General features: G+C 46.8%; 2 protein-coding genes across 2 annotated transcripts; one reads left to right on the forward strand and one right to left on the reverse strand.

The window, feature by feature from the left end:
- The first annotated feature begins 1648 nt into the window (after positions 1-1648).
- Positions 1649-40468, forward strand: LOC133345593 (cone cGMP-specific 3',5'-cyclic phosphodiesterase subunit alpha'-like). The gene is made up of 22 exons (XM_061556501.1): positions 1649-3307; positions 7675-7827; positions 10227-10316; positions 10919-11059; positions 12642-12716; positions 12890-12954; positions 14412-14478; positions 15723-15770; positions 17592-17741; positions 18794-18937; positions 19482-19547; positions 21644-21790; positions 22898-23005; positions 23632-23741; positions 25636-25723; positions 26310-26410; positions 27897-28004; positions 28907-28970; positions 31353-31427; positions 33440-33523; positions 34957-35107; positions 37052-40468. Exons 1-22 carry the CDS (start codon positions 2840-2842, stop codon positions 37114-37116), a joined length of 2568 nt encoding a protein of 855 aa, XP_061412485.1. The 5' UTR covers positions 1649-2839; the 3' UTR covers positions 37117-40468.
- Positions 40469-40800: 332 nt separating this feature from the next.
- On the reverse strand, positions 40801-68170 carry LGI1 (leucine rich glioma inactivated 1). The gene is made up of 10 exons (XM_061556503.1): positions 67503-68170; positions 66144-66215; positions 63176-63244; positions 62451-62522; positions 61262-61333; positions 59775-59944; positions 53749-53913; positions 51934-52177; positions 49458-49731; positions 40801-48402 (listed from the first exon to the last, which is right to left on the reverse strand). Exons 1-10 carry the CDS (start codon positions 67667-67669, stop codon positions 48097-48099), a joined length of 1611 nt encoding a protein of 536 aa, XP_061412487.1. The 5' UTR covers positions 67670-68170; the 3' UTR covers positions 40801-48096.
- Between the last annotated feature and the right edge of the window lie 66122 nt (positions 68171-134292).

Consider the following 134292-nt stretch of genomic DNA (forward strand, 5'->3'; position numbering starts at 1 on the left):
AGTCACTCCTGCGCATGCAACTTCCTACACCCCTGTCCAAACATTAAACGAATTTAGTTTCCACCCAATCCACGAAAGTAATGTGCTGAATCAACTGTCCTACCTCAAAGGGTCCTCATCTACCGGAGCAGATAGTATTCCCGTCTTTGCTCTGCTAACTGTTGGTCACCTAATATACAAACTATAGCCCATATTTTTAACCTGTCCATCAAAGAAGCATCAATACCTCTAGAAAGGAAACATTCGTATGTTCGTCTACTTTACAAAGGGGGCCCTAAAGATGATCCAAATAACTACCGACCAATCTCAATTTTCTCCCCGTTGATGAAAATTTTGGAAAAATTAATGAACTACCAAATTAGCAGTTTCCTGTCCGACAACAATCTATTACATCGAAAACAATCCGGGTTCCGAAAAAAATACAGCACCACATCTGCTGCATTAGACTCTCTGAATCACATTTACAGTAGCCTTGATAATAAGCAGTATTGCGCCTGTCTTTTTCTTGACTTGTCCAAAGCCTTTGATACAGTCCACCACAACACCCTGCTTAGTGAACTAAGTTACCTCCGCTTCTCCAAACACGCAGTAGAATGGTTAAAAAATTACCTCTCTTTTCGCACCCAAATTGTACTCACAGATGGTTGGAGGTCAAACAGTGTTAAGATAACAAAAGGGGTTCCACAGGGTTCTATCCTCTGCCCCCTCTTGTTCTCTCTTTATGTCAATAAATTGAGCACTGACCTGGATCATTCCAGGGTAAATCTTTTTGCAGATGACACGATACTGATTACCGCTGGCCGCTCTCCGGATGACGTGATTGCTAAGCTCCAGGTTGATTTCAACAAACTACAACATCAGCTAGTTGCTCTTAAACTAGTCCTGAATACCTCCAAAATCAAGGTGATATGCTTCTCACCAGGACTAAAGCAGGAAGTTATTTTTCCCCAATTATATTCCTTAAATAATTATCCAATAGAGCAAGTCAAGATCTATAAGTATCTTGGGGTCATCCTTGATTCTAAACTGAAATTTGAAGATCACATTGATTATATTGGTAAAAAGACAAAAATAAAAATTGGTTTTCTGCATCGACACAAACATTGCTTCCCCCCTATGTTCCGTTTGGAATTGATAAAAGCTACCATACTGCCTCGATTTGATTACTGTGACATCGTGTATAAATCAGCCCCAAGTACTGTACTGAAGAAGCTTGACTCAATTTATCACTCGGCCTTAAGATTTGCGTTGAACTGCCCATATAGGACTCACCACTGTGATCTCTACATTGGGTCAAACTTAACATCTCTGAATGTTCGACGGCTTGTGCACCAGATCTTATTTATTCATGATGTACTTACAAAAAAATCCGCAGATTACCTGCTGGATCTCCTCTCTGTTTCAAAGAACAAATTTGACCTAAGGTCTTCGCTCATTTACCAGCTTCACATTCCCTATTGCCGTACAAATACTGGAGGAAGGGCCTTTGCTATTGATGCCCCCAGGGTCGGGAATGCAATTGCCAATAAACTGCAACTTGAATCACTACCTATGAGATCTTTACTCAAAACTGCTCTAGAGGAGTTGTACACCCCGAGCTGCCACTGCAATTTAGTGGCTCAAAATACAATATTTCGCTCTGGATGATCGCTGCAAAGTATGACCTGTGTTTTGATTTAGTGTGCTGATCTTAAAGGTGCATTGAAAAGTTATAATACTCCGATTGATGCTCCTGCTGTTGTGGAGTGACTCATGCAGCCAGCTATGGCTGCAGGGTTTTGGTAGTACATGTTGTTTATGCAATTTATTGTGAAAATTCCGTCACAGTTCCCATGATCACTGCTTCATTGCTTTCATGGCTTTATTTTGGTGATTTCGAAAAGTGTATTGGTTTAGCCATGTTTGTTTGTTGTAGTACAGAGTTAGACTGATGGCCTTAATCTAAGTTGTCTTGTGGTTGTTGTTGGTTGTTTGACTTGCATCCCACTGGGATTTTTGCACACAGCGTTGACGTACGGTGTTTTTTCTGCAATATTTTGCTGTCTTTTCTTGGATTTTCTGTTTGCACTCAGTCACATATTCACTTTAAGATGTTTTTTGTTCATGTTTTTTTTTGTTTGTTGCGGTTGCACCCTATTCAAGAGCCGAATGGCTCACAGGGCTATACCTAATAAATGAACTTGAAACTTGAACTTGAAACTTGCCGCTTGCTGCCAGCTCTATTCCTGTAGTTTTTTTTGGGTGCTTGATGGTTTCGCATAAAACCGGTGGCAGCCTCGGACAAATCATCCGCTACCTCAAGGCAAATTAAGAATCCCAACAACAACACACACACAAAAGCGATGCTGTGGGCGTCATCATGGCGAATCGCATTGACGGGGCTTAAGCAAGCGCAATAGGCTTACTTATTTAATGAAGTCCCTTGCGAGCCGTCCGCCCGCCCGCCCGCACGCCCCAAAACCAGTCCCCGGCGACACCGAAGCGAGTCATCGACGTGATGGGAAGTCTACCGGAGCCTACCTAACAAACCAAAGGCACCGCCAACATTGGGCGCTGCTGCCGCTGCTGCTGTGCAGGTGCCCCACGGACGGCGTAGAGACCCCCACGGATGGTGTAGAGATCTTCACGGACGCGTAGAGACCCCCACGGACGGTATAGAGACCCCCACGGATGGTGTAGAGACCCCCACGGACGGTGTAGAAACCCCCACGGACGGTGTAGAGACCCCCACGGATGGTGTAGAGATCCTCACAGACGCGCTGCTGCATATTGACCCGTAGCAATACGCACGTATATATACATTTTAAATTGTTGTTCCGAATCGGAAAAGCGATCAAAGATGGGCAGCCAGAACCAGGACAGCGTCGAGCAATTTTTGGACTCCAACCCGAACTTCGCGCAGGAATACTTCAACAGGAAGCTGCGCCCGGGGTTGATTTCGGCCATGTGGGACGAGCGGATGGGTGGCGCAGCACCCTCCTACGTGGACATCTCCAAGGTGCAGGAGAGCGAGATCCTCTTCGACCTGGTGTGCAACATGTCCGAGAGCATCAACATGGAGAAGTGCATGCACAAGTGCTTGCGCCACCTGGCTGGTCTCATCGACGCCGACCGCTGCAGCCTCTTCATGTACCGGCAGCGCAACGGCACGCCCGAGTTGGCCACCCGGCTGTTCGATGTCACCAGGACCTCGTCGCTCGAGGAGTGCCTGGTCCAGCCCGAGGCCGAGATCGTGTTCCCGCTCGACTTGGGAGTGGTGGGACACGTGGCTCAGTTCAAGAAGACGGTGAACCACGACGTCAGCGAGGTGAGTGGTGCGCCCGCCGAACGGGCAGAGGGAGGCGGTGGCGATGCAGAGCGGCCACGCGGTCAGGGTGGCTGTCCTGGGCCACGAGAGCGACGTTGCTCACGAGACGTCGCGTAGCTCTGACAGGCGCAGATAACGAATTGCGAAAAAAAATTTAGAATGGCAGAGATTGTAAAAGGTACAAAAATAATAATAATATCAGTCAATAATACTGGCATCAAACATAACGTTAGAAGTATTTCCAGTTGATGGCCGTAAAATTAACTATACATAGGTTTTTTCGGTAAAGTCATGTAGGTAAAAAAATTAAATTAATAAAAGTAAAATACAAAATAAAATGAAAATCACGACGTTTCGGAGGCAACACAATTTTTTTACCTACGTCACTTTACCGAAAAAACCTAAGAATATGAATCCTTGCAGTCACGAAATCTTCAAATCTAGAACGTAAAATTACCTATTCAAGAAATTGCATCAAATAATCAATCCAATGCACGAGCCATAATCGACCTTATATTGAACATGATTAGAAAATGATATTTTGATAACATGTATGTGCCTGAATCAATACTGGTGAGCTGCAAGACGTTAATTTATTCAAGCAAGCCTGCCTCTGCTGATGAGACGCTGTCCTGTAAAAACCGGTTCCAAATTTTGCTTGCACTGAATTAATGCTGCTAAATGTAACCCTCAGAAGGCCGTGGGATTGTGCAAAGGGTACTTCTTCATTTTTACGGAGAGACAGATGATCTAGGCGACGTGTTGTCTGCTTATCATTTTTTTTTATAAAGTTGCTAATGCAATAGAATGAATGCACTCTATTGCAATTGCAAGTACTGCAGTGTAGTGTTTACAGTGCTGTACCAACCTTCTCGGTGTGCTTATTATCAACGTGCTCGTGCTCATTCAATTGCTAAACTTTTTTTTTACGGAGTTAACGAGAGTGGCATGCAATTATAGAGCAATGCTGATCACGGCTCCATTGTTTGAACGTAAAACACACATCTTCATTGGCGACTCTCGGATCAGTTTTACTAAGTTTTTAAGGAAAGACCACAACAGTAATGCCCCTTAGGCTTTTTCGGTAAAGTCACGTAGGTAAAAAATAAAAACAATAGTAGTAATAATATAAATAAAATAATAAATCACGACGTTTCGGAGGCAACACAAGTCTCCGTCATCAGGTGGGACCGTCACAGCTAAGATTACTGCATCAAGTGATGCTGCACTTGATGCAGTTAAAATTACTGCATCAAGTGATTCTGCACTTGATGCAGTTAAAATTACTGCATCAAGTGATGCTGCATCAAGTGATGCAGTAATTTTAGCTGTGACGGTCCCACCTGATGACGGAGACTTGTGTTGCCTCCGAAACGTCGTGATTTATTATTTTATTTCTCTCATTACTTCTATTGTTTTTATTTTTTACCTACGTTACTTTACCGAAAAAGCCTAAGAGTAGTAATGCCCCTTTATTATTTCCCAAGGAAGGCCTCAATGAATCGGAAGTAGATGTTTCAGAAGAGTCCTGCATTGCGATATTTGGTCAATTCCATTGATGAGCGTTTGGCTTTCATGCGGGAAGTAAATCGATTCACTTCGAGAAAACCCACCACGGGCATACAAACGGATGCCATTCAACGTTCTGCACAGATCGATTTAAGAATTCCTGTACTGCCATCTCCCGGCCACGTCGCCACTCTGGGCCTACAACGTTTTGAATTGCCAGGCAGTGTCCCATCCGAAGACTAAACGACTCTCAGCTCTGCTAGGCTTCTGAAGGAATGACAAGATCGTGTGCCTCAAGGGTGATGTGGTCATCAGCGAAATGCCGGTAGGCTTCTTCACCGTGTGTTCGGTGAAAATAAATATATTTAAAGTTCGGCTATGTGCTTGGTTTGTAATTCTGGGTGTGAACGACTCGGGAAGCCCTCGTATCCGCGGTGATGTGGGGAAACAAACAGGACCCTGCGGGGTGGGCTGGTAGGAACGAATAACCAAAGAATATAAACATGATGTATTATTACACTTGTTTAGCCAGGAAAGCCCCCCTGAGTCTAAATGTTTTTGTAGAGTCCTGCCAAGTGTTTGCAGTAGGGGGCGATGTTGCTACACCTAATCAGACGATACGAAGGGAGACTTTGAGGCCTAGTTCTAGGCTTTAGGCCTAGCTGTAGGCTTTTAGGACGTTGTGAGTTAATTTTTTATTTAAATGTTTTAATTATAATGTAAAAGCTTGAAATTAAAATGTTTCTATTTAAAAAAATCAGGGAATGTAACATTGTGAAACATTAACTCCATTTCACACACGCGGGGGTACGATACGAAGGGAGAGTTTGTGGCCTAGTTCTAGGCTTTAGGCCTAGCTGTAGGCTTTAGGTCGCTGTGAGTTATTTTGTATTTAACTGTTTTAATTATTAATGTATAATTTAAATGTTTTAATTATTAATGTAAAAGCTTTAAATGTAAATGTTTCTATTTTAAAACATCAGGGAATGTAACATTGTTAAACATTAACTCCCTTTCACACATGCGGGGGTACGATACGAAGGGAGACTGTGAGGCCTAGTTCTAGGCTTTAGGCCTAGCTGTAGGCTTTAGGGCTGTGAGTTTTTTTATTTAATTTCAAAGTTTTAATTAAAAGCTAACTCAGGGAATTATAAGGGAATGTTACACGTGTTTAGCCAGGAAAACCTCATTAATTAAAATGTTTTAATTAAAAGCTATCTGAGGGAATCATAAGGGAATGTTACACTTGTTTAGCCAGGAAAGCATCACTGAGTCTAAAGGTTTTTCTAGGGTCATGCCAAGTGTTTGCAGTAGGGGGCGATGTTGCTACACGGTCGGACGGACGGACGAAATAATCTATTGTAGGCTGGTCCACTTCGTTCCTACCAGTATAACTCGGATCCTACCCCCCCCCCCTTATCCGTGCGGTAAAAACTCGCGGATAATGGGGTGAATATGCCGCGCAAATCCTCTTACCTACGACAAAAATCACGCGCAATGGGCATTTTCGCCGACCCTGCAGCTGCCGTGGGCAATATGAGCTGCGGGTAATAGGGCCGTGTATGAGAGGAGTTTTGCTGTCGTCACGTTTTAAAATTATACAAGTTGTATTTAAGGGACACGTATGGCAGGCAGCTTTAGGACCCAACTTTACGGCAAAAAAAACCTTTTCTTAGATGGCGTGTCTTTCAACTGCCGAATTCCATCACGATCACGATGCAGTTGGCAGTCTTCTTCTACAGCTTCTTTCGCTACGGCTGCTGGTAGCTGCAAGAGCAACAGCGAAACAATGTCGCATTCAGGCGGCCAAGCCAAGGCAACCGCATCAGGAGCAGCGGAGTAGCCGCGTGTCGCTGCGATGTCTCCTTTCGTAGCCACCGCATTGCTCCGTCGCAATTTGCCTTTGCAAGCGCGCGACCTTGAAGCAGCCTCGGCGATTAGAACCCATCGTAATCAGATCACCAAAAATAGAGGCAGATAAGCGTGGGTGGTTGAGCGTTACACAAGCCGTGCGCCCGTGTCATTTGGGAACTCTTTCTCGCGAAAAGCCACTGCCGTCGTCATAAATTGCCGTTTTATTCGGACGCTTCCTTGCTATTCGCCGTTGGCAGCGCTGTTTGCACAATAAATGTCGTGTTCTACGTGCAAAAGGATGAATGTACCTACCCCTCTCCCCCCCGAAAGTGATTCAAAGTCGCACTTGACAATCAGCAAAGTCGAATCCGATGTCACACGACGACGTAGCATGACGCCATGCACAGCGATAGTGCAATGCGGACGGTGGCTTAAATGTCATCAGGCTGGGGTCTGTTCCAGCTGACGATGTCCACGCCCGGCACACCGCAGCACCTCCAGGATACCTCTCGCCGTGGCTCTGGCTACTGCTGTGGCTTCTAGCCACCTCCGGGAAGCCACGAGCCGGAAAAAAAAACACATTCGGCGTAGAAATAAACCCCTGCGTTTACGCACATTAAAAATGCAAAACAGATTCACGCCTTTATAACTGTTGCGGGATGTTGTCATCGTACAGCCAAAAGCTGTGTGTGGTGTGGGGTGCGGTAGTGTGGCAGTTAGCCAACACCAGTGACGATTATCTGAACCGGCCCTGGGCCTGCCCTAGGTCGGCTCAGCCTCAAATGAGTACCTGGCGCGCCATGTAAAAGCATCGCCACTGGGTAGACAAAGTCGGCCGTGCGTGGTGTTGGCCACCCACCCCCGTGTCCCGTGCCACGGCCTTCGCAGGTGCTGCTGCTGCTGGCTAAACAGCACTTGCCCCAACAGTCTGTGAAGGTACTACACTGGCAGGGGAAGGGTGAGATATTTGTCGTCGGTGTTGTGTGTGTGTGTGTCCGTTCAAGGGCAAGCTGTTCAGCAACTTTGTGGACAAGCTGACGGGCTACACCACCAAGAACATCCTGGGGACCCCGATCATGAACGGCAACGAAGTGGTCGCCGTCATAATGGCCGTCAACAAAGTGAACGGGGCGGCGTTCACAGCGCTGGACACGGAGGTGAGAGGTCACCGTTGTCAAGTTTCAAGTTCATTTATTAGGTATAGCCCTGTGAGCCATTCAGCTCTTGAATCGGGTGCAACCGTAACAAACAAAAAACAAAAGCATGAACAAAAAACATATTAAAGTGAATATGTGACTAAGTGCAAACAGAAAATTCAAGAAAAGACAGCAAAAATATTGCAGAAAAAACACCGTACACCAACGCTGTGTGCAAAAATCTCAGTGGGATGCAAGTCAAACAACAACAACAACAACCACAAGACAGCGTTGTCACCGTTGTTGTCTGCACCTCATCAAACACCCCCCCCCCCCACAATCTTCCAACCCCCATCTGCAATGACCCGACCTATAAAGGTCGATGCGACGAAAACGTAGGCAGGAAGACGTCTTGACAATTCTGGCAAATCGCCCCGGTGAATCTGGTCGCTGTCATCACCAGCGAAACGTCTCGGTACTCGCAATTGTCAATTCTGTGGCGTTTACCCTCCACGCACACAACCGGTGTGCTGAAGTAGCCACTAATTTGCTCGTTGTGTTTACGTGACAAACCTTACTAATTGGCAGTGTCGGGTGGTGGTGGGTTAACGACATATTCATATTGACGCGATCTCACCCATGACATCTCCGTCACGTCACTGTCCCACCACGTTAAACAATTAACGTCTCTGTTTTTAAACACTTCCTGTCAACCGCTAAACGGGCCTTCTGGGAGTACATTGGCTCAATATAAGCGAACGATGAAAAGGTGGCAACATGCAGTGTCTTATCACAGTGCCGGATTAAACTAGTGCGTTATATAGGGGCCCTAGATATAAAAAAAAACATATTAAAACATACATTTTTAACTTGCATAGTAAAGTAATTGTATTTTTTTTATTTGCTATACAGACAGATAATACGACTAAATCGCTAATCTTAAACACCCAGTTGTTAATAAAAGTTGAAGGCAGTATAGTATTATAGTAATAGAGCAAGTGTAGAATCACTGAATCGGAATTTAAAGCATTTAGTGCGGGGCCCTTGAAAGTGTGGGACCCGTAGCATATGCTACTTTTGCTACTAGGATAATCCGGCACTGTCCTGTCGGCAATAAGATTTGCTTGAACCGATGCTGGTGAGCTGCCAGATGTTATAGTCAAGGATGCCTCTCCGTTATATATGAAGTTGTATATATATAAAGCAATAGGAATACATTACTTCCATGCTTGATTATCTTACAATTTGAACGTTATATAATAACAATAATGCCAAGCCACTGCTGCACGAAGCCCTCCCCGCACTATTTCAGTCATGGGGGTTGTTTGACCAATACCTTCACCACAGTGATCAATCCAAAATGGTGAAGGGGGAGAGACAGAGGCCCAGGCAAAAGTGAGCCGAACGGAGTAGCAGCGTCTGTTTTCATAGGGGGCGGGGAGAGGGGAGGGACTCAGAGTGGGGGGGGGGGGGGCACACAGAAGTCACGTGATTCACGGGATACTTGGGCTGATTTAGAGACAGTTTTCTAGATGTTGGTACAATAACTTTTGGACCACCTATATTGGGATTAACTCAAAATTTCACCACCCATGCCTGCCATGGTGCTGCTACCAATGTGTATCCAACTCGTGTTGTGTATCTCGATTAATATTATGTCAACATGTTGGCATATTTATCTTTGCCTACATCACCTAAGATATCACTCGCCAATTATGCTAGCCATCACCAGAAATCAAACTCAGGTGGCTGGATTCATAGATAGCGCAGTGCCTTTACCAACCTGCACTGACCAGGGGTGTCGCAGTGGCGAGATGCTAACTACCTTGCCTGGAATTCAGGAGATTGTGGGTTTGATCCTCACCATGAAGCCTGCATTTTGGAGTTTGCATGTTCTCCCCGTGATCACGTAGATTTTTATCCCGGGTCCTCAAGTTTTTCTCTCTACATTTAGAAACATGCATTTATAGTATTTGGCTGCTATAAATTTCTACGTGATAAGCCACTTCGTTGAGCTATCACTTGCGGCGAGGTCACTTCTGAAAAAGAGCTGTATAGCTCAGTGGGTCTTACCTGGCAAAATAACAATATTGAGTTTTTATATTCTTGGTTCTTTCGGTAAAGTCACGTAGAAGGGAAATAATAAAATAATAAAAAATATTAAACAATAAAAAGTCTCACCAGGGGTTGTTTGTCCGTACTTTTTTTTGTTTAGTTTAAAAGTACGGACAAACAACCCCTGGAGAGACTTTAATTCAGCAGTGGATTGACATTAAAGCTGACATTTTACATTTACGATCGCGCTCTGGAATAGGAAAGAATGGCAGCAGAGATGGCAGCTGATGTACTCTTGAGCGGAATCCATTTTCTTGTAAACACAATCGGAATCACGACACTTTCTTCGCGTTTTTATTCCGCAGGTGTTCCTGAAATACCTCATCTTTGCCTCGGTCTGTTTGAAGACGTACTACCTCTCATACATGCACGCGTGCGAGACACGGAGGGGCCAGGTAAGCAACGACACTTCGCCACCGCACGCTTGAGCCAATCACAAACTCTCACCATTGACTTGTTAAGTGTTCCATTTTTGTATATATATAAACAAAACTATCCAGCACAACTGAAAAAAATGTATGCAGGTTGGAATCCAATACGAATTACAATGCACACCATAGCATCGGTCGGCTCCCCCATCATACCATGCATGTCACGTGATGTCATCATCCTGCGTGTATGTCATGCACAAAAAAGTCACGCCAGAAAAATATCATGGGAACTCTCATTTGCAAGTGACCTGCGTATGAGCCATATCTATACCTCTGTTTTACAGAGCTTAAGGAGTTGACATTTCCTCTCTCTTCAATTCAATTAAATGTTTATTTGTTACACAGAAAGTCCCCTGCAGTCAGTTGAGTCCATCCCCCTGCTACCACTCGAGAAAACGCGGCTTTCATATCACACGGGATGGCTGTTGTGGATTTGAACCCACGATCTCAGCGGCACGCCGGCTCAGGGCTCCGAGGTGGTCGCTATTAGCTCGCCGAGCCACGTCGTCTTGCTCGTGAACTCCGTGCAGGCCGCGTGGCTGCATTCCGACTCTGCTCTGTTGCAGGTCTTGCTGTGGGCGGCCAGCAAGGTGTTCGAGGAACTCACGGACATCGAGCGACAGTTCCACAAGGCCATGTACACCGTCCGCGGCTACCTCAACTGCGAGCGTTACTCCGTCGGTCTCCTGGACATGACCAAGCAGAAGGTTTGTTGAGGAAGCGAAACATTCCACATCAGCGATAGGAGTGTAATGGTGTAAATTATGCAGGAGACGAGTTGACGGAGGCAACACGTATTTATTTATAACACTTTACAGTAACAGTCAGCTATACAGCCTAGGAACACAGCCTACGGCTACACGTGCCTGACACCGGCTACACTCTCAGGTCCTCCGGCTATGTACTTCCTAGAGGAGGCTGTCTGACCCGACCTAGCCAGGGTACAGGTCCCAACCACTGGCCCATCGGACCCGGCCCTGATGAGGATGTCGGGAACCGGGGGTTCCCAGGGTCTCACCACTGAGCCACACAGAGTCCCGGCCCTGATAAGGGCAGCGGGGCTAGGGGTCCCAGGGTCCTATCTGGCTTGCTCCGTCTTCCTTCTTCATTGGCTCCAACAACTCCCCGAGCTCTCTCGCGCACCGCCCTATATACCCCCCTGCCCCCGAGGGGCGGGGCTATATACGGACGTCGAAATAGCCACCCCATGCACGGACCGTGATGTAGACACTGGATACATAATGGCTCGCTACATCCCGGTACGTACCACCTCTACAGGAGGGAAGCTAAGGCATACAAGCCCAGGTATGGCCCGTGATTGAATTTGATAAGGCTCACCACAGCCACATGAGGCCTGTCATTTAGATAAGGCCTGCAAACTGTACTAAGCCATCACCACAATCTTCTTAACCCCTCTAATCAGGTATTAGAGAGGGGGGATATTTGAAATTTGGAAACGGTGTTTTCATGATTGTCTTGCGCTCAGTCACAAGTTATTTTTTTCAATATTGGACACGAGCCCATCTCATTGGCTCCATCTCCGCGGTGATCCTCTCGGCCGTATTCCCTCCTGGATGCCCTTCGGCGAGCAGTATCAGTCGAATTCATGAGCCGCGATGCCTTCGAGCGTTGTATCCTACCCAAGCCCACTCATCAATACATGCTCATTTTCAAATAACAATGCACATATTAAGCGTTTCCTTTATCCAGAAAAGTCCCACTGAATCCCAACACCAGGGCTCAGCAACCAAAACAACAAAGAAGAAGCATTTTTTTCCCGAATTCGGTAAACAACTCAATATTTCTCGAGCCGCAATGCGCGTGCATACCAGACGGTGGCCCTTAATAAATAAACCTCACGAAGAAGTCCTTAAAGAGCTGCAGGTTAATAATTTTATAATAATTTTGATTTATAAAGCACCCTTAAACAGTCGTTCTCAGGGTGCTAGATTGCCGGACCGCTGCCCTAGACTCTGATTGGTCCACACCAGAGACTGCTTTCTTTAGAGCCTCGTATTAAACAGTGTTCGATCAGAGGACGACTTTTCAAAGACAATGCATATACTACCAGAGCATGTGTTTTTAATTGCATGTTCGCCACAAGTACATGTGGTTAATGCAGACATGATTCCTTGCAACAGGTTTCTGTTTGGTGTTTTAACATCTTAATGTTCCCAGAAAGGGTAAAACCTGTTCCTTCATTTTGATATTGGCAAGGGAGGTCCCGTGATGGTCTGTAATTGCGTTCGTGATGTTCTGACCACCGCTTATGTGGCCCTTGCCCTGCAGGAATTTTTTGACGAGTGGGCCATTCAAATGGGCGAGGTGGCACCTTACAAAGGCCCCAAAACTCCGGACGGAAGGGTGAGTTTTGTCTGCCGGAAAACGAAGTCTCGCATTTTTTTATTTTTAAACGACAACGCTCGCACGCGCCCCTTGACGAACCGTCGTCCATGTATGTATGTATGTGCGTTTGCACGTTGGACTTCTTTCGCATGTACGGACAATTCAGCCGCCGCTTGTTTTTTTATCTTCAGGAAATTCACTTCTACAAGATCATTGACTACATCCTCATTGGCAAGGAAGAAATCAAAGTCATCCCGTGAGTTACTCGGACAGACCCTGGCATGTTAACGTTTTGCACTCCAGTTATACCACTGCCTCCATTTCTCATAACGTGAAATTCCACTTGTCATCGATCGAATAGTACTGTATTTTAATGGAAGCCCTAATTTGTTATGCCAGATCCCAAAATCAAGGACATTTATTTTGGAGGCGTAATTCTTCACATATAAATGGAATATCACATGTTCTCTAAATACATATATAAATACTCAAGACCATTACAGCAGATGCTGCCATTTGTATTTGTCTTGAACATTTGCTGATACGATATTTTATCTGTACACAGGTTTCCCCTGAGGCTCTTACGCTGCCTTAAGTGCATTGAATTGAAATAAGAGAATACACTTTTAAATACCTTACAGCGTGCCACTTTGTAAAGAGGTCGGAGAGAGATTTCCTGTCAAAAAGCTGATTAACGCCTCGCTTTTGAGCTCTTTCAAATGCCAGATGTCGTATAACTTTGAGATATTCCAAATGCCACCAGACGTCACGTCGCTTCGAGATCTTCCAGTGACCTCAAAATGATTTATTGTCACAATCACATTTCCACTTGGGAAGGTCCTCACCATTATTGTTCAACGGCATTTGCATCTCCGACTGAAATGCAAAAAGAAGTGAGTAGCGCCACCGTCTATAAAGGATCAGTGGCGTAGATGTCGAGTGTGCAGGCGGTGCAACTGCACTGGGGCCCACGTGTCAGGGTGGGGGGGGGGCCCAGGTGCCAGGCTATGAAGACAGGTGGGGGGATTGGACTGGGCAGTGGGTGGGTGGGAAAAGATAATTTAATTCCTAATCATAATATTTATTGATACTGGAGAAATCCGATGAGGTGCAAAACTCTTTTTCACAGATGTCCATTAGGCGCCGATAACAACTTTACATCTTCTTGGTTCTTTCGGTAAAGTCACGTAGAAGGGAAATAATAAAATAATAAAAAGAAAACATAATAAAATACAAGTTTTTATTTATTTATTTTATTATTTCCCTTCTACGTGACTTTACCGAAAGAACCAAGAAGATGAATCCCTGCAGTCACGAAAGCTTTAAATCGAAACAACTTTACCATAACAATACAAAACACACAATAGTAGTGCAATGTACAGGAAAGGCAAACATCACCCGTAAACATACAAAACGAAACAATGTTTTATCCCACCTGTCGAAGCCCACTGAGATATCAACTTATTTTTCAGGAGCAACCTGACCATAAATGATAGCTCAACAAAGTGGCTTGTCATGTGGAAATTTACAGCAGCAAAACCATCAAAATAATCTGCACCATGGGCCCGTGCCAACCATGCTACGCCACCGGGAAGGGATCGTGTTGCTTTAGATACTTTTCATTCTGCCCCACGCGATATATGAGGTCAGGATTAAGGCCAAACGCAGAGTCATAAAAAATATCTGTAACGAATGCCTCTTTCCTTTTCACAGAACTCCACCAGATGACCACTGGGCCTTAGTCAGCGGCCTTCCAGTCTACGTGGCAGAGTCCGGTTTTGTAAGTTACCTATTGTTCTACAGAGGGTGGGGGGCATACGATAATTCAAACGCAGGGCATGCATCAGAGGTCGCAATCGGGTACCCGATTACCGTACCCTACCCGATACCCGGCTACCCTGGTGCGGCCGGGTAACGGGTACGGGTAGGCCGTGAGTCACTGGTGAGTAGCCGTTTGTCACTCATTTCGGGTAGGGTATGGGTACGGAACGGGTACCCGTACCCGGCTGGGTACAGGTCGCCGTTTGCGACCCTGGCACGGCCGGGTACGAGTAAGGAATCAAAACCCGTTTGCGACCTCTGGCATGCATTTCCCTCGTAAAGTTTCTTGAATTGCTCTCCAGTCGGATCGATGGCCTCGTAGATTTCAGGCTCCGGGTGTAACTTCTCATGAGATCTTTCCCCAACCTCTCCCGTGCCCCTCAGCAGCAGTGGGGAATGAATCAGAATCAGAAAGGGGCAGTGGGGGTGGAGAAAATGTTTTCTTGAGCACAGTCCCAGACAGCTCCAGCTTAACTTAGGGCCTGACTTATAGGGGATGCTGCGATTTGACGATACTAAGATCTATCGTACGATAGAAGATCCAGGATAATTGTATCGTCCGTTTTGCTAAATATTGTCCGATTGTGCCGCTCGTCGCTCATTTTAACTTTAAAATGTAAACTTTTTTTTATATTCTTAGTTTTTTTTCGGTAAAGTCACGTAGGTAAAACATCAAAATTAATAAAAAAATAAAATAAAGATCTTTATTTTATTTGATTTTGAATCCTTGCAGTCACGAAAGCTTCAAATCTAGAATAAACTTTTTTTTATAAACAATTATTTAGGAATTAACAAATAAGAGAAGTAACAGTTGTAAATATATTGACATTAACAATTATATTTGTGCATTACAAATCGTTTTCTGGAGTAACAGAAGGAATCATGGTTATTTCACATCGCTTTCATAAGTCATGTTATTATTTAATAGGTTTACTATAACTGACATCATGCACATTATATGTGTTACATTTATAAATGTTCATTACATTGCACGTAATGTCTAACATCACTCGGGGTGCTTTCATTCTTTGTAATATAAAAATAAATGTATTTATTGAATGAAATCACAACCGTGAATCTTGCCAAGTCGTAAATGTTCCTGGGAGGGCGAATCATTCCGCCCCTGGTACGTAATTCAGTTGTCGTTGTTGTTACCGTATTGATCAGGTTAATAATTAACCGTTTGTCCACTCTGTGATGCAGATCTGCAACATTATGAACGCTCCTGCCGATGAAATGTTCAAGTTTTCTGTGAGTAAACCAGATGCCATACCACTCGAATTACTGATAACCCCACGTGTACAAAACAACTGGCCAATTTTTTACGTACTTTTTTAGTGATGCTGTATTGGCAGTGGTGCCTAAGTACATTTAGCAACTAAACTAATTCGTGAATAACAATGCCTTAGAAGACAAAATATATACACAATGTACAACATGGCAATGGCTCTTCTTCATTAATAGAGAGGACAGAGAGATGGGGTTAATAAAGGATTGTAGATTGCAATTAACACCATGCGGCCTGATTAGAATTTTAAAAAATTATGTTCTCTGATGACCAGTTTTTAAATAGACATATGAACAATCACCTACTAGTTTGCTATTCAGTACCAGACAAACCCTTCGATAATCAAGAGTATTACGGAATAAACTCATTTTATTTTTAAAGTAAAATGATAAAAATATTGCCGGCACAGTGCATTGTGGGACGGTTTGTTCTTGTGGCAGTGCATTCCTTATAAATAGATAAACGTTCAATTTCTCCATTTTAAATAATACCTTTTCATTCTTCAGCCTATGGGCCTTCCAGAACAATATTTTAAAGGAGAATTTAAGTTGGAAAACTCTGGATTAGTCTCAACTCTCTTTCTCAGTTAAAACAGGTCTGCTTATGAATATATGGCTTCACAACTTTGTTCTCGAAGGTCTATATTGGCAAAAGACTAAAACAAATATTTTACATAGAAGAATAAACCCAAAAAAACATTATTATTATTATTTTACACATGTTCCTCCCAGCATCCAAAGTAGCCGTTGGCAACCTGCGGCCCGTGGAGCCCCTCGTGGTGTCCTGGTCTCAGTGTGTTACGGTGATGCGTGCGGTCACGATTAGTGCACAAGCACGATTTCAAACTTGCGGCCCAGTTCAAGTTCATGTATTAGGTATAGCCCTGTGAGCCATTCGGCTCTTGAATCGGGTGCAACTGCAACAAACAAAAACATGAACAAAAAACATCTCAAAGTGAATATGTGACTGAGTGCAAACAGAAAATCCAAGAAAAGACAGCAAAATATTGCAGAAAAAAAGGCAAAGTAAGGCCCCTCATGCGGCCCGCTAACAAGTCGAGGTTGCCCATCGCTGATCTCAATGATGTTCAGATCTGATGAGCGATAAAGCTCGTTATCACAGATGTGCAGGTCGGAGCAGGTCAGACCGTTACAACAACAAACAATACAAAAACACGATAGGGGTGCAAACTATAGGCAAGGTAAACACATCGCTGAGAAATATTACACGAATACAACTAAACCATTTTTAGCTTACCAGGTGAAGCCCACCGAGCTATTAGCTTCTTTTTTAGAAGCAACCTGACCAGGAATGATATATTCCTGGTTCTTTCTTTTGGTAAAGTCATGTAACTAGAAAATAAAAATAAATACAATAAAATTCGAATTAAAAATTAAACTAAATTTAAAATAATAAAGCAAAAAACCCACGACGTTTCTATCGCAACAGAAGCGGTCTTCATCAGACTGAAAGAACCAAGAATATGAATTCCTGCAGTCACGAAAGTTTTAAGTGACGAATGATAGTTCAACGAAGTGGCTTATCACGTGAACATTTGGAGCAGCAAAATAATCTAAATAATTAAAATGATGATGTCAGCAGCACAGCTCGGGTTCTGCAGTGGAAAAACAACCCGGAGGCTCTTGAGCCAAGCCGGGCTGGTTCGGCATGACCCCGAACGCGGCTAATTTGTGCAGTGTGATGAAAGGAATCCTTATCTACGGGCCACCTCCTGGGCTTTTTTTTCGAAGCAGTCGTCGCTCCGTTGTCGATTTGTTCCGCAGCTCAACCCCGTGGACGAAACGGGCTTCGTGATGCGAAACGTCCTCTCGCTGCCCATCGTCAACAAGAAGGAGGAGATCGTGGGCGTCGCCACCTTCTTCAACCGCAAGGACGGCAAGCCCTTTGATGAGTTTGACGAGATGATCATGGAGGTGAGCGTTTCATCAACCGCGGTGGCTGCGCGCGTGGCTGCCTGTAATGCGGCATCGAGGTTGGTGGATCGCCGCGCAGAAGTTGTTTAGCTCCCTCCGTGCGAGCGTTCGAGGATGGTGCCGTACCCTGGCTTGCCAGGAGAAGGCGGTGCAGCAAAAATGTGGACCCCACGTTTTTCCAAGTGGGATAGAGCGTTGCCCCCTTGCACACGTGGGGTTTTATCCGGGTGCTCCGGTTTCCTCCCACGTTTAAATACCCACGGCGCAGCGGTGGCGAGATGTTATCTTCCTCGCCTGCTATGCAGGAGATCGTGGGTTCGATCCCGACCCTGACGCCTGTATATTTGGAGTTTGCATGTTCTTCTCGTGGTCGCGTGGATTTTTCTCCGGGTTCTCTGGAGGAGGTAGCACTCAGTAATCTGCACAAATAGGTACACGAACCCACTGCCCAGCTGCAAATTTGGCCACCTTGCAGCTCAATCCTATAGCACCTGGTATTATCAGGCAGTCAACTATCCAGGTATTAACCAGGCTCAACTTTTCGCTAATTTTCCGAGATCTGATGAGATTGGGCACATTCAGGATGATCTGGTCGGAGGCATACTCGTTTTAAATTTGGGTGCCAAATACTGAGAATGGTACGCTTGTTTTTTCGTATCAAACATCCACACGACTCAATCTGACACGGAGAGTGTGAAAGTCGAAAACGTTTCTCAATTCAAGTCGAGCGAAGAGCTTTGACGTCACAGCTATTAAATACTCTTACGCAGGACTTCATGTCTCGATTCATATTTTCCGGGTCACAGGTAGACTGCAGTAGATGACACAGAGATAGCGAAAGGTATACTGTATGTGGTGTGTCGGGTAAATAAATATTTCCCGGATCGCTGCCCCGCAGAGGCCCGGTTAAAATCTCGCCCTGATCGTCTAACCACGTACAGTAGCGTTTTCAAGGAGATCCCTAATGTTTACGAATCACGTGTTTAAGCCACAAATCTTACCATCACTGTGATGAGCAGTAATCCTTTTCTGTTGTCCGTCGTTCGTTTCAGGCCCTGACGCAGTTCCTGGGGTGGTCCGTGCTGAACACGGACACGTATGACAAGATGAACAAGATTGAGTTCAGGAAGGACATTGCCTTGGAGATGCTGTTTTACCACAACAAGTGCACTAACAGCGAGCTTCAAACCGTCATAGTACGTGTTTGATGGTCTCGTGGGGAACTTCTGGGGAGGCCTTCATCCCACAGTGAATTGATAATGACTGCCTTGTTACAGCTGTATACATGTGTTACACATTAGGCCCAATCTGCGAGGAACATGTGTAAAATAATAATAATAATGTTTTATGTTTATTCTTCTATGTAAAATATTTGTCTTAGTCTTTTGCCAATTTAGACCTTCGAGAACAAAGTTGTGAAGCCATATATTCATAAGCAGACCTGTTTTAACTGAGAAAGAGAGTTGAGACTAATCCAGAGTTTTCCAACTTAAATTCTCCTTCAAAATATTGTTCTGGAAGGCCCATAGGCTAAAGAACGAAAAGGTATTATTTAAAATGGATAAATTGAATGTTTGTCTATTTATAATTATTTTGCATGGCTTCTCGGTAGGACCCGTTCAGGGTCAATATTCAGGCTCAAATCTGATATTCATTTTGTGCGGTTACATTTGTTGAGTCAATTTCGAAGCGCTTTTAGCATCTTTCTTCAACAACTGGGGAAAAAAATGTTTCTTTCAGAAAAACAAAGAGATCCTGGACAAGGATATTGAAAACTGCTCAGAAGCTGAACTCAAAAAGTTGGTCGTAAGTATCGAAGAGCGAGTGAACGCATCTCCAGCAGGGTTCACGTTTGGTCTTTAAAAGGCCTCACCTCATTGTTTGAGGCCCCACCTCTTTCTTAAAGGTCCCACCTCCTCCTTAAAGGCCCCGCCTGTTCTTGCTCAGCTTTCTAGCAACACTGAACGCGGCTCCGCGAGTCACGGTTATTTATGTCCGTGAAAAATTGCTCGTGTTAGGCATTGCATTATCATTGTTGTTGGTGTAGACCAATCAGTTTCAAAGACAATGCATATATTACTAGAGCATGTGTTTTTGTTTGCATGTTCACGACAAGTATGTGCGGTTAAGGCAGACATGATTCCTTACAAAAGCTTTCTATTTGGTTTTATTGCCAGAAAGGGTAAAACTATTATTATATTTTCATATCATTATTGTTATTCTTGGGTCTTTTAGTAAAGTCACGTAGGTTCAAAGAAAATAACAAAAAATAACAAAACCTATCTACGTGACTTTACCGAAAGACCCAGGAATATGAATTCATGCAGTACCGAAAGCTTTAAGTCAAGATCATTATTATATTCTTAGGTTTTTTTCGGTAAAGTCACGTAGGTAAAAACATTAAAAAGTAAAATAAAATAAAAAAATAAAAATCACGACGTTTCGGAGGCAACACAAGCTTCCGTCTTCAGGTGGTACCATCACAGCCACGACAGCTGTATCAAGTAAATGAGAGATTTCAGGAGTTACCACTGCGTTTATATAATGGTTGGAGAAGGTGGTGGGGCAAGGGCCGCATACTTATTATTAATATGGTAAGGTGAGGCTTGAGACTAAGAATAGACTGCATAACAAAGGCTGAGCCTTTGTTATGGAGAGGTGCGGTTTGTGACTCAACCTGTAACAAGAAGACCACCACTAAACATGGTAACACAGTAATGGTTGTCTGTCAAATAAGATTGGCAAATAAGTGTAGTTAAATCTTTTTTGCATGGTTAATCACATCTTTCCAATGATTACTCAGTTTGTAACCGTCATCACGGTTGAAATTATGTCTGTGTTTGTATATTTTTTTTTATTTTACTTTTTAATGTTTTTACCTACGTGACTTTACCGAAAAAAACTAAGAATATGAATCATTGCAGTCACGAAAGCTTCAAATCTAGAAAAGATCATTATTGTTGTCATGACGAGCTCTTTTGACTCACTGCTGATACACTTTGACAGGAGGTTGAATTTCGCAATCAAGTTAACTTTACATTTGGTTGACATTCAAGTAGCTGAATAAACTGTCATCTTATCTACATGGTCCGATTCAGATGTGGACATTGTATCTGTTAATGCTAAGTGTGATTGTAAGAGAGTCTTGTCCAAATGATCAGGTTCAAATCGGAGAAATCTTATTCTGAGATTAGAGCTAGGCTGGCCCTAAACAAGATCCGTTTAGAGTTAGGAGAAGTGACAGCAGCAGATGAGAGTGTAAAGGCGATCGGCATTACCTTGTGTGGCCAGAGCCACGCATTAAAAAGTTAGATGTTAACAAGATTGCCATCAATCATAGTAACAGCGCAATTTCCGACAGCCTAAAATCGGTACTAGCTAAAGGGTTGAATTTCGCAGCCGCCCCTAAACACACCGTTAGTGGATGATTGTTGTGTTTGATTCACACCTGATGACGGTTGCTTGTGTTGCGATCGAAACGTCGTGATCTATTCATTTTTCTACCTACGTGACTTTACCGAAAGAACCAAAGAGTTTGGATTCCTGCAGTCACGAAAGCTTCAAATCAACTTGTGGAGGTTCTTGAGCCTCAATATTTTCTGGGCAACTTTCCATCGAGAGCGCCGGGGAATTGCAAAGCGCTACGTTTGAGGTCACTGAAGTGGAAAAGACGAAATGTGCAGTGGACACCTACGGGCTATCTGCCCATTGATCTTGATGATGATGGTGGTGTTCGATTCACGGAGAGACTTAAGAATTCAAGTCCCTCCGCGATTACCATCACATCTCTCTCTCTCGCCACGACGCAAGCGAGAAGAAGAGTCTGGCGGGGAGGCATCACTCTCGCCAAGGGGTCATTCACAGTGGTGGCCGTAACGCGACCTTTGTTTCGGGCCGTGCAGAAGCAGGAGCTGCCCGACCCCAAGGAGATGGAACTTTACGAGTTCCACTTCAGCGACCTCGAGGAGACCGAGTTCAACCTGGTGAAGGGAGGCATGAGGATTTTCTTCGAGCTGGGCGTCGTCGACAAATTCAAGGTCCCGCCGGAGGTACACTTATCGGGCGTGTTTCTGTTTCGCAATGAGTAGCATTGGAAATGATAAATCCGCGAATGAACGAATCGTAAACAGTCAGTGGTGTCTATTCATTCATTGTACTGAATTACAGCAATAGGCATTGCACAGGGCACCAGCAGTTGAAGCAATACGCCGACAAACTTGACGATAACCCGAGTTCGATTCGCAGCCGTGGTTAACGCCACTTGGCGAGTGATGCTTCAAATCGGTCGGTCCAGTGCGTGCCACCTTCACCAACGCACTTGAAGTGGGAAGAAACCAGAGTAGCCGACGAAATCCCACCACACATATGAAGGGGGTTGACCCTCAGTACTGCCATCTCCTGGCCGGCCATCTCGCAGCCCCACGCCTACAACACCTGGCAAGTTGTGGTGGTCGCCTATCTAACTCATGACTAGGATCAATTGGCTTCTAAGATCCAAAGAGATTGGGTGTGTTTAGGGTTAGTTGAGCGTACATTTTTGTTTCTAATTGCGTGTGAAGTTTTATGCAGCTTAAGTGCAGTAGAGCGAACAATATGTTTCACCACGAGGACTTACAAGCCCTGAGGTGTGGAATTGATGTTTTAAAACAACATTTGTGAGTCCGTTCAAGCAATAGCTTCTTCTACTTGTGTTATAATAGTCATTGCAGTAACGCAACAGCGAATCACAATGGTCACGTACAACCTAAGAAGAGCGGCACAAGCCCTGTATCTAGGCCGAGTGGCCTAGACACGCATTATCCACAGCGGTGTAGCTATTGAGTGTGCAGGCAGTGCAACTGCACCGTGGCGCATGGGCTGGAGGGGGCCCAGCCTCCTGGCTACCAAAATGGAAGGAGAATGAAGAATGAGGCCCCATTTAATTCCCGTTCACCAGGGGGGCCATTGGCAACCAGTCAATGCCACTGCCAATCGCACATTAAACATAGTCACCGAGATGAATATACACCTACGTTAAAAATGTCATTGTCCAGGGTCACACAATGCTCCAATTCATAGCCATCATCACCCACGATGTATCCGCTGGTGTGTGAACGCCTCCCCCCCCCCCAGCATTCTCGAGTTAATATACTTTAATTTGTTTTCTTTTTTTCCAGACACTGGTGCGTTGGATGATTACCGTCAGCAAGGGCTACCGCACTATAACTTACCACAACTGGCGCCATGGCTTCAACGTGGGCCAGACGATGTTTTCGCTGCTGATGGTGAGGACCTCCGTCCTTTTGCCGGAAGACGGCTCTACATTGCCATTGCTTGGACTCTTAACAGCGACAAAAATGCATAATTTACACCCTCGTGTTGTGCTTAAAACAGATATTGTTCTATTTAAAGCTTTCGTGACTGCAGGGATTCATCTTCTTGGTTCTTTCGGTAAAGTCACGTAGAAGGGAAGTAATAAAAAAATTAAAATAAAACATAATAAAATAATTCTCACGACGTTTCGGCCACAACGCAAGTAGCCGTCCTCAGGTGAAACCAGGTCTGTCGAGGCGTCGCCTCGACAGACCTGGTTTTATTTTTATTATTTTATTACTTCCCTTCTACGTGACTTTACCGAAAGAACCAAGAAGATGAAGATATTGTTCTGCTTTGCTTGCAAGAGTACATCACGAGATGCTTGAGACAACAATGAATTGACTTGTAAAAGTCTTTCCACATACGCATTCAATCATGTATACTCATTAGCAATGTAACATTAGCGTGAAGGCTAGCCAGCATTGAAGACACTCTTCTGAAAGGCGGCATTTATTTGCGCGGCGCTCCGCTTGGCCACCTCTGTTCATGAATCGCCGGCGGCTAAACGTCGCGGCGGCTCTTCTTGCCCACGCAGACGGGGAAGCTGAAGAAGTACTTCACGGACCTGGACGCATTCGCCATGGTGGCGGCGGCGTTCTGCCACGACATCGACCACAGGGGAACCAACAACCTCTACCAATTGAAGTAAGGCTGCTGTGGTCCCCGTCTAGCACACGCCCGTGAACCGCGGGGGAAATGGAGACGATAAAAATTAACCCGTAAAAACAAAGTTTTTCACTATAAATCCTTTATATGCGTGGCGGCTAGAGTCCTCTCGTCCTCTGGCTTGAGATGGCTGCCACCTATGGGTCAGATGATTGTCTGCCAGCATTAAGCAATTGGTAATTAAATATTATTATTTTTTTCCCTAAACAGTGTAAAATTTTGGAAAGTTTTTTTCACGAAAATGAATTGTCACGCACAACGAGTCTGTGTGGAAAATGTCAGCTCGATTGGATCACGGGAAGTGGGTTAAAAAACGACCGAAAGATTTGCAGGGTCGTAAGCAAGCAAGCATGCAAGCACGCAAGCACGCAAGCAAGCAAGCGAACTTAATATAAAGGATTTAAAAAGGTGGCAGCGTGCTGGAAAGAAACGAGGAGTAAGAATCGCACACGAGTCGACGATTGCTGCGGAGAGCGAAAACGAGTTGATATTGTGACCATAACTAAAACGATTTTTTATTTTACTCGGTAAGGCCCACTGAGCTATTTAGCTGTTTTCTATTAAGCGACCTGGCCACAAATGATAGCTCAACGAAGCGGCTTATCGCGTGGACATTTATAGCAGCCAAATACTCTGAACGCTTGTCTCTCTAAATGTGGAGGGAAAAACCGGAGGACCCGGAGAAAAATCCACGCAACCACGGGGAGAGAGAGACGCAAACTCCAAATATACAGGCACAGCTCGGTACTCCCAGCATTACTTGCATGTCACGTGACTTTTACGCGCTGCATGTGTGTTTTATACAGCCTATGATAAGACATCTGTGTACCAGTTTTGTTTTCCTTGTTAGATATCACCAGTACGGTATTGCCATCACTGTCTACCGCTGCTACCCTGTGTCTCAAGGGCTTCGTGTAGACAATCAACCAATTCCAACACTTCCTGATACTCACGAGAAATTCGTTAGACAAAGTCTATGTAGGCTGTTAACAATTACAATAACAATTACAGAGTAATACAGTCCTGATTGAGGCCATGGCAAAAAAAACACTGTTTTGTGTCAGCGTCACAATTTTTTTTATTCTTATTTGCAAAAATGTCGTGTTTTATGTGTGTAGTCCGAAACAGAAAACGGTTTAAATGGTAAATATTTACATTCTGTGGAAATTATCTTTAAAACTTGCACTGCACCATTGAGTCACATTTATTATCCATCTGTAAGCAACGTCTGTTAAAGTGCGTGTGCAAGAATCGGTGTGTTTTGATGCGTATGTGTGTTGCACGAAATGGATTTGATTGAAGAGTCAATTATGTTTGCTACCATTCACTGCAATGTGAAAAATATAAAACAAGTTAGGAATGGAATTGAGACTGGATTGTGGCAGTTCATGAAATCGCCAGGGATGAATCGCTCCTGACTGAAGAGTGTTGTTGTTTCTGTTTCCTCTCATACCATTAGCTGCCTCGATATTCATACATTTTTATAATTATTATAATGATGATGATCATTAACGAATTGTATTGATGTACGCTCAACAGAAATAATCTATATAATAATACGCTGCGTATCTTGTCCAAGTCAGATTTCCATGTTGGCCAGCACACTCATATTATGGATTGGTAGACACAGAAGGACAGGCCTTGGTAGCTTACAACATTGTATTCCAAGACATTGGCATAGCTACCGAGTGTGCAGGCGGTGCAACTGCACCGGGGTTCACCAAGAGCCAGCAGAGCTGCAAAATGTAACAGGAGGTCCCCACCCCTGCCAATTCATTTGTTTCACAAGGACCCACGCCAACCAGACCGCGGACACGAAGTTGTTAAAACCCCGTGTTCATACGCCGCCGCTGCGTGCTGTGCCCGTTCGTAGGTCTGCAGCTCCGCTCGCAAGGCTCCACGGGACGTCCATCATGGAGAGACATCACCTGGACTACGCCAAAACCCTGCTCAACGACGAGGTTACTCACGAGCGCGTCGAGCTCGGTTTTTGTTTGTTTGTTTGTGCTTGAGCACCGCTGCCAAATGACACAGCAGCGGCATCACCGCCGCTAATGTGCGCAGACCGGTTAGCGACGAGGGCCAGGCACTGTTCCCACGTTTAACCGCCACCAAAAAAAGAAAGGCGCTGGAACAGGACACAATGCATCCACGACAGAATGAATGCTAAATTATGTCAACGCTCAGGATAGCTAATGGTCTCGTGTTCGAGCTCTGGTCGAGCATCGAGCAGTGATTGAGCAGTGATCGAGCTTAGGATCGTTTTGACGCTGGAAAAAGTCGGTATCATTTATGACGATTCCAATTCCACTGTTCCTTATTTTAGCAAGAAGAACATACCCCACCCCCGCCCCCAAAAAAATCGTATACGGGCAAATCCACGCTCAATTACTCCACATATGGGCCTGAAACTGTAACATAATTTATCATGAATTCTGTCGCGGATTCATTACGTCCCCTTGCAGTGCCACTGAATTAGCAATCGCGCTCCATTGAGTTTGGCAGCGGCACTGACGACCGGCGCATTCGCGTCGTCCTCTTTTGCAGACTCTGAACATCTTCCAGAACCTGAACCGTCGGCAGTATGATACTGTCCTCCACCTGATGGAAGTCGCCATCATTGCCACCGACTTGGCTCTTTATTTCAAGTAAGGGATCGGTCTGCGTGCACACACCAACTCGTCACGCACTGCCGTGGAGGATTATAGGAAATTAGCCCTTTTGCCCGTCCTAGGACGACGGAAGCTGTAATGTTTACGAAAAAAATGAGCAGAGTATAATTGTATCTTGTGTAAATTGAATGGCAGTAGATATTGCACGAAAGTGTGTCATCAAACACTTCACTGCATTTCACTGTAGCACTGTATTGATGGCAGTGAATCTGGCACAAAACGAAGTCATCAAACACCTCACTTCATGTCACTGTAGCACTGTATATAACTGACCTTAAATTTGTTCAAATTCACTGCTTTGGTCGCGAAAGCCTACGTGTTAAACATACTTTATTCTCTTCTGCTTTCGGTCGCTCGGGTTGAAATTAAACTTGCACTGCACCATCACCGAGATATGTCTATTTTACCATAATGTAGAAGCATAAATTAGACTTACCTTTTGTCTCAAGTGCTGAAGAAATAAATAAAGACACCAAATCCACTTTGTTGCTGCGTATAATTATTTATTAGATTCACTTTCAATAAAGAAACGTGAAACTTAAAGCGAATTTGCGAAAAAAAATATTATTTCCACTCGACTTTCTTCTGGGTGAGTGTAAAAATCCACCCGCTCATGAATATTAATGACGAGGGGGGGAGGGGTGCGGCATGTGGAGTGACGTCACGCGCGTTACACACATACAGACATTCTTGGCTCATTATAGTAGTAATTAAATAATAGTCAAGGCGGACGAACGTCCGTCTTTCTGCATAAAATTAAATAGGTTTTTCATCCCGTAAGCCTATGAGTCTTTTTTTTTAAACCGATGCTTACAATGTGTGGCACATTAGGAATGGATCACTCTTTTAATTATATCCTTGTGCAGCAAGGGAGTAAAGTGTGGTTCTGTGAAAGTCCTGATGTGCTGTGCAGTGCATCAATGCATGTGTGTACAGCAGCATGTGATGACTGAGTTGGGCCTGTAGGTGGCTGGCAGGGTTAATGAGTAACCGCACGTGTAAACCAGCCACATGGTTAATGGCGACTCGGAAGAAATGCTGTTCGTGACACGTGCTGTTGCATTTTACATAGTGACGGTGCTTTTCTTCACAAGATTGCTATTAACCACAATAAATGTGCTTGCCCTCGATTTGGAGCACCTGCCCACGTCCTTCATTTCGAGTGTGCAACAAATGCCATTTGTTTAAGCAGATAAACTCTGGGTAGGCTTTGACTTTCACAATCAGCCTGTTGAACCAATGCCCCTGGGTTGTCTGACGTTATAGGCAAGAGCACTCCACGAACACGGTCGGGCCCATTTGTCAACAATCATTATGCGCCGTCTTGGAGGGCTACCTCCGATGTTTTTTTTCACCTGCCGTTGGACCACAGGTCCGGGAACCATTGCACTCACGCTATACTCTTCACTACAAGGCGCGTGTACAACGTGCGTGTTTTATTTCTCTGGCTTTTAACCCGCAGGAAGCGAGCGATGTTTGTGAAGATAGTGGACCACTGCGAGACACTGGGGAACGAGGCTGAAGCCATCAAGTACATCACCTGCGACCCCACCAAGAAGGAGATCATCATGTAAAGCGACAGATGTGGCCTGCGACGCAGCAACTTACGGGAAACGAAATTCGTGCCACCGTCCCAGTCACGCAGATCTCGGTGGGACTCGGACAGAGTCAATTCAGCCCCTTTCCGCTAAGTATTATAATTTTTCATTCCTGCCAGTCTGATGGAGGAAAAACATTTTTAGCAGTTGCCCACCAGGTAGCCCTGGCGACGAAGAGGGTTCTTTTAGCGACGGCAATTTTCTGTTGTCAAATTATCACGACACGTCGAGTCATAATACAAGGGGTTTAAGGTATTAAGTTAAAACGAGATCTTTCAAGCTCAAGACGTCATCATAGTCGAAGCCGCTGATGCCATCACCACCACTGCCACTGGCACGTTAGGGGCCATCCAATTAGTGCGTACGCATGGAGGGGGGAGGGGGGGTTAATGTGTAGCTTGCGTATGGGGGGTCTACTGACAATGTATGTAGGGGAGGGGGGGAAGCCTCGATAATAATTTGTCTACATTGGCCTTCAGATGAGTTAGATAGTCCGGGCGGTGGACTATCTGTTTGCTTAAACACATTAATATTATTAATCCTTGATCGTTTGTGCGTGGATTAAATATCGGCCGTTCTATAGGATTCGGGTTTGGGGGGTGCGTCAGGCGTACGTACGCAGGTGGTGGGGGGGGGTATAAAAAGTACGCGTGCGTACAGGGAGGGGTCAAGTTTTGATAGATTTTTGCGTACAGTACACGTGGCACACACACAACGTCCCACGTCCGACCGTATAGCCGCTTGTGAGTGAATGCAAACCACGTAGCACTGTGCATTTTGCGTAGAAATCGGTTAGCGGCGTATGCAGCGCGAAATCGAACAAACCGTACCGGTTTAGCGCGAGGTAACCCCGTCCGCTAAATGCCATTCGCAGGGCGATGATGATGACCGCCTGCGACCTGTCAGCCATCACCAAGCCTTGGGAAGTGCAGAGCAAGGTAAGACAAGATTGTAGATGTCGTGGCTTGGCTCTCCAACACACAACCGGCGTGCTGTGCTAGCGACGAATTGGCCACGTTCTGTTTACGTGACAACCCTTGCCCGTTGGCTGTGGCGGGTGGTGGCGGGTTTTAACGACACATTTATATATTTACGCAATCTAACCCAAAAAAACCTCTTATGGATGACATGAGATGTTAGTATTCCCAGTTTTCTGTTTGTTACAAGCGTCTTGTCAAACTAGCTCAGGGCTTGGCGACCTTCATCTCCGGAGCCGCACGCGGTTGCTCTTTGAGGGGCTGGCTTCGTGACGGCCATTTATTGAGGAGCACCGTTCCCGTATTCACGTGCATTGCGGCTCCTAAAATATAGTTTTTTTAATACAGAATTCGAAAAAAATGTCTCTTCTTGTTATTTTGGCTGCTGACTCCATAAACGAGCTCCGACGTTCTAGATCCATCCTCCATGTCGGTCTGCTTTTAAATCTGCCCTCAAAACGTGGCTCTTTCACAATAAATTTTCATAATGAGCATGGGTCATGAGAAGCGGATGCGTAGGACATTTTTGAATGCGGCACGATTAATATTTTGAGTGTTGCACGACGCATGATGGGCTTATTGCAAGGCTTATACAAAGGGGATATATGGTAAATGGCCGCATGCTGTATCATTGCTACATCAGTGGGATGTGATGTCTAATGTGTGTTTATTGTAAGGCTTATGAAGAGAGGATGTGTGGAAATTGGTTGAATGACGTGTGAATGATATGCGAGTGTGATGACGCAATACGTTTGGGCTTATTGTACGGCTTATGAAGAGAGATGTTTATTGACTGGTTTAATGCTCTGTCCTTTATCGAGTGCAGTGTCATGGTGTTTGTGTATAGGGTTCATGAAAAAATAAGCATAGCCTTTAACATTTATAGCAATAAAATAGGTGTTAAAAATGTTCAAACACCAAATATGTATCTATTGCAGGGCATCAAGTCTGCATTAACGACACACACTTGTGGCAAAATATGCAAACAAAACATGCTCTGAAAATTATTAAAAATATATGCGTTGAACATCTTAACAGCTGTTTTATTATTCATATTCTTTGGGTCTTTCGGTAAAGCCACGTAGATAGAACAAATAATAAAAAATAATAACAATATCACGACGTTTCGATCGCAACACAAGCAATCGTCATCAGGTGAAAAATATAGCGGGAGAGCTGCTGACAATATATCGCGGGAGCGCTGCTAAGGCAGGGAGTTATAAGGGTTTGAGATGGGTGTAGCCCAAGGGTCAGTGCAGAGCCGGCCCAGCCACTAAGCGACCCTTGCAATTGCAAAGGGCCCCGTGGCCAGCAGAGGGCCCCCTAGAGTCACTGCTAGCTAGTGGGTGAAAAAAATCATACATCAAAGGGGCCTCCAACCAAATTTTGCTTAGGGCCCCCAAAGGTCTAGGGCCGGTTCTGGGTCAGTGGGTGGGGTAAAGCCTATTCTCGTTTTCCGTTATCTTGATACTGGCAAAAAGGTCCCATAGATGTGTATCGGGTTATTGTAAGGCGCCTTGGAGTGCCGCTTCAATGAAAGGTGCAAAATAAGTTTGACTTCCGATTATTGTTGTACAAACACATTAACTTCCTCATATTATACGGAATACATTCAAGTTCAGGCTGCTATCTAATGGTGAGATTAATTCCACAAGTTCAGAAACGTTTGGGTACATTCACAGTTACTTTGAACAACAACAAAATACGAGAAAATAACCGAAAACAAGGCTTTTTACAGTTATACTTGTGGAAATAACATGAGGCCACGAAAATGAGAATTTAAATAGCATGCATACTCCATGATGCAGGTTTTATTGGGTTAGATCGCGTAAATACATAAATGTGTCATTAAACCCGCCACCACTCAACACAGCCAATTAGTAAGGTTTGTAACGTGGTACAGCACCCGGTGTGTTGGAGAGCAAAGCCATAACATTTACAATCTGAGTACGACGTTTCGCCAGTAATTACAACTAGCTTCATCAGGCGACAGCCAGATTTGTGGAGTAATCCTCCCGTTTAGTTCCTTAAATAGATGGCAGGATGTGATGGCATCCTGAGCGAAGTGGGGGGGGAGAGATTAATGAATGCATATAAATGACGATCATCTATCCGTTGTCTTAACCACATTACTAGACATTTATTTTGACTGGATTCTAAAAAGCCCCATTCAGTTGAGTATAAAGTTTACGTAACGTCTCCTTCGTAATGGGCTGGTGACGAAGTCTAATTTCCTCCCGAAATAAACAGACATGCGTGCAACCACGTGGCCATGGCGGAGGGGCGGCCCTTATCTACCAGTGGATGTAACAATGTGTGCGTCTCGCCGTCCCCATGCCCCAGGTAGCACTGCTGGTCGCCGCCGAGTTCTGGGAGCAGGGAGACCTGGAGCGCACGGTCCTGCAGCAGAACCCCATCGTAAGCACCCGCAGTGGCTACACGGGCGGGGAGATGCGAGGTGGCGAGAGGGGCGTGGAAGTGGCTAAAGGCTCTTGGAGCTGTGAGATGACTCGAGGGCCGTGGAGTTGCAAGATGCCATTTTTAAGTGAACATTTGCGGGGGGGTGAGGTGTTATCATGCTGTAGGTGTGTGTGTGTGATCAGATTTGTTAATTTCCTGCACACCGGGCACTGGTTTTGGGTGTGCCTCAGTTTTCAAAGAGTCTTCTGGAAATTCCTGCATTGCGATGCATGAGTTTTTGGATTCACGTGGGATGAAAGCAGAGTGTGGAAAAACCCCAACCCAATTGAGTGGATATCACTGAAAGCTCCACACAGATACAAATCAAATCGACAGACTCGAGCTAGTGAGTGAACTAAATATATCTGTGGACCAAACCCATTGCTGCACAGCCATCTCACAGCCCTCACAAACAAAGGTGACAGATCATTAGTTGACATATCCTTGTCTGTATAGATATTGGTGCTCTAGTCACTCTATATCTGTTAATGTTTCTGTAACTTAATTTTGTAATTGTACCGTGATCAGTTTTTGTACGAGCCGATTTGCGTTGAAGGGAATGTAATATGTAACTTTTATTTAACATTGATTCATGTTTGTGCAATATTTTCGATGTATCGTCTGGTAGCTGTTGTTTGGTCTTTGTGTCGATTTCTATTTGCCTCATCGTTGTTCTTTATTTGTTTTGTTTTTGTCAATTTGGTGACCCAGGTCACTCTTGCACACGAGACTATATATCTTGGCCTCTCGAGTTCTCACCTGGTTGAACAAATTCAACGGATCTGAAGTATCGATTTAATTGGGAATGCCGTAAACGACCCTTTGCACTGCAGAACAAAACACCGCGCCATTGCTCTTTCGTGTGTAGTACACACGTGCCCTCACACGTGCCCCCAAACGTGCCCACACACGTGCCCTCACACGTGCCCAAACATGTGCCATGGACACGTGCCCTCACACGTGCCCACACACGTGCTTCCAAACGTGTCCTCATACACGTGCCGTGGACACTTGCCCCCACGTGCCGCTCATGTCATTTAGACATTACGACTCAAAACACGTTGAGCCATGTTCTTTGCAGCACACAGGAAGAGAGAGAGACCACTCTGCGGTTTTGAAGGCCACGGCGTTTGTGTTGTTATTGACGACCGCGCCGAGCGTTGTTGTGATGCGTGCTTGTGCACCACTTCCACGGAGGCTTCACCAGATAATCAAAGTGAAACACGGAGGCTTTCGATACCAATATTATGCATAATAAGGTGCGTTTTGTTGGAGTTGGGTTTACGAAACGTTTACATTTACGCGTTCTAACCAAAAAAAGTTGTCATCACCAAATAACTTGTTTAATTTAGATGCTGGCAGTCGAATAAGAAACACTTCCCTGCAGCGTGAAGTGATTTCTGAGTTGTAAATTGTTCAGCTAAACAGTGGTGTAAAATTGTCTCTTCATGCCATATTTTACGAATTAGACGTTAACGTTTCAATTGCAAACAATTAACAGTTCGGGTGTGCTCATGTGATTCACGATTGTTATTCTTAGGTTTTTTCGGTAAAGTCAGGTAGGTAAAAAATTAAAATTAATAAAAGTAAAATAAAAATAAAATATAAAACCACGACGTTTCGGAGGCAACACAAGCTTCCGTCTTCGGGTGGAACCGTCACAGCAATTGTGCTGTGATTTAACTTTTATTAATTTAAATTTTTTACCTACGTGACTTTACCGAAAAAACCTAAGAATATTAATCTTTGCAGTCACGAAAGCTTCAAATCTAGAATTCACGATTGTGTTTATACCACCCCAGTTTTCCACATTACCCCCTCCATTTGACACATGCTTCCAGAAACAACAGCCGCAGAGGAGGAAAAGGGGCTCGATGGTTATTGTTGGCAATGCAGGCTGGACATTCTTAGAAGTGCTATTTATATGAACATTTTTCCCCCTCTTTGCGTTATTTTTTTGTATTCATCAGCCCATGATGGACAGAAACAAGGCAGTTGAACTTCCCAAGCTGCAGTGCGGTTTCATCGATTTCGTCTGCACCTTTGTGTACAAGGCAAGAGATCGCTTTATAATGATTTCCGGCTTTGCCTGGAATCATTTATGGTTTAGCTTCGCCTGTCTGTCGTAATTCCCATTCCTCTGTCGATCTCGGTCCTCATGCCCGTTCGTCTGTCCATCCGTTCGTCCGTCATCATTTTGTCGTCATTTCGCGCTTGCAGAAGTCATGACATTGGCCCGAGTGGCAGTGTTGTGAGCATGTGGCGGCTCTCGATCAGCAGGATGCGAGTTCACGTCACGTTAGTGGGGCTCGACTCAACCCTTTATTGCCAAAATTGAGTACACATTCTTAATTATGGAGCTTTCGTGACTGCAGGAATTATTCTTTGGTTCTTTCGGTTAAGTCACGTCTAAAAAAAAAAAACAACAACAAAACTCAACGTCCTCTTCAATAACATTGTGGCTTCAAGAGAAAATATATATAATAGGTGATATTTCTTGAAATGGCCCTTATTCAAAGAACATTAAGACGGGCTATTGGTTGAAACGTTACCTATTATATATTGTTTCCTGTTATCGACAGATATGTTGAGTTTGTGTTTTGATTAACTACAAGCTTTACTACCCGGCTTGGATTCTTGTCTTGGATTAATGCACGGCCTACGCGAAGGGTGGGGGGGGGGGATGCGTGACGTCAGCAGGCACACTGCGTGACGCTTCCGCATGCGGGTGACATCACAGATGTGACGTCACCGCTCACTTGCCGTGCAAAATATATCCATTATTGCCCCCCCCCCCCCCCCCCCCCCAAATACAAAAGTCTATTTTTATACGTTTTGCATTGTGTACAGTCTGGAAACTACCCACATGCCAAATTTCAAGTTTGTTGCATGTTGGGAAATATGCTAAACATTTCGAACAGACACACATATTCACAAATTTCCCTTTTTTAAATCTTTTATATTAAGTTCACTTGCTTGCTTGCTTGCGTGCTTACGACCGTGCAAATCTTTCGGTCGTATTTTAACCCACTTCCCGTGATCCAATCGAGCTGACATTTTGTACACAGACTCGTTGTGCGTGACAATTTATTTTCGTGAAATTTTTTTTCCATAACTTTACACTTTTTAGGAAGTTTTTTTAAATATTTAATTACCAATTGCTTAATGGTGGCAGGCAATCATCTGACCCATAGGTGGCAGCCATCTCAAGCCAGAGGACGAGAGGACTCTAGCCGCCACGCATATAAAGGATTTATAGTGAAAAACTTTGTTTTTACGGGTTAATTTTTATATATATAGATGCTTGTGCACTGCTGCAGCAGGAGGAGCAGCCAAAGCAACATCACCAAATAATGTGTTCAGCGTCGGAATAATGACATGTTCACGGCGGTTCTATGTTGCATTGTAGACGTCCTCGCGAACAAAGTTCTCTCCGCGGTCCACCCCCCCTCCCCTTCCACCGCCCTCCGATTTTTGCACGCCGCAGGAATTCTCGAGGTTCCACCCGGAGATAACGCCCATGTACGCCGGGCTGCAGAACAACCGCGTGCACTGGAAAGCGCTCGCGGACGAGTACGACGCCAAGTGCAAGCTGCTGGAGGAGGCGAAGCAGAAACAGACGGAGGCCGCCGTGCAAGGTGATGAAGCCGCCCCCCCCACCGCCTCCCCACCGCCCCCCCTTTCCCCCCCGCTCCCCCGCCCCCCACTCCCCAACCCTTGTTGCTATTGCTGGAAGGGGCGGTCGAGATAGGGCAGCGGTCTTCACTCATTTTCAGCGGCAGGTGGGGGTGGGTGCAGGCGCTTTTGCCGGTAAGACATCAGCGTGAGGGCTGCCAAACATTTGAAACAATTGGGTTTGAAAGCAGCACGATGATGTGGTGTTTTTCACGTTTGTGTATTTAATTATCGGGGGGGGGGCGCAGGAAGACCACCAGGGGTCACCAGGGGTCACCAGTGGGCCTTGCAATGAAGAACACTGGAATAGGGGATTCATTCCTGTCAGGTCCTATCACGCTCAACGACCACATGGGTTGGACTAGATGACGCCAAAAGAGACTAGGCTCTAAGGAAAGCTGTCTCGGGTGTGGACCAATCAACTTCAAGGACAGTGCACATTATCAGAGTTATGGTTTTGTTTGCATTATGACTGCAGGTATTGTGGTCTATGTAAACATGACTCCTTGTAAAAAAAGGTGTCAGTTTTGTTGCCAGATAGAAGGGTAAAAAACCAATTATCATATTTTTTACTGGCAAATGAGGTTCCAATCAGGGTTGCGATTTCCGCATGGAAAATGCGGAAGGAGGGTTCAAATTTTCCCGCATTTTTGCTAAAGTCAACCGCAAACGGTGGAAAGACTACTCCTATGACCGCGCGCTTTTAACAACACGTTAATGCGTTCTATTGGAAAGGATACATGCAAGGCCCAGCATCACGTAGGGCTTTGAGTTACTGATTTGAATGAATATATGATTTCCGCATTTCCGCACAAGAACCACATACTTTATTCAAATGCGGAGCCGTGATTACGAGCACATGTACTTTCACTTCTTCGCATTCTTCCAGCGCTTCATGTCGTCTTCGGCGTGAAAGATGCTGAGTTTTGGCTTGTCGCAGGCGCAAACTATAAGCGCGTTCAACTGCTTGCACGAGAGGAGCAACCACTCCTCAGGCATGATGTTGTTTTGCAGAGAGAAAGCCCTCTCACAGCCGACCGACCTGTGCGCCAAAGTTTTAATCGTTAGCAGTAAAGTGTATATATTCGCAGGAGGTATAAAGTAGCTACGACAGAGGCAAATGAGCGTACGCTGGACGAGGATATTACCTGAGCGGAAACGCGTGTGTATCTGAGCGTATCGAAAACAGCGTGGGTATCTGAGCGCTTGGCCAAAATTACCAGTGGATTTCCCAACGCGCTGCAATCTGAGCGACGATGAATAGTTTTGCATATCGACAGAATATGAATAAAGAAAATGCTACAGTTTTTTGTTTTTCCTTTGTCGCTACGAGTACTGCGAGGGCTCCGAATGGCAGACGCTAGGAGACATCATGGGGCTGGGCAAAAGGGCCTGAGCACAGCGCCGGGGGTTGCGTCGATCCGGAAAGATGCAACCGTAGGGATTCCTATCGGCGACAAACATGTCAACGGTGGCGTCGTGTACTTGTGGCAAGTGTGCTTCATCGACGGCATCGACAAGTACTTCGACGCACAAGAGCTCGCGGCTCTCATTGATTTTTTCACAGTTCGTGCGCACCAACAACGCTGTCTGAATGCAGGAATCCATAGTTCATATATACATATCGTTTTTTCCAGAAGTCAGCAGAGCCAAATGGGCATACGCAAGATATGTGCGCCAACCGCGCGAGTACGGCACCGAGAAAGGCGGGAATCGAAGTCACGATTTGCGGAAGTCTTCACAGGAATCACCGCAAATTGCGGAAATTTGTGCGGAAGAGGGTCACAGAAACTACCGCAAAATGCGGTCGAAAACAGCATGTTTGCGGAAATTGGTGCGGAAATCGCAACCCTGGTTCCAATGGTTATTTTCTTACGAACCGTTGTTCCGCACTTTTGTTTTATCAGGCAAAGCGGTGACCAACGGCGGCTGCGAAGAACCCCCCAAGTCGAAGAGTTGCGTGATCGTGTGAAACCGCCGGGGCGTCTCGCCGCCAACCTGCAACGAACTGAATCCCCTAAACCTGCAGCAGTGTGTGTGTGTGTGTGCTTCACACTCTGCGGCTGCAGAAACAACCTCCCGTAAACCTTTGCTGCTTCAGGGGTGGGGAAACTACAGCCCAATAGACCAACTACGACCCATGACTTCACGTCATACTGCCCGCGGCCACATGAAGCCTACCGCTTCAAAACGGCCCGCAAACAAATATTCGTTCGCGTCAATGAGGGCATCTTAGCAGCACTAAAATCGCGGACCAGAGGGGAACACCTTCAACCCGGCAACAACAACTGTGTTCCTAAGTTTCACGCGCGTAGGTCACCCATAGTCTTGAACGAATAAATTATAAGGTCGCACTACTTACACACATTAGTGCTTGCCACAAATGAGCCACGAAACCTTGCCGATCTCGTCAGCGAACATAAACCGTCACGCAAACTTCCGGTCATCCTCGCAGCGGCTGTTGGCTCGTCAAACAAAGACGGTCACAGCACCGCACGCTTTCAGATGCGCTTCTGCGGAGCGTCTGGAACGTTCTTCCTTCCGTTATTAGGAAGCCGCTGGAACCATGGTCTATTAAATCTAGATTGAAATCTCATTTCTTTAAAACTCCTTTTCATGTTCAGTTTGTTGTCCTTCCCCCGCACCACCGATTAGCACGCACCGTGAAAAAAGTTTAATGCACATACTTCATAGGTATAGGTAGCTCTGGGCACAGGTAATGCGTTCATTCCGAGCCTGATCTGTGGCACGCCGAAGGTGATTTGAAAAGACCTTGTTCCGCCGTCGGTAAGGAAAGGATGTCTTACCGCTGCCTGACTTAATACACATCAGCAATGAAGTAACAGCAGCTGCGGAGGCACATATGTACGTTATCATCCGCTCTCCGATAAATCAAGTCAATCTTGTTTAACGGGTCACAAATTGAAGTTTGAAATACTAAAATAAAATGCGATTCTAAGCTTGCGGCAATGGTGGCCACCCACAGATGCTCAATGAATAAAAAAAACAGAAGCATAGAAAGTGCACATTCACCGACAGCAGGACATTTATGGGAGTGCTTTTATAGGGATAAAGCATGTATTAGGGTCTTCCTCCGTTTGATGTCGGTTGTCCGATGTTATCTTTAGTTAATTCAGGAAGAATGCGGTCTGCGCCATTTAGTTCCAGAGGAAGCTCCCTGCACGTGGAGTAAAAAGTCAGAAATTGTGCGGAACGACGCGCGGTACGACCGTCAAACGCATCGAAGACAGCCGTGCTAAAAAAAACCCTAGTCATGTCTCATGGCGTCGATGAGTACGGTTGGCTACGTACTGTGCAAAAGAAGTTCATCATACGTTGTTGGAGAAAACTTCTTCCAGAATATCCCATGACCAGCGGTGAGGCAAACCTCCGAAGGCGATGCATCTCAGGCATTTCTCCACCGAGTGAGAAGTGAACCATCGACACTCACCGCCTTTAGGAACAACACTTTTGAGATAAAGTTGAAAAAAATACTTTTGGTCACAGACACTCCAGTTCCCCGGAGAATAGAGCAATCCTCCATGCGTCCCGGACTAAACAAAACCAAACTGATTTGGCGTAAACACAGTCTTGCGCGAACCCTGCAAAGTGTGCTGTCTTAATTGCCTGTTCTAGTCAGTGATGGATCCAGGGGTTGGGGTGGCAGCGGGGAGGGTGGGGACGAGAGTGCACCCCCCCCCCCTTCGCCACCCCCTTGAGACCCCAATATTTTTTAATTCTACCGATATTCGCTAGAGAATACAATACATTATTAGCATTATTAATGTAGGGCCCTATTCAAAGAGCGAGAAACGTTGGGGCTGCCCCCATGGGGAGATTCTCGGGTCGGCCTCTGGTTCTGGTTCCACGATCCCTGCTGACCGAGATCTGAAAACCACTGCGATGAAATCTCACGTAAAAAGAGTTACGCTTCCCAAATGTATGTACCAGGTAACAATCCCGAACACCCACCACACCCCTTATAAAGCCACGTGGATTTTGTATTCCCTTTGTTTATTGCGTGAGGCACAGGTTTCGGTTTACTTGCAACTGCATCTAAAAATCGGCTGGGTTTTTGTATTGTTGTTTTGATTAGGTGTGTGCGTGTGTTAGAATCGACTACAAGTTTGCTGCTTCTGGGGGTGCTGATTCAGGACTACACGTCTGAACGATTGAAATGCGGCAGTTGGAACTTTAGGGGAAACAAAATAGCCAAAGGTTGCTTTTTTTTTAGGATGCTATAATTCCCGCAGCAGCGCTTTGGGCATGTCGAGAGACACGGGCTCACGCGAGCAGAGCAGGGGATGCACTTTTCGAAATCGGCCTGTCACTTCCATCGCAATTCATCGCATGTCACATGCGATAAACGTGTACGCGTTATGTAAAGGGTTTCAAGAGGCTGTGTTCGGTTGAGGTTCACATCGTTGGAAATGAAAACGCAAATCAGTTTACGCTCGAATACTCTGTGGGTGCCATGCGATACGGAACACTTTGTGACGGCTGTAACAAGAGCTGCATTTCACATCGAGAGCCTGTTTGAAAGGCTGGAATTAAATGCCACATTTGTAATGTGCAACGATTATTATACCATGCTTACAACTGGGTGTTGGGGTTAGTGTCATGTGTTACATTGGTTCGACAAGGCTAGGACCAAACAGATGGCATGAGAAAGTAAAACCATACTGAAAGAAAACCGAGTGACTTTCACGCATTGGGAAAGTGGTCTTAAAACGAAGGTTTTAGTCCAAAAAATTATTCATGTTACGTGCACAGAAAGATTATTTTGTAACAAAACATAAGGGGGGGGGGGCTACACACACTTGGAAGGGCAACCTATATTCCTGAATATTGTCTGCCTAAGGGAAATGGATATTCTTTCCCAGAAGGAGAACATAGGATAGACATACCTCCTCTGATACCGGCGTGGATCGGATTGGCCCAAACTCTGCTGCACACCGACGATTGCGCTGGCTCCGACCCGAGCCACTGGGACGCAAAGCTGCACCGACACCGTTGACGTGGCTGCAAGTCGCCATCATCGCCGCCGTATCGTGCGCACTGCTTAGTTCACTATTGTGAAAAAAAATATGAATAGGTTTTACCCTTACTGGTAATACAACAGGTGTTAAGGTGTTCAAACAACAAAGAGATACCTTTCGCAAGGAATCAAGTCGAGCATCAACCACACGTATTTGCGGTGAACATACAAACAAACATGCTTTGATAATACAGGGTTTTTAAAAGGAGGGACCCGATTTGAAATCGCTATATCTCTGCAACCACGAACCGCCCATGAATGAAACTCTTACCACTTTAAAGGGCGGGGCATAGAGAGGGCGGGGCATAGAGAGGGCGGGGCATAGCGAGGGCGGGGCATAGAGAGGGCGGGACAAATTCCAAGAGATCCGACCTTGTATATATACTGGTTGAGGAGGGAGGAGCCAATTGGCCTCCGTAACCTCCACAGTTTGCGTCCACTCGGTGACGAACACAGCTCTTAAAACGGGCACTTGGCTAAATGGTGGCCCAATGAACGAATGTGAGAAGCAGAGTTGAGCCTGTGGAGGGCAGGTGCTTGCATCACACCACATTCGGCAGTGGGAGGTGGGGGGGAGGCCCACAGTGTTATTGGCGAACAGACTTGGATATACGGTGCAGCACAGTGCATCTCTACCTCGCAATTCACTCCGCCATAGGCAAGACGAAGTGCTGGCTTGGGTGGGTTAACGCCACCAACGTTTCAGCGGCAGGGCTTCGTGTTGGCGATAGAGTGCAGTGCAGCAAAGCCCAATATTTATCCCGCAGTGCACGGACTTCCCTACTCCCAGATCTGACCAGAGTTGGAAGCCAGACGCTTTCATTAATTGAACCTAAATCATTGTTGGGCCTGGACTGCCATCATCATCATCAGCGACCACGAACGCGTCCAAAGAATTATATAATAAGCAAGTGCATTTATTGTTAATCCAGTGCGATACAATCGTGATACAAGCTTTGACCGTTAATAAATAATAATATTACTTTCATTGTGGCGCTTCTCCGCTTAAACACAGGACATTGGTGAATGTTTTTATTTCTTCTGTAATTTAAACGTGTATAACATCGAGCATTCACACGTCTGCTTACCGTAGGTTGTTCCGAGTTCATATGACCGCGAGTCGAACGATACGAGACACACCTTGGAGCACACATCCCGTTCATGACATTTGTCAAACTCATTGCCATTCAGCGGCATCGCCACGGCGTGCAACTTCATTTACCAGCAGATATTCTTTTGTTCACATCTCGTGACTTTCGGCTCAGACATTCAGCTCAAGTAAATGCCCTTCATTCGATTCTCTCTTTTTGCAACAAACGATTTCACCGGGCCGAGTGCAAACGAAGCTTCCTACGAACGCTGTGGATTGTGGTGGTTCAAGTCGTACCGGGGAAAGCTCTGCTCAACTGTAAATCGTTTGCTGACCGTGGCAGTGATAAAGGTCGAGTGAGGAGTGGTTCCAAAACACCACGATCTTTTTTCTTCTTGGTTCTTTCGGTAAAGTCACGTAGAAGGGAAATAATAAAATAATAAAAATAAAACATAATAAAATAATTTTCACGACGTTTCGGCCACAACGCAAGCAGCCGTCCTCAGGTGAAGAACATGTCTGTCGGGAAGACAGCGTCTGAATGAAACACCCCAGGCTTGGAGCGCATATTTAAGCTGGGTTGGAGGGGGAAGAGCGCCTTGACAAAATAATTTGCATATCAAGAGGAATTTACCATATTTATGGAAAATGCAGATATGGGATTAGTACTACTTGTGAAATGTGTAGGAGGTGGGCGGCGATCTTTGTCAAACAAAGAAACGTGGAGATACGACTGCGTGCAAGTACACCGCGGGACGGAGCGAGGAACACTTGGATGAGAGAATTTACGCAGGCCGAAGACGTCATTCAAACTTGTAAAAAAAGAAAAGCAAGTGGGCTTGGGGCAGGGACGCGTCACGCCTGAAAGGGACGATGATGACCGACGGTCAAGAATGGTGCCGCAGTGGCAGGGCCAAAGGGATGCAACGGGGTTCCGAGAGAGAACGCCCGGAGGCGAGATGGAGCGTCGAAATCAGCTCCGTTGCAGGTGCGCTGCGGTTTGTTACGTCGCAAATACCGTGAGAGACGGTACGAGCTTGTGGAGGCCTTCATCTAGCGGTGGATAGATCATGGCCGGTGACCAATACGATGAGGCCGGATGCACTGGAGCGCCGATCGTAACATGCCGATGTGGACACGTGCGGATTTTGCAGTTTTCCAGACCGCATTTGGCCCCCCACACACAACAAGGATAACAAACGACAAATCACAATCGATCTTGCGCCTGCCGTCAAAAGAACCACTCCAAGGCACCTTACAATAATCCGCGTGAGCGTGCATCATCGTCCCCCGCACTCAAATCTTCACCGTGCTTTAATCAAACATGCACCACACTTCCTCTTCTCATAGACGTAACGGTGATCCTCGTGCACCATCGCAACGAAAATATTAATCATGCAACATGTAACCAGGCGTTCTTGCACCACACGCTCTTTCCCATAAGCTGCACAAGTATGCCTATCCATCATACGCCGTCACATACCGCACGCGACTATTACTCATGCAGCAAATCAACCGTCTATTACACATTCTCTCTTTTTGGGAAGCCGTGCTTATTTGCACTCTCGTATTCCTTGAGAAAAGCTCGTGTTGGGAAGGCTGCCCTTTGTAGAAATATGCATCTTCCAGCACACATGTCAGACAACACCCGCATCCATCACAGCTCACACATTTGCAACCGTCGCTGGTCATGGTGAAATAAAAACACGCGGCATGACAAAAAAAACTACATTTTGTACTGTAGTGGGGAATTATGGCTCGTTGGTGGAATTAACAATTAAATATATTTTTTGGGGGGTAAATTATTAATTCAGCCACATGTCTAGGGTACACCCAGTGGATTCAATCATTGCGATACACCACCACGGTTCTGGGCACCCCACGCGGTGTTGGTGTTGGCAACATGGAGAAACTACTGGGATCGTTGAATTGTTGCTGAAATGTCTCCACATCCCCCTATAATTGGGATAATTGCAATACTATACTAGTACTCGTATTACAGCGTCGTACTGAATTGCAATACAGTACTGTACTAATACAAGTGTTGTTCGTAGGAGAACAATATGTACACTAATGTTGGGTCATTATATAATTACAAGCCATGTACCATAGACCTGGGGCAGGATAAATCATAGGATTCAACTTTCGGGAGGGCGCAAAGTCAATTTAAAAATATTACGACATTTTGATCACAACACCGCGTGTGTTCGCAACACCGCTTGTGTTGCGATCGAAACGTCGCGATATTTTTTTCACTTTATTTTGATTATTTTCTTGTTATTTTTTCTATCTTACGTGACTTTACCGAAAGAACCATGGGAATATAACTGTCAACTCGTAACGCACCGCCGCGCAGAATTCGCTCGCTCACAGAAGACGACGACGACTAAGACTCGAGGAGAGACGCGAGCGAGCGGGGAAGGCAAGCGGTGGGGCGGCGTCAACTTCTCTTCCCCCCACCCCCAACCCAAACAAAGCTCTGCGGTCCTCTATCATATGAAGGTGTTGCCGGCTGATTGGCGAGCGAGTGTTTCATTACGTGGCCGAGGAAACCGGAGCACGTGGAGCAAACTGACGCGTGCGAGAAAGGAGTGGGGAGGGGGTCAAAACATCCTCTCGTGAGCAGAGGGGGAGGGAGGGGGGGAGGGATTTCTACATTTGCTCTACCGCCGTCTCCTGGCGAGCCAGGGTACGGGCACCGTAGCGCCGCCCAACTGGGAAGGGAGCCTCACAGCCCATCCGTGCGGTGCTGCGCCAACCCTTGCTGCTGCCTCCACAGTGCTGGATATTAGCGCCAGCCACTTGGAGCACCGCTGAGGTCACAGACTCCGCCATCTCACGATCCTATATGGGCCCGCCTCGACAACACGTTCATTAACTTTTTATATTATTTTATTATTTTCCATTTATTTTTGTGTTTTCTATCTACGTGACTTTACCGAAAGAACCGAGAATATGTTCATTCACGTTTCACGGGACTGTGTTTAGTGGTAGTGTTTACCGGTGAACATCTGCGGTTCTACTTCATAGCTCATCGGATTTCTCCAGTATGAATAAATATTCCGATTCTGGTTCGTACCTAGGCGTTCAGAAGGTAACAAATTCCACCTCGGGGTTTCCAGCCTCAGATGATGCAGCTCGCAGCCGGATTTTAGTTGAGAAACCGGACCAGCAGCGAATTCACCATCAGCACTCGCCGCCCCTTAGGTTCGTATCGAGGCCCACGGACTCACGTGGAGACCCAATAAAATAAAAATCTGGAGCGCACTCGCTTTATCACTGGCGCTGTCTCCACCAATTCATGGGCTCCGTCAAGAACAGGAGAACTGACTTGGTGAGCGTTGTCATTATCACGACCACACGGAGCCTTTGTGTTCAAATGATCAATTCGTTATCCCATCATGCACGTGTTGTCACCCGAGACTGGAAACCCCGAGACGGACGATGGAAGCCTCCTCACCCTGGAGCCACCACCAGCCGCCACTGGAAGTGAATTGTCCAGGGCGGCCGTGTCGCTGTCAAGAACAATCATCGACAAAGCAATCAGTCGAGACATTCAACGATTGGCACATCTTCAACGTCGACGAATGGTCACAACATCAGGGGTCACATTTCGACTCCAGGATTGAACCCTTGGCTTGTATCTCCGTGGCGAATATCGGAAACACCCCACTCGTGGCTGCGATCGTTCACATGAACTCGATTACATGCAACGTATTCGAATAAAAAAAATAATCGATCACCCACACGATGCTCTACGTGTATCGTGAGCAATATAATCCAGTTGAATCCAGTTGAATCGCCGGATCAATGCAGCGTTACACTCGGACTGCGGGGTATGTTACCTACACTCGAGTGAGAGAGTGAAAAGAGTGAGGCACGCGCCTCCAGCGTTCATCCTGCTCCCGTGTTTAGCACGCAGAAGGCTTTTGCGACAAATATCATCCATAATAGAGTTTTTTTGGGTTAGATGGCATATATATATAAATGTGCCTTTAAACCCGCCTCCATCCGACACAGCCAATTAGTAAGGTTTTTCACGTAAACAGAACGTGCAAATTCGTTACTAGTACAGCACACCGGTGTGTTGGAGAGCAAACACACAACATTTCTAATCTGAGTACGACGTTTCGCCAGTAATTACAACCGGCATCATCAGGCGGCAGCCAGGCACGTTCTGTTTATGTGACAAACCTTACTAATTGGCGTGTTTAACAACACATTTACGCGATCTAACCCAAAACAAACCTATATTATGCCCCTGTGTTCTCTGCCGACAGAGTGTGACACTGCCAAACTTGCTATGTCGCCATGCCTTTGCTACCAGGACATCCTAGACGTTTCAAGGAATCTTGCATCCACAGCATCTCAACCACCGGATTCAAGTGGAGACACCTCTGAACGCCCAGATGAGATGCATTATTAGCACACACGCCCCTGTATATTGAGAGAGAAAGAGCGTAACAGTAAATCCGCGATAACTACAACTGATTATGCATTATGTCAAATGTCGGCTGAGCGTCATCCGTCCGGCCGCATGCACACAACAATGGGAATGTCACCAATTACACTGGTCAACACACTTTTTCTGGCATCAGGTATTCCAACGGTTTTAATGTAATTTTGGGGTGCTGATTCCAAATCTGGCATCAGTTTTTTCTATCACATCAGGTTTTTGAGATATCAAATATTTCATTTTCAATAAAAACTGCGGAAGAAAAATATTAAATTACTGTGGATATCTACATAAAATGATATTATAAACACACTATCCTAAAAATACAGCACCATATTTTAACACTAAAGCAGTCACTGACTCGCAATAACTTGCAATCATAAGTGACAGAGTTAATTTCGGGTAAAATCAATGAAAATGGGGTATGCCGATAACATAAAATGAGATGTGATAGAGCAAATCTGGGATCAGATTTGGAATCAGCACCCTGAAATGAGTCTAAAACAGCTGCAAAAGTCCAGGCCAGAAAAAAATGTTTTTTTTTGTTGACCAGTGTTATCAACAGAAGGCCTGAGCGTGCATTCTTACTTTACAATATCCCAAATCCCGACCGTTATCTTTCACTGTTATTAATTAGCGAACAATCATTGTGTACAGTACATGTTATATATTGTGGTGCTGCCGTTACAATTTTTCTTAAAGGCGATAAGTAGATTTTGCTTAGAGTAGATTAGGCGATTATAGTATTATACACAAGCCACTATTAGCCTGTTGTAATGCCGGTATAAAATAATGTATTTCTTATGAAACATGCTACGTGATTTTTTTTTTAGTAAAATGGCATAATTGGCATGCAGACTTTATACCCACAAATCAATTTGTATCAACGCAATATCCCTATCAAACCCGCAACTGATTTAATGAGGCATGAATATTCATAGGCCCACATTTAACAATAACGACCGCAGAGAAGACTCCAATTAATTACGACATTTTTATATCAGTCCACTGATGGATGAAGGCCTCCCCACACACACAATGTATTGGTCATTGGGGCTGTTTGACCATGCTTCACCATGCTGCTCAAAGCAGGTCGGTGGTCAAGTGGAGGGAAGAGGGGGGGTGGGGTTAGGTGGCAGGGGGGGGTCAGAGGTCATCCAGGACTCGCCACTGATGTCAGCCGTGGCCGGGAATCGAACTCGGGTTCCCGTGACTTGTTATGCAATGTGCTAACCAGGGCACCGCCGCTCCTCCCCAACGATGACACGGGTGCCATGTGAATTACTCGCTCGGGCCTTTTCATCGCGAGGTCGTTTCACAGTTTTCGCTCGTGACGCGTAAACATCGGGGTGTCAGTCGAGGGGTAGAACCAACAGCGCTGACTCCCGTAGCGCCTAAAGTGTACAGCCACCCGGCCTGGAGGGAGGGAGCGGTGTTATTCCTACGGCGCTCAGAGACTGACGGTCGCTCGTAAAAAAACGCTAGAAAAAAATCACGCTTACGTGTGGATTCCCTAACGCTTTCCAACTGACGCACGTATTCGGACGCAGTTTATCACAAGCCGCGTGGAAGCTGACGGTGGCCGTCAGGGCAAAGATTTGTTTACATATTTTGCAAATGGTCCTGTTTGCTCTGGTTTGTGTCCACAAATTTTGTGCAACCCAGTTATTAACTGTTGGCCGGTTTGCCATGGCAACACAGCGTTAAACTGCAGGTCGGTTCAAATTGGACACGAGCGTCACCGTGTCTCCCCGTTACGGACAAAACAGATGGACGAAGCTAATGCATGAACACTGTCAACCTGAGCTGGAGAGCGTTGTTAATACATACAACTGCAAAACGCCTCAATCCGACATCCGCAATCACCCTGCTGCGACGTCGCAGAGCCAGGGAGGGACGCAGCCACACGTTGGGAATTGGGGGTCTACGACTCGCATGAGTGTGTGTGCTGACCGAGTGTGTGTGCTTGCTGACTGTGTGTGTGTGTGCGTGCTGACTGCGTGTGTGTGTATGCGTGCTGTGTGTGTGCTGACCGAGTGTGTGCTGACTGTGTGTGTGCTGACCGAGTGTGCTGACTGTGTGTGTGTGCGCGTTGCCTTCGACACTTCACGTGGCCTCGGGGTGCACCTGGCCGAGCACAAGCGCCGTGGTAACGTCACCGCCACTTAGTTTTACGAATGGCGGCTGTTACTGTTGTGTTGACCGTATGTGTGAAATATCGCGTGGGTTTCTCGCTTGGCCATGACCACAAACCCCCTAACTACACATTTCTGGAGGGGTCCCTAAACCCACGACAGCCACAGCGTCTGCGCCCATTCATGCCACCGCCATCGACTCGCCCACCAGCCCGCCCGCGCGCGCGCCCCTACTACAGGCTGAGGTCGATGACGCGATGCTGGAAGATCTTGGTGCTGTCCGTGAAGCTCGAGGCGAAGAGGAAGACGCCCTTGTCCATGGAGACGATGGTGAAGGCTCGCGGCGCCTGCACGTTGAGCGGCTGCAGCTTGGCGAAGGCGCCCGCCTCGGCGTCCCACAGGTAGACCTGCGAGAAGGCGAAGTCGCTGCCCAGCACCGCGTACTGCCGCGGGCCCACGCTCAGCGGCTGCAGCACCATCGAGCCGCGCGACGGCAACGCCTGCACCTCCGTGAAGCGGAGGCCGTCCCACTTCATCACCTGGGGGGAAAGGGGGGGCAGCCACGTCACGTGATGATTTTTCAAGATACGCCGGTTGTCGCGAGAGTGGTTTACCACGAGCGGAAGCTCCCCCCTTCCCCCCCCCCAACACAATTCAGCACCTTGGAACAGGGTCATCGTGATATTAATTTTTCACGATATACCGATTGTCGCGATCGCAGCTTGCCACGAGCGGAAGCCCTCCACCAAAGCAGGGTCACCGTGATATTTATTTTCACGACATGACATTGATTTTTTCAAGATATGCCGATTGTCGCGATAGTGGTTTCCCACAAGCAAAAGCCCTCCCATCGTCGTGACCTTGCAGTAGGTTTGACGCGATTTTTCACAAAAGGTGATGATACGACGCGATACGTTCAATTTCGCGACGTGACGACGCGCTCTCCGGCAGCGTTCGCCGGGGCGACCGAACCGCGCGGTTTGGCACGACGTCTGACGTTTCGCTCTCCACCCCCCCGCCCCTATCTCTGGGAGCCGCCTCACCAGTAAAAAAAAAAATTCCCTATTCCAGAAATATTTCACCCAGGGAAATATAAAAAAGTTATTAAACCAGCAACGATGACCACGACGTGACAGGTTTTATTTTTGCCACCCGGTTCACGCGATCACGGTCGGGGGGCCTCACGCGGCGCCCCACGTTATGAGGTCACACTCGTTACATACACAACGCTCACGACAAACGAGCCACAACACATCGCTGATCTCGTCAAGGAGCACAAACCACCATTGCGCAAACTCCGTTCATCCTCACAGCAGCGGCTTTTGGCCAGCCGTCGAACAAAAACGGTCACCGCACTGCCGCGCGCTCAGGTGTGCTTCTGAGGCCGTCCGGAATGCTCCTCCTACTGATATCAGGAAGCCACTGGAGATGTGCCCTTTTAAATCTCGATTGAAAACTCATTTCTTTAGAAACGCTTCTTGTTGCATTGAGTTCGTTGTCCTTTCCCGCCACCTCCGATGAGCCCGGCTGACTACGTACGGTGCGAAAGAAGCTCAGACGTACAGACACGAGTAACCGTTAACGTTTCCGCTACCTTGGAGTCACCGATGAAGCGCGTCAGGCAGACGTAGAGATCGTCGCCCATGTTGAAGCTCTTCACGCCGATCACGTCCTCCGTCTCGGGGATGTCGGAGCGCGGGTTCTGGAGGAACTGCTTGGCCGCAAAGTCCCACTGGTAGATGACGGGCACCTGGGAGCTGCTGGCCAAGATGAGCATCGGCTTGCCGGCGATCTCCACAAACTCGGCGTCCGTGTCCCGGTACCAGTGGTGCAAGGACTGCAGCGAGTAGAATCCGTTGCCGTTCCACCTGCGGGGAGAGTGGGGGGGGGGGGCATTGTGGGCAACGCCGTGAGAATATTCTTATTTCTAGATTTGAAGCTTTCGTGACTGCAAGGATTCATATTCTTGGGTTTTTTCGGTAAAGTCACGTAGGTAAAAAATTTTAATTAATAAAAGTAAAATAAATATAAAATAAAAAATCACAACGTTTCGGAGGCAACACAAGCTTCCGGCTTGTGTTGCCTCCGAAACGTCGTGATTTTTTATTTTATTTTTATTTAACTTTTATTAATTAAAATGTTTTACCTACGTGACTTTACCGAAAAAACCTAAGAATAATATTCTTATTGGTTGGCCAGGGGCATCGCGGGACGGCGAGATGTTAACTACCTCGACTGGTATACAGGAGGTCGTGGCTTCGATCCCGACCCTGATATCGGTATATTTGGAGTTTGCGTGTTCTCTCTCTCCCCGTGTTCACGTTAATTTTTGTCGGGGTTCTCCGGTTTTTTTCTCCACATTTAGAATCAACGTCACGCGTTTAGAGTATTTGGCTGCTGCTATAAATTTCCACGTGATAAGCCACTTTGTTGAGCTATTATTTGTAGCCAGGTCAGTGGGCCTTACATGGTAAAATAAAAAAAATTCAGTGTAGGAAAATTCTACTCAGACGAGACTTCACCGTACACGCCCCCTTCAAAGCATCGTGAAAACACAGCACGGAGATTACCTGTACGGGGATCGTGTGGGTGTTGGATTGACCTTGATTTCGGGAACAAAAATGAATGACGGGAGCGATGACGGTAGTCTACGCTCGTTCGCGCTCTTTACACGCACGCGCTCTTTACACACACGCGCCGGTTTCTATTTCCAGCCTCTCCTCCCTCGTGGCTCAGCGACCGATGGCGTAAATAAATAAATAATAAACCGCTGAACGCGACACATTCTACGTATTCCCCCTGCCAACCCGTTATTCGACGCGCGTTATTAGGAAGCCACTGGAGCTATAGACTTTAAATCTCAATTGAAAACTAATTTCTTTAGAGCTGCTTTTTTGCGTTCAGTTCGTTGTCCTTCCCCCCGCACCTCCGATTAGAACGGTTGGCTACGTACGGCGCAAAATAAGTTCTACATATGTACACACATGCAAGCGAAAAATACGTCTCATAGCCTATTTTAGACATGACTTGCATCATCCACGCATCCACGTTTCCTTATAATCCGGGTCACCCATTACTGCCTGCCCCCCCCCCCGCCTTGCTCCCATCACCCTGGACCATCGACAGCTGACTGTATAAGTGTTTGGAGGTGGAACCGTCAAAGCACGCTTGCTGTATCAAGTAAATGAGAGATTCCAAGAGATACTACCCCGTATATATATACTGGTTGAGGGGGGGGGGGGGGTGAGCCAGGACAGGCCCCCTTTTTATTATTATGGTGATGTTGGTGCGGCTTGAGACTACGGCTAGTCTACATAACAAAGGACTGAGCCTTTGTTATGTAGACTGGCTGTAGACTAGCCGTAGTCTCAAGCCGCACAAACCTTACCATAATAATAAAAAAATTAACCCGTAAAAACAAAGTTTTTCACTATAAATCCTTTATATGCATGGTGGCTAGAGTCATCTCGTCCTCTGGCTTGAGATGGCTGCCACCTATGGGTCAAATGATTGCCTGCCACCATTAAGCAATTGGTAATTAAATATAAAAAAAAATCCTAAAAAGTGTAAAGTTATGGAACAAAAAAAATTTCACGAAAATAAATTGTCACGCACGAGTCTGTGTGCAAAATGTCAGCTCGATTGGATCACGGGAAGTGGGTTAAAAACGACCGAAAGATTTGCACGGTCATAAGCAAGCAAGCAAGCAAGCGCGCAAGCACGCAAGCAAGCAAGCGAACTTAATATAAAGGATTTAAAAAGGGGGCCTGTCCTGGCCCATCCCCCCCCTCAACCAGTATATATACGGGGTAGTATCTCTTGGAATCTCTCATTTACTTGATACAGCAAGCGTGCTGTGACGGTTCCACCTGAAGGCGGAAGCTTGTGTTGCCTCCGAAACGTCCTGATTTTAATTAAATTTTTATTTTATTTTACTTTTATTAATTATTTTTTTTTACCGACGTGACTTTACCGAAAAAACCTAAAAATATGAATCCTTGCAGTCACGAAAGCTTCAAATCTAGAAGTGTTAGGAGTTCGGGAAACGTAGGCACGGCGATGCGCGGCACCTGTACAGCGTGGTCACTCCCGCTTTGGAGCTCTCCGCGATGACGGCGAAATGCTCCCCCTTGATGTCGAACGTCTCGACGTCGTTGGGCTTGCGGATCTTGTTGGTGTCGATGTCCTGGATCTTGAGGAACTGGTGGGAGTGCTCGTCCCGCTTGTAGATGTGCGAGCCTCCGAACAGCTGTGCCACGATCACGAAGATCTGCCCCTCGATCACGATCGGTTTGCAGCTGATGATCGACTGTCCTGCAGAGGGGGGAGAGAAATGATGGCGCCCGCGTTCGGTGAAAGATTCACGTTGGACCACATCGTCGTCGTTATTAACATCGTCGTCGTTATTAATATCGTCAGGCCGGCTCAAGCCGTCCCCATCTCGTGCTAATCCTGCGAGCAGCGTAACGATCCACCCAGCACGTGCACCGATTTCACCGCTCCATCTCCGCAGTCGACGTCCTCCAGGATGCGTTCGCTTCCTTGGCTGCCACGCCGTCATGAGTGATAAATTTCGAATCACTATTATTGCACTTTAAATATGATAGGTAGTTGATTAAATATGCAATTTGTATTCATAGCTGTAAAAAGTTGCATATCTGATCCTCGGTCAGGAACGTGTCCCCCTATTGCATCATCGTTTCTCTGGGAGAATCGGTCTCGACTTACGTCGTTTCGACTTACGTCACCTTTTCTAGGAGCGTAACCGGACGTAGGTCCGAGGACCGCCTGCGCTGTCCCTATCAATGTCTCTGCTCCCCACCCTCACCAACGCGCACTGACCAGCGTGCTGAAGTATGCTGAAACAATACCCTTATTACCGACACAGCAGTGGATTAACACATGCATGACGGTTTTGAATTCCTGAACGCGTGCCATGTGGTCGTGGCTCTGCACGCGGCCTGTAATCTAGCACGGTGGAGTCACAGAGGGTTGGTCAATGACACAAATGTGGTTGTGCAGCTCCCTTCCCGTGGGAGTCAAGGAGGTGCCATACCCTGGCTCGCCAGGAGGAGGCAGTGCACCTGTTCGCTCTTGTAGACGCAGCAGCGGTCCACAACCTTTTTGGCACCAGGAACCGGTTTCGTGCAAGACAATTTTTTCACGGACCGGGGTGGGGTGGTTAATCATTGGGTCTTTCCCCCTTTTCAAAGAAGCTCTCCAGCGACGTTTGTTTTTTACTCATTGTGGCTACTAGGGGTTAGCAGCTTGTGGGCTTACCAACACTGTGACTGAGACGAGTGCGCAGTGCGGGAAAGAGGTCCGGGGGGAAGTGGTGAATAATAAAATAATGGGGGCGGGCCACGCGCGGACTCACCGCTCTCACCTCCCGCTGCTGTGCGGCCCGGTTCCTAACAGGCCACGGACCGGTACCGGTCTGCGGCCCGGGGGTTGGGGACCCCTGCTGTAGAGGATAGAGCGGTGTTCTTCATTGCAAGGCCCGCGGGGCCACTGGCGGCCCCTGGTGGCCTTGAGTGCGGCCCCTGACGTGCTGTCCCCAACAATACACGAATGTGAAAGTGGCCCCCCTCTCTGAAAATTAGTGAAGCACACTGGGATAGAGTGTTGTCCCCTCTCGCACTCGTGGGTTTTCTCTGGGTACTTTGGTTTCCTCCCACATGTAAGCACTCATTAATTGGCCGATAACATCTTAATATATAGAGGTCCGCAGAGCTTGGGCAATTGTTGGTGCCGGTTCATCACCGCCTCTGAGTCTTTCTGTTCCTACGAGAGTGAGTGACTATCGTGCAGCGGCGTGTTACAAGTCAAGTATCATCATCATCATAATTAAAGTGACGGGCACCAAGTGAGCAAAGCCGTAGTACCGGTGATGTTATCAAAGACTCGGAACACCCTCTCAACGTGGTCCCACTCCAGCACGGTGCAGTTCCCCACCAGGGGCTGAGCCACGACCACGTTCACCTCGCCCTTGTACGGGAACGTCTCCACAGACATGGACTGCATGGGCAAGGTCTGCCACAGCACGAACTCTGCACGCACAAAACGCACAAACGGCACGGACCCCCCCACCAACCCCCCCGTGTAGCCTCAGCAGGGGCAAGTGATGTCAGCGAGCAGCTATAAACGAACAGCCATCGAACAAAGACGGTTACCGCATCGCGCGCTTTCAGATGCACTTCTGCGGCCGTCTGGAACGCTCTTCCTTCCGATCTTAGGAAGACACTGGAGCTGTGCACTTTTAAATCTAGATAGAAAACTAATTTCTTTAGAACTGCTTTTTGTGTTTAGTTTGTTGTCCTATTCCCGCATCTGCGATGAGCACGGTTGGCTACGTACGGTGCGAAAGAAGTTCAACGTGCATACATTAAGGCCGGCATCGGCCACGAGGGGTAAGGTATGGACAAAACCCCGCACACAATATCACACAACAACGACAAATATCCCCTGTACAGCCTACAAAGGCCATTGGGGAAAGTGCTGTTGGCGAGCACCTATTGAGACCGGCATGGCACACGAGTGGGTGAGTGTGGCCATCACCACGCCCGGCCGACTTTGTCTCCTCAGTGGTGATGTTTACACACCAGGTACTCATTTAAGCCCGAGTTAACCTGTTGCATCGAGCAGTATGTCACAATGTTTAGGAAAAAGTCCCAGCAAATAACACCACTCGAGGTCACTTTAAAACGTCCTCTATGTCCATACGAGGAGCACAACTAATACAGGATTTGCCCCCCTGCAAAGCGTGTTCAGTGCATATCAATCAAACTGATTTAAGGGACTCGCTGTCCCACCCACATTGCATATTATGAGAGTAATGTTCGTCGCATGACAGTCAAAGCGATAATTCTTCGAGCTGGGTGAAGGCAAGCTCAGTGAAAAAAAAAAAAACTTTAATATTTAATTTTTTTTGTTCTGTGCAGGCATTCGATGACCCGGTACAGACAATCCGGCTCGTGCCGCACTCATCCCGGTTTAATCGCGGGCCGTTTGAAAACCCCGATTTTGTATCTGGCTGAGTGCCTTGACCTGCGGACGCTGCCCCGCGCCACCTCGAGGCTTGGCCACGCGAGACGGCGCCAGGCCCTCGTCACGTACCAGCGAGTGCGTAAAACAGAACGGCGTTGCTCCGACATGGTTGGTATCACTCGGGGCGGCGGGCACCACCGGAGGGCCTTACGTGGAGAGGCGGGCGCGCGATGGCAAATTCACCAACGCGCGAGGAGGAGGAGGAGGCGCGTTTTGGTTAAGTCTGTGCCGCAGTGCGCAACACGCCGTGCCGTGGATTTACGTCGAGAGATCCGTGCCGCGTACTTTTTTATACATTTTTATTGGGTTTTTTTTCCGCCCAATTGGATTTTTACTGCTGGGCTGTACTACAGGCACCCAGAGCAGGCTGAGCGGGGTTAATCATCGACGATTCCCTCCACGTACACAAGAGACGACTTTCACATGACAGGGAACAGCTCTGGAATTAAATACCATAATGCATGCTCTTATAATAAACCGTAGAGAAAGCCTGTTTTTTTTTCATCTGAGGTGATATGGGGGTTGCTAGTTTACGGACACTATTCCTGTGTTAATCCAAGCAAATCGCTCCTTTTAATCCGGGCCGTAAAGCATGGATGAATGTGGATTGTAGGGACAATTTACTGCCTCTTTCAGTAACTGGTCTCATCCATGTTTTTTCTTAAGGTGGATAATGCGATGAAATGGATGTCTGCGGTGACCACTTAATCAAGCTGCAGCCACGACAGCAGCATTGAGATGGGCATCACCATCGTCATCAGCAACAGCAGCAGTCGCGACAAGATGATCATCACCATCATCATGATTGGTCATCAACAGTCACAGCAAAAGCAATATAACAAGAGGTTCTCCTCTTATCTTATCTACATTTATATAGCACATTAATCCAAGGTACTTCACGGCAATTGTGAAAATGATTAATGTGGTGAGACAGAGAGTGGGGTCATTATTACAAGTGGTAGTGTCACGGTTGAGAGAGCAGGGGGTAGAGGTGATGTAGAGGGGTAGATCTGGTCGTAGCTGGGGGCTGCGGCAGGGAGCAGGAGTAGTAGTAGGGGTAGTGATAGAGGTTGTGGTCGTGGTAGGGGTTGGGTAGTGATGGGGGTTGGGGTAGTGATAGGGGTTGGGGTAGTGATAGGGGTTGGGGTAGTGATAGGGGTTGGGTAGTGATGGGGGTTGGGGTCGTGGTAGTGATAGGGGTAGTGATAGGGGTTGGGGTAGTGATAGGGCTTGGGGTAGTGATAGGGGTAGTGATAGGGGTAGTGATAGGGGTAGTGATAGGGGTAGTGATAGGGGTTGGGTCGTGATAGGGGTTGGGGTCGTGGTAGGGGTTGGGGTAGTGATAGGGGTAGTGATAGGGGTTGGGGTAGTGATAGGGGTAGTGATAGGGGTTGGGGAAGTGATAGGGGTTGGGGTAGTGACAGGGGTTGGGGTAGTGATAGGGGTAGTGATAGGGGTAGTGATAGGGGTTGGGGTAGTGATAGGGGTAGTGATAGGGGTTAGGGTAGTGATAGGGGTTGGGGTAGTGATAGGGGTTGGGGTAGTGATAGGGGTTGGGGTAGTGATAGGGGTAGTGATAGGGGTTGGGGTAGTGATAGGGGTAGTGATAGGGATAGTGATAGGGGTAGTGATAGGGATAGTGATAGGGGCAGTGATAGGGATAGTGACAGGGGTAGTGATAGGAGTAGTGATAGGGGTAGTGATAGGGGTTGGGGTAGTGACAGGGGTAGTGACAGGGGTAGTGACAGGGGTAGTGACAGGAGTAGTGATAAGGGTTGCGGTAGGCCTATTCGTAGCTGGGGGGCAGGAGCATGGAGGAGCAGTAGCAGGATTGGCCAGGGAGTAGAGATGGGGTGATTGTTTTAAGGGGGCAACGGAAGCAGGTCAGTGAAGACGATTGCTCGACGTGCAGTGGGAGTTTATTGCAAGTGAAGGGGACGCGAGAAGGGAAATGGAACGACAGCGCGACTGGGCGCAGGCCGAGGGAGGCACAGATCGAGAGAGACTGTGAGCGTAGAGGACGAGATGGGACAGAGTAGTCAGAGATGAGAGAAGCACGATAGGGTGAGGCAAGACCATGGAGGGATTTAAATAGTTAAAGAGTCGCGTGAGAAATGTTAAACAGACGGCAATGGTAGATCTTGTTCGCTCTTAAACCGCCAGGTGGATAACTGTAGTTCATGTGGGTTGACTCGGGTGGGGGGAGGGTAATAGGGACACAGTTAAGAGGGTTTTCATTGCATTCAATCAGCCTCTGGCATGGCCGCAAGTAAATGCTGGAATGGGTATGGAAGATCGCGATTTCAAACCTCACCTCGGGGCCACCCCTCCGAATGTTGCCTCTAAGGCCGACAAAATTAACAAAACTTTGTTGAATTTCGATTTAAAGCTTTCGTGACTGCAGGGATTCATCTTCTTGTTTCTTTCGGTAAAGTCACGTAGAAGGGAAGTAATAAAATAATAAAAATAAAACATAATAAAACAATTCTCACGACGTTTCGGCTACAACGCAAGCAGCCGTCTTCAGGTGAAGAATGAGACACTACCAAACTAGGAGCTTATATATAAGCTGCATTGGGGGTTGAAGAGCGCCTTAACAAAAAGAATGTGCATGTGAAGAGGGATTTAGCATATTCATGGAAAATGCGTAGGCGTTGGGCGGGGGGGTGTCAAAGTCATATTATGCCCATGCATTATGCAGGATCAGCAGCAACCAAGGGGGGGTGCAGGGATTAGCAGTAACAAAGGAAAGGAATGTTAATGATATGTAGCTGCAGTTACTCAACAACCACGTAGAAAACTAAAGTATAAACTACATAAAAAACTAAAGTGTAAACTGCATCGCACCATCAGTATACTTACTATACTCTATAATAAGCTGAGTTACTAACAGCAAGTAATACATTACAATTTTACCTCGTAAAAATTCTATAATATGCTTCCATCTAAACCTTATTCTCTTACATCACACGAGCATATACCGTACTATATACTGCCATAGATAAACCCAACATTAAATTATATACTGTATTGCTGTAAACCAACCTATATCTTATACATTTAATATCACACTATGTATTATTCTACACACCCTAATGTGTATCGAAATGGTTTATTACGTCCTTCCAATGATTGCTGAGCCAGAATCCATCTTCTCGGTTAAAATTGTCTCTGTGTTTGTATATGTGGATCGCCTCATGAACGAATCTCTCATGATAGCCAGATGGCTTGCAGAGAACCTCTGTCTTGGAGAAGTCAATATCATGTGAGCCCACTGAGTTGTAACAGTGATCTGCCACGGCTGAGGTGTTAGTCCTACCGTGTTTCAGGTCAGCTTTATGTTCACGGATGCGGTCCGAGACATGTCGTTTGGTTTCACCAATGTAACTGCTACCACAGAGGAAACTTAGTTTGTAGACGCCAGGGTACTGTATGTCTGGAACCACATCTTTTACAGACGGTACCAGATCACGGATTTTATGTACTGTGTTGAATCGGACCTGGATCTTGTGTTTAATCAGGATTTTGGAGATCTTTTTTGTGACCCCAGCAATGTAGGGTAAGGTGATGGTCTTGAAAGGCTCCTCAACAGGGTCCTTCTTGATGGTTGGAGTGATGGCTTTGCGGATTGTATAGTCGGAGTAACCATTTGCCTTAAGAGCTTGGCGTACGTGTTTGAGTTCACTGGAAATGTGTTCATGGTCGGAGATGCATTGGGCTCTATGATATAGAGTCTTGATGAGGGAATTCTTCTGGGATGGATGGTGGTGAGTAACTGCAGCTACATATCATTAACATTCCTTTCCTTTGTTACTGCTAATCCCTGCACCCCCCCTTGGTTGCTGCTGATCCTGCATAATGCATGGGCATAATATGACTTTGACACCCCCCCGCCCAACGCCTACGCATTTTTCCATGAATATGCTAAATCCCTCTTCACATGCACATTCTTTTTGTTAAGGCGCTCTTCAACCCCCAATGCAGCTTATATATAAGCTCCTAGTTTGGTAGTGTCTCATTCTTCACCTGAAGACGGCTGCTTGCGTTGTAGCCGAAACGTCGTGAGAATTGTTTTATTATGTTTTATTTTTATTATTTTATTACTTCCCTTCTACGTGACTTTACCGAAAGAAACAAGAAGAAAAAAAACTTTGTTGGTAGAATAAAATAAAACAAAAAATAACCAGCCAGCAGTTCTACTGCTGGATTCTTTTTTCCGCCTGAGGACGACCGCTTGTGTTGCGATCGAAACGTCGTGAAATATTGTTTTTTGTTTCATTTTATTTTTCTACCTACGTGACTTTACCGAAAGAACCAAAAAGTATGGATTCCTGCAGTCACGAAAGCTTCAAATCAAGATTTGTTGGAAGAATTGCCAGTGGTTGTCCGATGGATAAACTGGCTCCTGCCATATAAATGTGGACTTTCCTCCGCTGACTAATGACAGCCCTACAATTAATGCTTATTTCAGTAGTTGAGCGAGTGGGAATGTATGTATGCATGTTGAACTTCCTTCGTACCGTACGTAGTCAACCGTGCTAATCGGAATTATACTGCCCTCTGCTGCGGGGACCAGATGTCAATTGAAGCGATCTCAGGGGTAGATCTGATATATCCGTTTCCGTGGCCCATTCAACTTAACATCGAAGGCTGGCACTGCTCTCTGATTTGCACGGTTGGCTGCATATGCTGTGAAAGAAGTTCAACATAGACACATACATAGCGCCCTGCAGGGAGAGATGCTAATAAACAGCTACAAAGCGGAATAACATTGGGAAAAATTCCCCGGCCCAAAAAAAAAAACACGAAATTCCATTTTAGCCCAAGAGTTCGCGCGGCGAGATGCCCCCGGGATCGCCGGTACCCGTGGTGATGCAGGAGAAGTCGCTGGCGCTGAGGCTGCGCGTGCTGCGCCCCGCGAACTCGGGCGGCGAGGCGCAGGCGATGTCGTGCACCGACGCGTTGGTGGAATGCAGCCACGACACGAGCCACTTCATCTTGCAGTCGCAGTGCAGCGCGTTTCCCCGCAGGTCGCTGCAAAGACCGCGGCCCACTGCGCGCGTCCATCAGGGGTTCTCAGAAGGTAGGCAAGGAGGTGGGGGGGGGGGGGGGGTTCCCGGCCTGCTAAGGCTTACGCTGCCAGAGGTGGCTCGCGAAACCTGCCCTCTTTGCCTGATCTCTCGTCGTCGTCATCGCCGGCTTGCATGCGGGTGTCGCGTGTACGTCACCGTGATGGTAACGCACGAACGCTGCGAGCAAGCCACCCGGGATGCGCCAATCTCGTCAGATCTCCGAAGCTAAGCAGGTTAGAGCCTGGATAGCGCTGGGATGGGTGAGCCACCGTGTACACAAACAGGTGTTGTAGCCTGCTGAAAGTCGGCAGTGACGGCAGTGCGGCAATATCCATGTTGTTGCACTGCACTCTGCGCCAGCGTGTACGCGCTCCCTGACCTCACTGAGCCACACCGTGACCAGCGATCCAAAAACATCCCTGGCCAACGCGACTGTGGGGAGGAGGCCGTCGTTTAGCGGTGGGGCTTTTGTCATCAACAGGCGTGGACATGGGGGGGGGGGGGGGGGGGTCATGCTTGGGGTCATTGTCCAGTCGCTTACTTGAATGTCGCGCGTGTGGCAGGACACTGGAGCGACCGGCGAACACCCGGCACATCACGTTACGTCGATGGAGATACTATGTTTTACGCTCACTGATTTTTTTCTTGCCAAATATGCGCTGATGGTATGCCAATGCCGCAGGCAGGTTAACGGAACGGGCAGAACTGTGCCGATTTAGACGGAATAAGTGAGAAACAATACAAACGAGATAGGGAGGGGGTGGTAAATGAGAAGAAAAAAAATAACTCGTTATCGAATCTCAAAGCTGCAAGGTCACCGTCGCTGGTACCGCTGTGAGGGTGAGTTACTACCTGCCGAGTGAAAGCCCACGGTTAGGGAATAATGCTCCAAAGACCGTACGTTTCGATCAACAGCATACTTGCTCTTAGTTCTTTCGGTAAAGTCAGGTAGGTAAAAAATGAAATTAAAATTAATACAAAATAAAATAATAACTTATTATTTTATTATAATAATATTATAGTATAAAAGAAATAAAACATGTATTATTTTATTTTTGATAAATTCTTATTAATTTTAATTTCATTTTTTATCTACGTGACTTTACCGAAAGAATTAAGAGTATGAATCTGTGCAGTCACGAAAGCTTCGAATCTAGAATTAAAGCATACTTGCTGTACTGCCACCTACTAAGCCCCGCAAGGTTGGCACAAGGTAACGCCGCGTGCCACCGCCAAGGTAACGTGCGTTTGCGGTGCTTGAAGATGCAAATGTACTTACACGTCCGTCATGGCATCCAACCCTTTGAACACATCGCGTGGAAGCGATCTCAGCTTGTTGTTTGCCAGAGACCTGCGCGGACATCACACGCCAGCGACGGGGACTCGTGTGGGTCGCGTGAACGCAGCGTGCTCGGCTGTGCGTTATAAAACAGCGACAATAACAGAAACGGAGAGAATGTCCCAGGCCCCGAGAGTGTCATTAGTTTTTAACAAGGGCACCCCGCCCCATGCCATGCGTTTATGGGACCACTTTATGTCGGCAGTTAAAAAAAAAGAGAGTAAACAGCCATCACAGCACATTGTGCAATAATATTGTGCGTGCCTGCGGCTGTGCGGTGCAAATGAAACACAGAGAGGGCAAAACGCAATTTTATAGAAATTGCCCGCGCCGATCATCACCAGGCAACATTTTATGCCCCGTACTCAAGTGTCATTAACAATTAAAATAAATTAACAACTTACATAATATTAGGCGAACGCAAATTGTCTCTGGCAAGCTTCGAAAAAAAATCCATTTGCGTAAGTTGACAAAAACCAGAAGCTAAAGGCTTCCAGGAAGAGATGTATGGACGTTCACTCTCCATAGGAACTGCGGTCAGGCATACGCGGTGGGGAATCTCTGTCAAAACGCGTAGCAGGCGCGACGGAATCAATCGGCGTCTTTATCTCTCGACCAGTGAGATCCCGGTGAGCATTTTCCGATTTTCTTAGCAAGCATTGATTGGGAAAATCAGAAAGCGGTGTTGAAACAGTGCCCAAGCTGGACACAGCACCGGCCTTGCCTCTGCTTAATGCCACAACCGTTCTCACGTTTGGGCTTAATTTCAAAGTGTGTGAAAATGGCAAATGCACCCATGGAGGCCAGGGCCACTAGGAAGCCCACATCGTTGATCGCTTCAGATCAACCAACATGCACAGCTCTTTAAAGCAAGTCCCCCCCCCCCCCACCTCTTGTGTTCATTATACGAATGGCCAGCCCTGTGAAATTGCAGCGATACGCTCTATGATTAAGGGAGCGTACGACCTGTATCGTCGGGCGCTCTAAGTTTCTTGTTGGAACTGTCCCGTGCGTCGGAAACCGTGGATATGAAGCGAATTAAAATATCGCGAATAATCAACAAAATAAAACGAGCAAATAATTTAATAAATGTCCTGCGCGCGAACTAGAGTACGGTGGGTTCGCTCACAGGTGGGTGAGCGTCTTCAATCCGCGAAACGCGTTCCTGGAAATCTCGTCGATGATGTTGTTCTCTATGAAGCTGAAAAGTGGAGAAACAGACAGTCGACAGGATACAACCACCCGAGATGCACAGCGTGCGATGAACTTCTTTTGCACCATACGCTGCTAATCGGAGGTGCGGGATCCAGGTAGCCGATTGTGATCGAAGCACGTGAATGCAAGTGCGGTGATTCGATGGTTTCGGTGCTCACTATCTGCTGTGTATGATGTATGGTTCAGAATCCGTGGTAAATTTATGTAAAAAATGGCAGGGGAAAACTGACCACCTTGCAAAGAGGCATGCGGAGATGCATGTTCATAATCACACTTAGGCACCGAAAGAGGACAACGTGAATTAATAGCGAACATACCCAGGCTAATGCCATCGTTAGAACTGGTGAGAAAAGCGAGTAGGCCTGTGCAGGACACGTGACCAGAAGGGATGATAACCAACGGTCAAGAGTAATGATGGAGTGGCAGCCACGGAATGGAATAGGTCTCAGAGGCTGTCTAACAAAGAGATGGAGCAACGAAATCAGCTCGTGTGCAGGCGGCATGTGGACTGCTATATTGCGGGACCGTGAGAGGTGGCGGCGGCTTGCGAGGGCCTTCATCCAGCAGTGGATTGACCACGGCCGGTGATGAAGATGGCAACGAGGCGCTTGCGGGATTCATACGTGCGCACATACTCACAGGTAGTGAAGTTTGATGAGGCCCTTGAATGCGTCGTCTCTTATGGAAAAGCTTGACGATCCCAGAAGGCTGCAAACGCCACGTGGCACACGTCATCGCACGTCATTTTAAAAAAATTAACCCGTAAAAACAAAGTTTTTCACTCTAAATCCTTTATATGCGTGGCGGCTAGAGTCCTCTCGTCATCTGGCTTGAGATGGCTGCCACCTATGGGTCAGATGATTGTCTGCCAGCATTAAGCAATTGGTAATTAAATATTTTTAAAAAATTCCCTAAACAGTGTAAAATTTAGCAATTTTTTTTCTCACGAAAATGAATTGTCACGCACAACGAGTCTGTGTGGAAAATGTCAGCTCGATTGGATCACGGGAAGTGGGTTAAAAAACGACCGAAAGATTTGCACGGTCGTAAGCAAGCATGCACGCAAGCAAGCGAACTTAATATAAAGGATTTTAAAAAAAGGCCACACCGATGCCCTGCACTCCAATTGCCGACGTGTCGATCACTGGCGTCGTTGGCTCGGTGCAATCCCCCAGAGCAGAGCAGTAAAATTACTCTGGCGTTACCATTAACTCGAGACTCGTTCCGAAAAAATATCGATTGCTGGTGGAGTGCAGCTACGTACACAGAGTTATTAGTGTGTCTCTGTGTAATGAAATGCTTGCTGTAACAATTACATTTGACCGGAGGACCCAGGAAGATACAAATAAAAAAAAGTATATTGTTGAAAATTAAGTCCATAAATGCCAAACTCCACCAATGTAAGATGACTGTCGTAAAAATACCGATTATTCAGGCATTAGATAAAACAACCCGGTTAAATCTTAATGCAGCGTTGGATGTAGTTGGCGTGTAGCCAGCCAGTAACCAATGGTTGCAGTCCCTTTGTCACCTTTATAATGCCAAGTGGTGTGGCGAAAAGTACTCCCTTCTGCGACAAAGTGGACCCTGGCTATAATACGTCGTGACATCCAGAAGAGTAGGCAATTGTGCACTGGTTTAGACACCTCCCAGTTTATCCAACTCGTACTCACCAGCGCGGTGAATTTGTGGTATGTACTGAAGGTGGGGAGCAGTGGTGCAGTGGATAGAGCACTGCATTATGAACCTCGTGACTCAGCTTTGATTCCCGGCCACGGCTAATATGAATAGCGAGTGATATCTGAACCGGTCCTGGTTGCCTGCCCACCCACCTACCCACCTTAATCAAACCTCACTGACGAGTGTGGTGAAGTATGGTCAAACGACCCTCATGACTGCCACGGCAAGGGAGACCTTCATTCAGCAGCTGTAAAATATTTTTGACTATTATATCAAATCAGATATTTAAAAAATAAATGTTCGTCCCTTTCTTCTTTCCAGAACTGGATTGGCATTTTACGTTATTAGGTTATTTAGATTGTTTAGCTGCAATAAATGTCCACACGATAAGCCACTTGGTTCAGCTATCATTAGTGGCCGGGTCGCTTCTGCAAAAGAGCTGTGTATCTCAGTGGGCCTTTACTGGTAAAATCTTAAATACTTTAGTTTACACCTTTTGGCGTCATCTGGTCCAACCCATGTGAGACTAGGCTCTAAGGAAAGCTGTCTCGGGTGTGGACCAATCAACTTCAAGGACAGTGCACATTATCAGAGTTGTGTTTTTTGTTTGCATTATGACTGCAGGTATTGTGGTCTATGTAAGCATGACTCCTTGTAAAAAAGGTGTCAGTTTTGTTGCCAGATAGAAGGGTAAAAAAACCAATTATCATACTTTAGTTTAGTTTACATGCAGAGGAATACAGTGGAGTTGTTTGAGTGAGAGGTTCCAATGCGGCTAAAAACTGTAACGTATTTAGAATGTTCCTCCTACGTGTTGTCTGGTTGTTCCACGACCTGTGATCGAGCACTGCGGAGGCAGCGAGGGTTGGTGGATCAGACACGTGTTCTTGGTTCTTTCGGTAAAGTCACGTAGAAGGGAAATAATAAAATAATAAAAATAAACATAATAAAATAATTCTCACGACGTTTCGGCCACAACGCAAGCAGCCGTCCTCTGGTGAAGAACAGGTCTGTCGGAAAGACAGCGTCTGAATGAACCTGTTCTTCACCTGAGGATGGCTGCTTGCGTTGTGGCCGAAACGTCGTGAGAATTATTTTATTATATTTTATTTGTATTATTTTATTATTTCCCTTCTACGTGACTTTACCGAAAGAACCAAGAAGATGAATCCCTGCAGTCACGAAAGCTTTAAATCGAAATTTAGATCGGACACGTGTTGAGAAACTCCCTTCTCGTTGGCGCTGGGGGTGCCCGTACCCCGGCTCGCCAGGAGGACGCAGTCGAGTCAAGTGTGGACTGATGCCGCCCGTCCCTTCTGCCCAGGATAGAGCGTTGGCCGCTCGCACACGTGGATTTTCTCCGCATTTAATTGGTTGAAAAAACATCGTAATACATACAGGACTGCAGAGCTCAGGACAAATTGTTGGTGCCAGCTCACCGGCTGGCTGCCTTCCAGCTTTGTCTGCGGCTCCTCAGCGATTTTGAGATGCAATTTGCATGAACCACGCTATATAAAGCGACATATTATTATGATTATTATATTACTGCGTGCTGTTCGGCATGATGTCTGACGTTTTGCTCCACGTCCTGGGAGCTTCTTCAGGAACGGAAAGCTCCCGGCATGCGGAGCGAAACGTCGGACATCAAGCAAAAGGGCACGTGATACATCCCAGAAGTGCATCGGAGAGCTCTGAAGCGCAACCGCAAAAACCAACGCAGTCATAACTTAAATTTCAAGATATATAGTTAAATATATATTATTATAAGCCTTGCAATTCTCCTGCCATCTTTGAAAATTCTTACAAATTGATTATTTGAGCCTTGCACTCGACCTGCATATAGATCAATATACATAAATAAAACATAAACAGTTCTGAGAGACGGAGCTCTTTGAAACTCTGCACCGTACATCTTGGTATAACTCACAGAACGTGAAGGGTTGGCAAGTGAGAAAATGTCCCGTTGGCAATCTGACTGAAGTCGGCATCGTCAAAGGTTCTGAGAGAAAAGAGGAGGAGAAAAAAAAACACGGGCAAATGTACGAATGATTGAACATTTTTTTGGCCGCAATGTAAAATTCAATATTGTAAACGCTTGAACGTGCAATCCTGGGGTAAATTCCCTTGGCAAAGCAAAAGACAGAATTTTTAATTAACTCGGATGATTTAGGGATATATATGGATTTTAAATACGTGGGTTGTTTGAAAAATATTAAAATGGGCTGTGTTTTCAAAAGAGCTTGATCATTTAAAAAATGAGTTGAGTTCAACCCCCCCCCCCCCCCCCACCACAATCATTGCAGGGTTTTACGTACACAAATATCCCATTGTAAGTCTCGTTAAATGGGTTCAGTGTTGCATACAACCAAAATGAATGTTACATTCAGTTAAGCAGTGAATAATTTCGGAAAACGTTGCAGCCATCTGTGCTGTTGACTTCCTGCCCTGTTTAGGTCCGCCTACACGGCTGGCTGTCTCATCTCAATAAAACAAAATACTCCCACTGTTGCTAGACGGCATCTCGAGATGGTATTTGGACGCGACATCATTCCAAATTGCACGCATCACCGTGTAAAACGCACTTGTAAATAGTTTTTAAAATGATTTCATGGAGCATGATGCGGCCATCAGTGGCCTGGTAAAATATGCAATGCAGTGTTAGTTGTTCAACAACCCATGACATTAATCAGCAGCGCGTAATAACATTCGCCGAAATCCCTTTCATTCATCACGGATGGCACTTTTCCCTGAGACGGTGCCAATTACCGAACAATGCGACGTTACGCAAATGCACACCCACTGAAATCAGACGTTGTGGCTCGTAGCCTCGCATCGCCAAAGAGCCGCTCGCACGTCTCTGCGTGCGTTCCCATGGCGACTTTAACTCGCGGGATAAAGCGCGCCCGCTACTAAATATAGACCACGAAAAAAGGCGAGGATGACACCGCAATTCAACGTGCACGTAATACCGATTCCAACAATTTTTTGCACCGCGCAAAAAAAAAAATTCAAAGCCTCCCAGATAAAATTCGCCGCGTGCGTTCTGCGTCTTTCAAACACGCCCGCGTCGAACGGTCGCAGCACGGCCCACGCCAAAAATAACCGCACTCTTGTCAGGTCCCCCGAAAAACATCTCAACACACGCGACGGTATGAGTGTGTGTGTGTGCACAGCTGGCCGATGCGGTGCGTGCAGTGCGGTGCGTGCAGTGCATGCGGTGCGGCGTGCTGCGCGCGCCCGAGACACTGCGGCGCTGGGATGCGGGGACCGGCCAGCTCGTACGTACAACGAGGTGGCATCGAGCGGGAGGTTGCGGGGCACGACGGCCGACTTGCAGATGACGGTGCCTTTCCCGCAGGAGCACTTGGGCCAGCATTTTCCAGGCGTCCTTTTCGTCGCGCACGACACAGCCAGGAGCAGCAGGAGCGCCGCGACGAGCAGAGGCCGCTGCATCCTCCCTTCCTGCGGCGGCGGTGGCAGCAGCAGCCTTCACCGCAGCGAGCTCGCACCTCTGAATCGATCACCGGGGGCTCCTTAATTAAGCGCCAGGGTTGCGACGATTCCACCTGATTGGTCTTAACGGGGAGAGCGTGCGGCGATTGCCTCCAGAGACATATGCACGGCGGCGCTCTGATGTCAGACGCGACGGCCGCAGATCGGAAATGCTTCTCTATCGCCTTTCCTTTCCCACGTCTCTCCTGCGCGCTCGCTCGCTCGCTCGCCCCTGCCGCTCGCTCTCCGTCGCACGCACTCTCTCCCTCTCTCTCTCTCACACGCACACAAACCCTGCACTATAATTATATCCCTTGCTATGCCCTCACAAACTGTGTTCTCGCTGTATGCCTGGCTCGATCAATGTTTCCTTTCTTTATTTGGTCTCTGCTCGTCTCCATCTGATTATTGGTCAGCCTGGCTTTTGATCTGTTCATCTCCCTCCCCTTTCTCTCCACCTCTCTCAATTCCCCCCCCCCACTCTCTCTCTCTCCTTCATATCATGAATAATTCATGCACATCTTGAGTCTGGCTTTCAACCAATAGCCAATTCCCACATTAGGAATTCTCCAAACATGAGTAAGATCAATTCGCATACATGGAACTGCTCATTTAAAGCGATTGTACATTGCCAAACGTTTTTTTTTTAATTCAGTACATATTTAAGATAACGTATATTGTTTCACGAAACATATATCCTTGACATGACTGGGCGTAGGCATTCCTTAACCTATTGATATTCCACAGCTCCAGAACATTGTCCCGTAATCCTGTGATGGCTTCGAGTGGGGCTTAATTGTCCCTCTGCGCAGCTACCGGCAAATGCGCTCACGCTTAATGTCCGTGCTAATTAGAGCGCCGTCCCTCGCAGGCGAAGGAGACGCCGCCACGCGTTGGAGCGCGCACGGCGATGGAGTCTGCGGAAGCCACCCGCTTCCCCGTGACCGATGAATAATGCAGGGGGCGAGATCGGTGGCATTTTCAGAAGAGAAGGCCTTCAAGAGAGATGCCTGGCGTGAAGCGAGTAGATCAACCGCTCTCGTTAAAGGTCATTCAGTAGCCCCCCCCCCCCGCCGCCCACTAGCACAGGTCAAGCGGTCCCGGGGATATATTTCTTTCTCTCTCTCTTTCTCTCAGCCAATAGGCAGTGCATCACCGGCGGCTAAGACCGCGATGCCCAACGCATGAGGCCATTGAAGACGGCTCTGGCTACGGGGCCGCTTCCTGGATGGAGAATCTCGTCAAAGGTTTGGCATGGAAGGCCACGTTAACGTTGAGCAGCCCAGCGTGCCTATGTCGTTGCCAATAAATGGTTTGCAACCATGATAAGCCATCCATTAGGTTACCCGCTGGGATATCAGTCCATTAACTTTAATCAGAGCCAGATGCAAGCCCATCAAGTCTCTTCTCCCGAGGAAAAAAACTGGAACAAACTGCAATTGTAGCGTTACGCCGATCACTTCGTTGCAAAAAAGCAATACAAACTTGAACGGAAACGATCCTGTAAATGTGTACACAATATATTTAAATATAGCGGCGGATGATGAAAGTTTGAGGAACACCCAGAAGAACGTGAGCTTTCCGTGGATAAGGACGCACGTGCACACATTACAAATCGACGCAATGGCTGTGAAGGCGAGCTGTCTGCATCACTGCCCACGGAGCCATGCGGAGAGTTGGAACAAAACAATCCAGCTACTTAGAAGTCGCGTGCGCTTCTGCGGCCGTCTGGAATGCTCTTCCTTCCGACATTAGGAAGCCACTGGAGAGATGCACTTTTAAATCTAGATTGAAAACGAATTTCTTTAGAACTGCTTTTGTGTATAGTGTATTGTCCTTCCTCCGCACCTCCGATAAGCACGGTTGGCTACGTACGGTGCGAAAAAAGTTCAACGTGGATTTTCCGACGAGGGACATCAGAGCGCGCTGATTGAACGCTGTCGTAATTGAGCGCCTTTCAAAGCCGAACGCTTTTCGGTGGAAGAGGCTTCCGCTGGAAAACGCCAAGCGGGCAATTTAGTCGGAGAGGTGTGTGCGCGATGTTCCCGCCGCGCGAGAGAGCACTCCGCCGGGGTAAGGAGCTCAAGGCCACGATGCCACGCTCAAAGCTTAGCGCGTCCCCCGGGCCGATCCACCGCTAGAGCTTTACTCCGCTTACGCTCTCTCACTCTCTCTCTCTGTGCTCTGCGGTTGAAACCCTACCGCCGACATCACTGGACATCGGTGGGTCCTCGGAAGGACACTTCTGCAGAGATGTTTTTTTTTGTTCTCATATATATATAATATTGAAAATCGCTGGATCTGTTCGAGACTGCATAGTGGCCGTTAATATCGTCATGCGAAGGTGCAGCAGTGCAGCTGCTTGCTCACGCTTCCGTGGTCGGAAAGGCATCCACTGCTAGAGGGAGCTCTAGACAAGTCCCCTCTTGAAGGTATTTGGCCTACTCCTCCACGCTGGTCAGACGTCTCGGAAGTCGTTGGAAGCGTCCGCATTCTGCACCAATGTACGCGACCTGCCGATCTACAAACTGTGACGGCATTTGGTTTACACGGCTAGATGAGCAGAGATTGGGGTAGGGGATTGCGGGGGAGGGATAAAGAAACTTGTACCGTTGTTTAAACTGCCGCGCAGGGAGATCAGATCAGCACGGTTGGCTACGTACGGTGAGAAAGAAGCTCAACACACACATGCATACGCACAGATCGGCGAGTGCAGTGTGCTAACTACGACTCCACTGCCCAACAAATGCCGGTGACTTTGGCGACATAATGCGTGCAAATGCAGTCCCAACAGCTGTGAGCACATCAATAAATTTAATAATCCTGCTAAGCCCCTCGTAAATAATTTTATTTCCATGTAAAAAAACACTTCATCAGCAAATATTCCTATTTACGGCCCGTGTACCGTCCACCTAGCACTGAATGTTTCATAAACGACGTAATTCGCCTCGCCGTCGAAACTCGCATTATTTTAATTGCTACGGTGTTCACGTTCGAGCATCGTTACACAAACACGTGCAGCGTAGCGGGAGTGGCGGTGGGTTCGCGATATCGCACGTCTCGCGTGTAGGCGGCTCGCAATCGTGAGAGTTGAGAGTTGCGTGTTGGATGAAACGAGTAACCACTTCGCGGGGAAGTCAACAGTGCTTGATTTATGGATCGACTCGCCCCCGCCGTGGGAACGCGGAATTTCCGCAAACAGCCTCAGGGTTGTAAACGTGAAATAAGCACCAATGCCTCAATGTTCATTCGAGTGGGGAAATGGCTTTACGACCCGTTTGACATTTAGACAGGGGTCACGACCTTTGTCTCCACAAGCACAGACACTGGCCACGCCGCACCGTGCGTTCACAACTCATTTCGGCCTGAGTTGACCTACACGAACCCCTAAATACGTGTGCCATTCCTCTCACTCCCCACGTCTTGCCCGCTAACGTTTACACAGCCCAGCAAGCTTGAGCATCTGTCGTAAATAAATTGGCAAAATGTGGAAAACAAATTTTTAAAGCTGCTGCGGTTTTTCAGCATGAATATTTTTTTTATTCGCAATTCACCCCAAACAATGCTGAACCCTTACTCGTCGGCGGCCCCATACGATGCACGCAGCATGAGCAGCAGCATCGAGGCCAGAGGTCGCAAACGGGTTTTGATTCCTTACCCGTACCCGGCCGCACCAGGATCGCAAACGGGTACCCATACCCGGCCGGACCCGTACCCTACCCGTACCCGGCCGGGTACGGGTAGGGTACGGGTATCGGGTACCTGATTGCGACCTCTGGGATGAAGCCATGTTGCAGGCGCGGGTGGGTTGATTCTAGTAACTTGAAGTGTGAGAAGTGTGAGAAGAGACAATACGTTGGGAAATGAGTGACAAACAGTTACTCACCAGTGACTCACGGTCTACCCGTACCCGTACCCGGCCGCACCAGAGTCGCAAACGGGTACCCGTACCCGGCCGGGTACGAGTAGCCAGGTATCGGGTAGGGTACGGGTATCGGGTACCCGGTTGCGACCTCTGATCGAGGCTGGGCACGTGAGCATCGCGCACGGAGCAGTGGGGTGGAGTGGTGAGCAGTGGAGGGCGGTGCGTCTATTGACATTTGTTGTCATGTACCGATATGCTCCCCTGTCCGTGCTCTCTCATAGGGCTCAACGATTTGGGGGAAATATCTCATCGCGATTTTTCTGGCAGATATTTGCGATTGAGATTTGATTTGCGATGAATGTTTTTTAAAGTTAAGCTTCAGTTGAATAGTCACTGTGTAATAGATTTAAAACATGTGATGGAGCATTACCACATGATACCATCAACATATGAACTGCTCTATATATTCTGATGCAAGGATGAGAACTTAAAATATATTGATTGCTTCCAACACGTATTTATTAAAATTTTCAATTGAAATAGAACAATCAAACATAGAAACATTGTTAAGTTAAATAGATAAAGTTATAATAATAAATAATAAAACAATCCCAATAATAAAGTAATAAGACTTTCCAAATCGCAAAAAGGGCAGCCTTTGCCATTTGATAATCGAATTGTTTCAAATTGCGATTTCGATTTGAAATCGATTAATCGTTCAGCCCTACTCCCTAACCCTTTCCGCACCCGCGCTGAGCAGCGTGGTAAAGTACGGGCAAATAACCTCCATGTCCCGCTCCGGTGTCGGGTGGGGGGTGGAGTGTCCTCATCCAGCAGTGGAGAGATAATCGTTCATAATCAACGTTTTTGGGTTTAGATCGCGTTATTTATAAATGTGTCGTAACCCTCCACCACCCGACACGGCCAATCAGTAAAAAAGTGTCACGTTGATAAAAGACAAATAGTTCACTGCTTTAGCCCACCGGTGTGTTGAAGCGTGAAACCACAACATTTACAATTTTCATCGGACGAATTGCCCGATGATGCTGGATGCAATTACCAGCGAAACGTCGTGCTACTCAAAAATTGTAAATGTTGTGGTTTCACGCTTCAACACACCGGTGGGCTAAAGCAGTGAACTATTTGTCTTTTATCAACGTGACACTTTTTTACTGATTGGCCGTGTCGGGTGGTGGAGGGTTACGACACATTTATAAATAACGCGATCTAAACCCAAAAACGTTGATTATGAATAATATTGGTCGCGAAAGCCTACGTGTTAGAGAGACAATCGGGTTGGACATGCACATGTCCACGCTTCATTAACCAGGACTGGCTGACAGGAGAGTAAAACCAGAAAATATTAGCATCCCTTCAGGACATGGAGTCTCATCGTCGTTATGATAATTCTAGCCTATAGCCCGTCCAAGTATTGCAGTAAATCTGAAACTTGCAAGCGGAAAGCGGACCGCGACGTGATATTTATTGCATTAATGCGTGTGCGATTTGTAAGGGCGCGGTGACACAGACCTATTGCATTTTAAGGTTATATAATCCCTTGTTCATCATGACGTCCTTTTTACTTTGATGTCTCAACAGCGTTACGGAGATCGCGTGATGACGTGAGGGTTCTGCCTTTGTAGTGAGGGTTATAAATTGACGCCGAGATGACGTCACCCGTTCATGATTATTAATGACGGAGGGTGGTCCGTGTGGAAGGCCCCACCTGCTCATGATTATTAATGAGGGGGGCTGGTCGACGTGGAGTGACGTCACGCGCGTTACACACAGACATTATTGGCTCATTATAGTAGTAATAATTACATCTTATTGTGCCATCGGTGTCACGTCACGGATTTTTGCACACAGCGTTGGTGTACGGTGTTTTTTCTGCAATATTTTGCTGTCTTTTCTTGGATTTTCTGTTTGCACATAGTCACTTTAAGATGTTTTTTGTTCATGTTTTTGTTTTTTGTTTGTTGCGGTTGCACCCGATTCAAGAGCCGAATGGCTCACAGGGCTATACCTAATAAATGAACTTGAACTTGAACAGAGTCAAGAGAAAGTCAACGCGTCTTCACGATCGATATTGATCGCCGAGCAGCCCTGAAGAAGTGGTCGCGATTCCACATTGCCACCATCCAAGCTCCATAGCATGAGCACGAGCAGCGAGGGGCCACACAAACTCACTGCACACAAACAAAGACAAAGATCCTCCGTATAGCCTCAAGAGACTTTTGAGGCAAGTGCTGTTCGCGAGCACCTATGAAGGCCGGCACGACACACGAGGAGGTGGGTGGCCAGCACCACAACGGGCCGCCTTTGTCTCCCCAACGGCGATGCCTTTACACATCACTCCAGGTACTCATTTGAGGCTGAGTCTACCTAGGAGATGCCCAGGACCGGTTCAGATAACCGTCACTGGCGTTGGCCGCGAGGGGGATTGGAACCCAAGTCGCCGGGTTTGTAGCGAAGGGCGCTAACCGCTACACTACCGCTCCCCTTCAGCGTACAAAGACAAAGATCCCCCATATAGCCTTAACAGACTGTAGGGGCAAGTGCTGTTAGCGAGCACCTTCAGGGTACAGACACACACACACAGACACAACAACCGCCGTTCGCGGCGACGTCACCTCGGCGCTTGTGCCAGGCTAGGTGCACTTTAAGGCCACGTTAAACACACGCACGGCGTGAGCGAGCCGTAGCAGGGCTGCACCTTTACCTCTTACACAGAACGCAGACCACCACCACCTCCCACGCCACCACGACAAACACTTTAAGGGCAGCCACTGCCCATCTATTTCGGCAGCGTTTCGTGACGACAACTGGGGGGGGGGGGGGGTGGGGAGAGTGTTGGAAGCGTCGCGCGCACGGAATTCGAGCGGCAGGTCGGATGGCCCATTCGGGACGGGACGCGGTGGGGGGGGCAAGATCTACGCACGCGTCAGCGGACGCTACGGCACCACCACCACCAGCACCACCTCCAACATCCCACCGTGAATTATCGCTCGCGTCAACGGCACTCTACGAGCGGCAAAGTGACCATGGATCTGCGCGCCGTTAAAAAAATGGGGGGGGGGGGGGAGAGTTCCGTTGTAAGAAGGACGGACGAGACGGCTGGATGCGGGCCCGCAAAAAATTTCCGCAGGTAAAATGTCACAATCGCCTTGTTGTCGCGGTCACTTTCGGGGCCAGCGTGTAGCCTCCGCTCGATCGCAAAGCGTCGTGCGCGCTTTGCTCTGACGCTCTCTCGCGAGTTGTCGCGACAACAATGAGCACGGATGAGATTGTTTTTTTGAACGTCAATTTTTTATTTTGTAAATTCTCCCCCAGTTTTACCCCGCACCTACCGGTGCCCCGCGTCATCACGAGATGACGGAGCCATTCCAGTCTCTCGTCTTGTTGGTGAACGGCCCCGGGTGGAGAGGTGGCACTCGCACGCTGAACCCGGCCACCTCAGTTCGAGTCCAGACCACGGCTAACATCGCTATGTACAGTATTTGAACCACTTCTGGGCTGACCGCCCTGGCCATCGTGGAGAAGTATGGTCAAATAGATCCCCATGACCTTCATCCAGCCGTGAATTGGCAAAAGGTTGTACCACTGCACTGCATGTGAACCCACGCATAATCTAAAAAAAACATGCAGTGTTGGGTAGCTTTGGTTGCTGGCACATTACGATGAAAATTAGGTGGCAAAGGGCACATACCTGGGTGTCTCCTCTCTAACCTATGCCCCCTAACACAAGCCAAGGGGTAAAGCTTCAGACCCAAGTATACTGGATGTGGTGTGCCGAGTATGGAATTATTTTGTGTTGCCGATTTGGACGGATCCGGCCCAGAGTACTTTCTCCAGTTTGGCAAGACAAAAAACTCCACCTTGGGTTTTCCATTATAAATTGTCAAATGTACGTGACAATCGTTAAAAAAAACCAACTTACAGCCCTTTAACAATCCACTGCTGGGTGAGGGCCTCCCCACAACACATCTAACCACGCTAGTCAGTGTGGGTTGATGAAGGGTGGACCCAGGACCAGTTCAGACATCATCGAACATTGATGTTCGCCATGGCCAGAAATTGATCTCAGGTCACCGGGCTCACAACGCAGTTCGCAAACCACTGCAGCACGACTCCCACTCCTCACCTGTACGCGGTGGGTGACTGAAACTGCGCTGGCAGTGGCTTCATCATCAGAGATTACTCCGCCAGATGGGCGCACGCAGCCCGTGCAGCTTCCCAGGAGAATCTGGTCTGGTGGAGCCCGGCACTGCAGCATTATCATCACACCGTTGCCTCTGTGCATCTATTATTAGATTATTATTCCATCCACCAGCACACATCCCGTGAGATTGGAAAAGTTTAGGTGGAATTTATAGTTTTGTCAAACTGCCACCGTGTATGAGACTTTCAAAGAATATAGAAAAACCAGAGATTTTTATTAAGTAATGCGGGTGATGACGCGGTGCAGTGGTTGCTGCACTGCGCTATAAACCTGGCCACCTGAGTTCAGTTCCTGGCCATGGCTAATATCAGTGGTGAGTGATATCGAAACATATTCTGGGCACCACCTTCACCATCCAGTATGGTGAAGTTATCGTCAAACCATACTCCAAGGCATGTAGAGAAAATATTCATCTAGCAGTGCACTGACTAGGGCTGTAAAATATATATATATTAAATAAAAATAAGAGGTTGCATTTGAGGTCCTTTCGATGTTTGATGGCTTTCATGGGCATTTGTCACAACCAACACTATCAGCAACGATAAAAACCACAAATCTGTGCCATTCACAAATGTCACAGTCAGGGCTCGCCACATCGCAAAATAAATATTTGACCTCTCTCCCGATACTGCAAGGCTGTCCGTTTCGGACCATGCAGCTCATGCAAGCAGTAAAGTTTAATGGCAGACACGAAGCAGTCCCAGGCCATCAATAAACGTTCCATCAACCTCCTGCCCTTCGCAAGGGCATGGCGTCATAAGTCTTGTTCAATTCGAAGGTACATTTCAAGCGAGAGAATTATGCTTAGTCGCAAGCGTGTACGGATTGTTTGCATTTTATTTTATCATCTCATTTTTCACGGAACCATCAAAACTAATCATTATCATACGTGTGTGTGTACTTTTTATGCAGTTTAGAAAATATTTGCAATGTCGTTTTCATTTTCCATGAAGTACAACGGATGTTTAAGTATTGTACAAATGCTATTAAATAATTTAAATCGTAAGTATTCATCGTAAACGTTTTAAAGCACATCAAAACAAAACTAAATTCTCAATTATTTTTTTTCTGATTTGCGTAACGTGTTATTTTAGAATTGTTTTTTTCCTGCATGTCATTCGTTGTAAGTGTGCGTGATCGCTGCTAGTTCACGTTTTAACAAATGAGCCACAATTGTAAATGTGTTAATCATTATCATCGGCCTTGATCAATCCACTGCTGGATGCAGGCCTCTCCAAACCGCCACTGCCATCTTTCACGATCCGGCAAAGTAATAATCCACCTGGCAGCTGCACAATGAGCTGACTGTCATTGCTCCATCTCCTCAATGAGACCTCCTCTAAATGACAACCAACATAAATATGCTAAATTCCTCTTGATATGCAAATTATTTTGTCAAGGCGCCCCTTCCCCCCTCCAACCCAGCTTAAATATACGCTGCCAAGCCTGATGGTGCCCATTCAGACGCTGTCTTTCCGACAGACCTGTTCTTCACCTTAGGACGGCTGCTTGTGTTGTGGCCGAAACGTCGTGAGAATTATGTTATTATGTTTTATTTTTATTCTTTTATTGTTTCCCTTCTACGTGACTTTACCGAAAGAACCAAGAAGAAGACAATCAACAAAACACGAAGCAGTCTGATACGACAAAACGCACCGTTCCAAACTATCGATTTTGGTGGCTCATCCGCTTGTACCAAACTGTGCCACGCCCAATTAAACGCACGACTGATTTCCAAAAGAATCAGCTGGTCCACATTGAATTAGGAATGGCAAGACTGCTGCTGATGGTTTGGCGCGAGCCGTGGAGACACGGGGCCTCGCCTGGCCAAGCCTGTGAACGGAGCGCCAAGCGTCTGCTGAATGATTTTCAGTGCTTGTTACCAAATGCCAAACATGTCGAGTGACGTGAAGTGGTTTTAATAAATCAAAAAGTGGAATGCGCGGCTTGCGTTTCCATGCCACGCTTTTACACGGAGGTATGGCGTTCGTGCGGGTTTTGTCGGCGTTCCATCAAGTCGCCGCCGGCTTATGACACGAAGACGTAGAGCGATATCTGTCGGCCGTCCAAAGCAAGCCGGTCTGCCAACCACAACCCACGGGACCTTGTCGACACGACACTGAGATGACGTGAGTTGTACGTTAGGAAAGTAACCATATGCACTGCAATGCCCATTATGTAATTGAAAAAGGAATGAGCAACACTGGATGTCTTTAATTAAAGACAAAAAAATGACACCCTCTCATTCAATCCACGACCGGATGAAGACCTCCCCCAGGCCGTGACATCTGTGGGGATTGATTGACCATACTTCGCCACGCCGTCGGTGGCGGGTCGCGTAGGGAGTAGAATACTTACCAGATGATGCATGAGCAAATACGCGAAGTGCAAAAACTATTGTGCTTGCGCGCCGTTTTCTGTTTGGTGTCGAACGGGTTCCGAAATGTTGGTGGAGGGGTCTGGCCTCTCTACCGTGAGGGAAACCAGCAGTATCGGTTTAGCAAGCCCCACTTTTACACCATTGGAACCTCATTTGCCAGTAAAAAAATATGATAATTGTTTTTTTGGCGTCATCTGGTCCAACCGATGTGAGACTAGGCTCTAAGGAAAGCTGTCTCGGGTGTGGACCAATCAACTTCAAGGACAGTGCATACATTATCAGAGTTATGTTTTTGCATACGAGGGAACATAGAACATTTATGGTACAACAGCGAATGTTGCGGCATGTCCATAATGTCGGCCCCGCGGTAGCCTGTAACAACCTGTGCATGGTGGCACTGGCACATGCCCCCCTCCCCCAATGATCCGATCGAAATCCCTAATTTCGATCGGATCATTGGGGTTTATTCGTAATAAATCGCCATTTTGCGACCACCACTGCCACTGAGTAGCATATTATTACGTGCCAGGGACTCTATGAGATGACAGGACAATAGTCTGAATCCATAATTGGAAATAAGTCACGGCAAAGCAGTTATAAGTGACTCAGAATTGTGTGCTTTTGCGTATACAGGACACGACTTCCCTGAAGGCATTCACTTTCAGCGAGCGCGATGCCGATCACACGACGCGGTTCGAATTCGACCCTCGATCGATGGCTGCGCCATCACCGCACAGGCGTCGAATAAGCCGCAAGGGACAAGTCCTTACTAACTAACAACTCCTTACTTACTCACTAACATGTCCTTACTAACTAACAACTCCTCTATCATGTTTCATTGCCGGAGGGGTTGCCCCCCCTACCTGAAAACCCTGGCTCCGCCATTGCATGGTGGTTACCCATCCAAGCAATGTGCCATTTTTCAAAGTTCTCAGTCGGGGGGGTAAAACGAAAATGCTTTCACCAACCCGGTACTGATCAACAATAAGAATCCAACGGCCACCCTAATCGTTCATATATCAGCGGTATTCACCATAGAAAACACATATATACGCGTCATCGTTAAAGATCCCGTGACGTATTTCGCAAGAGTAGGCCCATTTTGTGCCTGCGTCACGCTCCAAATTTGGCCAAATTTGAAAAACCACCCTCACATTACAGAACTCAATTGGGATTGTACCCAGCTAGTGTTGTCCCCTACTAGCAGGCCACAGAGCTTGGGCAACTGGTGGCGCCGGCTTCTGGCTGCCTTCCAGCTCACGTGGTTTTCTGCCTTCGTGAACTAATTGACCGAATGTCTGCCCTCTCAATAGTGACCTTCATGATGTTCTGATGAATTACAAAATCTCTCATCCGAGGAGTGGGGGCGGGGGGGGAGAGAATACTATGTATTCCAAGGTTGACAAGTGAAAGTAAAAAAGAGACAATCCCCAGAGCCAGGGACATCCCTCCTAGCGATATCCAGGCTCATACCCGCTTAGCTTCCTTTAATGTGACGCGCATTCATTCGGCGATATCACATGGGAGTTCAGTACAGTACTACACTTTGCACACTCTCGCTCGTCATTAATGTTGCATCTGTCGACACGGCGAAGTCTGTGGACTGTCTGTTGAAAAATAACATTATAGCTCATAGGATTCCTCCAGTACAAATATTCTATGGGAACCTCATTTGCCAGTAAAAATATGATAATTGTTTTTTTACCCTTCTATCTGGCAACAAAACTGACACCTTTTTTTACAAGGAGTCATGTTTACATAGACCCCAATACCTGCAGTCATAATACAAACAAAACACATAACTCTGATAATGTGCACTGTCCTTGAAGTTGATTCGTCCACACCCGAGACAGCTTTCCTTAGAGCCTAGTCTCACATGGGTTGGACCAGATGACGCCAAAAGGCGCACAACTGACTCCTTGTAAAAAGGTGTCAGTTTTGTTGCCAGATAGAAGGGTAAAAAACCAATTATCAGTACAAATATTCTCATTCTTAGTGCAGTGACCCGAGAGAGCCACGAGAGGGCACTACAAACCCAGCGGAGACGCCACAACGATTGCGTGTCGTGAGCTGAGACCTGCTTACTGCTGCTCAAAGTGCACACGGCCATTCGTCATCTTCATCACCATCACGCACTGTCCTAGAACTATAAACTAAACAGTTTTTTTTATTTTACCATGTAAGGCCCACTGAGCTATGTAGCTCTTTTTTCAGAAGCGAAACTGGCCACCAAATGATAGCTCAACCAAGTGGCTTATCGTGTGTAAATGTACAGCAGCCCAATCCTCTAAACGCACGTTGATTTATACCGCGGCGAGAGAGAGGCGTGCATACGCCAAATGTGCAGCAGGCGTCAGCGTCGAAATCGAACCCACGACCTCCTGTACACCAGGCGAGGTTGTTAACATCTCGCCACTGCGGCGTCAGTATGTCGCCTGGATTCACTCGATTGGAGTTCCTTTTTTTGCCGTCGTTTTTATTCCGACACGCCGGGGATGGTGGACGCGCCCCGATCCTCGTACGCCGCTCGTGCACGACCTTGGGCAACATCCACTTCTTCATTCCAGACGGAACCGTCGGGAAACACTGTTCCGTCGGGAATTACTTTTGGCACGCCGCGTCCAACCATCTCGCCCTACGTTTTGTCCTATAAACCTGTTCGTTAGATTACAGAAAATGAGGCGACGATAACATCGAATTATTATGCGTAGATATTTGTACCTTTGTACTCGAGTGGTTTAGTCCCTTACGCCGACAACCCAGCCCTAGGAGCTTTCAGGAACATATTTAGTCACCTGCTGTGGGTCTTTCGGTAAAGTCACGTAGATAGGTTCAAAGAAAATAACAAAAAAACTACGACGTTTCGATCGCAACACAAGCGATCGTCGTCATCACCCCATTTTTCCTACGTGACTTTACCGAAAGACCCAAAGAATATGAATTCATGCAGTCACGACAGCTTTGCGTCAATATCTAGGCACCGTGTGCGTGCCCACAATAATGTTTAAGAGCGTCCGGTGGGTACCTGGGGGGGTGGGGGGGATACGTTGCTTTCTGGAACGCAGTCCCGGACAGCTCCGTCTGCAATGGAAGCCCTGGGTCCGGCGGTTGAGTGCCGTGACGCTTGCCCCAAAGGGAACAGATCTTTCAAATGATTGTTTTCAGCACTGAATATTTTGCCGGCTCTTTTGTCGACTGACTTATCCCGTGCCCCCAAAAAAACCCCACCGCGAGAGGGACATTCTGGGTGTTGGTATATGGCGGGCGTGGAAATACTTCGCCGATCCGGACATACCTGCTTGAATCAGAAGTAAAATGTTTTTTTTTTGTATCAAAACGACTTGCCCGCGGGCCTCGTTATCGCTGCCGGGCATGACCCACGGTACCCCGCCTGCACCTGGGGCCAGTCGCCGCTGCTCTTGTTGGTGCTGAGCCCAGGGTTGCTGCTTCGTATGTACGGCACGTTGCACTTCTTTCGCACCGTACGTAGCCAAACGTGCTCGTCGGAGGTGCGGGGGAAAGTCAACAAACTCAGCACAGCAACAAGCCGTTCGAAAGAAATGAGTTTTCAATCCGGACAATTTAAAGGTGCACAGCCTCTGGCGGTTTCCAAATTTCGGAAGGAAGAACGTTCCAGACGGCCGCTGTAGCGCATCTGAGAGCGCGCGATGCGGTGACCGCCTTTGTTCGACGGCCAGGAAACCAAAAGCCGTCGCTGCTGCTGCTCCGAGGACGATCGGAGTTCGCGTGTTGGTTTTTGCTCTTTGGACGACATCAGCTGTTGCTTGGGAGGTTCTCTCCTCTCTTCCCCCCTCCCCCTTCTTTGTTTCCCTGCCCTGACAACCCATCATCCACCTCCCCCCCGCTCTGACTAGGGTCGCCTCTTGCAAAAGAGGCAGTGTTTTTTTTCATACGCGTCTCAATGGGTTTATTTCATCTCCTGGTTAAATCACGGATACAACCAAGACAGCCATTCACTTTGGGCAACATGACTTGAGATGCGAGTTGCATGACATACATTCGCATTTAAATCGTTGCTGTTGTTGCTGCAGCAGCGAGCTGCATTAACGTCTCGATGATGAGAAACTCGTGGCTCGAATATCAACTCGTGTACTTTACTCACCGTGGGATCACAGTCCAAGGCAAGGCGAAGAACTTGGCTCTCTGATGATGATGATGATGATGTATTCGGCAAGAGATTAAAGCAATGTTAACATTTGGACTCGGCCTGACTGAAGAGTAAACCCAACTAACAACATTTGGGCCTTCATATTTGGGGAATGAACGTCCCAAAAACACGGTTGTCAGATTGTCTTCGTTGTTAACATCGACCCGACTACTGCATCTGTGGACCACGTTTATCTTTTAAAGCCGAACAAAAAACAACGCTGGTCACTCAACCACAATCAGCTGCCATGTGCATTGAAACAGATGTTCGTGCCACAATTATAAGCTTCAAGCGAAGTTGGCTTGGTTGATAACTATACCGTGCTGATGAGTGCCAATGAGGACGAAACCAGTCCACTGTTGTCGCTCACTGCTGCTGCCAGTCGGTCGCATTTGCTCGAACGAATCTTGACCGTGAGCTCGGACGAGAGGACCAACGATACACCACCGCAGGAAATTCTGATGATTTTCTGAATTTGCACAACGGCTTCTGATGTTCTTCACGCGTATTATGTGTGTTGCTTAACGCTTAAAGTTAATGTATCCATAAAATAAAAATATATATACTAACTGCAATACCACGTGAATTTCTGCAAGGGCTGCAAAGAAAATTAACATCACAAATATTACAAGCCGGTAGGGTATATCCATTAACAACAACTGAAATTTGTATACATACTATGCAACAATTGCTAGTTTACATACCTTGAAGTGCGGCGAAAAAAACCCCAAAGTGCTATTATAAATCAATTCCCGTTGTCTGGCTTTAATTTAAGACTAAAAAACGTTAGCTTATTGTAACTGTTAGCATGGCCGCGTTCCAGAAGAGCGTGTTTAATGTAACACAGCATTAATGTTGCACTGAAGCAAGCCGGTATGTGCAGGTGCGCTTGTGACTACCTACCCCTGTCAAAGGGTTTCCAAACGCCATTAGTGATAATTGTATAACCAGACCCACACGACTGCCATCCACGGAGCATCACGGTGGTAGAGAGAGAAGGAGAGAGAGAAAAAAACCCCAACTGAGATGATGCCTAAGCACATCGGGCTTGCTTACACATCGGGCTCGCTTACACATCGGGCTCGCTTACACATCGGGCTCGCTTACACATCGGGTTCGCTTACACATCGGGCACGCTTACACATCGGGCTGGCTTACACATCGGGTACGCTTACACATCGGGCTCGCTTACACATCGGGCTCGCTTACACATCGGGCTGGCTTACACATCGGGCACGCTTACACATCGGGCTCGCTTACACATCGGGCACGCTTACACATCGGGCTCGCTTACACATCGGGCACGCTTACACATCGGGCTCGCTTACACATCGGGCACGCTTACACATCGGGCTCGCTTACACATCGGGCTCGCTTACACATCGGGCTCGCTTACACATCGGGCTCGCTTACACATCGGGCACGCTTGCACATCGGGCTCGCTTACACATCGGGCTCGCTTACACATCGGGCTCGCTTACACATCGGGCTCGCTTACACATCGGGCACGCTTACACATCGGGCACACTTACACATCGGGCACACTTACACATCGGGCTGGCTTACACATCGGGCTGGCTTACACATCGGGCACACTTACACATCGGGCTGGCTTACACATCGGGTTCGCTTACACATCGGGCTCGCTTACACATCGGGTTCGCTTACACATCGGGCTCGCTTACACATCGGGCACACTTACACATCGGGCTCGCTTACACATCGGGTTCGCTTACACATCGGGCTCGCTTACACATCGGGCTCGCTTACACATCGGGCTCGCTTACACATCGGGCTGGCTTACACATCGGGCACGCTTACACATCGGGAACGCTTACACATCGGGCTGGCTTACACATCGGGTTCGCTTACACATCGGGCTGGCTTACACATCGGGCACACTTACACATCGGGCACACTTACACATCGGGCACACTTACACATCGGGCTCGTTTACACATCGGGCACACTTACACATCGGGCACACTTACACATCGGGCACGCTTACACATCGGGCACGCTTACACATCGGGCACGCTTACACATCGGGCACGCTTACACATCGGGCACGCTTACACATCGGGCTCGCTTACACATCGGGCTCGCTTACACATCGGGCTGGCTTACACATCGGGCTGGCTTACACATCGGGCTGGCTTACACATCGGGCACGCTTACACATCGGGCTGGCTTACACATCGGGCTCGCTTACACATCGGTCTTGCTTTAAGCGAGGGCCACATGACGCCGTCGAACCCACCTCGCCAATTATCCCCTCCCCCCCCACCCCCAAAAAGTGAATTGAATTTAAATTGTAAAAAAACTCGCGTTGGCAATTTTATTGGCCCCGAATGCGGCTGACAACAGCGGTTTGATTTTTTTTTCTAGACTTCTTTGTTTAAAGAGAGATCGCGTTCAATCTGCATCCACTCGTGGAATGGAACGGCTGATTCCGCGAGTCCTTTCCAAGGGACCGTGTTCAGGGCAACAACAACAAAAAAATAAATCCATGTCTGCACCGAATGGGCCCCAATGTAAGTTTGGTTTCCTTCCAAAACCTATACTGGTTACAGTCAAAGGAAAATCTGTTTGAACAAAATCGAGACTAATTCTGCACCTCACTCCTTTTCTGCGTTGCTTTTTCTAGGCATCGTCATGATCATAATTGGCCATGGTCAATCAACTGCTGGATAAATGCCTCCCCAAGTCGTCACCATTTCCCAAGGTCCTGAAATGTAACAATCCCACTATAGCACCCACACACGAGCCCTTCCGTTGCTCCATCTCGGTGGTTCAACTTTCTCCATCTCGGTGGTTAAACTCTCTCCATCTCGGTGGTTAAACTCTCTTCATCTCGATGGTTAAACTCTCTCCATCTCGGTGGTTAAACTCTCTTCATCTCGGTGGTTAAACTCTCTTCATCTCGGTGGTTAAACTCTCTCCATCTCGGTGGTTAAACTCTCTCCATCTCGGTGGTTAAACTCTCTCCATCTCGGTGGTTAAACTCTCTCCATCTCGATGGTTAAACTCTCTCCATCTCGGTGGTTAAACTCTCTCCATCTCGGTGGTTAAACTCTCTCCATCTCGATGGTTAAACTCTCTCCATCTCGGTGGTTAAACTCTCTCCATCTCGGTGGTTAAACTCTCTCCATCTCGGTGGTTAAACTCCCTCCATCTCGGTGGTTAAACTCTCTCCATCTCGGTGGTTAAACTCTCTCCATCTCGATGGTTAAACTCTCTCCATCTCGGTGGTTAAACTCTCTCCATCTCGGTGGTTAAACTCTCTCCATCTCGATGGTTAAACTCTCTCCATCTCGGTGGTTAAACTCTCTCCATTTCGATGGTTAAACTCTCTCCATCTCGATGGTTACACTCTCTCCATCTCGGTGGTTTAACTCTCTCCATCTCGGTGGTTAAACTCTCTCCATCTCGATGGTTAAACTCTCTCCATCTCGATGGTTACACTCTCTCCATCTCGGTGGTTAAACTCTCTCCATCTCGGTGGTTAAACTCTCTCCATCTCGGTGGTTAAACTCTCTCCATCTCGATGGTTAAACTCTCTCCATCTCGGTGGTTAAACTCTCTCCATCTCGGTGGTTAAACTCCCTCTATCTCGGTGGTTAAACTCCCTCCATCTCGATGGTTAAACTCTCTCCATCTCGGTGGTTAAACTCTCTTCATCTCGATGGTTAAACTCTCTCCATCTCGATGGTTAAACTCTCTTCATCTCGGTGGTTAAACTCTCTCAATCTCGATGGTTAAACTCTCTCCATCTCGGTGGTTAAACTCTCTTCATCTCGATGGTTAAACTCTCTCAATCTCGATGGTTAAACTCTCTCCATCTCGGTGGTTAAACTCTCTCCATCTCGGTGGTTAAACTCTCTTCATCTCGATGGTTAAACTCTCTCCATCTCGGTGGTTAAACTCTCTCCATCTCGGTGGTTAAACTCTCTCAATCTCGATGGTTAAACTCTCTTCATCTCGGTGGTTAAACTCCCTCTATCTCGGTGGTTAAACTCCCTCCATCTCGATGGTTAAACTCCCTCCATCTCGGTGGTTAAACTCGCTCCATCTCGGTGGTTAAACTCTCTCCATCTCGATGGTTAAACTCTCTTCATCTCGGTGGTTAAACTCCCTCTATCTCGGTGGTTAAACTCCCTCCATCTCGATGGTTAAACTCCCTCCATCTCGGTGGTTAAACTCGCTCCATCTCGGTGGTTAAACTCTCTCCATCTCGATGGTTCAACTTTCTCCATCTCGATGGTTAAACTCTCTCCATCTCGATGGTTAGACTTTCTCCATCTCGATGGTTAAACTCTCTCCATCTCGGTGGTTAAACTCTCTCCATCTCGGTGGTTAAACTCTCTCCATCTCGGTGGTTAAACTCTCTCCATCTCGGTGGTTAAACTCTCTCCATCTCGGTGGTTAAACTCTCTTCATCTCGGTGGTTAAACTCTCTCCATCTCGGTGGTTAAACTCTCTCAATCTCGATGGTTAAACTCTCTTCATCTCGGTGGTTAAACTTTCTCCATCTCGGTGGTTAAACTCTCTCCATCTCGATGGTTAAACTCTCTTCATCTCGGTGGTTAAACTCCCTCTATCTCGGTGGTTAAACTCTCTCCATCTCGATGGTTAAACTCTCTCCATCTCGGTGGTTAAACTCTCTCCATCTCGGTGGTTAAACTCTCTCCATCTCGGTGGTTAAACTCTCTTCATCTCGGTGGTTAAACTCCCTCTATCTCGGTGGTTAAACTCTCTCCATCTCGACGGTTAAACTCTCTCCATCTCGGTGGTTAAACTCTCTCCATCTCGGTGGTTAAACTCTCTCCATCTCGGTGGTTAAACTCTCTCAATCTCGATGGTTAAACTCTCTCCATCTCGGTGGTTAAACTCTCTCCATCTCGATGGTTAAACTCTCTTCATCTCGGTGGTTAAACTCCCTCTATCTCGGTGGTTAAACTCCCTCCATCTCGATGGTTAAACTCCCTCCATCTCGGTGGTTAAACTCGCTCCATCTCGGTGGTTAAACTCTCTCCATCTCGATGGTTCAACTTTCTCCATCTCGATGGTTAAACTCTCTCCATCTCGATGGTTAGACTTTCTCCATCTCGATGGTTAAACTCTCTCCATCTCGATGGTTAAACTCTCTCCATCTCGGTGGTTAAACTCTCTCCATCTCGATAGTTAAACTCTCTCCATCTCGATAGTTAAACCCTCCCGGACACGTTCTGTCCCTTGACTACCACTCCATCTTAAGTTTTGTCCATCGGCCAGCAACACTTATTGCGACGTTTCATGTTGCTAATCTCCGTATATTTTCTACTCCCGGCATCAATAGGGAATTTAATAAACCATCACTAAACACAGCGTGTGGACCATTAAAACGTGGTAATGTACTGCCTGTTGAACTTCTTTCGCACCGAACGTAGCCAACCGTGCTGATCGGAGGTGGCGCATTAGCCCCCTTCGCAACGAACGCCGGCAACCAGAGTTTGATTCCCAGCTACGGCTAACATTGGCGGCAAGTGATATCTGAGCCAGTTGTGGACCCTTTCACCAACGCGCACGAACCGGCGTGGCGGAGTAAGATTCAGTCAAAGGATTCTCACGACCGAAAGAGGCGGGGAGGCCCTTCCTTCATCCAGCTGTGGATAGACTAAAGGGATCGTTCATTTTATTTTACGCACACACTTTATTAATGGTGTAAGATGCGGAGCTCACTCGAGGGTACCTACTCAGAATTGCAATGTGGCTGTGTGCAAAGTGTGAATCCAAGTTATTATTGGCTGCCCAGTGAATTTATTTAACGGGTCGACTTAAAGTAGGGAAATCAATCATGCAAGGATGGAATTACCCCGGCTGAAGCCAAGTGTGCTGTTTTATAAACTTCATTACAGTATTTGCATTATATCACGTGACCACAACACACAGTAATTACACCTTATCGGATATCCAATAATAAAGTGAGTGGGCTTTGAAAGGACATGCCGTTTGATGGGATGATGACCAATCGTCAAGAATAACGACGGAGTAGCAGCCAAGGAATGGAACGGATTCTTAGCGGAATGGAACGGAGTCTTTGTGGATGCCTACCGAGGAGATTGAGCGGTGAAATTAAATTGTGAGCAGGCGCGAGATGGATCCGTTGCCTCGCTTTGCGCGGGAGGAAAACGGAGTTCAATTGCCGCTCGCCACCAACACTGGTGACGATTATCTTAACCGGTACAGGACCTCCCCGAGGTCGACTCAGCCTCAAATGAGTACCTGGTGCGATGCGTAAACATTGCCACTAGGGAGACAAAGCCGGCCGGACGTTAGGGAATATTTGCATCGCAGTATCAGGAGGGAGGATGACCGCTTGGTTGGGATGGGAAAAAATAATACGTCTCATTCTTATTTCATGAGAAACTGTACCCCTGTCTATACGTATAGACCCTATATGAGCACGAGTATTAGGTAACATTTAGCGGGGGCGGATCTGAATGGCAGGGAGAGAGAGAGCGCTCTTGTGCATGTGCGGTGCACGCATACACAATTGGCATCTGCATAATTCCGCTTGTTCCCATGGTATAATCCAAACGTGTATCAATACTTACATTGTTCTGTTCCTGTGTGGGCTGCTTCCCGGCAAAGGATACCAAGGACCCCCCTCCTCCTCCACCACCACCCCCCCCCCCCCGACTTTTGCTGATTCTCGTATCAAATGCTTCTTCATACACACATTGAATGGAGCCCATTGATGCTACAAGTGGGAGAAAAAAAAACCACGTTAGATATTAAGGAAATTCCTACCTGGCCGCTGCGTGCTCTCTAGCCCTACCTGTGCGCAGTCACAAGCCCTACCTGCCCAGGCTGGAAGTAATGCCTTCAGGTTTCGCGTCGGCTCGGATTACAACGAGCATTTCACAGGCTATGGCGAGCTGTCACAATGAACGTCACACACACACACGGAGCTAACGGCGCGGGAGAAGAGGCCTCCAAAGGAGTCTTGGGAGGTCGCAGAGGTCCCGCCAGTCTTTTATAATTGCATTACACTTCCTACGGGAGTCCAGCTTGCATACGCAGCAAATTGTTAAATGCTTTAATAGACGCTTGCACTTTCGTCCAAGCGACTCAAATCCCAACACTGTCTGCAAATTATCACAAACATTAAAATGCGTGCAGGCGGGAAACAAATCGATTTAACACCACACGTTTAACCCTTGAGCTGGTGGTTTGGACAAGGCTGAGAGCATTGTATGTGCAAATGTGGCGATCACGTGACATGCTTGTGTAGTGTATTAGCGCCGGCTGGTGGACAACAGCGGCAGCTGTGGTGGACAGACAGTGCACACGCCGGTGAGGGTGTGCACGGTGTGTTGGCAGAGAGGAGGAACTAGGGCAAGGGTCACAGAGGACCCCATCTGGAGGTCCCTGGAACCTGCTGGCAGGTTCGATAAGGGAGGCGCGGTCATGGCGGAGCCAGGCCGCGCTGGGAGCATAAAAGGAGCCGAGAGCGGGGCTCGAGGCTGGCGGTTCTGGGAATGGACTCGTCTCGTCGTTACTGTCATCTCGTCGCCGTCATCGCTCAACGTCTCCGCTAGACATTGCGCTACGAAAGATAGTAGTTGGCTATCTCAGTCAGCGCCGTCTGTGTTAGACGGCCGGTGTTGTGTGCAGGTTAGGCTGAGCTACTGTGGAGAGTGTGCGGACGAGACCGTGAAAGTTGTTAGTAAAGAAAGTGCCTCCGAGAAACTCTGTCTCTGAATTGTTGGCGCTGCACTTGCAAGGCATGACGGGAGTTGCGCCTTCCTGCTGTTTGTGAGCAGCAGCAGCAGCACAACCTTCGTGCGGTTAAATCTTTCCTGGTCACCCTCGTTAGTTTTACAATTAGCGCAAACAATCATTCACCCTTTGTCAATCCACGGTTGCACCATCTCAGTCGTGGGGGAGTTGTTTGACCATATTTCACCGTGCTGGTCAGTGCAGATTGGAGAAAGGGAAGTCCCAAGATCCGGGTCAGATAGTGCTGACCCCCGAAGTTCTCCATGGCTGGGAATCGAACTCGGGTTACCGTTGTGCATGGTGCGTGCATCGTGCCAAAAACCACGCCGCCGCTACCCCGCCACACATTCACATTTGTTCACATTTATCGTACAGTCTGGTGCACAACTTTGCTAAATTATGTTTTCTGGGCCGGCATAGGGTGCAGAATAATATATTCATGATTAGCATGGAGAGCAAAATGACCGTGCATGTCATTAAGCATCCACGTTTGACTAAGGACAATCCTGTCGAGTAGAAGTAGTCACGTTTCTGCTGAGCTAGAAAGATCGTTTACACTGAACCGCGGGCTTTATACTGCAGCCGTGACTTGGCTGGCATGAGGATTGGCCATTAAACAGGTGCAGCATGTACAATTATTTCCTCACTTTTTTTTATTACGCTTAATTCACTAAGAATCCAGTAATGGAGGTTAATGGAAGAGCGTCGCAAAATACTGTACTGTAGTTTGCAAACGTGTTTCAAAAACATGAATGTACGTCCAAAAAATGCACGAGGGATGGCAAAATGTGCATATTATTAAATCATAATGCTGCCTTTTCCTCCGTCACATCTCCCTCCAGAATATGTTTTGTTCTATGTATGTATAAAAAATTGTTTCACTTAAATTGTACTACTAAGACAAAGCAATACTATTTCCAGCAATATTACATTTCTGTCAAACAGATGTCAAATATTGGGCAACATATCAGAACAAGCTAACATTTATCAGTAAGACATAATAATAATAATATAAACAGTACGATGTTCAAAGGAATGTGCGAGTGTGTTGTGCCAAATACCTTCCATAGTCAAACTTTACAATGCTCACAATTAAAATGCCATGACATGTTTCACCTCCAGTCATAAAAATGCCAAGCATTCAGGATGGTTTTCCACTCCTGGCTAAACATTTGCCCAACTCCAGAGAAAAGGGCCTTCAATCTCAAAAAACCTCTTCTGGCAAACGTAATTCTTTGGGCGGACGATCCCACCACCCCGAGTTGCGCACGCAGTAACATAAACAAGGAAGAAAAATCATGCACGTGCATAGATTACGTAGCGCTTTCCAGCGTACGTTTGTCTTCGGAAATTTGTAGTCTTCGACATTTAAAAAAAAAGTTGTGGCTCCTTTTGAGCCGTTAAACGAGATTACGTCACTCGCCACAATCCTTTGATGAGCCTGGCACGTTTTCTTCAGAGAAACATCCGAAAGAGCTCCACATTTCTCAACTAAACTCTGATTAATATTCAATTATCTTTCCGATAGTTATCGTGACCCCCCCCACCCACCCACCCTAGCTACAGAGACACAGACAGACGAACGACCGACAGGACCGATGCGTTCGCAACTGTGCTTAAGAGTTACGAGCAAAACTGACACGATGTTTCAAATTCTCGGGCATTCATAGCTGGTGTCGCGGTAGAGCAGCAGCTGTTCGCCACAGCGACGAGGAAGAGGAGGAGGATGAAGATGTGAATCTCATTGCATTCGTCTGCCCCGGCAGCGGTTTCACGCCTAACGAATGACGCAGACAATTCCGGGACGTGCGCTCCGATTAATACCACATGCCCTGCCTGCGCAGCATTTTGTCTCCTTTGTTGCAACTGCGGAGACATCGTAAATGTCTGGAAGACTTTGAGCAATAACGCCGGATCGAATGGCATGAGAAGATTATTACCAACAAAAACACAATGGAGGCAACGAGTTCGCATTTCACCACGGCTTCCCAAGTCAGTCACGGACTGTTAACGCTGACAATTTGCGGACAATCAAAGGGGGTGAAGGGGTAGGGGAGGGGGATAACACTCGTGCGGGTATGAGTCAACTCATCCCATGGCTCCCGAAGTGTCAACGGAATTTATTGTAAAAGAAAAAAATGCATCGTTTACAGTCACCCGCCGCTAATGCACGCACCGTGTGCCGCGCGCTTCTAACTTGTTCCGAGAGAAGAAGGAGAAATATGCATCCGTTGTCAATCCACTGCTAGATGGGGACCTCCCGGCATGCCGTGTTGGTCATGAGGGTTGTTTAACCATACTTCACCACTATGAGACATCTCCTTTACCAGTGGCAAAATAAAGTAATAGGTTTTTACCCTTTCAACTGGTACAAAAACTGACACCTTTATACAAGGCATCATGTTTGCAATAACCACAACACAAGCAGTCAAAATGCAAACAAAAAGGAGATGTCTCATAATGTAAATGCTTACCCCGAGCTCCAAATACTCTGATAGTGCACTGTTTTTGAGTTGTACGCCTTTTGGCGTCATCTGGTCCAACACCAATGGAGACTAGGCTCTAAGAAAAGCTGTCTCGGGTGTGGACCAATCAACTTCAAGGACAGTGCATATCATTATCAGAGTTGTTTCTTTTTGTTTGCATTTTTACTGCTTGTGTTGTGGTTATTGCAAACATGATGCCTTGTATAAAGGTGTCAGTTTTTGTACCAGTTGAAAGGGTAAAAGCCTATTACTCCATACTTCACCACTCTGGTCAGTACGGAGGGAGGGTGGCGTGGGGGGTCAGGAGCAGTTCACAGATCGCTTGCCACTGATGTTGGCTGTGGCACTTGTCGGCTTTGTCACTTAGTGCGCTAACCACTGTGCCACCGCTCCCATAAAATTTTTCGTGTAAAATGAATGATATTTACTACTATAATGAGCCAATAATGTCTGTTTGTGTGTAACGCGCGTGACGTCACTCCACGTCGACCAGCCCCCCTCATTAATAATCATGACCAGGTGACGTCCTCCAAACGGACACCCCCCCCCCTCATTAATAATCATGAGCGGGTGACGTCACTCGACATGGGGGTAGGGGGCGAGGCGCCTCCTCCCCCCTCCTTAGCGTCAACTTACAACCCTCGCTACAAAGGCAGAACCCTCGCATCACGCGATCTCTGTAACGCTGTTGAGACATCTAAGTAAAAAGGACGTCATGATGAACAAGGGATAATAACCTTCAAATGAAATAGGTCTGTGTCACCGCGCCCTTACAAATTGCACACGAATTGATGCAATTAATATGACGTCGTGGTCTGCTTTTCGCTTGAATGTTTTAGGTTTACTGCAATACACCCGTCATTGGACGGGCTATAGGCTAGTATTAATAATAAGAAATAAGAAATCCAAGGATTTTCGGGGTTTTTTTATTCCCTTGTCTGTCACTGAGGGGAATGAAAGCGCTCAACATTTTGGCCGTCTTGTCTTCGGGAAACGAACCTGGTTTTCATTTTAAAGGTTAACTGAAGCAGAACATCCATATAGTGCACGAGTTTAAACATTAATACCAAATCATGTTTTATACTACGGCAATCTTGCCCGTTGGATTTAAATAGCTCGGATGAATTGATGTCAAGAAGCGATGTCTGTCAACAGGAGATGAGCGTGCAGGTCACCATAGATTTTATTTAAAAAATAAAATCTTGATAACATATGCAGCGTACAAAATTATGATCTCTGACACCCAACGCTTCTATGAACAGTCGGTCAAAACGGCAGTCGTTAATCATGTGTTAATTTCCATGGAATCAACTATTTCTCGAATTGAAACAGGTTCTCAGCGCAAAGGCAGCATATTTGTATTTCCATGTGATATGTAGTCTCCCTTGTTCCGACTCTTGCACTTGTTGAGGCACCAGGAAAGCCTCCTCAGCCTGTCTCGTGGCTCCTTATCAGGAGGGTCCTGACAACGTTTTTGCATTGGGGTGGGGAGGAGGGGGGGCGATCATTGCCCTTTAGATGCCATACTAGTTGGTTCTTTCGGTAAAGTCACGTAGGTAGAAAAACTAATAAAAAATAAGACGATGTTTCGGTCGCAACACAAGCGTCCATCATCAGGTGAGGAGATTTCAATTAAGTAATCCGCAGGTTCCTTTATAAAATGTGTAAACCACGACACTGGCACACAGTGGCCCACTCTTGCGAATGACGTCACGGGATCTTGAACGTCCGCTGCGACGCAGACAACGCGTAGTGTTTTTACGGTTATATCATGGGACCTTTTTGCCAGTAAATCCTATAGATTTATTAAATATTCTTACGGTTGTTACACACCGCAGTATTAACCAGGGATGGCCGCCGGAGTTAGAACCGTGAATCTCCGCAGCAAACGACGAACGCGCTCCCTGTGAGCCGTATCCACCGCGCCCTTTATAAGTGCCGACCGTAGCACGGGGTTCAAGATTGATTTGTAAATGTCCTGTGTGCTCCAAATGTAACCGTACATAGCGTGACACAAATATGGATGCTGAAGTAACGCTTTGTTTTCTTTAATGTCACAGGATGGGCCTGGAAACATGCAAAAGACCTCTTCCGGTTTACGATTGCAATAAAAGCACAGTTTACACAGCAAATGTATAACGGATCTTAGAAGCATTAATTTATTATTCATTATCTGCGACGATCGTTCCCCTAACTTTCAGCACAAGCAAAAAAACGCGGTCATATTGGCCACATTTTTGGTCCGCAAAAAAAAAAACTTCAAACACAAAATGTCATTTTTGCACTTACTTGACTTTTACCCAGCGGGAAGATTCCATTTATATATATAAAAAAAAAGCGCACACGAAACCAGTGGAATCTCGGGGTCGCATTGCAGCGCGCTGAGTCACGGGCCCTGTACTTGGCCTTAAAGACTTCGTGTGCCTATTGCTTTAATCAGCGCGGGCCGCTATTTTGTTTAAACAGCAAATGCCATTTCGCGTGCATCACGGTGTTTTTGGCGTTCCGACCACATGGACACGATCAATGCGCAAAGGGTTCGGTGCCATGCTCGCAGTTACCAGTGAGACGGGACACATTCTGTGCGCGCTGTGGGGGGGGGGGGGGGGGAGCGGCTGGCAATCGGAAGGTTGCGAATTCAAACTCGTCGTTGGGATGGTTGACTCGGCCCATCATCACTCCTCTGGGGGTCGATAAGAAATGCGTACCACTTTGTGGTGGAAGTCAGCAGCGATCAAACAAAATGTAGGCTTGCATCCCACTCCTTGCTTAAGTGTGTGACATCAAAAAACTTTAATTTTTATTTTACCAGGTAAGGCTCACTGACCTATGTAGCTCTTTTTAAGAAGCGGCCTGGCCACACACGATATCTCAACGAAGTGGTTTATCATCACGTTTAAATGTGAAAGAGCCATATACTCAGAACGCATGTTGTTGATTCTAAATATGGAGGGAAAACCCGAGAGACCCAAAAGAATCCACACGACCACGGGGAGAAACATGCAAATTCCAAATAGACAGGCATCAGGGTTGGAATCGAACCCACGGCCTCCTGCATACCAGGCGAGGTCACTGACATCTCGCCACAGTAGCACCCCATACATTTAATATCAAGCACAACTAGATGTGAAACGCATCAAATTGAGTTTGACTGAATGGGGCTGCACCAGAGGTCGCAAACGGGTTTTGATTCCTTACCCGTACCCGTACCCAGCCGCACCAGGGTCGCAAATGGGTACCCGTACCCGTACCCGGCCGGGTACGGGTACCCGTTCCCTACCCGTACCCGAAATGAGTGACAAACGGTTACTCACCAGTGACTCACGGCCTACCCGTACCCGTACCCGGCCGCACCAGGGTCGCAAACGGCTACCCGTACCTGGCCAGGTACGGGTAGCCGGGTATCGGGTTGCACTGTGGGCATCTATGATGCCGATTACTTATGTTACGTATGAAATTTTCACTGCCATATCAAATTGGACCCCTTGCAAATTGAGTGAAGATGTTTTTTTATTTCCACAGTAATTAATTATGGGCTTACAGCCAAGTCCACGGGGCAAGGGGCTGGGGTGGGCTGGTGAATTGTATTGGTAGAGGTAACAACCTGAAACAAACACGAATATATACACAGATTTTATAAACAAACATGATTATATACACAATTTATAAAATGAGAATAGGTTTTCCCCTTTTTTCTGGCAACAAAACAGGTGTTGAGATGTTGAAACAGCAAACTGAAACCTTTTAGAAGGAATCTTGTCTGCATTGACCACAATGCTTGTGGTCAGAATGCAAAAAAACTCTGATACAATATGCATTGTCTTTGAAACGGGTTTGGTCCACACCAGAGACAGCTTTCATGTTAATTTTGATTCATGTTGTTTTTTCTGACTTTATGTGAACGAAAATACACAAATTCGCCCGTTTTCTCATTGAAAATAGGTCAATTTCAAAATATCACTGTCCTGGTCACAAAAGCTAAGTTTCTGGGGAATAATAGCCATTTTCTGTACTTATGAGGCATAAGCAATTAGGAAATAACACTTACTACTCAGGAACAAAAAAAAATGTTACACAGTGTTATATATACAATACAGATTACATACAATATATACAAACGTGAATATATATACAGATCAATACACCTACATACATACTCGCCTGTCCAACCACCGACCTATCCACTAACCTACCTACTCCACCTACTCACCCACGTATCTATCCACCTTTCTACCCAGCCACTTAGCTACCTTACTTACCCACCTACTTATTCTGCTGCCCACACACCTACCCAAGCCACTAACATACCTATTCACACACCTACCCACGCACCCACATCTTCATACCTACATACCTAGCTACCTACCCACCTCCTACTCAACATCTACCAACTTATCTACATACCTAGTGACTACTTGCCTAACTACTCACCCATCTACCAACATTGCTAACTACCGACTCCCCATCTACTAACATAACTACCGACCTACTCATCACACATCGACCAACATAGTTACCTAACCTACTCATCATCTAACAACTGATGTACACACCGATTCACCCACACAGCCATCTAAAAAACCTAGCCACGCGCCTAATTTACTCTGGGTTCATTGGGTATTTTGAAGGCATTATGTACTCTATATTGAACTCAATGTGCCTTTTTAAATGTGAAAACGTGTGCAAGTTATTAAAGTGTTTATGCATTCGTGCGTGCAGTGCCAAAAGAACAAATGTTGAGAGACAGAGTTTTTGGAAAGGCTATGTCTTTGTGCTGAGATGCATTTTGTGGCAATTTTTATTTTTAGGCAAAGCTTTAGTTGGCTTACTTGTGAAACACAAGTGAATTACAAGTATAGAAATCCAGATGTATTTGCTTAAAATATTCCATTCTAATAATAAAAATGTGCGGCCTTTTTGTTAATCCACTTCCGGACGAAGGCCTCCCCATGCTGCCGTTTGTTCATGGGGGTTGTTCGACCATACTTCACCATGCTGGTCAGTACATGGACGTATCAGCGGTACACCGTTGCAACATAACACACCGGCCCCTGATAAAATAGCGTACCGTCAAAACTTTAATCAGCAAATCTTTTATCAGTCTTTAATTGACCCTGTCGCCAAGTTTGACGCGATTCGAAGGTTCATTCAGTCGACTGAGATTTGCAACAACAAAAAAGGTCAATATTGACCGTTGATTTGGGTCCAGGGCACGCGATTATTTTGGGCCGACCAGGAGGGCGAACGCTTGGAGCAACAGCAGCAGCAGCAGTGGCTTCCTTGCGTGCCTCACGAGCCTGATCACATGTTGGTCAAAAGGTGACCCAGAACCAGTTCCAGATATTACGTGCCCCTGATGGTAGGCGTGACTGTGGAATCGAATCCAGCGCAGCTTGACAGTCACTTCTCTCTGAATCCAGCCACCTGAATTTCCTTGCCAGCCAGTGCTGCCCTTTCATTGAATAAAATAGCCCCTTGTGGTTCGCGAAGTATGGCCAAAACAACCCCCCGCAAATGACACAGCGCGAAGAGTTATTTTTCCAGCGGTGGCTAGTCTGTGTATCGTCATTATTTCGTCTTCAGGTGAGAAGAAGACGATGAGAAGAAGTGTTGCGATCGAAACGCCGTGATCTATTATGTTTCATCTACGTGGCTTGACCGAAAGAGCAAAGAGTACGAATTCCTGCAGTCACAAAAGCTTTAAATCAAAATTTTTTGTCCATAATCGGCATTTTTTGTTTACGTGACAAAACCCTTCCTAATTGGCTGTGTCGGGCGGCGGCGAGTATTGCACGACACATTTATATTGACGCGATCTAACAAACACAAAATGGCTCTTATGGATAATGCATCCTGTCTTTATTTTTTCTTTTAAAGGTTATAGTCACTTTAATCATAGCTTAAAACTGCATACAATGTATAATAATATCGCGTAGGAATTCCGCTCGGCTTATTTTGGCCGTCGCCAATATTGATTGAGGGGAAGAAGAATTCTCACCAGAGGTCGCCTGCCGCTCCCAGCTCTCGCTTTGTGGAAATTTCAAATGAGGAATTAATATTATTAGTAGCGCGTACGTGAGCATAATGAACGCCGTGTTTCTCATCCCAGTATAAATATGTCCATGTAACACTAAGCTATGCTTCCTCAAGAAACTAGGCTCTCATGAGCACGTAGTTTTGTATTCTTGCTGCTCTTCCAAAAATCACAAAGTAGGGGTTGGACGCTATAAGAAGCGTGTAAGAATAATTATAAAATAAAATAAAGTTACCGCTTGCTGTACTGTACTTGCAAATTGTAATTGGCATTCGATATTAAAACTGCTTCAATTGCTTAATTTTTTTGACGACAATTATATGAAGCTACATTTTATTTACTCAGCTTACGATCATATTAATTCGCCCCAAGCTGTGCTCGTATTTTTTGTGAAGATCTGCTGCAGCAAGGATGCCATTCATGTACCGCGCACGCAATGCGTTGAAATTTGTGCTTCCACGAAACCCAATAAGGCAACATTTAGCAGCGCAACCACGGCACGAGCGAGCTGGGTGTCCCGCAAATCTTGCCGCGGTTACTCCCAACTTGCATCCCCAATTCATCTCGGGTAATAATGACGCCACTGCACAACGACCCTGAAAGACACAACCGCCGATCGAAACAATCGGACCAAGCGATGCATTGATAATTCCGCAGAGGAAACAAGGAAGCTGGAGACCTGTGATGTTTCCCGATGGCCCTTTCGGAACAATGTTCACTCCCGGGGTTCGCATTCCAAAGCTCCTGCTCAAAGCGACCACGTTGTCTTTACGAGCTTGTGTTGAGATTGATCGCGCGTGTGTATATGTGGCTAATAAGTTACAGGGTGGAGCGGAGTGGTTTAGTGCGCTGTGCTGTGAACTCCGCCGCTGCAGCAACTAATGATATCACCGACCCGCACTGACCAACGTGGTGAACACTATGAGACATCTCCTTTACCAGTGGCAAAATATAGTAGTAGGTTTTTACCCTTTCAACTGGTACAAAAACTGACACCTTTATACAAGGCATCATGTTTGCAATAACCACAACACAAGCAGTCAAAATGCAAACAAAAAGAAACAAGTCTGATAATGATAATGATATGCACCGTGTAAATGCTTACCCCGAGCTCTCAATACTCTGATAGTGTGCTGTTTTTGAGTTGTACGCCTTTTGGCGTCATCTGGTCCAACACCAATGGAGACTAGGCTCTAAGAAAAGCTGTCTCGGGTGTGGACCAATCAACTTCAAGGACAGTGCATATCATTATCATTATCAGAGTTGTTTCTTTTTGTTTGCATTTTGACTGCTTGTGTTGTGGTTATTGCAAACATGACGCCTTGTAAAAAAGGTGTCAGTTTTTGTACCAGTTGAAAGGGTCAAAACCTATTACTACAACGTGGTAAAGTATGGTAAAAACATCCACCATGACCCACACGGTGTGGGCAGAGCTTCGTAGAGCAGGAGTTCGGCCACTGTGGCTGTTCGGACAGCCCAACAATTTTGGACAATGGGCTGGAGTATCGGTGTTGGTAGTGGCAGCGTGGTTCAGCACGCATGGATCAGAATTTTCCATTGATCAACTCGTATTTTAATTCTAGATTTGAAGCTTTCGTGACTGCAAGGATTCATATTCTTAGGTTTTTTCGGTAAAGTCACGTAGGTAAAAAATTTAAATTAAAATTAATAAATGTAAAATAAAAATAAAATAAAAATCATCACTTGATGCAGCAGTCGTGGCTGTGACGGTTCCACCTGAAGACGGAAGCTTGTGTTGCCTCCGAAACGTCGTGATTTTTATTTTATTTTTATTTTACTTTTATTAATTTTGATTACATTTTTTTTACCTACGTGACTTTACCGAAAAAACCCAAGAATATGAATCCTATTTTAATTGTAACTAAAACAATGTGTGGCAAGCTAACAGTGGCAATGGCCGTCCTTCAGAGCAGAATAAAAAAAAACATTAGTGCGCCGGTCAGCGATAGCAAGAGCACACGGTAAACGGGTACAATCGATGAGCCCCTACCATTTATTTCAATGAGACAACGTCCATAAACCAGAGAGCAATATCACCGCCAGCAGTGCACGTGGTGGACAGATGGAATCGGTGAATCCATGCCAATGGGCGCGTCGGTCTACCACAAATTTGGTGGTGGGAACTTTTGCGCACTCTTGTTTTTAGACGTGAATAATAGTAGCAAAACTATATATTTAAATATAAAAAAATTTTTCGGTAAAGTCACGTAGATAGAAATATTATATAAAAAAGTGAATACAACAATAATAAACCACTAATGTAGACTGTAGCCTGGTTCTTAATCTGAGTGAGTGTACTGGCAGTCCATAATGTAGACTGTAGCCTGGTTCTTAATCTGAGTGAGTGTACTGGCAGTCCATAATGTAGACTGTAGCCTGGTTCTTAATCTGAGTGAGTGTACTGACAGTCTATAATCTAGACTGTAGCCTGGTTCTTAATCCGAGTGTGTACTGACAGTCTATAATGCAGACTGTTGCCTGGTTCTTAATCTGAGTGAGTTCACTGGCAGTCTATAATGTAGACTGTAGCCTGGTTTTTAATCTGAGTGAGTTTACTGGCAGTCTATAATATAGACTGTAGCCTGGTTCTTAATCTGAGTGAGTCTACTGACAGTCCATAATGTAGACTGTAGCCTGGTTCTTAATCTGAGTGAGTCTACTGGCAGTCTATAATGTAGACTGTAGCCTGGTTCTTAATCTGAGTGAGTTTACTGGCAGTCTATAATGTAGACTGTAGCCTGGTTCTTAATCTGAGTGGGGTTACTGGCAGTCTATAATATAGACTGTAGTCTGGTTCTTGATCTGAGTGAGTCTATTGACAGTCCATAATGTAGACTGTAGCATGGTTCTTAATCTGAGTTAATGTACTGGCAGTCTATAATGTAGACTGTAGCCTGGTTCTTAATCTGAGTGAGTGTACTGGCAGTCCATAATGTAGACTGTAGCCTGATTCTTAATCTGAGCGAGTCTACTGGCAGTCTATAATGTAGACTGTAGCCTGGTTATTAATCTGAGTGAGTCTACTGGCAGTCCATAATGTAGACTGTAGCTTGGTTCTTAATCTGAGTGAGTCTACTGGCAGTCTATAATGTAGATTGTAGCCTGGTTATTAAGTTTAGGTGAGTGTACTCAGGGGGGGGGGGGGGGTTCATGAGGCTGTGTTTGCCCGGGCCCATGCCCGTCACGCGGCAAATAAAGTGCGGTCGTGGAGTTTATCGCTGCGTCCGTGAGTGCCGTGTCGCGCTCACGGCCTCGCAGGAATGCGCTCCGTGCGCTCGCCGCGTTCCCGTGCCACGCTCCCAACCGCCCTGCCTCCCTCGAGGGCACGTCTCCCACACATGCCGAGGGAGGGTGACGACTCTGTTCCGCAAGGGATCAGCCGGCCCACACAGTGCGTTCAGAGCGCAGTCGGACAGCTGCTCGTGTCGCGGCTATGAGACACAGCCAGCCAGCCACGATGGCAGCGGCGAGGGTGATGCAAGAAAATTCAAAATTCGACTTAGATTGAAACAAAACAAAAAACATTAATTGTGTCCGTCTGCGAGTCGATCGCAACTCTGGAGTAAATGTGTGTCGTGCAGAGCCGAGTCAGGGCTCGTTCTGATCGGATGGAACCAGAGACGTGTGATGTTGATGATGAGCTATGTAGAACCCATAATCGCTAAACGATAGTAATTAAAATAACACGATCAAAAGTGTTCATCGTGCTATTCTTAGAGGATCTTAGAATTGAGTAAATGCTCTGAACAATCCTTCCAATGCTCGTTTTTTTTTAGTTCAGGCGTACGAGTAGTTTTGTGAAATTGTTCAATATCTAGACAATAAACGGGGGACACGTGGAGTCTTTGGTGGGGGCAGTGGGTGGGTGGGGGGCTGAAACCATGGCCATTTTCTCGTTCTTCACAAGAGGGGTGGGTGATGTTAAACAGTAAAGCTACGCTACTTAGGGGCCGTTCATAAATGACGTCACGCACCTAGGGGGGGGGGGTGTCAGACATTTGTGACGATGTGTGACGAGGGGGGGTGAGAAATGTGACGTCACATCAAAATGCGCAACTTTAAATAAATATGGACAACACGTTTTACTTAATTAAATAGACTTTTTAATAAATGTTTTCTCCTACAACATCAGAGTGCAGCGGCACATTAAATACGCACTACAATGCCAATAGTTTAAAGCTATTTGAAGCACGTTTTATTTGGGGGGGGGGCAGAGCTTTGTGACGTCATATTTGAGGGGGGGGGGGGTCTGACTTTTTGTGACGCCGTGTGACTGGGGGGGGGGGGGGTCAAAAATCGTCCAAAATCGCGTGACGTCATTTATGGACGGCCCGTTACTCTCTTTTCAAGACAGTTGCTCATAATGTTGAATTACTTTTTTAAATTATTTCTTGGCTTCAGGTCTCCCCAGCATGGTGTTGGATACTGTTGTTTGATCGTACATCACTAACCGGTCCACGTAGGTTTTCTTGTTACAATAGGTATGGTGCAAAAATGGTAGGTTCCCGTGTCAAACTAAACACCGTTAATTGACATTGTCACCGGTCCTTTGTCGAGAAAAAGCATCGGTGAGTCTGAAGACGTTTTCAAGAGGAGTATCTTTGAATGTGGCGGAGGACACTGTCAATGGTGATGGCTGTTTTGCTAATTATTGCCTCTTAATTTCGAAAACAATGACTTTACCCGACTCTCAGACTGATTTCGGCCAGAGTAACACATCTCCAGGAAGAGAGAATATGTGTTACTTTTAAAGTGACCGGAGTTTTATTTTAGAAAAAAATTATTTGGCGAATTATTAGCTCCAACGGGACTGCAGGCAACGACTCTGGGGGACTATGAAGCCATCTTGTGCGTCGAATAGACATCCTTCTTATCTGCGTTGGTGGTGCAAATGTGGCTCGCAGTGACATTATAAACCCGTGCAGTGACATTATAAACTCCGGCTTGTCAACCGAAGACGATCGCACTTGAAGTTATGCTGTTGAATGAGTTTCATTAACCGCTTCCACATGCGAGAAAAATCGTGAAACCAAGTACTGGAGTGCAAACGTAACGACCCGGTTATGGGGAGAAGCTGCCCCTTTCGTTTCATAAAACTCGATCGCAGGAACAGAAACGCAGAGTTGAGTTGCGCTCGATCCGCGATGTACCCCATTACAACGACCTTAATGGGAGACAAAGTGAGCTCTTGCCGAAACACGCACGCTTTGTGCTCGAGTGAAAACATCGAGGGGGAAGGCGAAATCATCGCCGCCCGGTTCGCGCCAAATTCGCAGCAAGCTAAAGTCCAATGCGCGTAAAATAAAGATTGATTGAGTGATAATAATAATGATTTCTACTCGTAATGCGCCACCGCTCGCTCTCGAAGTGAGAGAAAATCACTCGGAGGCGCCAGGTGGAGGAACCACAGGCGGTGAGCTGGCGCCCAAATCCCACCCCCTAAGCTCTGCAGTCTTAATAGGGTTTTCCCCCTTTTTTTCTGGCAACAAAACTGACACCTTTTGCAAGGAATCATGCTTACATTAACCACAATACTTGTAGTCAAATGCAAACAAAAAACAATACTCTGATAATTTATGCATTTGCTTTGAAACTGATTGGTCCACACCAGAGACAGCTTTCTTTAGAGCCTAGTCTCATATGGTGTTCGACCAGATGACGCCAAAAGGCGCACAGTTCAAAGGCAACGCACTATCAGAGTAATGAGAGCTCGGGGTGAGCAGCTACATCATGGGACCAATCAGTTTCAAAGACAATGCATAAATTATCAGAGTACACTGTATTGTTTTTTGTTTGCATTTGACTGCAAGTATTGTGGTTAATGTAAGCGTGATTCCTTGCAAAAGGTGTCAGTTTTGTTGCCAGAAAAAATGGGAAAACCCCTATTAGTATATTTTGGTACTGGCTAAGGAGGTCACATGACTCTGCAGGCCTCTCCATATAAATGCGTTCTCGGCCAATTAATGAGGGGGGAAATCGAGGCACCTGAATATTATTTTTAATATATCAGACTGTAAAGCAACAGTATTACCATAGCATGCCTTCCACGCCCATGTTACATACAATGTGCACCCAGTGTTTATTTTCCTGCCTTGCAATTGCGTCAAAGTTTGTGCCACCTGCTACTGGTCATGGCGCTAAGATGGGGCTTGATAGGCCATGCCGTTAAGATAGCAATAATAACACTTTAATTGTATATAGTAGCGTCATTCATGCCAACAGCATCCCACAACGCTGGACATTGATTATATATAAGAACCAAATCCCATATACGCGGTGGGCTACGCATGGCACGAAATAAGCTCAACACACACAACAACCGCCATTCGCCACTAAGTGGCAGTGACGTCACCACGACGCTTGTGCCAGGCTATGTGCACCTTGAGGCCACGTGAAGTGTCGAATGCCCGCTGGCAGGAGGTCACGGGGCAGACCCATATGCCACAAGTCGACTGACTGAGACGACTGGTTGATGCACCACCTGTGCCCCCTACTGTGCCAACTTGCTGTGCTTTAGCCACCCGGTGCTCCGCTCATTGTCCTCCGTTGTTGTTGGAGGGCGACTGCCTCCAACTGCCCAGTAGCGTCCTTCACGAGCCTCCTCCACAGAGGCCAATCTTGACACCGCTGGTACCAGTCATCAGCAAGTCCACTCAGCTCCACATTCTCCTGTACCACATCACTCCATCTCTTCTCTAGCCCGTGCCGCGCCCGTTTAGCCCCCTCGATACGGCCGAACAAAAGCTGTTTAGGCATGCGGTAGCTGGGCATGCGGGCTACATCGCCCAGCCAATGCAGCGTGTTGGTAATTACAAGCCCATGGGCTGCACAAAAATCTAGCAGCCTCCTGCCGTTGTTATTGAGCTGATCTGGCCCATGCCTTCCAATCACTCCAGACTAGGTGCCAGCATCATGACCAACTCGGGCATTGAAGTCACCCAACAAGATGACTCTATCCCGATGGGCCATTTTAGCTAGCACCTGTGACAGGAGGTTATAGAAGGCATCTGACCCATCGGCCTTGCCTGCATCCCTCCACGGATGTTTGTCTTCGGTGGGGGCATAAGTAACCACGACCACCACTTCTATGTCTCTGGTTGATAGAAAGGCGAGCCCAAAGTAGCCTGGGGCTTACAGCTTCCCACACCTCACTGCCACGCTCCCACGTCCCCTTCATTATTTTGTTCAGAAGAAGAGCCACTCCCTATTGTTTGGCAGTTTCCTGCCCCGAGAGGAGGACTGTCCACCCCTCATGGTGGCATAGAGCCAAAGACCGGTCCACCGGACCTCCTTAATACCACAGAGATCCAGGTGGTACCGGTCCAGCTCCCGACAAAGGAGTGGTAGCCTCTCCTCTGCAGTGAGCGTTTGAACATTCCACGTGGCCACACGTGTTTCTGGGGGAGCCCCAAGGGTAACGATTCAGTTTCCTGGCTCCGCCAAATGGGGTTTGGCCAGGAGACGTCATAGACGCCTATCCCCCCGGGGCCTCTGGCACAAGCGTATTAATTTAAAAAGTTCCATCGTGGTTTAGTGGTAATTAATTGAAGGTGGAGGGGTTAACAGCCTCTTGCACCTGTCCAGAGCTCCCATTTGGCCGCTGTGGTGGTTACAAACGCCATGAGGGGAAAGGCCAATTTAAATTGGCCCTCCCCCCACGGCACTGCCCACCGCAGCGTTGCCGCCCGGCACCACGAAGAGGTAGGGGTTTGTTTTTGCCGGACACACACACACGTACATACACACCAATCAAATATAAACCATACGACCAAGCAAAATCAAAATTGGATGATAACTGCCACCAACTCCCGTCTATAGTCATTATCCTGCAAGCGCCTATGAAGGCCGGCACGGCACCTGAAGGGGTGGTGTAGCCAGCAGTGCGCCCTTTGTTTCCCCAGTTGTGATGTTCACACACCACACCAAGTACTAATTTAAGGCCGAGTCAATGTAGAGGAGGCTCAGGACTGGTTCATATGATATCTACTGATGTCAGCCGTGGCCAGGAATGAAACTCACGTTGCTGGGTTCGTAGCACCCCGTGCAAAAAAAAAAAAGAAACACGCTCACACACACCTCTAGCATCTCTGTACCCATCCCCTATATCTTGAAATCCAGGCACTGCTGCTGTCTGTCTGCTGCCCCCATTAGGGGTTAAAGGTCATTCCACTTAACGTTGCTCATCCAGCCAGGGCCTTTGTGGGCCTTGTTCACTCACAGTGTGCCTTACAAGACTGACAACAGTGAGTGTGTTCACCAACGCATTTGTCTTTGTATTATTCGGTGTGGTGACACGTTTATTTGTACAAGAATATTATTCTTTTTTTAAACGTTGTAATTGTCCATCCATTTTTTAAACAAGTTAACAACAAATTGAGAGAATAATAGCCTTTTTTTCACAAAAACTATTTCATTTATTGCAAAAAGTTATATTCATTCACATGGACTGTTACATTTTATATTTGTTTAGTTTTTTTTTAATAACATAATCGCGTAAGCAACTGTCCTGAAAGCAATACTCATCCACTGTCGACAGCCCTGAGCAAGCGGTGGAATTTCCACATTCCTATGGCGGGGGGGGGGGGTGGGACGAGTCTATCCATAGGACCAGGGCCGGATTAAGTCGTGGGGGGCTTCAGGGGCTGCAGCCCAGAGGCCCCCGCCAGCTGGAGGACCTCCAGAGATTCAGTGAAAAGTTATTTAATTTGTGAATGCTGAATTGTATTTTTCTTTAACTTTCTTTTCATTTTGAAAATATTACTGGGGACTTCACAGTACTTGTAGTCCAGGGGGCCTACAAAATCTTAATCCGCCCCCTGCATAGGACAAACAAAGTTGAATTTGGAAGAATAATTACGGCTTATATACAGTATGGGAATGAACAGTGGCGTAATTGGTTAGCGCACCGCACTTTCATCCTGGTCAACCGAGTTCAATTCCCGGTCACAACCTACACGAGTGGCGCTCGATATCCGAACCCGCCCTAGGCCCCCTATTCACCAACCTACACGGACGGACCGGTTCGTGACGCACGATCAAACGACAGTGTCCGTCACCATGTGGGGAGACGTCAAGCCAACAGAGGTTTACATTTTTTTTTTTAAATGGCAGCTGCTTATTTAATTTATTATTATACTTAAATATAAAAAATTTGAAGAATGTTTTCCGTGCTTTCTTCCTGTCCTTTTCTTGCCACGCTTGTATGGTCAATGTGATGTTTATGGAGACAAATTTGGCCGTAACTGTTTGCGCAGATGGGACATGTTTGCACCGCGAACAGCACTGACCATTTATCTGCTTTTTATCATGCGCGTTTTGTTTTCATAAATTCGCCTAGGACAGCATTGAGGAATTAACCATAATTTTGCCCCTGCACTGGTTTACAGTGAAACGTCATTACTCATACTTTCGAACTACGTTTGTGCGATAAATATTAAACGGAGCCGACAAAGTACAGTCCCTCACATAGTCACGTGTGACAAATTGACCAGTTTCCAAACATCTGTATTATATGGCGACCGTAATGTATTGGAATATAATGGCTCATGTGAGGCACTGTGTGGAATACGCGCAAGACCTTGTCACGTAGAGTGGCTGGATAAGCTCACGCATGGCACGCATGTCTCCAGAGCCTAGGGGTCACGGGGTTAAAATGTAATTTCAAGCCATGGCTCCGCGTGGTAGGCGAGGTTTCTCAGCAGGCATCGTCCGTCATGGCAATTCTACAAACCCCCTTTCGTCGACCCACTTGCTCGATGATGAAGACCTCCCCGCGCCCCCATCAGTCGTGGGGATTGTTTCAAAGTACTCCGTCGTGCTTGGGCAGTGCGGGGGGTTGCTGAAGGGATGAGTGGGTGGCCAAGATCAGTCCCGGAGGTCACTTGACGCTCATATTAAGTGTGATCGGGAATTTAACTCGAGTTGCCGGGTACGTGGCACGACGCGCAGGTACTGCGCCACTGCACCAGCACAATCATACCCGGGAGCAAACGTGACGCCTGTGGTGCTATGTGATTATGAACGCTGTTTGTATATAAATGACGCCTTAGTCATTGAATGTGCTGTTTTAGCCTAAGATGTACAGATGGATTAGGAGACCCGATGTTGAGGTGGCTGGTGCCATGGCAGTTTGTGGGCACCGACCATGGATTCAAAATCAGGTTTCAGCCACCGATGATTAAACCGGCTTCTCAAGTGTAGGGTGCAACCAAATTGATTGGTCAATAACACTGCTATTAAGGAGGGCCATTGCCCAAACTGTCACCAATTATGTCGTTAATTTTCCTTTTAAGACCACAGTGTTGTTGATGAACGCCTTCAGTTCGTGTTGCGAATTGTGCTCGTGCACCACTGCCAACGTCGCAGCCTCACCAAATAATGTGTCTACTTTTTGTGACCGTGAGCTGCACGCAGAAACAAACTGAATATTTACTGTAATTTGGGTTTAACATTTAGTTTTGGATATTTCCAGCTCTGAGAAATCAGAAAAAATGGTGCAGTTGATAATGCGACAAATATTCTTTGCAGGGAATATCAAAAGCGTGCACCTAGTGGTGGATTAAAGGACTGAATATGGTGACTTAAGTCCTAATTCTGTGGTATGATCTTCTGGGACCGTTCCCTTACATAATGTAAATTGTCATTTCCTGACATCATGCCCATAGCGCGATTATACATTATGAAGAAAAAAACCCCACAAATTTAAGGTAAAATATTTTAAACATGAAGCAGGCGCTCATCAGAGAGCAAATATTGGCGCTCAATCTCTGTTTGCCGACAGCCAGCACCAGAATGTGTAATTTGTCCTCTTCTGTGAAGAATGTTACACGAGCGCGGCAATGCTCTCTCCCTGTTTGCTACAGCCAGCCGTGCCTCATCACACACACATCACCAAGCGGTCAACCGGTCACACGCACCCACACGCACCCACACGCACACACACACGCACACATACCCACACTTACACCTACCCACCCACACGCACCCACACGCACACACACACACGCACACCTACCCACACTTACACCTACCCACCCACACGGACCCACACGCACACACACACGAACACCTACCCACACTTACACCTACCCACACGCTCCCACACACGCACACACACACGCACACCTACCCACACTTACACCTACCCACCCACACGCACCCACACGGACACACACACGCACACACCTACCCACACGCACCCACAACAACCGCCATTCGCCACTAAGTGGCGGTGACGTCCACACGACGCTTGTGCCAGGCCATGTGCACCTTGAGGCCACGTGAAGTGTCGAACGCCCGCTGGCAGGAGGTCACGGGGCAGACCCAGGTGCCACGGGTCGACTGACTGAGATGACCGAGATGACTGGCTGATACACCACCTATGCCCCCTACTGTACCAAATCACCAAGCGGTCAACCGGTCACATGCACCCACACGCACACACACGCAGGTGCCCACACACGCACACCTACTCACCCACACGCACCCACACGCACACACCTGCCCACACGCACACACCTACCCACACGCACCCACACGCACACACACACGCACACACGCACACACCTGCCCACACGCACACACCTACCCACACGCACCCACACGCACACACACACGCACACACCTGCCCACACGCACACACCTACCCACACGCCCCCACACGCACACACACACACACCTACCCACACTTACACATCTACCCACACGCATACACACACGCATCCACACTCACACCTACACACAAACACACCAACAAAGATCCCCCGTATAACCTTATCAGTGCTGTAAGCGGCCACTTATGAAGGCCGCCACGGTACACGAGGGGGTGAGTGGCCAGCACCATGCCCGGCTGCCTTTGTCTCCCCAGTGGCGATGTTTACTCACTGCACCAGGTACTAATTTGAGGCTAATTCGACTTGGGAAGGCCCAGGACCCATAGAGATATATTTCTCGCCACAGATGCATTCCGTGGCCAAGAATTTAACTCAGGTTGCCAGGTCCTTCGTGATAAATGGTTACTTTCATTTACAACAATAATTTTCAAGGGAAACCACGTATAATTGTTCAATAACTTGGAGTAGATTAGGGGTGCAGAGGTTAGCGCACTGCGCGACTGAACCCGGCCGACGTGAATTTAGAGTCCTGGCCACAGATAACGTCAGTGGCGAGTGATAAGCCAAAATATCCGAAGGCGAATCTTACCGACAGGAAAATGAAAATGCCACTGCGCGCTGTAACGACTTGGCTCTGTCCCCTCTGCAAATGACTGCCAGCTCGGTGCTCCCTCTCACCAAGCCAGTTTTTTTTGTTGTTTTAACTAAAATCTGCAGCCGCAGCAGCAGCAGCAACAGGTCATGCCAACACAGGCCCAGAGCGACATCGCTGACACGCACAGATTCCTCGCCATCTGACCCCGTGTGACCTCCGCTTCCCCTTGTTTGCCTCGCCTGCCGCTCACCGCCTGCCAACGAGCGGGGGACGCGTAGAACGACTCCTCCCGTCGTTGGCACCCGCGGAGGCACCCACAGCGGCAGCCCTGACGAACACGCCTGGTGCCTAGTGCCCCCTTGCCCAGCTCATGCTGCTGCCGACCGCACTGCATTGATAATGATTGTAAGAATAACAACAACAACAAGGGCCTTTATTTTTACGCAGCAAAGCCTCAGCAAGTCTCAAGACTTTTTCAGTAGGGTCCTGCTACATTGGGATTTTCCAGTAGGGCTCTGCTACATTCGGATGTTTGGCCAATTCCAATTCTATAAATGGGTGTTTCGCTTTGTGTGGGAGGAAGTTGGAGAACCCAGAGAGAAATCCATGCAGGCGAGGGAATAACACTTAAAGCTACACTACTGTACATACAACACGTTGAATGTACAGATACGTGGATTGAATGCATTGCTGTGCTCCCATCTCCACGTTGCAGCCTCATGCCTGCAGCGCATGGAAAGCCCTCGTAGTCACCAATCCGGTGTCATCTTTGGCGCAGTTGCCGGGACCTCCTCGGCAGGTTCCGAACCGCTCAGAGCCTCCCGTTGTGCAGCAAATCTCGCACGTCCGGGGCTTACGGGACAGCAGCGAGATGTAGAGTCGGTGCTGCGAGACAGACGATGGCAGTCTGGAACGTCTTTCCCTCCGATGTTAGGAAGCCACTGGAGCGATGCACTTTCAAATATAAATTGAAAACTGCTATATTTAGAACTGCTTCGGGTGTATAGTTCGTTGACCTTCCCCCGCACACTTCGATTAGCACGGTTGGCTACGTACGGTGCGAAAGAAGCCCAACAACATTCACGCAACGTACATACAGTACAAACAAGCTTAGCGGACTCGGTCAGATGACAATGACGCGAACGACGAAGCTGCCGGCTGGCTTGGTGCCAATGCACCGCGGTGAACACAAACTAACTGTGTTGATGTGTCTTCTTGGTTCTTTCGGTAAAGTCACGTAGAATGGAAATAATAAAATAATAAAAATAAAACATAATAAAATAATTCTGACGATGTTTCGGCCACAACGCAAGCAGCCGTCCTCAGGTGGAGAACAGGTCTGTCGAGAAGACAGAGTCTGAATTTATTATTTTATTTTTTCCATTCTACCTGACTTTACCGAAAGAACCAGGAAGATGAATCCCTGCAGTCACGAAAGCTTTAAATTGAAATATATGTTGATATGTTGCAGGATTCCGTAGGGTTTTCCCGGAAGGGTTTTGATTCACAAATGGTCTTGATTAAAAATTGCACGAGAAATGCACCACCATTACCTTCATCTGTAAATTTACTTTTGGTAATGTACCACCACGCTCAGTCGTTAGAAATTTGTATTTTATTAAGAAGACGTAAGCAATACTGTGTAGTATGCTACCGTATTGAGTGTAGTGTACTGTGTAACGCGAGCGTTATCCGCTCACGTGCACCGGTTTTCTCCAGATCTTCTGGTTTCTTTCTAAATGCTCATTAGTGAAATTGGCCAAACATCACAAACAATGATTTAACCTTCATACCACACATTGTACTGTAATGTTAAGTGTGGTATCAAACAGGTGATATCGTGACAGATTGTGAAAACGTGATTGCATTCATGAAAACAAAACTCAGCACATACGGCAATAACGCTGTGGCCTTAAAAAGAATACACATGGTAATGGTAGGATTACAGGCAATGTTGCGGGCAATTGAGATTCTTCATAGCACGTGAATGAAAGAAGAGCCATTGCCGGAAACGTCGCCTGTTTAATATTTTATCTTTCAAGGCCACATTGTCACTGACAAATGCGTTGAGTTGTCCATGCTTGTTGTGCGTCGCCAAACACTTTGCGTGCCTTTACGTTCGCATCGATCGATTCTGTGACAGCAGGGTGGGGTGATTCTGAAAATGTGTAATTACACTCATACCTCGATTTGTGGCATTGCATCGCTGTGGGGTGGGGAGGAGGGTGATCCTTAATCCAGCAGTGGAGAGACAATGGCAGATGGTGATAATGACGATAATTGTGATAGGTTTTTATCGTCTCATTCGTATCATTGATCCCTTTTTTTGGTTCTCTAGAATTCGTGCAGTTGTATTCGCTCTATCAGCACAAAGGTAACGTTACGGTGAACAGCCCGTTGTTTTGCTCTCCTGTTTGATCACGTCCCCCCTGTTTGACCATACTTCACCACGCTGGTGAAGTTGAACGATGTACGGAATAACATTGTGTTTTGCTGCACTACCCTCTGCACAACCCTCTGCTACTACACCTGTAGAATTGCCCGTTGTGGTAGCCCACTCAAGCGCACCTATCCAGGCTCAACCCAGCTTAGCTTTCGAGGTTTAACGGCAATGAGTTCATTGTGGGCTATTTGGTCACCGGCTACTCAATTGGGATTGTACCCAGCGAGTGTTGTCCCCTACTAGCAGGCCACAGAGCTTGGGCAACTGGTGGCGCCGGCTTCTGGCTGCCTTCCAGCTCACGTGGTTTTCTTCCCTCGTGAACTAATTGACCGATTGGCTGCCCTCTCAATAGTGACCTTCATGGTGTTCTGATGAATTACAAATCTCTCATCCGAGGAGTGGGGGCGGGGGGGGGAGAATACCATGTCTTCCAAGGTTGACAAGTGAAAGTGAAAAATAGACAATCACCAGAGCCAGGGACATCCCTCCTAGCGCTATCCAGGCTCATACCTGCTTAGCTTACTTTAATGTGACGAGCCTTCATTCCGAGTAATGTTGCGATAGCACATGGCAGTTCAACACATTCACACTCGTCATTAATGTTACATCTGTCTTCACGGCGAAGTCTGTGGACATCTGTGAAAAATAACTTCATAGCTCATCGGATTCCTCCAATTTAAATAAAAATTCTGATCTTTACGTAGGCCACGTGACATGATAGCACAATTTGTATAAGTGCAAAAACATCGATTGCTACACACACGCCATTAGACGATGCAAGTTTCATGAGCCTTAAGAACCAATATTAATCGACCAAAGCTACCTAACACCCCAACAGTAAACACTGCGGAAAACCACAGCAAAGTACTATTCGTGTACTCTTCGGCTAATGGGCAGGTAAGACGCCGCACAGACACTCAATATGATGCGGACGCATTAATGCACACGCGAGGTCAGGCAAGGTCAAAAGGCGTGACGTTCTCGAGGTCAGGGTGTGTAACACGGGAAGGGGCGAGGGTGTTTTAACAGGTGACGTTACCTCCACTTCAGGGTGGCAAGACGCTAGTTGATGTCATCCGCCTGCCCTCTCTGCTACATCACTCCGCCAGCCACTCCACCCCGGTGACCTTGAGAAGGTCACCGGGGTGGAGTGGCTGGCGGAGTGATGGAGCAGGAATGTCCGAGGCTCCCAACAGGGAGGAGGGCCTTACTCCTCCTCCACAGGCGCACCTTCGCCGGCTGCGTAGGTGTTCGGGTCGTACCGCGCCACCAGTGGTGTTGGTGTTCGGCACGGTGTGTTTCTCTCCGCACGCCCGGAGCTTCCTCGGGAACTAAATTGAATAGCCGCCCGTTCTCCCTCGATTATACGGCATTTTTGCCAACGCAACATCGAGCTTGTACGTACCAGCGATGGAGTTAAAGAAGGCCGGCCTGCCTACATCCGATACCAGTGATCGAGGGAGAACGTGGACTGGTCCATCATTCAGTTCCTGAAGACGCTGCCGGCACGTGGAGCGAAACGTCGGACATCGTGCAGAACAGCGCCAGAACACACGAGAGGGTTTCATCTTCCCACGACAAGATTGCTCGGAGTGAATGCGCTCAATCTCGTCGGATCTTGGAAGCTAATCAGGTTTGAGACTTATCAGCGGGCTGGGATTAATAGGATGTTATGGCTTGGGCTATGCCAAACATTAAAGGACCTGAAAAAGTAAGAATCGGTTTTACATTTTGACTTAAAACTTTCGTGACTGGAGGAATTCATATTCTTTGTTTTTTTCGGTAAAGTCACGTAGATAGAAAAATATATTTTTTTAAGTGAATACAAATACTCTTTTCTGGCAATAAAACAGATGTGTGAAGATGTTCAAACACAAAATAGATACCTTGTGCAAGGCATGAAGTCTGCATTGACCACACATACGCGTGGACAAACATGTAAACAAATACGCACCGATGATGTCTGCATTGTCTTTATTAACGGCTTGGCCGACACCGGAGGTAGCCTTCTTCATGGCCTTGTCTCACCAGTGTTAGACCAGAGAACACCACAAGTCAAACACTACAAAGGCAATGTATCAGAGTATGAATAGCTCGGGTTGAGCAATTACATCTACGGGATTGTTTTAGCCAGGATCATTTTGATGCTGGCAAAAATTTTCAAAACAATATATGGAAGAAAAAAATTGATACTCGCAAAAATATCCCGTAAATATTATTGGAACTGACCAAACACCTCCTGAAAAAGGGCGTTATAATAATTGTGTTTTTGGACTCTTGCCACTTGCCCCCAGCCTCGTGAATTACAAAGCAATCGGTAATACTTCAACGCATTGTTAAATATATAAATGCACGCGAGTGCTGCAAATACCTCGGTGGGAGTAATTAACGGACAACCCTAATTTTAAGTGCAAGTATACATTCAGATTACAGCGTGTAAACAGCTGACCTTTAACCCCCTCCGCTGGCTTTTGAGGAAGCATTTAAATCCAACGAATCAACAATTGTTTGGCAGCTTTATTGTCCCAACTTAAGCCCATCCTGAAAAGGGATTAATGCAGGCAATTAACCATTAGCGGGCCATTCTTATTAGTTGGGCCAGTAATTGAGTGCTAATTGCAAGGGGTGAATATGACAATTAAGTGCGAGCTTTGAGGGTTGGAACTCGGAAGAAACTGCCCGTGGACTTGCGTCTGGTACGGAGGGGGCTGGGGGAGGTGGTTGGAGTGGTTGGGGGGGTGAGCGACCTCCTATCCACTACACGCGATGGTGTTTTCACAAAACTGGTGGGAAGAGGTCTCATTCGCAGGGGGTGGGAGGGGGTCCTCCTAATCCCCGACATCTTTGCCTCGCGGCTTCACACAGAAGCGCCATTCAAGCTCTCTCCCTCTCTCTCTCTCCCCTTCCCGCTGTTATTAATTTCCACCCCGGGTTTCTCCGTCTCACCTGTTCGGCTCCCCGCCGATGCCGCTAATCCCATTGTGCCATGTGGCCTCGTCCTTTGTTTTTTGAGTTTCCACCCCCGGGCACTGCCAACGGTCGGCACAGGGCTCCCCCCCCAACACCCCCCACCCCACTACCTCCCCCCCGAACCCCCCCACCCCCCATGACCCCCCCCCCCACCAGCACCCCCCACCCCACTACCTCTCCCCCCCCCACCAGCACCCCCTCCCCCCACCCCACTACTTCCCCCCCGAACCCCCCCAACCCCGCCCAACACCCCCACCCCACTACCTCCCCCCCGAACCCCATGACCCCCCCCGACCCCCCCCCCACCAACACCCCCTCCCCCCACCCCACTACCGAACCCCCCCAACCCCCCCCCACGACCACCCCCCACCAGCACCCCCACCACCCGCGCCGTCACCTTACGTTGACCGTTTTAGCAGATCCATGCGGGATTTGACAATAGTTTTATTTTAACACGTTCGAGGCTTTCGCGACCAATATTATCCACAATAAGGTTTCCTTTTGGGTTAGATCGCGTAAATATAAAATGTGTCCTTAAACCCGCCACCACCCGACACAGCCAATTAGTAAGGTTTGTCATGTAAACAAAACGTACCAATCAGTTACTTGTAACTAAAACGTACCAATCACGGAGGGTTGCTTGGCCATACTTCACCACTCTGGTCTGTGCGGGCTGGTGGACGGGGCATATCTGTGACAGGCTGCTGCACGTCTACTTGATTGATGCGCGTTCAGTGTATACCTGCAGTAGACATTGTTTAATAAAGTCAACATGCAGCAGCTTGTCACATTAACGAATGGTAACTAATGGAATGGCAATCTTTCGTAACTGATGGCAAGATTTTGTTTTAATAGATGTAAGTCAACTTGGGAAATCTTTTAAATACGAATACATTTTATTGTTTTCTTTGCTCCTATGTTACAGTTCGTCGATGAACACCACTCTAAATTGTTTTTTTAATCGAGCAGGCTTATGGAAATTTCATGATTAATTCACCTTCGTGTCGTGGGAAAGGAATGAAGTAACTTTTAAAACTTACTCTCGTTATTACTGGCGAACAGCTACGTCCAATCTATCTTACAGACAATGTCACAATGACTCACAGTTGAATTACACGTGTTCCTACCCCGCACTGACAAATGTGGTGAAGCATGGTCTAATAATGCTCAGTGACCCACGCGACATGAAGAAGCCTTCAAAATAGCCGTTTATGTGCGTGTAAAAATATATACAATGTATAATAATAACAATTATTGAATATGACTTAAATTGTATAGCTGCTTTTCTGATTATATTATGTAACTATATGTACAGATTTTCTCTGAATGTACATCCATAAATGTAATTGCACACCAGTGCATTGCTTACAGATATAAACTAAAAAAAAAACTATTTTCATTTAATCAAACTAAACTATTTTATTTAACCAAGTAAGACCCACTGAGCGATATGACTCGTTTTCAGAAGCAACTTTGCCACAAATAATAGCTCAACGAAGTGGCTTATCTATCGTGTGGAAATTTATAGCAGCCAAATACTCTTAAACGCGTGTTTCTAGATGTGGAGGGAAAACCCGGACGATCCGGAGAAAGATTGACGCGACCACGGGGAGAACACGCAAACTCCAAATATACAGCAGGCCTCAGGGTCGGGATGGAACCCACGACCCCCTGTATACCAGGCGAGGTAGTTAACATCTCGCCACCGGAACGATAGCATGCCAAAATATTGTCAAACAAAAACAAGGATAAAGATTCCCCATATAGACTGAACAGACCTTCGGGGCAAGTGCATGTTAGCACCTATGAAGACCAGCACGGCACAAGGGGGTAGGTGACCAACACCACACCCGGCCACCTTTATCTCCCAAGCAGTGATGCTTACACAATGCACCAGGTACTCAATAGAGGCTGAGTCAACCCAAGGGAGGCCCAGTACCGGTTCAGATAATTGTCATTGGTGTTGGCCGTGAACGGGAATCGAACTCCAGTCGTGGGGTTTGTAGCGCGGCGCATTGAACGCCTCTCGCTGCCGACCCCCACAACCTACAGCGTCATGAGGAGGCCCTCCCTCATCCAGCAGTAGACTGACAAAGACCTGTATAAAGAAAAAGTATCTGATTTATAAACAAAATAAATCAAACCATTTGTGACCAAACAAAAAAAAATGTCTGGAATACCACAATCACATACGATGTTTAAAACAACCCACTAACATTCTGACACCTAATTAATTGTGTTCACAGTCTTGTCAAATGTGTAAATAAAAAGGGGCTCAGGAAGAATCCCAGATCCTCTGGTGGTGGCTGAAGGACGCTTTAATGTCACGGTGTCTAAATCTGTACGGGGGTGGGGGGCCAGCGTTGCGCCTTTGTTGCATTTAAAAGGGCTACCACCCCGGGTTCTTAATCACTGACCCTGTTTACTCCCCAAACTTTGCGTGGCACTGCTGGGAATGCAAAATGAGCAACCCACATGGATGTCCTGAGTCTAAACAAACGTCGGCTGTGCAGGGAAAATCACTCATCCACCCGGGGTCGTTTTCTCAGCCGATCCCCTCTCTCCGCTCTTTCTCTCTCTCGCGAACCCCGAGGAGAGCGGAATGGAATTTTCTTTCCCCCCCCCCTGCCCTGCCCTCCACTCACACCCACATCTGGGGCCTTTTATCTGTCGCGTCCGAGCGCCTGACCGCCTTGTGCGCGCGTTAAGCCTCGGCGCGCAAATCGGCGGCATTAGAGAGGCTTTGATTGTTGTTTATTTTGAGCAATTAAGTTAACCGGCGACGTTGCAGGGAGGGGAACGTGGGCGCGGTGGTTCACACACTGCGCTCTGAACCCGCGGCTATCTGAGTTCGATACCCGGTCATGGAGTGATATCCGAACCAGTCTGGACTTCTGCAACCCCGTTACCAACCTGCATTGACGATGGTGGCGAAGTATAGCAGCATAATTAAACCAAATGACTGACATGGGTGTGAGATTTTCATCCTGATAAAGAGCTTACAATCATTTCGATTTAAAGCTTTCGTGACTGCAGGGATTCATCTTCTTGGTTCTTTCGGTAAAGTCACGTAGAAGGGAAATAATAAAAGAAAAAAAAGAAAACATAATAAAATTATTTAATTATTTATTATTATTATTATTAATTTATTATTTCCCTTCTACGTGACTTTACCGAAAGAACCAAGAAGCTTACAATCATGTTTCACCAATTATATTAAGCGGAGGAAATTTTATTGACCGCATTCTCATTCAATCATCCGACCCACCAACATTGTTACGAGCGTTGAACTAATAGTGCTTGTGGACTTGAATTTATGGCAAGCAGTCGTGCATGCAATCATTTCAACACTACAATGAAACATTGAAGAATATAGATAGAAATACACTTACACGAAGAATGCATGCATGGAGTTTCGGGCATAAACAAGTTATATGTGCGCGTGTCAAACACTCGGGCTGGAGCGATTCAGCCCACAGGCCGTTTGTTGGATTTTTTCGCAACTTTGGTTCCACTCAACGAATGACCCTCTTTGCCACATTGCGGTGAACAGCAGCAGCTACTCGAGGGCAGCGGCTCTCAGCCGATGCAAACATTTCCACGGGCCACCCAGCCCCCCTGGGAACATAGCGCATGCACTTCTCTCTCTTTCTCTCTAAATACCAGGAATATAAAATTATTCACATTAGCGAAATGTAAAAACTTACATTTTTAAACGCACCGATTAGGTTTTCTTTTTTGGGAGGGCATTTTAGATCTTAGGATTATGGCAGTTGAGTAAGGGGAGTTAACCTAACTTTATTTTTTTAATTAACTATCATAAGTAAAATAAAAAAAATCATTAATGTCCCAAACAAAATGTCTAAACATTTTCTTGGTTCTTTCGGTAAAGTCACGTAGAAGGGAAATAATAAAATAATAAAAAATTAAACATAATAAAATATAATTCTCACGACGTTTCGGCCACAACGCAAAGCAGCCGTCCTCAGGTGAAGAACAGGGCTGTCGGAAAGACAGCGTCTGAATTCAGACGCTGTCTTTCATTCAGACGCTGTCTTTCCGATAGCCCTGTTCTTCACCTGAGGACGGCTGCTTGCGTTGTGGCCGAAACGTCGTGAGAATTATATTTTATTATGTTTTATTTGTATTCTTTTATTATTTCCCTTCCACGTGACTTTACCGAAAGAACCGAGAAGATGAATCCCTGCAAGTCACGAAAGCTTTCAATCGAAATGTATAAACATTGTCATTATTGTCAGCATCAACCTGCGCTTGCATCACAGCCCCGCGGACCACCTGGAGGACCGTCGTGGATACCGCCCCGTTGGATACCGGGGACCCCACTGCTTCCGAGGCTTCAGAGGAGACGTGAGTCTGTTACACAACACATGCTCCAACTGTGAAACATTGATTCTTACCCTCGTGATTCAATGCCCGTATCATGAGGATCCGAATTGATATTAATTGATGAATCATCGATGCGAACCCCCGCAATAAGCCACTTTTACTGCACGATTCAACGGTGCCAAAAAAATGTACCAAATCGTGCGATGTTTACGTAATTCCACCGAGGCATCCCAATTCTGCTCGGCGCACAACACATTTGTTCACAATTTAAAGTGCAGGACTTTATTTTAACAAGTGGTCCAGAAAATAATAATAATTCACCTCTGGCAGGTCCTGTGAGCAATCATGAATCATTTTGTTTAAGATACTTTTTTTCAAAATTGCTCAGAAGGTTTTGTTTAAGAGTGGATACCATTCTTTGTTTCAGAGTGTATACCATTCTTTCCTTTTTTTCGAAACGTGGTCCCAGAACGCAATTTCAATTATTTAAAGTGGACGGAATGGCACGTCCGCAAATTGCGTTGTTTTTTTATTTAGATTAACACGATTGAAATTGAAACACAAATATTTATAATCTGAAGAACATGGAGCCACACGTCAGGGCTTCATATTTAGTTTTGGGCCATGACATGGACCGAATTTTCAATACGAATTTTTTGTTCAAATAAGTGCCATTTATATATGTAACCTAAAACTACACTAAAAGTTTGTAACATCAACAAGACAATTAGGAAGATACACATGCTTCCGAAAGAAGCTCGTTCTACTCACGCATACGATGACACAAACGATGTGATATTTATATATTTGTACGATACATTTATTTAGGAATACACATGAATATAATACAAATAAGCTAAAATCAATTACAGACAGTTGCAATCAGGATGCGACCATGAAAGCCAACGCATTAATCACACAATGTCAGGAGTGGCCGTTACCAAGATACTAAACTTGTTCAAATAAAAACATAGGCATTTAGATTCAAGATGTTTCTCTGGCTGAATGATGGCAACCACAAACTAAAAACTGAACCGCAGCCAATGGAGGCAGTTCGTTTTACGACACGAGGTCCTCATGAATCAGAAATAAAAATAAAAAATGTATAAACCCACAACGTTTATACGAATGATCTCAAACAACAATATTACCAAATGTTGGCTATGGTAATGAAACAATAAAAAAGTACGTATTATCCACGTAACAACTCATGCTAGTTCAGTATTTATCAAAATGTGCGTCGTCTGATGTTTGACAAGCCTCAATGACGAGGATGTTTGCTGGGCGGTGGCTATGGCCACCTGAGTTTGATTCCCCGGTCATGGCTAACATCAGTGGTTATTGGTATCTGAACTGGCCCCGAGCCCAACCCTCACCGCAATAAACATGCTTCGGTTGGGCCAACGTTACCACGCGGTTGCATCGGCAGCCAACGTTGGAGCAACGATGACCCAGCGTTTGCACGTTTGCTGTTGCCAACTCGCACCGGCCACCATAGTCAAGTAGAGTCAAACAACCCCCAGAACCCACAACGGGGAGGCCCTCGTCCAGTGGTGTATTGACAAAGATGTGTAATCTTCTTGGTCCTTTCGGTAAAGTCACGTAGAAGGGAAATAATAAAATAATAAAAATAAAACATAATAAAATAATTTTCACGACGTTTCGGCCACAATGCAAGCAGCCGTCCTCAGGTGAAGAACAGATCTGTCGGAAAGACAGCGTCTGAATGAACACCACCACGCTTGGCAGCGTATATTTAGGCTGGGTTGGAGGGGGAAGAACGCCATGACAAAGGAATTTGCATATCAAGAGGAATATAGCATATTTATGGGAAATGCAGATATGGGATTAGTCACTACTTGTGGAATGTGTAGGCGGTGGGCGGGGGGTTTCAAAGTCATATTATGGCCGTGCATTATGCAGTATGCAGGATTATCAGCAACAAAGGGCGGGAGTAGGGTTAGCATTAATAAAGATGTGTAAATTACAATGCTCGTGCTTTAAATTTGACAGGATAGGCTCGTGCTAATGAAAGGCTTAGAACATCGCTGAACCGGGAAAGTTGTGAGGGGGGCATCACTTATACTCAACCTCAAGTTGTTCCACAAAACCAGTCTGGCAACTGGTCTCCTAGGACAGTTCCAAGCCACAGTCCAGAAGAAGTGAGCTAAGAACCCACAACTTTGTCTACTGCCTGATTGACGACATTGTTGGACCAGTTCTGGACACCAGCTTTAAATGATCAGCTACAAATGTTGATTTATTTTTGGCAGAAACCAAAAAAACAAGTGTATTAATATTTTAATGTTACTGGCTGCATCATCATTTACACACAAAGTGCTTTCCACATATGGAACATAAACCATCACGCGAACTCTGGTCATGCTTGAAGCGGCATTTGGCTGGCCATCGAATAAAGATGGTCACTGCATCGCGGCCTTTCAGATGCGTTTCTGCGGCCGTCTGGAACGCTCTTCATTTCGATATCAGGAAGCCATTGGAGCTATGCACTTTTAAATCTAGATTGAAAACTAATTTCTTTAGAACTGCTTTTTTGCGTTTAGTGTGTCCCCCCTCCACACCTCCGATTAGAGCGGTTGGCTGTGTAGAAGTGCGAAATAAGTTCAACAAACAAAAACATACGTGCATCAAGTGTGCAAGAGAAGGCCAAATAACCCTCTCTTTGGGGATCTATAACCCACTGTAGCGGAGGCTCCTCTGTCAGAAGTGCTGTGAGGAGGTGATTGCAGGGCTGTGCCTTTAGCCTTTGTGTCAACAAATGGAAAAGCGATATGTATTCTGACTTTAGAAAAATACATATTAATTATTCATGATTTTGTCAGTGTGCATCCGGTGATATTATTTACGTTCTGAATCATGCTTCAAACATTCTGGATGTTACAGCATGGAGGTTATATAATAATAAAATAATAATAAAAACAACAGCAATGTCACCAACAAAGCACTCAAGCACAATTCAATGACACTATTTATGAAAACCCACACAATACCCTCCACAAAATAAATGTGCCATGCAACGTAAAAATGTCAGTTTGTATTGTATAAAAAATAAAACAATATAAATGTTCCCATATTCTTAGAACATCATATCCCATGGCATTTTAATGTCAGTGCCTTTTTCCCCCCCTGGCGTATGCTCCCCATGACTTTTGCGCGCCCTGCATTTCAGAATCCACAACACATTCTTGCATGAAAATGATAGATTTGTGGGTAAGTTATTGGCATCCGTGCATCAAATCCAAGAGCACTGTTCGGTCCCAACATGTGGTCACAGGCTTTCAGTGCCTTGTATAAACATGCTTAGCGGGTAGAGTTGAAGCCTAATGCTGTGGGTACTGAAATATTCCTGCAAAACATGATTCACTTCCAAATGTACACTCCGCTCACAAACACATGGTTCCGTTAATGGTGGACGGTAAATCAGTGTGTGGCGCTTTAAGGTTATTTAAGAGCCTCAACAGGTGGAAATTAACCCCATCAAAAATCACCGCGTGCTTCGCGTGTATTGCTCAATATGATTAAGGTAATTGATAACTAATTGTTCACAGACTGGAGCAAGTCTTTACATTACGGCTTTGCGAAATAGTTTTTTTTTTACTCCTTCTAAAACTTGATTTAGGGTGAATTAACATGGCTCTTCCCTATCCCACTTTCTTTCTCTCCAGACCGCGTGTGCGCACTCCCCCCCTTTGTCATGCCCAGTGGTTCTTCACCTTGAGCCTCGTGCCCCTTCGGTTCTTAATCGCTCAAGAAAAAATGTACAACGTTAACAAACACATAGGGGAATTTAACACGTAGGCTTTCGCGACCAATATTATTCATAATATAGGTTTTTGGGTCAGATCGCGTAATTTATAAATGTGTCGTAACCCTCCACCACCCGACACGGCCAAACAGTAAAAAAAACAATGCGTCACGTTTTCAAAGGACAAATTAATTGACTTCTTTAGCCCACCGGTGTGCTGAAGAGAGAATCAACAGCATTTAAAAATTTGAGTATGACGTTTCGCTGATAATTACAATCAGCTTCCTCGGGCAAGAATGGTGAAGCTCTCCTGTTGCTTCCGGTCTTAAATAGAGCAGCATCAGGGTGACGTCATCATTAATTAAATTCAAATACATAAGGGGTTTGATGAGACAAAGTAAGTTGTAACTTGCGTGCCCGTGCTTAATTTGTGTGTTTTCGATTATTTACCTTCTAGAACAGATTTGGCCACGTCTCGCGCCGCCAGAAAGGGCATCTCGCACCCCCAGGGAGTGTGTGCACCCCAGGGCGAAGAAGAACCACTGGTCAAGTCGCTTTTGGACGAAGCCTGCTCACTCCGCGCGGGTCACGATGGCTGTTCCACCATAGACGCTGTCGCCTCGACAGACCTGGTTTTAACCTGAGCACGGCTGCTTGCGTTGTGGCCGAAACGTCGTGAGAATTATTTTATTATGTTTTATTTTTATTATTTTATTACTTCCCTTCTAACGTGAATTTACCGAAAGAACCAAGAAGATGTTCCACCATACTTCACCACGCTGGTCGACACACGTCGGCGAAGGCGTGGAGCATAGATATTCGCGCGTAGTACAGCACAACTGTGGGGTTTTCTCCTGCGAGGCCTTCTGCTGACAACCAGAGCCCCGCAGCAGCCCGACAGCACCTGCCTTTTTTATTTTAAATGCACGGTGGTCACCCGTGGCACAAATCCTGCTTGGCTTCTGAGATATGCCAAGATCCGGGGGTGCATTCCGGGTGATTTGTTCACAAAGCGAAACTTTGTTCATGTAACGAGATTTCCTCCCACACCCCCTTTGTGATTTCTTGGACGATTGCATCCGAGGCGAGCCTGTGGGAACGTGGGTGTGAAGAAGGAATGCAAAATCGTGATGGTACGCACCGATGCTAAAGTACTGTGAGGTGTAGTTTTTTTTTTTAAGTTGGGATAACAACTTGTTCCGTAGCCATGGATACGACGTTTTCACTCTGCCAAGGTGCACGTTCAATTTGTGTGTACGGTGCGGCAATCGGTCGCACTGTGCTGCCCCCTCGGCTATTCCGCACCTCCGATCGGCACGATTGGCTACGTACGGCGCAAAAGAAGTTCAACATACACATCGATCTTATTTACAGCATAGAAAGATACAAGGAGGAAGTTAAAAGAACATTCCCTGTACATTGTGGGAAGTGCACAACCTTTATAAGAAACTTAATTGAGCAGTCAGTCCCAGCGCTCGACTCATCCGTAGAAAGATGATGAAGTTCTGACACTGATCAGAAGGAACCATGTTGAGCTATAATAGTCAGATCTACTTTCATCTTTGTCATCGTCAGCCATGATCTGTCCACTTCTGGATGAGATAATCTCCCGATGGGTTCAAAATGATTTGTGGACATGCAATGCGACAGTCCACCCAGTTCCTCCAGATGGGAGCTGCCCCGAGTATGATCCCTCCTTTGCCTGCCACTCCGTAATTAATCTCGACCATCGGCCATCATCCTGTTTAATCTTCTTCTTTCTGTCTCTCGTCATGCCCATGTCTCCGATGCATATGCAATAGCAAAGGCCCATCCTACTACTAGTCAGGGGCATACTCTTTGGTTCATTCGGTAAAGTCACGTGACTTTACCGAAAGAACCAAAGAGTATGGATCCTTGCAGTCACGAAAACTTCAAATCTAGAATTAGTCAGGGGCAATTTGAACGCTGCTTCTGTAAACACATCTCAATGAACCTGTCAAAAATATGACGCAAGACAGAACCATTTTTCTAAAAAGCTAACTATGTGCGGCATCGCGGACTCTATATTGATTTTAAAGCTGGCATCCAATGCACATGCCTACAAGCGAACCACCTTGCAGGGGAGGTGGACAGGGGGGTTTGCGATCAACTCGTGGCATTTCTTCCAGGACCAACCAGGACAGAACGAAAGGGCAGGGAGTTAAAACTGGAAGTAACGTTATGAGCGTTTCAGTTTAAGCTGACCGGAGCGACACCCAATCGGCGTTATTGAAATCATTACACTGCACCTTCCACTTCGGGCTTTTTGAGTTCACGTTTTCCGAAGGCGCTTGAATGCAGGCTGAAATGTAGGAGAGCGTTGACCACGTCTCTTAACCTCTGTCTGAGGGTCTAAGTCGATACCTCAAGGCTGAGCCCTCGTGTGTCGTAATCTCATGGGTCACATGGACCGAGCTCTTATCGTCGTATTGACTTTTCCCGTCGAGTGGTCGGCCCAGGAATTTTTGGGGCAGCTTTGTGCCAGCTGATAAAGGGCGTGAGCCCACAATATGGGGTGACAAATTGTTAAATATCCGTGACTAAGTGGAGGCAATGCAGACAACGTTTTGGGGAGTGTGTGTGGTGGGTTCGGGCGGGGCGAAGAGCAGATGGGGCATGGAGAAGCCAAAGGTCAGAGGTGAAAGAGCATGACTTGGCATGTACCGCTTTGACTTGTGGCTCCAGTGGTCTGTCTGCTGCCTGTCTCACGCTCATTCCTGTACCAGAGATAAACAAACACGGCTGTTCACGGTGAGTGTTCGTGATAAAAAAAAAATTGCGTTTTTATTGGGGTTCCTTATTAGAACTTTGGAAGCAATCGCATTCTGTCGTGCCGTCGTCCGTGACCTTTGAATCTGCGTGAGCAGTGAAGGCTCCTTCTCAGCAAATCTTCAGACTAGCGCATGCAAACTTTTATTACGATTCTTTTATCGACAAAATAAACGAGATCTCATCTGATCATTAAAAACATTTGAAGTGAACATCACAGTTAGATCCGTGCGCGCGCTCGCACGCACGCGCGCACGCACACACACGTATTGCTCTTGCGTTCAAATCACGAGATAATAATCGACGGCCATGCCGCAATCTTTCATGCAGTCTCCTGGTTTAAGATATAAACATCCACCCGGTGGGTTTTGTCTTTTTTTTTCTCTCTTCCATCTTTAGGGTTGCCCTTTGACCCCCGACAAAGTGCCACACAATCGCTTTCTTTAAGGGCCTCCTAACCTAACCCTCTGAAACGTGAGACCCCCTCCCCCCGGCGAAGGACTTGGGCAAAAGTTATTTTGTTGTGTTCGTGCCCCAGCGCAACCATAAGCATCAGTTAAAGAAAAATAACGGCCCCCTTCCAGCCGATCTATAAAACAGTCCTGCCCTGTCTGCGGAAATCTGGTGAAACCGACTCTGCGGATCACTGTTTAGCGCACGCAAAGCGACCGACCGCCTTTCCCCGTCGTGAAATATCGCTCGGCCGAGCAAAGGGCGTCTGGCACAACACGTGATCCAACCGAACGAGCGATTTATGAACGAGCAATATATCAATCTGAATGAGCGATTCATCAATTTGAATGAGCTACTTATCAATCACTCCTTCAGAATGTGTTAAAGGTTAAGGGTAATAACTGACGGTCACACATTTCGAGAATGCGCAATCGTGGTCAAAAACACCTTTTACGCCTCTGCGTGGCCACGAGGTAACAGGTGAGTTTTAAGGTCCCGTTTCAATTTTAAAGGGAAAGACAGAGAGCGAGCGAGAGACGTCGTTTGTCTTGCAGTCGCTTGGGCACCCGGGTCCAGCGACGGGGCAAGCGCATGCCCAGGGGCCGGATTGTTTGTATGTTGAACTTATTTTGCACCGTACATAACCCACCGCGCTAATCGGAAGGCCAACAAACTAAACACAAAAAGCTATTTTAAAGAAATTCGTTTTCAATCGAGATTTAAAAGTGCATAGCTCCAGTGGCTTCCTAATGTCGAAAGGAAGAGCGTTCCAGACGGCCGCAGAAGCACACCTAAAAGCGCGCGATGCAGTGGCCGTCTTTGTTTGATGGCGAACCAAAAGCCGCGTGATGGTTTATGCTCATTGACGAGATCAGTAAGGTGTTGTGGTTCATTTGTGGCGAGCACTTTTTGCGTGTAATAAGTGCGACCTTAAAATGATGATTGTGACATTGCTGGGGCCCAAAGTTACGTCAAGATTCGGGTTCGTAAATATCGGAATGAAAATAGCCGCTTTAGAGAGTAGTTTTTCCCCATGTCCTTTATTTTTCAACCGATTATGTAAAACTTGAAGCTTCGTATTATGAATTTTTCGTGTTTAGAGGCCCCTTGTAATATGAGGCCCGAAGCTGTAGCTTACTTAGGCGATGCCTAAATCCGGCACTGCATGTGGTGACACGACTACACCTCGTGCTAAAGTTACACGACACAGGCAAGATGGAACGAGAGAGTTTCTAAGTTAATAAACAAATGAGGACAAAAAATATGATTTCAGTCAATGTTCCAGTCTGGGTGTATGGTTTGTGAGAGCAAGGCGTCCATCAACAATGACAAAAGTAATTGCCCGTTGCCAAATATTCCAAAAACCTTTGACGTCTTTCCACTGCTTATCCTCAGCTGTCCGCGTGCCCATTTTGCAGACATCGTAACTTAAAGAAAAATGTCTACGCGGCAGAATTTACAACTATTCTTCCAACGCTTTCCAGAAACCGATGTAAATACGTCTTCCAACGGCGGGGTTAGTGTTCTCATATTCTCTCCCCGCTCTCTCTGTCTCTCTAACGCTCGTTTTTTTTTCTTTCAACATTTTGCTTCTACAATTACTAAAGAAATAATGACCAAACAGTGCTTTTCTGATCCACAGAAGCCGCTCACTCTCCCACCCCCTGACAACCGAGTCCCATTGTTTTTTTTGTGAATACAGCGCGCGTAGGTTCTTTTCTTTCTTCGTTCTCAAGTCTATCACGGGGCCTCTCGGAGTAGACTGACATTTCTCTGAGCTCCTGCCAGTCTCCCTTTTGTTTCCCTTCAATCTCCGCTGACAGCTTGTGTTAAGGTATGGTGGTGGTGGCGGTGGTGGGGGGGGGGGAGCCACTGGGAAGGAGAGAGGGGGGGGGGCATTCAGAACCGAAGCACAGCTTTCAGCGGAAGACGACGCAGCCTTTTCCCGTCTCGAGACAGCGAGGCGAGCCTCCAAGCGTGAAAAAAAAGCTGTACAAAGTGTAACGTGTGTATGGTGGTGGGTGTGCGTGTGTGTGTGGTGGGGGGTTGTCTTTAACAAAGGCAGAGAGAAATCTCTCAAGGCTTGTCTCTTGCCGTTATTCGCAATGGCAACGTGTGCACTCCGAGAGAGGCACCGATCTTCTTGATTCTTTCGGTAAAGTCACGTAGAAGGGAAGTAATAAAATAATTAAAATAAAACATAATAAAATAATTATCACGACGTTTCGGCCACAACGCAAGCAGCCGTCATCAGGTGAAACCAGATCTGTCGAGGCGACAGCGTCCCTTCTACGTGACTTTACCGAAAGAACCAAGAAGATGAATCCCTGCAGTCACGAAAGCTTTAAATCGAGAGGCACCGATGTTCGGCGGCAGGGGCTCGGCGTGCGTGGTCACGCGCCGTGCCGCGCGTCCCCGAGGTTTGAAGTTGAATAAAGTGTCAAAGCTGCGATGTCAATCAGCCTCGCCGGCAGACGCGTATTATTTATTCCCAAACCGCCCCTCTTTTAACGATCGATAATAAAACGACAAACGTCTCTCGCGAGATGCGTTCGCATTTAGACGTCATGTAAATCACAGGTTGTTTTTTTTTAATGAGGCATGCAAATGGTATAACTGCACGAGTAAATCTTTAGAATCAGGATTTTCTGTTAATTTCCTGTGGAAAAACCTTACAAAACAAACTTCCATCGGACACCCGATTCAAAACGTATGCTGCCCTATCAGATACGAGGACTTAATGCTCGGGGCAATTTCAAACGGCATTCGCTGGAATTTCAAATTCCTGAATCATCCTCAGAGGACGTTTCCTCTTAATTTTTGCAGGGATTTTTTTTCTCTCTTTCTCTGCGTCTCTCTCTCTGTCTCTCTTTAAAGAAAAACAACATCTCCTCATGAGCGCAGAGAATAAGACAAGTCAATCACGGAGTGAATAATCGTTTTGTGGGTCTGGTCGTGCCTGAAATTGTATTGACAGCGAGGATTATCTGGAGTCGCAAACACCCCGTGATATCCTATTGCTTACCTAACACCAACCTCAAATAACCAGCCAATTTAAATTGCAGATTAAGCTCAGAGCAATGTTTACCGGCAGCCACTCGTCTTTGCACATCATTACAGCAATTGGGATTGCACACAGATAAATAAATGGTTTCTGTAGTAGTAAGCTGGCCAGCGTGTGTGTGTGTGTAAGTTGCGCTACGCCGCGAATATCGTCAACCCGAGTTCAACTCTCGCTCACGACCAAGAATAGTGGAGAACATCTAAACCGGTCATGGGCCTCCTCCTCCTCCTCAAATGAGTATGTACCTGGTGCGATGTATAAACATCGCCGCCACTAGGGAGACAAAGGCGGCCGGGCGTGGTGCTGTCTGCAGTTTACACCCCTCGTGCGTCGTAGGGCCGTCATAGGTGCTACTCGCTAACAGCACTTGCCCCAACAGTCTGTTAAGCCTACACGGGTGATGGGGGCAGGCGGATCCTTTATGTTTTGACGTTCGCGGGTAACGCAGTGGGAAGGGATCACGCATGGGCGGAATCTCGTTTCATTGTGTACGTTTATTATTAAGTGAAAACAGCTGCGCGTCGAGTCATCAAAGTTACCTGATACGGGACCCCCCCCCCCCCTCGCGGCTTTAAGAGAGCACAGATTAATCGGGAGAGACACGAAAATTGCGCGATTGCTTTTCTACGCATGGCTGCTTTTATGTGCTTTGGACCAAGAGGTATTTAATATTTTCTCCTGTTAACTCCATGGCATGCCGTTGCTACCGCCATCTATAGAGTGGACGTACATTGCAGCAAAGCGAGTGTATTAAGTTATATATGTTGGTTGAACTTCTTTCGCACCGTACGTAGCGAATCGTGTTCATCGGAGGCGCGGGATGGAGGCCTCTTCGTCGCGAAGTTCCATCACCATATGTCAAGATCCCGTGCTGCGATAATCCACCCGGCACTTGCCACGCGCTCACGTTGAAAGACGTTTTTAAAATAACAATGAATGCAAAAAAGCACGCGGCATTCTAAGAGACAACAGACTGACACAGTTCGTGTTTTGTTTTGGTTGTGACACAGTGGGGACGATTTGACAACTACCATGTGGACTGCTGCCTGTCTGTGTGGGGTAGAGATGTCCTCGTTGACGTTAATGTCGATGCCATCAGGCCGCTATCGAAATCACGCCTCTCAATCGGAAATGACGAATCGGAAATGTGGCCCTGATCTGTCGGCGTTGTCTAAACATTACAACCTTCCTAAGCATCCACAACCCCAGGTTGTTCTATCGCGATGTTTGAAAACATCGCGGATTGTACTTACAACGTTACAGGATTCTTCATTTACAATCGGACATAGGCGTTCGGATCTCATACTCATCGCTCATTTTTTTCCGTTCAACGAAGCGTCTATTACCGTATTTTCCCGCATACAAATAAAACAAGACCCTGCGGGGTATATGGAGGTGCGGGCTATCTGAGATTTATTTTACACAAAACGCTATTTTTGCGAGGTATGTGCGTCTGCAGGTTTTATGCGTACGTGGGCTATATGCGGGGAAATGCGGTATCTTGTACAGCCCACTTTACCAATCCAGTATCAGAATTTGCATTTATCCTTGAGGAATCCGATGAGCCATGAAGCTCTTTATTCACACATGTCCAGTCGTGACGGGTAAGCGAGTTACATCAACAAACAAACATTACAAAATACGATATGAATGGAAGACAGAGATAAGGTAAGAAAGTCAAACGCAAAAATAAATAAAGTATAGAAGTACTGTACACATTGCGCTCGTGGATAAATCCACTGCTGAATGAGAGCCTCCCAATGCACAACCTGTCCAGTTACCAAGTTGCAGTGGTGAGCGTGAATGTATAAAGAGAACATAATAAATTAAATACTAGCATACGACGTTTCGATTGCAACACAAGCAATCATCATCAGGCATAAATGAAATAGAAACACAAATCTAGTATACTTATTTCATGTGTTTCTATACTTATTTCTTGTGTTTCTATTTCATTTACACCTGATGATGATTGCTTGTGTTGCAATCGAAACGTCGTATGCTCGTATTTAATTTATTATTTTCTCTTTATACGTGACTTTACCGAAAGAACCAAAGAGTAATTCCTGCAGTCACGAAAGCTCCAAATTAAGTATGAGCGTGAATGTGTTAATGCTTTAAAGGCAATTGGGCCTCGTGCCGGTGGTGATGGTGGTGGAGTGGTTTTTCGAGGGTTGGTGGTGTGGAACCCGGGAGTGGGCAACAGTAAACGTGACGGTGGTGATGGTGGTGGAGTGGTTTTTCGAGGGTTGGTGGTGTGGAACCCGGGAGTGGGCAACAGTAAACGTGACGGTGGTGATGGTGGTGGAGTGGTTTTTCGAGGGTTGGTGGTGTGGAACCCGGGAGTGGGCAACAGTAAACGTGACGGTGGTGATGGTGGTGGAGTGGTTTTTCGAGGGTTGGTGGTGTGGAACCCGGGAGTGGGCAACAGTAAACGTGACGGTGGTGATGGTGGTGGAGTGGTTTGTCGAGGGGTGGTGGTGTGGAACCCGGGAGTGGGCAACAGCAAACGTGACGGTGGTGATGGTGGTGGAGTGGTTTGTCGAGGGGTGGTGGAACCCGGGAGTGGGCAACAGTAAACGTGACGGTGGTGATGGTGGTGGAGTGGTTTTTCGAGGGGTGGTGGTGGTGGAACCCGGGAGTGGGCAACAGTAAACGTGACGGTGGTGATGGTGGTGGAGTGGTTTTTCGAGGGTTGGTGGTGGTGGAACCCGGGAGTGGGCAACAGTAAACGTGACGGTGGTGATGGTGGTGGAGTGGTTTTTCGAGGGGTGGTGGTGGTGGAACCCGGGAGTGGGCAACAGTAAACGTGACGGTGGTGGTGATGGTGGTGGAGTGGTTTTTCGAGGGGTGGTGGTGGTGGAACCCGGGAGTGGGCAACAGTAAACGCTCGAAAGTGGCTCATAATTGAGGAGCGCGCTCGGCCCATCTGGGAGCTGGAGCTCATTTCCGAGTTCAAGGATCCCCCCCCCCGTCACTCACTCGCCATCGCACACTGCAGCCCCCCACCCCCCCCGTGTGCGAGCCCACAACACCCACACTGGCAGCTTTCGCGACCAATATTATTCATGATAAAGGTGTTTGGGTTAGATCGCGTTAAGTGTAAATGTGTCGCGAAACCCTCCACCACCCGACACAGCCAATTAGCGAGGGATTTGTCACGTACACAAAACGCCAATTAGTTACCGCTTCAGCCCACCGGTGTGCTGGAGAGTAAATCCACAACATTTACAATCTGGGTAGTACGACGACGTTTCGCTGGTAATTACATCCAGAGTCATCGGGCGTTCCCCCATCCCCCCCCCCCCCCCCATTGGCGTGGATGTGGGAACGCGATTGTCAGCAGACATGGGGACAGGAGGGAGCCGTCAAACCTTGCTGCTGCTGCTGCTACTTGCTGCTGGGTGATAGGTTGCTGGTGGTCATGGGTCCGATAAACGTGGCCGGCCAAGTTAGCAAGGTGCATGTCACGCGCAATCGGAGGAGGAAGAAGGGAGGCGGACGGAGAGAGGAGGGGGGGAATGAATGGACACGCTGTCGTCACTGCCACCAAATTAAGCCATCTGCAATGGGCCACATGTCCGAGTCCAAACACGCGGGGTGT

The sequence above is a fragment of the Lethenteron reissneri genome, chromosome 22 (genome assembly GCF_015708825.2).
Source record: "Lethenteron reissneri isolate LAM-NWPU_2019-01 chromosome 22, ASM1570882v1, whole genome shotgun sequence".
NCBI lineage: Eukaryota > Metazoa > Chordata > Hyperoartia > Petromyzontiformes > Petromyzontidae > Lethenteron > Lethenteron reissneri.

What these genes read in the sequence shown, in the direction of transcription:
- LOC133345593 (XM_061556501.1), top strand. Translation starts at nt 2,840, where the DNA reads ATGGGCAGCCAGAACCAGGACAGCGTCGAGCAATTTTTGGACTCCAAC. An exon ending in TGAACCACGACGTCAGCGAG is followed by an intron (nt 3,308 to 7,674) that starts GTGAGTGGTGCG and finishes TGTCCGTTCAAG; the next exon opens with GGCAAGCTGTTCAGCAACTT. An exon ending in CTTGGGAAGTGCAGAGCAAG is followed by an intron (nt 28,971 to 31,352) that starts GTAAGACAAGAT and finishes CCCATGCCCCAG; the next exon opens with GTAGCACTGCTGGTCGCCGC.
- LGI1 (XM_061556503.1), bottom strand. Translation starts at nt 67,669, where the DNA reads ATGCAGCGGCCTCTGCTCGTCGCGGCGCTCCTGCTGCTCCTGGCTGTG. An exon ending in TTGCCAACCCTTCACGTTCT is followed by an intron (nt 63,245 to 66,143) that starts GTGAGTTATACC and finishes TGGCGTTTGCAG; the next exon opens with CCTTCTGGGATCGTCAAGCT. An exon ending in TTGGATGCCATGACGGACGT is followed by an intron (nt 59,945 to 61,261) that starts GTAAGTACATTT and finishes CGGTCTTTGCAG; the next exon opens with CGACCTGCGGGGAAACGCGC.